The sequence below is a fragment of the Numenius arquata genome, chromosome 21 (assembly GCF_964106895.1).
Source record: "Numenius arquata chromosome 21, bNumArq3.hap1.1, whole genome shotgun sequence".
NCBI classification, from domain to species: Eukaryota; Metazoa; Chordata; class Aves; order Charadriiformes; family Scolopacidae; genus Numenius; species Numenius arquata.
Genome location: NC_133596.1, coordinates 4794322 through 4933157, shown reverse-complemented (window position 1 = coordinate 4933157; position 138836 = coordinate 4794322). Strand labels below are relative to the sequence as shown.

The window sequence follows — 138836 nt, the reverse complement described above, 5'->3', positions numbered from 1 at the left end:
GTTGAGACTGGATTGATCCCATCTACAGAATTCATGGATTTCAGCCTCGGTGCTCTTAATCTCAGTTTCAGCCGTGTTTCCGTACCGTATTTCGCTTTCAAATAAGTCTCGACCAGCCACGGTAAACACCCTACACTTTTTTTTTTTTTTTTTAATTATGAGTACGTTAATGAGGTACTAGGTCTTCAGAGCAAAGCCCACCAGCCACTACTGGAAGTTTTCTTCAAAACTTCCCAAAGCGTTATCGTGTCAATCTCGCGTCTGTCTCGGGAGTGTTTGAGGTGCATCTGGGCTCTGATTTGTGTTTTTGAAAGGAAATTTGTGGAATCCAGGAGACATTCCTGGAGCGTGTAATCTGGGGCTGCCATCATCTGAGCGCGAGCGCGTGCAGGAAAGTAAGAGACGCGCTCGGAGGAATCGCAAATCCAGCGATTAGACCCTTGGGGTGGGATTTCGTACTTGTACCACTAGATTATTTTACTGATTTGGGAGGTTTGCGATCAGTTTTGCAGTAAGATTCGCAGTCGCCTTGTTTGAGATCGGTCACAAATTTCCGTGAAGTGCAACAGGGTGGGGAGGAGAAGGGGGTGTAACACCCTCCTGATGTGAAGAACACGCTGAAAGGGAGGAATATTGAGCTGTGAGGATGGCGCTCCTCCCGTGTGACAAAGGTAACAGGGTATTTTGTATAATTATGATTTGATTCGAGAGCTGTTGTTAACTAGCTAATAACCTTGCTATTTTTTGCTAGATTTTTTTAAGACGGCTCATGTGACTGCCTGCTCTGGTGTAGAAGGTTCCTCCTGGATGTCCAGCAAGAAAGAGCTGGATTTTGGCTTGAGTGAAAGCTCTGGAGCCCACTCCGACCGGTTCCGCGTGGCTGCTGACTGCGAGCAACGGGAGGAATTAAAGAGCTTGAGGGGAGCTCGGGGAGGCCGAGTGTGACCGCTGCGTCCTCCCGGTTCTCAGGGACAGCTCGGATCCAAATAATTCTGAATTGGCTTGATTCCTGGTTTCACAGCTCTGGTTTACACCTCCAAAAATGCTGCCGTGTTCCCCAGGAAAACCACTCTGGGGATTTGTAATGAACTCCGGTGGTTTGGGCTCTGTGATAAGCAGGGATTGTGAAAGGAGCCGGGATCCCGTCACCCCGGCCGTAAGGACAGAGCAGCGCCGGCCGAGAGCTGCAGTGACTGCTGTAAAGTGTCACCCTTCTCCCGTGTCCCGTCCACCCCACCGATGTCAACGCGCTTTAACTAGACCCCGGTTAGATTTAATTGATTGTTTTCTCTCCGTTTGTACTCTTGCCCTATTGCCATCAGCCTAACGATGTCCTGGCAATTGCTGTCGGTCTCTGGTGCCAAACCAGGGGAGATCGCGTCGTTTTGAGCTCGGCTTCACCTTGAGATGTGTTTTTCATGGCACCGGCCTTGGAAGTATTGGCACCTTGTTTGGAAATACTGTTTTTAGATACTCATCGACTTATTTTGGGGATGTTTCACCAAGAAGTTCCTAGAAATAAACTTAGCATTTCGTTAGCCCTGTGTAAAAAATGGAACGCTGCTTTTGCGTGCATTTCGGAAGATGGATCTGATTTGTCTTGGTTCATTCCTTTAGCAATTAGCACGCTTCATTAGAGCTCCAGTTTCCTTACTCCAAAGAGGCTAAAACACGCTATTTGCCAAAAGCTTCAGTAATATTAATTGTGCTGTGGAAATTCCAGAAACAATTTTCTAATTACTTCCTCGACTCAGTTTTCCCGTAAACAGCAAAACACAGGAGCTAAAGGGCTGAGGAGACCCTGCAAGTGGCTCTCTCCGGTACTTGCTGGTGCAGGAATAAACCAATTTGTCAGAGGGTAGTGGAGATTTTTACGGAAGGGAAAAGAAAACCTGGACAGACCTTTGTATTCGGTGGGATGGAAGAGGAACTCATTTGACGTGGTTGCCTGAGGGCTTTTGGACACTGGTTACAAGGAAAGCTGAGGATGAGCCGAGTGTCTAAACATTTCTGCTGTCTCTGAAAGTCTCCGGGAGAAAGGGTGGATGTAATGAGTCATGAGTCAAGAATACGTTTAAGTGTAGTTCCCAAACTCCTCTCGGTGGCTCACGGGCTGGCCAGGAGGCCAAGGAGAGCCTTTGATGGGCTTAGATGAAGCAGGGGATGGTGTGAACAGGGGGTGAACGGTCCCCGAGGAGTTGACTGACCTTTTAATCACAAACTAAAAGGAGCCGCTGCTCCAGGGCTTTACTTTCTTCGCCGGATTCGTTCTGCAAAATCAAAGATTCACCTTGATCCGGTGAATTATTCCCGCCCGAATGCCGGGGTTTGCGGTGGTCTCCTGAGGTCAGCGGGGAAAGCGGTGAGACTTAAAGCGGTTTCACCTCCAGCGAAAGAAAGGCAGCAGCGCTGGCGATAACAAAGCGCCTCAGCCTGGGTTAGTGTTTTTCCAAGGCTGCCAAAAGCGTGGTGCCTCAGCAACGTGGGGCCGTGGTGGCAGCGTTCAAAAGCAACCAGAGATCGGGGGAGGTGAATTAGTCAAGCGTCGTGAGATAATTTCTGAAAAGCGTTAACTTCGGGCGATTTTAAAGAGCCTGGCTTCTAACTGGGTGTGAGAAATGAGAAGTCTGGAGGGAAGGAGCCCTTTCTCCCCGCTCCATCCTACTGCACTTGGTCTTGCTAAATTCCTGATGAGCCCTCAAAGCTGGTGCTGGATGGTTTCCAGAGCTGGAAAAAGAGAACCCATGATTCTTTGACTCAAGAGAAGAACTGCTGTGTTCTTACCACTGGACAGAGAGATGAAAACAGTTGCTAAACAAAGATCAAACATGTGAACTTTATAAATAAACAAACAAAATTGATGCTAAGGGACGTCTCAACTCCTCTGCCTACGGCAAAGGGCTTGGCAGGACCCAGGAGAATGACTTTGTCAGTTCGCACATGGAATTCTTATTTTAAAGAGTCTGATTAAAGTGATAGCGCTCCTCTTAATGAGTTTGAAGGTTCTGCTTCTTAAAATGGCCTTTGCTGTCCATGCGTTGGTTGGATGCAGGGTAGAGGAGAAGGCAGTTACGGTGCTGAGCTCTAGAGGCAGAACGCGGCGAAGTTTTAAATTATGTGCGATTTAAAAAGCTGGTTGTGAGAAGCTACTGTTAATAGTGAAACACTGAAAGGCAGCAGGGTTGGCAGTGTGCTGACCGGGAGAGGTGCCCGGGGGCAGAGCTGGGCACTGGAGGGGCTTCTCACGTCTGATGGGCGTTTCAAACCTCCAGCTCCAGGCCTTCCCGTGAGGAAATGGGACTGTGCGTCGCAGAAAAGGGTTTGCTCAGTACCTTGTGAGCTGATGATTGGAGTGGGAGCAGAACCCAGGAGCGGACAGCCATTATTTTAACCCTTTTTTCCTTCTCCTATAAAGTTTGAAGAGCGACGTGAACCGGGCACAGGATGCTCGTCGGTCAGACTCTTGCCTGGCACAGAGACCTGACAGTCTTGTCCCCCTTCCCATTCCCAGCATGAAGTATCTTCCATCCTTGACAGCTTCTGTTCCTGTTTCTCCTTTGGTTCAATACCTACCGCCTGCTGCAGCCTTTGCTGGTGATGCTTTCATCTGGGTGTGATCGTGCAGAGCAGCCCAGTGCCGGTAGCTACGAAGGAGCCTCGTCCCAGAGCACGCCATGCCATGTGTGCACAGCTTTCCATGGGGAGCTGGAACTCCTGGGTGCTCCTGCAGTCGTTGGGAGGTGCCAGGAGAAAGATGAAGACTCCGGTCGTCTTCCTGAACAATTTACTGCCTGAGGCTTGAGCCTCGTTAGAGACTTATTGTATTAAACCCAAAGCAGCAGAGCAGGACCCTGTGACCCAACAAGTGGAGCTATTCCTCTGTAGCTTTGTGACCTTGGGATGTTGCTTCTGGGGTGATGTTCTTGTTGGGAAGAGGCTTGGGAAGAAGGATGGTCTAGACAATAGTTCCCTGGACTTGACTCTAGGGGCTGTGAGCTCATTTCTTGTCTCTGTTGGGCAAGCTGTTTCCTTTTGTAGCCTCTCAGTTTTGCTTTCTTAACAGATCTTTGGACCTTGTTTCTGGGCTGACGTTCTTCTTGGGAAGAGTCTAACGAGGAAGAAAGATGGTCTAGACAGTAGTTCCCTGGACTTGACTGTGGGAGCCGTGAGCTCATTTCTTGTCTGTGTTTCCATTTGTAGTGTCCCAGTTTTGCTTTCCTAAAAGGGGAATAATTTCCTTTAAAATATTTTGGTAGTGTTTTCCATCTGTAGCTACCAAAGGGCAAACTTAAAGAAGAGAGTATGGACCATCGTCTCCGTTTGAGATCTAAATGCAGACCCTTTGGAGGGCAGGGCTCGGCACCCGCGTAGCTCCAGACGAGTCTCGGCGCCGTTGCTCCCTGCCTGGTGTCAGGAGGCTCCTGGGGTGAAGAGGGGAGCCGAGGTTGCTGCAGGAGAAGGGGTGCTTGAGGACAAGGGCATGTGCCCTAAGGAAATTGGCTTTTATTAGCTTTGCTGGTCCCGATGACTTCTCTTTATCTGCTTTGCCGGTGTGCTGGGAATGAAGTTACACGAGGGTAACAAAGCTGCGTTAGTGTTCGTACCCATCCTGTGGCTTGTAGCTGAATTTTTTCATTTGATCTGGAGGGGTTGGTCTGTATCCACGGGCTCCTGCTGGGGATACGTTTGAAACAGACCCCCAGTGATGAAGCTCGGGCTTTTCTTCTTGCCGTTCGGGGCAACTTAAACTGCTCTTTGTGTGCCGGGTGGCGTTGCCTGTGACAAACAGGCGTGTGAAGCCAGGATGCACCACGCAAGGACGTGGGGTAGGAAAACGCTGAGGGATTTTTACAGCTCCTGCTTGTGTATGTGGGTTTAGGGTGTAGGCAGGCATATGCTTCTTCAGCTACTTCTTCGTTTTAATTTCCTCAGGCAATATTTCTTATAGGGACTGGGAGTTCCTGTAGTTTGTGTTTCTTTTTTTTTTATTTTTATTTTTAATTTTTTTTTTTTTTTTTAAGGCAGCAGTTGGCTCCTTGTCTTGCTGCACCCACTCGCCTGAGAATCAGATATCCGACATCCCGTGGGCACTGGCGGCAGGCATCGTGCGAGGGGCTGGCGGATTTGAAGTGTTCGGTGTGAGGTTTTTTCCCGGGGGGTGTGTGTGTGTGTGTGTGTGTGTGTGTCTAACTCATTTCAGAGCCTTTTGTGGAGCGTGAGAGCCAGACTCAGCCCCGCAGAGAAACCTGCCATGGGAAGGAGCGCGAAATAACGCTGCTCTCGCCACTGGGTGAATTCTTCTCTGCTAGATTCCGTGAGGAGAGAAGTTTTGGACAACTCACAGGATGGAGACGGTCCCTGGGTGCCAGCTACCTGCCCTCCGGGCGTACGGAGTGTGACCGACCAGTTCAGTTGGTCTGAGATCCTTTTGTACCAGTGGGCAGCGGAGGATGCACATGAGCAAACTTTCTCACGGCGTGACTAACCCCCAGGGCAACGCCATCCATAGATCTTAGTGTGCAAAATCCCTTCTCAGGCTCGCTCGGTCCTTCCCCTCCAGCCGAGCCTTTCCTCACGGGTAGTCGCTCATTGCAGCAGAACCTGCCCAGCTTTCCCATCAAACCTCCTGCTGCAGACCGGGATTTGTAGCGGCTACTGCCTTGGTCTGAGCCAGCTGGAGTTCCGTGGCGTCTTTGGGAGTGAAGGGTTTGGGGAAGTCTGGGGTGAGGAGAAAGGTTCTGCCGTGTAATGTGCTGTAGGCGATGAGGAACTTGCTGGGAGCAACCAAAGGGTGGCTCCTCGGGGCAAAATCCTGCCCGTGAGCCTGGAGAACCGAGACGCAGGTGCTTGACTGTGGGTCCAAATGGTTAAGCCCGTGCTTAAGGAGGGAGAGGCTCCTGAAAGCGTTGGATGGTTGTTAAGAGAAGGATCCCGAGTATCATAACGCGACTCAATGTATTGGAAGTCTTTGAAGTCTTCTCCTGACATCCATCCCGTACCAGCATCTTTCATCCTTCGCCAGCGCTTCCCCAGCTGAAGCTATTAAAGGGAAACTACAGAAGCCATAAATCCTGGCTGTTAACATCTCCAGCGGTGAGATTTCACAATGAGCCCAAGTTGCTGCGAAAGATAAGAGGAGGCCTTGAAACCAAGGCAAGTTGTGACTGGTTCCCCAGAATAGCTGAGCTCCACAGCTTCGTTGGGGGTCCCTCCAGGTTACTCGCTTTTGGGCGCCGGAGCTGGCTCCGCTGCCGACTCTCGGGGTGCCCTCCTGTGAGTCACCCAGTGCCTGCCCGCACCGGGCAGCGTGGCCCCAAAGAGACACCCCCCCAAATTCTCCCTCTCTCCCCCTCCCCCCCCCCCCCCCCCAAGCTCTGACCTGACCCCAAGGGGTGAAGCTGCATCTGGGGTGTTGGATCTAGGGTAAGACAACCCACTGCAGCTCTGTCCTGCTGCGGTTACGCTGCTGCCAAGGATTGATCTTATCGCGTCCGCGGGGAGCTGAGTTTAGAAATGCACCCGTTTCAGTCGAGCGTGGGCACACGTTGGCTTCCCCCCCCCCCCCCCCCCCCCCAGCCTTTTTTGGTGTGTGTGCCTCTCCTGGAGTTTGCGGAAGGGCCAGGAAGGAATCTAGGAGTCCCGATTCCCCGGGATCCCTGCTTTGGCCACGCCGTCTGGTTGGAAGCGGCGATGAAAAGGCGAGGTCTCTTTGTACCTTCGGATGGAGGCAGTAGCCGGAAGGCTCCCGGCTTTATCAGGAGCGTTGGTTCAACAGAGGAGAGGAACGCAGCCTGAATTGCCAGACGGCAAACAGGGAGCGATTCCTGGGAATGTTTCCTTGAGTGAATGGGAACGTTGTTAGTGGGCAAACTGGAATCAATGTTACACTCATAATTTTATTTACACCCTCGCTGTGATCCTGATCTCTGCCCAGCCTGGAGTGCGTATCTGTACAGAGTTCACTTCAGTGTAAACACTTGGCTCTGCAGAGTGTGTCGGTACATCAAATTGTCTGCCAGGCGCCTTCCTGAATGATTCTTTTCATGGGAGACTTTTTTTCTCACGTCTTCTTCCCAGCACTAGTCTAGCAAGTCTCCTAGCAGCAGGCCGGGAAGAAGCGATGGGTCCGCAGGGCAAAAAAGTCCAGTTACCCACATGAGAGGGCCGGTGGCATCGCGGCGGAACGGTCAGAAGGTCTTTGCCCTCTGTTTTCCCATCGGTGTCGCTTGTTCCCACAGTTCCCACCAGGAGCGGGGAAGAGAAAACCTGCCCCGGGGTGTGCTGGAGGTTGTGCTGTGGACGCAGCTGCCCCTGACCCCTCCGAAGGAAGGGGGTTGCCATCTCGGCGAAACAACTTTGGGTGGTTGTGATGGAACCTCTCACGGTATCGGTGCTGGAAGACGGGGCTCAGCGAGACCCCAAGGGCTGGGCCAGGGCATGGGGTGGGCTCAGAGGGAAAGCAGTGGCGTGGGGTGGAGGGACACGGAGCAGCTCACGTCACATCTGGCCAATGTCCTCACATAAACGTCTCAGACCTATAGACCGCTCGGTCCTGCCCATTTCCTTGGCTTTGCCCTGCTCGCTCTCCTCCTCCAGGCATCAAAATGAGTCTCTGAGTCTCTCTCCTTTTGATTTTCCTGCTCTGAAGTCCTCCCCGGCGTCACCAACTTACAACTTGCCTTTCCGTGGGGGAAGCTGCCCACCGCTCCAGCCACGCACGGCTCCCGGGGGCCGCTTTTTTTCCCTTCCCGTCACACGCTGTGCCGTGGGGAAGCCGGTGGCAGCGGAGGACAAAGCAGATCCGCTCGGACGCCCGAGAGCTCTTGGATTTGGCGCTAACGCCCAGACAAACCCAAGGCTTTGAGGAGGCAAATGCTGCGTCGAGGAATTCAGATCAGCCGCCGTTAGCCAAAACCTCAGCAAGGCGAGAGGCTTGGGAGCTGCCGTTGCCCTCCAGGGATGACTTTGCTCTCTGTCAGGGCGTACGCGCTGCTTGCTCAGGCCGTCTTGGAAAAGGAAGCCTCAATATCGGCTACACCGATGAGATCTATGGGTTTTGTTTTTTTTTTTCTTTTTCTTTTTTTTTTAGCCGAAACCCAAATCCTCAGTGTTTGCTGCCCCACCGATTAACTGGAGACAGGATAAGCCCTTCTGGGCGCTGCCTCGGTGCAAAAGTGCAAACAGCACTTGTCTATCACTGCGTTTTCTGAATAGATGATGTGGATCTTGGGGAATCAGGACCCCTGGGTCTGCTCCTGGCCCTGAAGCTTTATCTTCTGGGTGCAAAAGGGATCCTCAGGGCCCTGGAAAAGACCCCGTTAGACCAACAGCTTAATGAATTGCTGTGAACCTTCCATTTCTGCTGCACCCGTGTCTCTTATAACCTCTTAATTTCTGGAGCAAGGGAAGACAGCCCTAGGGGAGATGCACAGGAAGAAGCCCTGGATGAATTGGGAAGACGGAGAGGAGAAACAAGACCAGGAGCTCCTGTGTCCAGAGCCGGCAGGTCCCCTCGGAGATGTCCTTGCTGGGACACGAGGCAGGTGGTCCCAGGTCCCAGAGATCCCCGCCGCTTTGGGTTGGTTTTGGTGGGGAAAGGGCCCTGTTTGCCCGGTTTGGAAGTATTTTCCTGGTACTCCTGTTCCCGAGGAGCAGCGCAGGGCTGTTATGATCCCGCTGGCCTGTGGAGGTCAGCCTCGGCTCAGGGAATCTCCCCGGGAACAGCGGGGGGGCCCTGCTCCTGCCCCTCAGTACCCTGCCCAAGTGGGGGCCATCAATGGGGCTGCATCTTCCACCCCCCCACTCCCCCCCCAGGGTTTGGTGGCTCTCACCACCTTCCTGTGACATCCCGCTGCTCCCGCTTCGTGGCCCAGAGGGGGAACAGAGAGGGGAATGTTTGACTTCTGGAGGGGTAGAGAACGAAGGAAATGAAACACCCAGAACATTCGGTTCTGACCCCATTTTAACAGTGCGGGTGCATTTGGGCTTGACTTAGAGGAACGTTTGTCCCCGTGGCCTCGGATCTGCGCCACGTCTCCGGTGTGCTGACCTGTGTCTCCCATTTCTGTGCATACAGGTCAGAGGCAACCACAGATGGACGTCAGGACTCTTCTTGGTGTTTTTATTTGCTTTTAGTATTTTTTGAGATCCCACCTTACCCAGCAAGCTGGAAATCGATGGGTATTTGTTTGCTGTTGTGGAAGTCCCCGTTCTCAGAATGCCACAAACCACTCAGACAGCTCTGCAGCTTGGACAAAGATGTAGGATGGGTTTTGAAGGACCCTGGGGAGCTGTGTGATACCTCTCTCCAAAGCCGACCATGGAGGCCAGTGGGACAATTGCCTCTTAGAACGGCATTTTAAGACCATCTCTTTCCCACAAGGCATTTCCTTGGCCCATCCCTAATGGATCCCCACTGAGGATCCCGAAGCATGGTTGGATACTTGGTGGTTCCTCTTGCTGTGTGCTGTCTGCACAGTGCCCAGTGCTAATTAGCCAAGCTAAGTTTAGGCTCCTGAAATGATCTTTGCTGCTGGGCTCCTGTCCTGCCCACGGGATGTGGATTTTATGCCACTTCAGTCACTAATGACAGTGATTGTGGTCATTATGGGAAGCCGGAGCTCTGAAGGAAAGAAGGTCCCCATTGCAGGTTGAGGCATCGGGGTCAATGGAGAACTGATGGAGAGGAAAAAGACCTCACTCCTTGATCTCTCCCATTTTAGGAAGAGTGTAACAGTGAGATCTGAAGGTTTCATGTTCCTGTTTTTGTGGCAATAGATGGGGCAGGAGTTGGTGCCTGGTGCTGCACCACAAGCCCTTGCTGCCTCCTCCACCTGACAAGGGCCGTGTGGGAGCCTCTTCCATGCAGAAGTACATTTTTAATGTGAATTAGCCCTGCCTATGGCAATACAGAATTATCTGACGTGGTGAGTTTGGAAAAAAGCAAGGACGAGGAGCCTGTTGGGCTTTTCTTAGAATCTGCAGAGCTGTTCAACGCTGGACATTGATGATGCCTCTGGTGCCATACCATGGGGGACGAGCTCAGTTTAGGGCAGTGTTGAAGGTCCTCTCCTTGCTGGCCCATGTGGCAGTGGTTGCTGCCAGTGCCCCGTGCTCCGGCCCCAGTGATGATTTGGGATACCAGGTTTTTCTCTGGGCTGTGTAGGAAATTCCCGTGGTGAAGGTCCAGGAGTTTCCCTGGAGCTGGGCACTTTGGGTGTTATCAGAGCAATAATTCTTCTCATTTCCCCCCCCAGTCGAGCGAGGGGAGCTTAAACGATGTGGATGCTGTTGGTAACCACAGGAGATGCTGGAAGCCTCGCTGCTGCTCCCCGGCTGGGTAACTGTCCTCGCTTTGTGCTCCCCGGGCTCCGTCACAGTCATGAATATGCAGAGGAGTTGGATTCACGTTTTAGACGAGCTCAGATCCTTTGCTACGAGCAGGTTTCTATAGATGCCACAGAAAGCATGTTATTAAGGCAGATGAAAGGCCAAGGAACGAGTTTGCTGTGCTTGTGCATGCCCATGGGGTAAACTTTCTGCCCCTCCCCAATTTTGTTTTTTATTATTTTTTATTTTTTATTGTATCCATCCTGCATCAAAGTGGCTTCAAGAAGCAAGCAAGCTCCCCAGAACGGCCCTGCCATGGTGGCGATGGAGCAAAACCACAGAGTGTTTCACTGCTTGTGAAGTACCAGACTGATGGCTGGGCTGAGCCAAGCCGACAGGTTGATCTTTTGCTTCCTGCAGCCTGTTCTTCTACCCAAAATAGAAAAAAAAAAAAAAACCAAAACCCATTCCCCACACCCCCCCCCCCCAACTCCCCTTCTCCTTCCCGGAGACTCCTCCACCTGCCCCGCTCGCTTGCTGACTTGTGCATTCCTCCTTCCACATGTTATAAAGATTAATCGCTCCGGTTGGAGCTCGGTGCGACCGGGCAAGGCGAGACATTCCTCGGTTGACGTTGCTGCTTTTGACTGAGGGAAGCCAGAGAGGTTCTGGGCTCGCCCCGGCCAGTCGATGTGCGGGCAAGCTCCTTGTGGAGTTTGGCCACCTCTTGTCTCGGGCACGAAGGAGAATGAGCGTGTCCCCCCCCAGCACACACGCAGTCCCTGGCAGGAGCGACTTCTCTTTGCAGGATGCGTGGCTGCCTCTTGCTGTTGTAGATCCCCTGGTTTTGTTCTGGAGACCAAAGGGAGACAAAGTCCTTTGGTGGCAGTGGCCTGGGCAGGTTTGGAGATCACAGAATCGTAGAATAGTTTGGGTCGGAAGGGACCTTTAAAGGTCACCTAGTGCAACCCTAGATAATCATGACTCTCTGCTGTGCCGTGGGGCAGGAGTGGCCGCGTTTGGGCAGTGGATAAAGCAACATCTCTGTGGGACAGCAGGGAGCCTCGGTGGAACCATGGTCAAGGGTCTCGGGTCTGCTGCTGCCGCGGTGGCCTGTCCCTGAGGCTGGTTTCTGCTGGCTTTGCAAGTGCTGGAGGCAGCTCTGCCTTTGTCCATGCTTAGCATGGACACGCTGCTGGAGCTCTCAAGCACCTTAGATCTTGGGGAGCTTTTGGCTGAATGCACATACCCTCTCTCCAGACCCAAATCAATCTCACAACCATACCAGATCCTCCTTCAGATCCATCCATAAAGATCTCCAGCCCTAAAGAGAGGAACGTGGCTCCTGCCTTGCCCAGCTCAAACCGAGCATGGGAAGAGAGAGGAGAGGCTGTGGCAGAGCTTTGGGAGAGAGGAGGCTTTCCTCAGGGTTTCCTCTGGGTGTTCCTCCACCACCTCGTGCTGTCCTCACCTGTGCACGTCTGCCCCGAGCTGGGAAGTTGGGGCTGGAGGCTGCAAGGTCAAACCTCAGAGGTAAGTGGCTATTTCTGGAATTTCACAGAAGAGAGGAGAGATGGGGAGCCTGGAGCAGGATGCAGGAGGAGAAAGGGTCTTGAGAAACAAGGACCAGGAAGGGGCACTGATCTCCCCGGGGAGGGGAACTGCTGTTGGGGGAGGGGGGAGGAAACAAAAGCCACGGATTCAGGTTAGATTTTGAGGAAAGCTCTCCCATCGTCTCGGGAGGCTGGGGAACCGCCACCACGGGGGGTGAAGGACGTGTTGGAGCGCTCCAGAGAGATGTTTGTCTGCCTAAACGCCCGCGTGCCCTGGGCGAGGGAACAGGTTCGGCGGCTCCAGTCCTGTTTCCCCGGGATCCGAATGCACGTTCTCGCCGGCGAGCGCCTGCGCTCACCTCAGCGCTTGTCCCACCGTAAACACCCGCTTTGGATCGGGAACAAAAGTTCAAATACATATTGCTTTTGTTGCATTTTGTCATCTATCTCTAGTCTCCTTGAGCGCCGCAAAACAGCTCCTGGGTATGAGAAGGATTGTACACATGAAGCTGTTGTGGGGCTGTAATTTCAGAGATTATTTTTTCTTACCATTAGATTTTTCTTTTCTTTCCTTTTTCCTTTACTAAAAAAAAACCCTCCTTTTGTGCACTTTGGACCAAGCTTGCCATATTTCTTAGAGTCTCCAGTGACTCCTTCATACTACAGACTTTCTGGAGTCCTCCTTGTTAGACCAAGAACTGCATGATTCATTGTGTGCTGGAGATTTAATACTGCACGTAAAACATTCCCGGTTCAAATTTGTTTTCTTTCTTTCCCCCCCTCCCCTCTTTTTTTTTTTTTTTTTTTTTCCTTTCTTGGCTTCTCACTTACATCCTGGAATTTTTTTCACGAGATATAAAATAAATACGTTCCCAAATATGTCCAGTAGGAAACGATCCACTTGGATTTTTCAGCTGCTGGTTTAAGACCCTAAAACAATTTGGTGCTGTTCGGCTTTCTCCAGGGACGGCTGCGCGTTGGGAAGACCATCTCCCACCTCTCGTGGGCCTCTGAAGATGCACGACACCTCGTGAACAGCCCAGCCTCTGCGTTCAGCCGGACGCCGGCGTTTGGAGGCGCATGTTTCTCACTGAAGACTCTCGGGGTTGCTTTTCCCATGGTGAGATGTAGATTTTTAGTGCCTAAATGGACTTTTTTCATTATCCAGCCTGGCTGAATCTCATTCTTCAGGGTCACCAGCCCTGTGGGAGCATGTCCCATCCTGGTGTTAATCAGCAGGTGGGTCACGTTCGATACCACCTGTGACTGAACAGCCGTTCCAAGACCAGTGGCCGGGGTCAGCTTCTTCTGAGGACAAAGTCCTCTGACAGGGAGTTAATGAAAGGATGAGGGGTAATGGTTCTAAACCGGAAGAGGGTGAATTTAGGTTAGATTTTAGGAAGAGATCCTTTGCTGTGAGGGTGGTGAGACCCTGGCCCAGGTTGCCCAGAGAAGCTGTGGCTGCCCCATCCCTGGAGGGGTTCAAGGCCAGGTTGGAGGGGGCTTGGAGCAACCTGGTCTGGTGGGAGGTGTCCCTGCCCAGGGCAGGGGGGTGATCTTTAAGGTCCCTTCCAACTCTAACCGTTCTATGATTCTAAGTGATGACCTGAACCTGGGAAGAATTAGTTGAACCCTTTAATTACAGGTTGCCTTATGCTTGCCTGTAGCGAGGTCTGTCTGTCCTGCCCAGGCTCCTCTTCATCTGCATTTTTTAAATATATGGTAATGAAATCAAGTCCCTCTTAGCCATGACCTGAGAATCAATTTTTCAGAGGAGCCCAAGGCTGGGTTTCCTGGGACTTGGTCCTGGCAATGGGTGCTGTGAGCTGCTCTTGGCCCTTCCCAAAGCACTTGAGGAGTTTGATTTCCAAAGGGACCTCAGCACCCCAGCAGTTTCCATCAGCCTTGCTGTCCAAGGAGCCCGTCCCCAGGGTGCAGGGTGCTTGAAGCAAGGTGGTCCTGCCCGAGGACGTGCTGCCTGAAGCAGCGCTCGCGGCAGCGATGGAGTCCTACCACCTACAGCTAAGGGTGGGTTAGCTTGGGTGTAGCAACACATGAGGACACCTTGACTTCTTGCAGGCCAGGAGCACCTCCTGGTTCTGCACTGTGCCCTGGGGATGCATTAGCCCGCTGGGTGCTAACGATCTTCTGCTGTTTTCCGGTAGGTTCTTGCCTCCATCCCGCTCGTTTCCTGATGGAGCACTAGTTTGCATCGTAGCTTGAGCTCAGGATGAAAATCCCATGACTCTTCTCATTAACGTGGCGATTTGGGCCCATGGTGGAGCTGTTATCTCTGTGCTCAAGTGACTCGAGCAGCTCCTCTGTGTGTGTGTGAACATATTTACACAGCCAGGCAGCGTTCCTGCTTCTGTGCCTTGTGTAAACACCTCGGGGGTCTAATGCAATTCCTGGCTGCCATCACTCCTCTGCTCCACTCGAGGAACTGCCTGGAAAGACAGCGATACTCGTACGGGTTTTGCTGGACTGATGTGTGCTGGGACAGGCTCAGCTTGGAAACGGGGACTGTCGGAGCCAGCCGGCAGCAGAGTCTCGGGAGATGTTGCTATCGGCCCTGGACCAGGCACTGTCCCAGGAGACTCCTCCAGCTGGAACCCAAAACCCCTCCACAGAGATGGATGTTATCTCTGGAGCTCTGCTTCTGGCTCTCCTTCTCCAAATGAGACCTTTGCAGCACCTCAGCCTTGGAGAAACAGGTATGCCATCCCCCTCTGAAGGACTTTCAGCCACCCTGTGTGACCCACTGGTACGGTGACCCAGTAGGGACGCTGGGAGGCCCCAGCTCCTGGTCCCACACAAGGGTACGGACACCCAGAGATGGGGGGTCCTGCCCCACAGCACCATCCAAAACCTCAAAAATCGGGGAAAGGAAGGGAAGATGGGAGTTGGGGTTGTGGTTGTACCAGCTCAGTGACGGACCAGAGGCTGTAGGTTCAGTCTCATGGCTTTTTCCTTTAGCTCTGTATAGGGCCTTGCCTTCTTGTTGGCCAAGGAAAAAGTGATCCCGGGGCTGTGACCACCCTTTGTACAGTCAAGAGGGCTTTTCCAGGAGAGGTTCTTCTGCAGGTGCATCGGCTGCATCCCCACCAGCCGCGCCGGCGGTACCCGGGGGCTGCAAACCCCGCCGGCCGCCGGTGCAATCAGCCAGCCATCGCGCCGTGGAGCCTGTGGGTCCCGCGGTTCCCGGGCTGGCTCGGCACAGGAACCCAGCGCCGCTTTCATTCGCCAGCCTGTAAACACCGGTGGTTCAGGCGTTGCTTCAAGTGTGGTTCAGCCATCGCCGCTGTGGGGGCTGCAGCTTCCCGGCCGGGGTGGGGCAGGCAGCTGGGGGCTGTAATTGCTTCAGCCACCCCACTTTAATCCACCTCTCTTCGTGAGTCAGTGCCCCGAGGGGCTTAAGTTAAGAGCTTGGGCTCACTATATATAGTCAGTGGGGCTGCGAGGAGGCAATTCAGGAACCTGCCCCTCCCCATTGGCTCCCCCGGGTACCAGAGTAGGGAGAAATACCCCGAGATGGGGAGTTAAGCAAACCTGTTTTACTTAACGCTGGGCCCAGACAAGGAGCCCATCTGTGGTCAGTTGTTGCAGTTTGTCCGTGGCTGAGGCAACTCCTCAAACCACTTGAATTTGCTCCTAAGACGGCGTCTGACGGCGCTGTCTCGTGGTGCAGAGCTGGCGGGCGCATCAGCCCTGGGAGCCAGGCTTTGTCCTCCCACCCCGGAGGTTCACGTTCTGCTTCTAATTTGGGGGGCTGCCCCATCTCCCCTGTGCCTGCAGCCACACGGGCTGTTCCCGTGTCCGTTTGGGGGACCAGGTGTCCCCGTCACCCCACAGCATCTCCCCCAGCATCGCAGCTGCTCTTCATCCACTTTTATTTCCACTTGCAGAGGGCAAATATTGAGCTCATCAGCAGCCATGTCTCCTGCAGAGCCCCCGCTGCAGCAGATGCAGCTGCCCCTTGGGGCTGGAGCTCCCGAGCACCAGCAGAGAGGACCCAAACCTCCACCAAGGTGATGGAGAAGGTGGCTTTGCATCGGGGCTTCCTTCGTGCCCAGCTTGGCTGCGTCGGCCAGCACGCTTGGCTGGGCGCAGTGGTGTAGCAACTCCCCAGCACACATGTTAGTGGTTTTGAGGGCTAAATTGGACCTTGAGAATTAGCAGCCTTGTAAGTCAATAACAACATGTCCTAATGAATGCAAGATGTCCCTAGGAAATGAAGGCTCCTTCCCTCGACTGGGATCCTGTGACTGGGAGAGGACCAGTAAACAAGAAGGAATGCTTCAACTGGAGATGAGCAGGAGATACAAAGTCGACATCTAGATATTTCAAACACACCCCAAATGTGGGTGGCGGCGAGGGGGGGAAGCGGGGGGGGGGGAACGCGAGCCATTTGCAGTTGTGAAACCCGGCGGCATCTGCCGCCTGCCCGTCCCCGGCATCTCCCTCGGGTTGGGGTGGGCTCCCAAACCCCACTCCTCGATGCTGGACCGTCTCTCCCGCCCCTCGCCATCACCGTGTGGGGTGGGACGATTCCCGCAGCCGCCCCCCCCCCTGAGCACCAGCAGCCCCCTGCAAGGGCTGGGTTTCCCTCTGGCCCCTCTCCGGAGCCTGCCTTCGGAACCACCCATGGGCTCCATACGCATCCTCCGTGCGTATCCATGGGCAGCCCTGGATGCATCCCACGGCCCAGCCCTACGGGAAGGCTGTGAGCAGCTGCAAAGGGGTTTGGGGACGGAGTGGCCGGGGTCTGGGGGTGGAAGGGGCTGGTTTGCAGGCGCTGCCATCACTGGCTGCCCCCATGGAGGAGGAAGGAGCTGTGGCTGAGCTCTGCCGGGGGGGACAGCCTGCAGGTAAGGTCTGGGGGCTGTTCCTGTGCCGTCTCCCCAGCTGCCAGGGGCCAGAGCGGGTGATCGAGGCAGAGCAGGAGAAAAAGCCGGTCTAGCTCAGCCCTCCTCTTGCTACAGCATTCCCCACCAGTGGGGACATGAAGCTGCCAGCCCCTGCCTGCAGCCTGGTCCCTGCCAGTGTCCCCAAGAGCTTGTCTGGCCACACTCTGAACTTTCCCACCCTCAGCCCTGGTGCTGGTTTCACCGTTTAACTGCCCCGTGTGGAAAAGCTCCCGTTCCATGGGTTTGCAGACTCGCTGCTGGAGCTTCTCAAGCGTTAGCGCTGCTCTGGATTGAGTTCCATCCTCCCGCCGCCTCGACATAAGGTTTGGTCATTCCCCTGATTGCACATGACGCGTACACGGGGCTCTGCTGTGTCAAGAAGCAGCAGGAATGTCTGTCCACGGCTCTGGGCCCCGGAATGTTCCTGCCTGCTGCTGACACCCCTGCCATAACATGTCCCAAATGTGTCCTGCACAAGGGCCAGCGTGCCACGATGTCCTCGTGGCCCAATGACTGCTCACAGGCACACCAGCTAGCTCGGATCAAAGCCCTGCTTGCAAGCACGGGTGATGCTCAGGGGTGACCTTGAAGGAACGGGAGGCTGCATCCCCGCAGGGCAGTGGGATTCTGGGGTGTGGGTGGCCCCGAGCGGCTCAGCATCGCTGGGAGTGCCGGGGTTCGTGCTCTGCATGTGCGGCTGGGGCGAGCAGGTTGCCATGTCCTGGGTCCATGCTGCCTCTCCACGCGTTCTCCCAGGTCAACCACACCATCCTGCCCATCCAGTCGGGGCTCCGCGGGTAAAATCACTCCAGGAGAAGATCTAGGAAAAGACCAGCTTGGTTTCACCACCACCTCCTCCTCCTCGCTCTGAAGTCACCGTAGTTTCAGGTAAGTTTACCAGATGATTTATATTCACCACCCATTAAGGGCAGTGCTCGCCGCGCTGTCCTGCAGGCTGGCTGTCTGGCCATGACAGCACACCGCAGGGAATTGCTCCTTGACCCCAACCTTTCCTCTGCCAAATTATCCCAGTAGCTCGCAGGCAGCCTCCGGAGCGGAGCACGGAGGGGCTGGTCTTCCTGCTGGGAGCAGGGTGGTGGGGTTGGGTCTGCTCCTGGCCAGCAGCAGCTCGTGGTAGCCCTGAAGCTGGTTGGGAATAAAAAAGCTCTGATCTCCTAAGGTCCCTCTAGCACTTGCCGTGGTGGGTGGCAAACACTGACTGGGTCGGGTGCTGACCCACAACGATCCCTGGTCTGGCTCCTGGAGCATCACCGGTGACACGTCCCCACACCAGCAGATGACTCTCCTATGGCCGTTGGCGCGAGCACCCTGTGGTATGTGTGCCAACCAACTGGCCAGAGGCTAGACCTCAGTGTCCCCTCCAGGAGATGGCACCTTTTCGGTCTTTTCCCTCAAACCAGCTGTGTTCCCCAAACCTGCAGGAGCCTGACACCTTCGAGACCTCACCCAGCTCCACAAACCTGGAAATGGGCTGAAATGGTCCCATCACTCTGTGTTTCCCACCCAGATGCCCTGAGATGGACGTGGGGATGAAACCTGGGAGACCCAAGGGCTGATGGCGGGTCGGGGTGCTGCCACCACGCAGCCCGAGAGCACGCGTGCCCGTGGCGGGAGCAGGGAAGGGAACACGGGAATGGTGGCATTGCCCAATCCACGCGCATGGAAATGAACTGCTTTGTGTGCAAAAAAAAAAAAAAAAAGAAAAGAAAAGAAAAAAAAAAAAAGTCATCGTTTTTGCAGAGGTGCTGGGTGTGTGCACGTGTGGGTGTTCAGACTCTGCAGAAGCAGCCTTGGATGCCTGGAAAAATCTTCTTTGTGCATTTAATTAGTGGTAAATCCGATTTACATGCGAGATGCCTCTTGGTCTGAATCTGCCGGTTGATTAGCAATTGCAGCCCATTTATATTGTGCACTTTGTTTGCCTTAGACCACAACAGCACTACCTGAACGTAACAGATCTTTCTGCCTTTGCATTTCAAAGCTGGGCTGGTACCGGGGTGTTATTGCACAACCCGCTCCCGCTGCCCCGGGACGGGGCATGTGCCGGGGGCGTTTGGCCCGTGCTCCCCCGCTGCCGGCCACGGCTCTCCCCTCCTGCTTTCCCTGCGAGTTGGGGACGGTGCAGCCGCTCGGTGACTCAGATCATCTCCCTGGTCCGATGGGTGGTGGGTCCGGCCAAGGAAAAATGGATTGTAGGGCTGAGCCGGGCTGTGTGGCCGAAGGCAGTGAGGGGGGGGACAATGGGGACCACGCTGCTCCCTGGCCACTGCCGGAGACAGACGCGATGCTGCACCACGGTGCCCAAACTGGGCTGGTTTTGCGGCTGAACAGCAGCGCTGGGAGTGGGAAGGGGCTTCTTTCTCCACGTCGAAAAAGACTCCCTGGATTTTGGTGCCTGCAGGGGGGACGCCAAAGCACCTTGGCAGCTCTGGCTATGGGTTTTTGGGGAGGGGAAAGGGGATGCTCCCACTGGGCACCGCCGAAGCGGTGGAGCTGGGCTTGGTGTGTCCCTCCTGCCTTCCCCCTGTGCCTTTCCTCGCCGGTGCCACCAGTGCCGTGTCCTTGGCCGTGGGCTGGGCTGTGACCCCGGCGGCTTCTGCCCGTCTCGCCCGCCCCAGCGCTGCTGCCCGCCGTAATGGCCCTGCAGAGGCTGGCAGGGGAGCGCTGCCCGGACGTGTGTGCTATTTCCTGTGGTCAGTGCAAACCATTCCCATAAACCAGCAGAGTGTGTGGGTTTGGTTCAAGTTCCTTTTTTCCTTCCTCCATTGCCTACGCTAATAAGCCGGGTCCCCTGCCCAGGCTGAGGGGGGGGCTCGGGGTGAGATGGGCAGCGCTTTCCTCCTGTCCTGCCAAAGCCCAGGGGGGTGTTGGGGAGAGTTGGGTCCAGCCTGGCCGCTCTCCACCTACCCCATCTACGTCTGGGTGGTGGGATGGGCCCCCGTGCTGGGAGATGGAGATGGGCAAAGCACAGCCGGTGCGGAGCGGGGAGCAAGAGTGACCTCCCCAGGTGCCACCTCCTGGGGTTTGGGGCCCAAAGGGAACCACTCCCGCCTGCAGCTCCTTGTCCTGCTCCCTGATGTGACCAGAGGGGCTCCACAACTGCTTCTGCATCCCCTGGAGACGGAGCGAGGAGGGGGCTGATGGTTAGCAAAGGAGACAAGGAGCTCCTCTTTGATGCCCCAATTTCCTCCCGCTGCTGAAAAGCCAGAGTGAAACCAATTCTGTGTTTCTACCCTCTTTTAGAGGAAACTGGGATTTTTTTGGGATGTTCCCATAGCTGCAGTGAGTGGATGTGGTGTGTTGGGATGCCTGAGCCTGGTGGCTATCGGGTCAAACGGGACCTGGAACTCCTCAGCCCTACGAGGACCTGGGTGACAGCCTGTGCCCCGGCCCACTTGCCATCTAAACAAACAAGAAGGAAAGAGGGGAGCGTTTAACCCAGTTTTGCAGAGACGGAGCGAGATGAAAGCAGTTGCCCGAGGTCGTTCCATAAATCTGGGACAGAGCTCGGATCCGAATGTACACCTTCCCCATCCTCATCCACAGCCGACCTGAGGCAGGTTTGTGTCTGCTCATCCTTTTCCTTTGTCTTCTCCGTCACTATGAAATGCTCTCGGGTGCTTTCATCTGCACCATGCCGGCTCTCGACGCTCGGGGCCAGCATCTCCTCCCCTCCCAGGAGCTGGGCCTGTGGGTACAAGCCCTGCCCATCCCGGTAAGATCCTACCGGGAAGGTCCCGGGAGCTTTTTCCAGCCACGAGAGCGGTCAGCCCTTGCCTGACCCGAATCCCGCGATGCTCTTTTGGTGTGGGTGGGAAAGCCACGTCCTTGTCACCTTAATTAAAGAGGTGCCCGAGGTGGGTGGGATGCAGCAGAGGTCATTTTGCCAAGCTGTGGAGCAACGGGGCTTTCTCTGGCCCCCGTGCCCAAGTGCTTTATGCTCCGATTGGGGAAAAAGGGGTGAGTCAGGTGCTTCGTTTGTCTCCTGTTAATTGGCCCTGCTAGGCTGGAGCGGGGCAAGATGTTCTCCCTCTCTGCCCCGTGTCCTTGCCCGTTGTGGGTAGGGGATGGGTGGGCACCAACGGGGAGATGTTGGGCTCCCTGTAGCACCCCGGCGGTGGTGATGCTCAGGGTGAGCTCTGTGTCCCCAACATCATTGCAGTGCCTGCAACTGAGCGGCTTGTCCAGCCTCCCATTGCCACCGTGATTCTCACTAGGTGTGGATATTCCCATCAGCCTGGAGCTGTCATCTGCTCAGTGAAGCTGGTGCTGCCTTGCTGGGAAAGACCCAGCGTGGGCTCGGGCATGTGGCAAACCCTTGCCCATCTCAGCAAAGCTCTGTTCGACGGCGATGCTCCACCTGCTCCCTCCGTGCCAAAGCCATGGGAAATGGCTGCATCCCCCCTGCCTGACTCAGCCAGGTCCCAGCTGGCCTCTGCGAGGCAAAAATCCGTCCCTGGTGGGATAGGAAGTTGGGGCAGGGGAGGGAAATGAGCCTTCCTCCCCCAGGAGCTGCAAACTCCATGGAGATGAGTAATCCCCTCCCTCGCCAGCTGTCCCGGGTCTCTGCACGCAGGGAAATGGCTTCTCCGTGAGGCTGGTGGCCCTGGAGTCAAGGGGACCAGCAAAGCCACCGAGGGCCAGAGAGGGTCCCTGCTCCCGACTCCGCATCCCTGCTGGCTTCACTCATGCTCCCATGGGAGGTTTGGATGCTCCTTCTCCTCCTGGAAGGTTGTTTGGACCTTCATGAGACACATCCATCCCTCAGCAACGTCCCAGCTGACAGATGCAGATGTCCAGGTCCCGTCAGTGTTTCCGTCCGTGTGTCTGGGCAGCCTTGGGGAAAAAAAAAAAGGACAAAAAGGTTGGAGCCAGCACTGCCATCCCGGTGTGGATGTGTCCCTCCTGGTCAGCCGAGCCTCGGCACAGCACATTTCTTACCAACATCTTTTGGGGCACCTTCAGCATCTCCCTGCAGTGGCAAACAGCACAGAGGAGCTGGAATTTCCTCCTCCTGCTTGGTCCAGACGCGAGGTCGGTTCCTGGTACAGGGATGACGCTGGCTCAGATTTGGCCCCCACCAAAGGAACAGCGCTGTGACCTCTTTTTTTTGTTTTTGTTTTTTTTTTTTTTTTTTTTTTCTGTTTTTGTTTGTTTCCCTGCCTCTTTCCTTTTTTAAACAGCTGTTTGTTTCCCTTGTGGTTTTGGCAACTCGAGCGTTATTGTACCGAGCTCACTGAAGCCCATCCGACCCGGGAGGGAGAGGCAGAGCCGAGCGAGCCGGTATCTCACGGGCATCAGATGGTGGTTTTTTGGGGCAGGGGCTGAGCTGGTGTCTTGGTCCGTGCCCCGATCACCGTGGATGTGTGGTCCCCGAGTATGGCTTGTAGCTGAGTATATCCCAAAGTGTAACATGGGAAGGAAACACGGCTCTCACGGAAAGACCTTGAACTGAGTGAAAAGACACTGATTTCAGGCTGACGGCAGAGGGGTGGGAACAGGAGCAAGTTTTGACTCTCGCAAAGCTCTTTGTGCTAATGTGAGGTTAAAAAGCGCCTTCCTTAGGTGTGCTGGAGCTGGGCTGTGGCACAGCAAAAAGCTCATCCTAAAAACCTGCAGCCTAAGCAGCTGGGAAGGCGAGGGCTGCGCTGCTGCCCTGGCCCAGCCGGGGAGGGAGGGATGAAGGGATGGAAAATGGATGGAGGGATGGATGGAGAACTGTGGCCAAGCCCTGCGGGGAGCTGGTGGCCCAGCCAGACCTGGCTGCTCCCTTTGCTGAGAAGCTGAGGAGTGTGTCCATCCCCTGCCTGCCCCTGTCCCTGCCCCTGCCTGTGCCAGGGGAACCGGGCAGCCACGTGCCTTAATCGCTAGGTTGTGGTGCAGAATTAAATAGAGACCCCTCATATTTGCAGCTCCTGGGGTCCCCTTTAAGTGAAAAGCTTGGCTGGAAATTGTAATTTTTTTTAAAAAAAATTATTATTATTTTATTTGTGTTTTTTTTAACTTTGCAAATAAGCTTTGCCCATCAGGGTTGCTGGTGTCTATAGGCTGCTCCGGTGGAAATTAAACTGGACTTCCAGTGCCTGGCTTTTCCTTGCCAAAGCGCCAGCTCCAGGCAGCAGCACGGATTCACCCCGACGCCTCACCTGGGGCTTTGGGCTGCGTTTCCTTCCAGCTGCTCATTTTTCATCTCCAGAGCTGAACCTCTTAGTACTTTTGTTGGCAAATGCAAAAAAAAAAAAAAAAAAAGAAAAAGAAAAAAAATTAATCCTCTCCTGTAAAAACAGCTGATTCAGATCCGTAGTATCTTGATGTGGCAGAAAGAAATTAGTGCTTGCATGTGGGCTGAGAAAGGCTGTTTGTCCAGGAGAACGGGGGCGGGGAACGGCTTCCTTGATTCCTTTCTTTTTTTAATTTAAATGATTGAAATCTCCCTGCTCGCTGTACGGGCAGGGGTTGTTTCCTTCAGCAGCGAGATGGTGCTAGGGAAACGTGCCGGGACAACCGTGCCGGCATTGCCTGCTTCCCTGAAGCATCGTCTGCCCTGACCCCCCAACTCCATCCCCAGGCACCCTTGGGTGGGCTGGGGACCCCCCATTCTCTTCCGTCTGAGAGCCGAGAGGAGCCAACACCAACACCAACCAAAACCCAGTGGTTTTGGAAGAGCCCCAGTGGTGTCCGAGCGGTGGATGGAGAGGAAATAAGTAGGAAAAATAGGATTATTTATAATAGAATATAATACAATATAATATGTCCAAGCCTCGTTCTCCCCCAAGGATGCTGATGGTGGCAGAAGGGGAGGAGGTTCCTGGCACCTCACTGGGCACAAGCCCACTGGGCCACTTGTCACAACCACGGCCAGGGAGGGGCAAGCACCTTGAACATGAGCATCCCACTGGGAGCGAAGCTCTGCCCCCCCAGGGAAAAGGGTCAGATGGTTCCAAGGGGAGTTAATCCTGGTCCAAAAGTTGGACCTGCTTTGGTGCAGCTCCGTGGGCAGGTTGCTCCTGTGGCGACTCCGTGCCATGGGGACGGGGCAGGGTGGCGCTCTGCCCACAGAGGACCGCCAGCACTGGTGGATGCCTCCCCATCCCTGGGCTTGGGAGAGATTGAAGCCCGGCACCCCATAAATTATTATTATTACCCTTTTTTTTTTTTTTTTTAAAAAAAGAATAAAAATTCCTTTGCAATTGTGAAGCGGGAGCCTCGCAGGGCATCTGCAAATGTGCTTTAAACTGACTCCGGCTGCCGGCAGCAGCGAGAGGCCGTTTCACGGACAGACAAACCGAGTCACCCGGCGAAGCAGGGAGTCTCCGTCCCCATCCCCTCCGTCCCGCTTGTCCTCAGGTTTCTGGCAGCAGGAAGCCGGGGTTGAGCCTGATTTCCAGCCATTTGTTTGACCCCGATTCCTATTTTTCTCTGAGCCCATCCTGAGCATCTCCCCGAGCTGCTGGAGCGGAGATTTGGTCCCCAGGCAGGAACGTCAGTCCCTCCCGGAGCAGCCCCGAGCTCTGCGTTAGACCGGCAGCTTTCCGACTCTGAGGGGGGGAGGTTGGGAAGCAAAGAGTTAAAATTTATTCCATCCACCTGTATATTTTCACAAGCCTTCAGATAGCAATCAAGAATGCAGGAAACGGTGTATTTAAGGGGTCTGAATTTGCCAAAACTGTGCCACAAGTCAAACTTTTAAAGCAAAGTTTATTTGTAAAGTTCCAGGAGGCCGATGTATCTCCTGTGAAGGGGTAAGTCTCTTTTAAAGCTCTCCTTTTTTTTTTTTTTGTTTTCCACCTCTGCCTTTTAAAACGATTGGGCTTGGGAAGAGGGAGAGGATTCATGAAGAGGGGCTTGGTTTTAATCTAATAAGTGGTTTGTTTTTTTTTTTTTTTCTTCCCCATAGGCAAGTGCTAGAGCTCATCAGGGCATGGATCAGCCCTGCGCTGGGTTATAGAGGGGCCTTTGACGTTTGCTTTGAATAATTTCAGCTTGTTCGGAGCCATGGGAGGGACCCGATGGGGCACGGCGATGCCCCAGCCGCGGCCCCCCAGCTCCCGGGGGGGGGGCTCCGGTGGGATGCTGCGATGGGGCACGGCCAGCAGACGTGAGAGATCGTTGGTGATTAACCCTGCCCACCCCTGTGTGCTAATTAACAGGGATCCTCGGATCCGTAAGGGCTCTGTGAGGGTGTTTTACGGCCTCTTTACACGCGCCGTTGAAGTGACAGCCGCGGAGGCGGTAACCGGTCCCCTAGCGCAAGGGTAACATATTAAAAGTTCATTATATATATATAAAAAAATTAATCATGTTTTTATTTCTTGTGGTAGGTAGGAGCTGGCTTTTAGTGGGCTGTTGCTGCTCGTGGGCCCTCGGGGGGCAGAAGGGGGGGGAGCTGTCGGCATTCACCGCTTACACCCAGGACCGGCCCCATCTCCTTGTGATGATGCCTTTGGCTCCCGGTGCCTGGGGAACGGGCTGGAGAGGAGGCAGCCGAGGTCGGCGGCACCTCCCGCCTACGTGAGCTATGGCAGGCAGGCACACCAGAACCCGGCTCCCCCCCACCTCCCGCAGCCCCCACACCCCGGGGCAGGGTGCTGGGGTGGCCACGGGCCACCAGCCCCCCCCAGCCAAGGGGCTGGGGGAGCCCGGGGACATCCTGAGGTGAAGCCTTCACTCCATGATGCTTCCCACCCCTGCGATACCCTGCAGCCCGGCAGCGGGCTCGTCCCCCCCTGCAGAAGAGCAGGCAGGCAAAGCCCCGTGGCCAGGAGTGGAGTCCACATCACCAGCCCCCCGGTGACACGGCACCGGACCCCGCCATCGTGTGGGGGACACCGACTCGGGGAGTGGCTACAAAACCATCCGGCGGTGGATTTTCCAAGGGCGTCGGGTCAGCGCGGCAGGGCTGGAGCGTCGGCATCCTCGGGGTTTGGCAGCCATCGCCACCGCGGCGGTGTGCACAGGGCTCCCGTGGGTTTATCCCAATCCCTCGGCTGCCTCTCATCCCTCGGGAAGGAATGGCTGATAAATACGGTCTGGGAGCGCTGGAGGTGATCCCTCGGCCGGGCACCGGCGGTGGCACCCTGCTACCGCAGACTGGGTGGCCCTTTCTTGGGTGGTGACTAATGACTCTTGTAATTGAGATGAGGCTTTAATATACACCAGCAGGTGAGCTGACACAAGGGAGGAGGGAAAGGGGGGGGAGGAAGAAAAGAAGCAGAGATAGGGGTGAACACGGCGTGTCTGGGTGAAACGGGCGCTGCTCAGCCAGCCTGACCGGTCCAGCCTGACCGGTCCAACCAGCCCGTGCCGGGGATGCTGCATTTCGGCACAAGCCACCCAGGGTTGGGCTCGCACCTCCTCCCCGCTGCCGCGTGCCCTAACGCGGCACCCAGATGCCAAGGTGCATGAAAGGGTTGGGGTTGGGTTGGGTTTTTTTTTGTTTTGGTTTGTTTTGTTTTGTTTGTTTCTTTGCAAGAGAAAGCATGAAATCACCCAAAACGCCACCTTGGCCGGGGTTTGCACGGGGAAGGCGAGCGCCGGCACCCGGTGAGGGCTGGAGGGCAACGTTGGGGTTGAGACATGGCCTGGCCACGGTAAAAAAAAAAGCTCTTTTCAGAGAAGAATGTGGGCGGCCGGGCCCGGGGGACGCCCGGCACAATGGGGTCGTGCTCGGCGGGGATGAGCCCTGGCTCCGGAGGGGACACGTGGCCGTCCCAGCCCAGCACCGGGGCAGCACCACGGGGCTCCTCGGGCATCGCTGGTGTCAGGCTGGAGCGGAGGTGGGTGCGATGGGAAGGAGCGTTTTCTCTCCGAGTCCAGCCCTTTAAACCTCACCTTCAAAAACGCAAAGGCCAGAAATCTACTTTACAGTCACTACAAAAAAAAAAAAAAGAAAATGAAAATAAAACGCTGATGCCATGTAAAGGGGCATGTAGAGAAGCCACCAGCTGGTGCGCCCAGCAGTGATGTAACACAGCAATAAATCTCTTTACACAAAGACAATGATCTCCGTGAAGCTGGCGATGACTTAGAGGGCTGGAAATGCCTCTCCGCTCCCCGACGACGGTTCTCGGGGAGGTAGGTGGGCGCTGCGAGCGCCGCGTGACCCTGCTTTCTCTCAATGAAAGAAAAAAAATGTAAAAAAAAAAAAGAATTAAAAAAAAAATAAATCTCCCCCTTAAGAAAATTCCTGCAGCGTTTTCCACACGTTTCTTTTCCCCCCACGTGGATTATCTCCTCTGGTTCCAAAGCCACAAGAAAATATCATCGTATTTTTAAAACGAAACCTCAAAGTAAATAAAGGCAAAGGTTTGCATCTGCATTCAGCGCTCACCACTTCTATCGCCCGGGCCGGGGGCAAGGGGGGGGGAAGAAACGCGGGTGCAGTTTTCTGCCGATATAAGATAGAAAGGTGGAGAACATTTTTTAAACGTTCTGAAAACATTCCATCATCTATAGGAATCAAAGCCCCATTGAAAGCTACAGAACCCCTCACATTCGAGGTTTTTAATGAAAACCAAATTTTTTTTCGTGCCCTGTGTTTTTCTTTGCGAGGATTTCCAGGGGAATACAACTGGAGCGGGGGGCGGACTTGGGGAACTTGGCTGGAGTTTCTCCTGGCCCAATAGGGCTTTCACTGTGGGTTTTTTTTCCTTTTAAATGGTTTAAAGATAATATGGCCCTCGTATTTTTGGACTTGTCAAAGTGCTCTCTCTTGCTCTGGATCAGTGTGGGGTTATTTTTCACTGGAAAATAAATGATGGAGCCGGGGAGGAGGAGTGATGGGGGTCTCGGCTGCTCGTGGGGAGAGGAGGGTTCCCGAGGTCGGGCTGCCAGGCTGCGGGCAGGAAAGCAGAGACCAAATTTTGGGCTTAATATTTAAGGGCGTCAAGCAGGGTGAATCCTGCTATGGCGAGAGGGGCTGGGTGCCTGGGGCTGGTCAGTGCCTGCCTTCCCCGCCTGGGAAAGTGTCCCACGTGCTGCAAACTGCCCGGGAGCGGAAAACTCTGCACACTCTACTAGGGAAGCAGCAGGATTTTACGTCCCCCAAAAATTTCTGGGTAGAAAACCAGTTGTTTTGGGTCAGCTGAAAGGCTGTTGTTAAGAACCATCTTCGTTTTGGTTTGGTTTTTTTATTTTTTTTTTTTCCATTTGCTTTTAGTCTGACTCCACGTGGAAGCCGCCCATCGTCGCGATGAGGATGCTGGTGGATGCTGGTGCAGGCGGGGGCATCCCAATGGCCCCATCCCGCAGTGAGTGCCTTCTCCTGGTTCTCTTGTGACCACCAGCATCCCGAAAACCCCGGCGGGGCGCGGGGAAGGCGAGTGGGTGATCACGGCCACCCACCCAGGCGGGGACGGTGGTGGCTTGGCTGGGGGCCGCGGGTGTTGGACCACACAGCTCCAAGGCGGCGGGAGGGAGGGGTACGGGGAGCCCTAAAAGCACCCGGCGGGCAGGCAGGGGCAGCCGGGGACCCCCAGCTTTCGCAGGGACATTTAATCCCCTCGTTAACGTCCCCCATTAGAACAATTCATTCTTTCACTCTGGCTTAAACACCCAACTTTACTTTACAGCTCATTTCATTTATGACTGAGAAATGAAATTACTGTATCGATTTCATGGCAGACAGCGAAAAAACCTGGGTGTTCCCGGCCATAATAAACCCGCCGGCTGCAAAGACAAACAGCAAAACCTGCCAAGGGGGGGGGACGGGGCTGCAGCCACCCCGGGGACAGCAGCGGGGACGGCACCTCCAGGTCCCCTCTCTGCAGCCAAACCCAGCTCTGCTATGGGCTTTTCTTTTTTTTCTCCTCCCCATCTTAAAAAATCAGCTGTATATATATGTTTGCAGGGACCCGGGGGGCTTTGCAAGTCGCTCGGTTGGAAAGGAAATACGCTGCCTGGTAGCACCGGTGTGAAATATCCCTCCTGGAGCTGAGCCAGAGCCCAGGCAGGGGCTGGAGAAGGGGTTCACCAGAGGGGGATCACCAGGGCTCGGCGGTGATGGAGAGCCCCACCACGTCCTTGGCCCCATCGGACAGAGCGAGCATCGCAGTGCGGGCAGAGCCAGGATTTGGGTAATTCAGCCCAAAAAGGTGGTTTCTTGTCATAGAATCATAGAATGGTTTGGGTTGGAAGGAAACATAAAGCCCATCCAGTGCCACCCCCTGCCCTGGGCAGGGACACCTCCCACCAGACCAGGTTGCTCCAAGCCCCCTCCAACCTGGCCTTGAACCCCTCCAGGGATGGGGCAGCCCCAGCTTCTCTGGGCAACCTGGGCCAGGCTCTCACCACCCTCACAGCAAACAATTTCTTCCTAATGTCTAGTCTAAATCTCCCCTCTTCCAGTTTAAAACCATTATCCCTCCTCCTATGGCTCCCCTCCCTGATCAAGAGTCCCTCCCCATCTCTCCTGGAGCCCCTTTAGGGACTGGAAGGGGCTCTAAGGTCTCCCCGGAGCCTTCTCTTCTCCAGGCTGAACTCCCCCAACTCTCTCAGCCTGTCCTCACAGCAGAGGGGCTCCAGCCCTCCCAGCATCTCCATGGCCCTCCTGCTTTGCTGCGTGGTGGGGCTGTGGGCACCCTGCTGCCCTCCCGGCATCAGTTTTGTTGCCCACCGGTGGGATTTCCAGCATCCCTGGGGCAGCATCCCATCCCAGCGGAGATGCGAGCAGGCGGGAGGTGGCAGGTCCCGTCCTCCCCCCTGCCACACGGACATGCCCCGTCACGCGTGTGCGCTCTGCCCACGCAGGCAGGTGCACGCCCCGGGGGTGCTCACCTGGGGGGTGCGCCAAAACGGCACCGCGCGCACACACACACACACACACACACACACGCCGGGATGCAGCCTCGTCTCCCCTGCCTGGCCTAATTAAAGCCCGCTATCACCCCATCTAACGCGATTCTGAGGTTAATGAGTCCTCGCTCTCCATCCTCCCCTGCCCCGGCTCTTTGAAGTCGAGCTGCTTTCCTTGCCCGGTGTCTGATGGCGGAGGGAGGTGCTCGGGGGGGGGGAGCGCGCTGGGATCCCAGAACCCTGTCGCTAACGCCATTTTTAGCCTCTGTGGGTTAAGCCAAGAATAAAGACTCACAGGGCATGAGCCTGTTTTAATTTAGACTCGTCTGATCTCCCGGCCCAGCCCAACCTCTGCGCAAGAAAACACCTTCCCCACATCTCAGCCTGTTGCTGGCGGGGAATTAACAGTTATCCAGGGGCTTGCACGGCTTAAATAAAAAATAATATATGTTATTAAATTACAGCCCTCGTGCAGAGTGGCACGTCAGGTGCTTCAGGGGGGATTTTGAGACGTGGCTACTGTTCTTGGCACAGTTGCCACCCCAGTGGTGCAGCCGGCACCGGTGTGCGGGTCCCGGTACCATCGGGATGCGCGTCCCCGTGACACGGCCCCGCTTGGTGACATCCCTGTGGGGCGGGCGGGATTCGAGGAGGCTGATGGGGGGATTAAACCCCAGGGAACTGGGTTTAATCTGGCACCGGGAAAAACTCCTGAGCTGTGCAAAAGTATTTAGGTGCCTAATTCCTACCATCTTTTTTCCCTGTTTAGCCCCAAGTGCAGCCTTGATCCCAAACTGGCTTTAGGGAGAGCTTTCCAAGGTGGGTACCTGGGATGGCACCACAGAAGCACCCCAGACCCACGAAAAATGAACCCAAACTGTTCCAACTGGACCTTTCCCTACCTGGGAGAGCTGCAGTGCACCCCGGGAGGGGGGGTGTTATTAGCCCTCAGAGCCCCAGCTCCCCTTGCAGCCCTGGCCTTGGCTGTCCCCTCCTCCCCTCCATCCAGTGTCCGAGATGCCATGGGGACAAACAGAGACACGGCTCAGCCACATTCCCAGCCGGGAGTGAGCAGGCGCCGGGGAAAACAGGCATGAGGCGAGCAGCGAGGATTTGTTATTGGAGCCCTATTTATGGGAAAACACAGCCTGACTTTTTTTTTTCTTTTTTTTTTTTTTCTGAATTGGAGAGTCTCCTCTGCAAGGCATGGAAAGATTTGGGGATGATTTTAGCTGTGGTTCAGAGCTGGATGCTGGCGTCGGGACTGGCTGAAGCTGGGGAGAAAGAGCTCAGCAGAGGAGCTACAGGGGACCTGAGAAATGAAACGTCCTGGCTGCGACTGAGCAAAACAGCTCTTGTGACCCCGGAACAATGTTTTTACTGGGTTGGTTTTGTATTCACCAAACTTGAGAAATTCTAAGGGATCGGGAATGGAGGATTGGGGGTTTTCTTCTGGGTTTTATAGTTTGGGCACTGAACCAGCCCTCCACCCCCCTGCTCTTCTCCCAGCTCCCATCATCGACAAGCCTCTCGCCAGCCAGCCCCGAAGAAACAGCCAGCCGGGGCTTGGGGCCAGCAGGTCCTGGCGTGGCTGCCTGTTTGTCCTTTACGGGCCCTGGTTTAACAGCTCCTGCCTTTTTCCAGCCGGTGGGAACGGCACCGGTCACCTCGCAGAGGTGCTGAGCATCGGGGCTGGCCCCAGTGGGGTGGGACAGGGACAGAGCCCAGCGAGGGGGGCAGCTCCGCTTTGGGGGGTGAGTTTTGTCCGTGAGAAGCAAAAAAGGTTTGCTTTTTTGTGCCTGTCTGGAATCGAGTGGAGAGAAAAAAACCCCACCAACTCATATATATAAAACATATATATATAAATGTATCTTTCGCCCAAGGCACGAGGTCCCGCTGAGTAAGTAGATGTGAATGACGCGTAACCTAACACTTTCCCAGACACCCTAATGAATTTTCCATGTTTTCCACCATTTAGCTTCTAAATAGGCAGTATTCAAAAAAAAAAAAAAAAAAAAATCCCACCACAACACACAACCCAACTGCAACAACCCCCCCCCCCCCAATCCTTTCCAGCGGAACAGTCCCTGCAGCGGGATTAACCCCCCATGGATGCTCATGGAGACGATGCCGAAGCGGGAGCCGGTGGCTGCGGTTCATGCTGGTCCGGGGGATGGGTGTCCATGGGGGGGTGATGTCTGTGGGTTCAGGGGGGTCCCCAGGGATGTGGGAAGGGTGCTGAGCACCTCACAGGGCCATTTGTCCCCACTGTTTCAGAGGAAAAAGATTGTGCCTTAATGATGCTGATTGCTCATTTGTGCGCGGTTCGTTAAGGGCCTGATGAGGGAAAGGGGGGGGGGGGTGGGCAAGGGGAGACCCCCACGCACAAGGCAGGCTCCTTCCCCTTGGTCCTGCAGAGCCTAGAAACTTTTAGCAAGTTTCTTAACTTTAGCAAGTTTAGCAAGATTATTTACTAAGACAGTTTGGAGACAACACGGTCATTAAAATTGAGGCTGGGGTTTAGAGTTTGGTCTGGAAAGAGAATATAATAAGATTTTTTTGCTGAGACTTTGTTAGCTTTGTCCTCAAAGGAAATATTCTTCATTTTTCCTAGGAGATTTTTCAGCCCAAACTCCAATCAATTTAATATCTGACTGTTCAAAAAAAGTCCTCCAAGCTCCAGTGATTTTCTTTTTTTCCTCTTTCAGTTTTCATTTGCAAAAGAAAACCCAAACATTCCTGCTCTGGCTGCCCCATACTATTGCTTTCTGCCCTGTTTTTCAGAGTCCCCTGGGACAGCGGGAGCCTGTGGGTGCCGGGCTCTGCCCTGGACCCAAATCTGCGGCCGCTCTTGGATCTCAGAGGGCCTTTGGGAGAGGGTGATGCACCCCACGTCCCGCCCTGCCACGCTGGGCTCCAGCTTTCCCATTTAAATCCCTTAAATTAGTGCAAAACCTGCCTAGAAGCAAGATGCAGCAGCCGCAGCACGCTGGGTCCTGTGCTCGGTAGGTGGCCTGCATAAAAATATTGCCCGTATAAAAATAAATAACGCCCATCATATAAAAATAACACCCATCTGGCCCTCAGGTGCTGGGTACGTTTCACACCATGGGGTCGCTGGGCTACCTGGCCCCCCCCGAGCTCTGCTTTAGCCGCTGCTGTGTCCTCCTGGCGCTGCCTCGGTCCAGCATCGCCTCCGACGGCAGCGCCTGATGCGGCCACAGCCTCATCCCCCCCACAGGGCATCACCCCCAGCACCAAAACCACCCCCACAGAGGGGCTGCACCCCTCGGAACCCCCTTTTCCACGAGTGGCCCAGTGCACGTCGGTACCACAAAGCCCTTTTTATTTGTCCTCTTCTTTCTTTTCCTCCTCTTCTCTCTTTCCACGGCAGCTTTAAACGAGGCTGGGAGTAAAGCGGGGATCAATTGGGAATGGAAAGTCCCTATAAATAAATATCAGCTCTACCTCGGGGTGTTTCTCTCCCAGTAGCTGTGAAGAAAAGGCGGGTACGTCCAGGGTTTGACTTGAAACATATTTCCGCCGGCCAGGGCTGCGGAGCCGGGTTCTCACCCATATTAGCGTTTACTGTGGTTTTGTTTGGGCTTTTCCTATTTTTTTTTTTTTTCTATTTCCCCCTCCCCCCCCATTCCTTTTTTTTTTTTTTTTTTTTTTTTTTTCTTCTCCTTCTGAGCAAATGCTGCCAAGGGCTAGGCTGGGGGAGCTGCTGCAGAGGAGGGGATGCAGAGCACGGACTCCCAGCCCTGCTCGACGGGCAAGGGGCTGGCATCGCCCCGGCTGATGAATAGCGCTGGCGTTGAGTGGCTCGGCTCCGCGGGAGCCGCCAGCCTCCGGCACGTTGGCACCAGACGCTATTGTAGGCCGGGAGAGGGTTTTAATTTTTTTTTTTTTTCAATTTTTTTTTTTTTTTTTTTGCTTTTCAGCTGTCATTTGGGTTCTGGAGGCGAGTGGTGAGTGCTAAGGGGTTTGGGCTTGGACCGCCTGGGAATGTGGGTCCTGGTTAGGATTTGTGCCGGAGCTTTTGTGTCTGGGGAAGCGGCACGGTGATGACAGGCAGCAGTGGGGATGCGGGATGCTTGGCCAGGGATGCAGGGATGCTTGGCCGGGGATGCAGGGATCACCTGCCAGGTCTGGCTTGGTGCAGCGTGAGTGGTCCAGCTCCACCTCGGAGAAGCCTAAAGGGGTTTGCTCAGAGCTCAGAGCCTGGGGTCCCTCCCTCTGCACCCCTGTGAAGGGACTTTACGAGGAAAGGCTGAGGGACTTGGGTCTTTTTAGTTTGGAGAAGAGAAGACTGAGGGGGGACCTCATCAACATCTATAAATACTTAAAGGGTGGGTGTCAAGAGGATGGGGCCAGTCTTTTTTCAGTGGTGCCCGGTGACAGGACAAGAGGGACCGGGCACAAACGTGAACATAAGAAGTTCCACCTAAACATGAGGAGGAACTTCTTCACTTTGAGGGTGGCAGAGCCCTGGAAGAGGCTGCCCAGAGAGGTGGTGGAGTCTCCTTCTCTGGAGACATTCAAAACCCACCTGGACACATTTCTGTGCGACCTGCTCTGGGTGGACCTGCTCTGGCAGGGGAGTAGATGATCTCCAGAGGTCCCTTCCAACCCAGTATCATTCTGTGATTCTGTGACCGGCCTGCCCTCCTCCCTGGACACCCCTGCGATGCCTGCTGGGGCCAAACTGCAGGTGAGAGCAGCCATGAGCACCCCTCCCAACACCGGATCCAGGCACCAGGATGCTCGGAGAGGTGCCAAAATTACACCCTGCATAATGAGCAGCGTGAGGAACCTTCCACTGCACCGGGGTACGGATTTGCTCCCCCCCCCCTTCCCCGCCCCCCCGCAAGAAGTGAGCAGGCGGAAGGCAGCGGGGAGACTCGTAACCGTACGTTTATTATTCCACATGGAAAGTCATTAAAATGATTACACGGAGGCCTGACGATATAATCACGTACATTGGATAAGAACATCGACACCGATAATAGAAAAGCAGAACTGACCACTTTGCTATGGCTTCGTACCGAGGCGATTTCCGCGGAGGAGCCCGGCTCTGTTCTCCTTGAAGCCAGCGCAGCAGAGACGTCTCCAGCGAGAGCTTCTTCCAATGACTTCAACAGGAGCAGACCCTCCTCTTCCTCTCCCTCCCTCCCCGCCTCCCCCCTCCCCAGTGACAAGTGCTACAGGTTAAAAAGATGGGCTACATATTAAATATAGGGCATTACCTTCAAGTAGGGCTGGTATTTTACACAAATAACCACATTATTTGGTATCACTAGCATTTTTTTTTTTAATGTCCATCATAAGACACCATTAAAAAAACCAACAACTTTAGCCTTCTATCTACACAGATCTTTGCTCTCATCTCCTTAGTCATCTGTTGTTATTTTACCCTGCACATACAAGTATTAGAAGCATTATTAAGAATCGGATCCTTCAACACATTTAAGAATTATATTATTATAACAAATAAGACCAAAAATTAGATTTTATAGTTAAATATTCTGTGAGCCAGACAAAGGGGTTTTACTGTACAAGCGATTGTGCATTTTTTTTTAAAAAAAGCAAATTATAGTGCAAAGCAAAAAACGTTGGCCTGTCTTGTGACCATTTGCATACAATAGAGGTGCCTATATTTACACCTTCACATGACAATATGTCATAAAAATAACATCGTTGCCATTCTTTTTATTCTTTTCTTTTTTTTTTTTTTCTGTCTTTCTTCTTTTCGTTCTGTTTAAAATTGACTACGAACAGTCTTAAATTAACCTAGTACTACGAATGCCTTGTTTTCTTTGTGCTTTCGATCAGTGGCGCGGTCGGATGATGAAGGTTAAATGCATCAAAACAATCAAAACACAGGCTGCCGTGGTCCAGTTTCTACGGCTGGCAAACACCGGAGAGGTGCTCGCTGGCGCTAAGGCAAGTGAAGGTTGCAGTTTTGCTGGGGTAAGGCTTTTTTTTTTTTTTTTTTCTTTCTTTTTTCATCATCATCATCATCATTATTATTATTTAAAAGAGTTGTTCTCCTTGTTGCTTATTTAACTCGTGAGTGGTCATCGCAGCTTTCCAAGGAAGCCAGGATGTCTTGCTCCAGTCTTGACGTGGTAGTGCAATTACAACGCTCTCTACCTCAAACCGAGGGCTGACGAGCTGCCGACTGAGATTCGGTGATTGCGCGGCTGCAACGGCGGAACTTGGGCAGAGGGGCTGGGAGAGCCAGGTGGGCTTTCGATTTTCAATTTTCCTATGCTCAGGCAAAAAAATAATAAAATAATCTTGGTTACTGGTGGCACTGGGACCTGGGACTGTCCCTGTCGCTTGGCTGCAGGGTGGGCTCCGAAGGGCAGCGGCCACCGCTCCCCGGGAACCTGCCCGCGCACCCTCAATGCTACTGGTGTGAGGAATCCTGAATCCAGCCTGAATTCCCACGCTGGCAGCAAGCACGGCCAGCTCATGGGAGGTGATATAACCTCCCACAGAGCCAGGCCACTAGCCTGGCCTTGGGGGAGCCCCTGCCACCCCTCCGGCTGCTTCCCGTCACGGTCCCCTTCGGGTTGCAACCTCTTTGGTATCAGCTACGAGGGTGTGTGGGTGCCCGGGAGCCCTGGTTCCTCTGAATGCCACATGAGGCCACCAGCTACCGATGGTACCTTCAGTGCCCCTTCCTCAGCTTATTCATCTACAGCGAGATGCCCCTGCGCTGGGTCACTCGGGGGAAAGGAAAGGAGGGTGAGGGGATGGAAAATGCAAGACAACGCCGCTTCACAATATTCCCACCACCAAGGGACCAAGCAGAACTTGCTCCTTTCTCCAAATCTCAGTTGAAGCTTTCAGTACGAACTAAGTTGTTTCTTAATTAAAAAAAAAACAAAACAAAAAAAACCCATCATGTGTCAATCCGCTCTGGGTGAAAACATGGGAAAGAATTGTAAGAGAAATATGGTGCTGCATGTGTCGCCACTCAGAGAGGATGAAAGGAAGACCCAGAGACCGATGGCGGGGTCACACCAAAGGCTCCCGAGTCCCTTCTGCAGCTAACACGCTCGGAAGTGCATCTCGTACAGCTGGGATTGTCCTGAACGCCGCCTTCGCTTCGGCCACCATCGCTGAGATTTGCTGAGAGGAGCAAAGGATTGAATGGTGAGGTCAGGACAAGGGAGCAAACAGAACAAAACAAAACACGTCTCGTTAAAAAGTACATCTCATATGTAAACATACAGGAAAGGGGGGTCTGTCAGGCACGGGATCAACCACGTTACTGTTTTAAAAACGACGACAATGACAAAAATGAACAATACAACCTCTGTCGTCAACAACAAATAATAATAATAATAATCACATCACAGCTCGTGTTCACGTGGCTGATGCCGGCCGGCCGAGGAGCGTGCCCGAGTCCCCGCCGTTGGGCTGTAAACCAGACTCTCAGGTGCCACGTGCGGCTCTGGCATCGTCCCGGAGTTCTTTGGTGGTCAGGGGCCCTACGCTGGTGGGGAAGGAAGGAGAGGAGACAATGGGGGTTTTTTTTCTTTTTTTTTTTCCTTTTTTTTTTTTCAGTTCAGTCTTCCTGCACTGGCAGAGAGATGGCTTGGATGACTCCCTGGTCTTTGCTCTTCTCTGAAATATTTTGCAGAAGAAGGGTGAGCTTTTCGTAACTTTTGAATGCTTTGTGAGGGGAAGAGGTGCGAGTGAGATGACTGAGAAGTGTTCTGCAAGAAACAAACATCTGATTCTGCATGTCCTTATTTTTTTTCCCCCTATGTACAATCCACATACTTAAAACATACAAAAGGAACCACATCAAGCGACAAATTCAAGCCTCGTGGACGTTCATCTTGAAATGTAACGTAGGTCTTGGTCTGTCTTCGCTTGATGTTTGCCCGTGTTTGCATGCAGAAGATCCTGGTTTGCTTTTGGTTTGAGAGACTTTGGTTTACCCTTTCCCGAGGCATCATTTTGCTCAATTCACTACCAAAAGGAGTATCGTGAAGGTGGCTGATTAAGTTAAAGCTATCGGTGCCCAGTTGAGTTCCTCCTAGTAGGGTCTCCAGACCGACTCATCCATCCTCCCAGTAGTCGTCATGGTTGTCGGTGAGTTACTGTGGCTCCCATCTGCATCCACCCCGTCGTTCTGATTACCCAGGTTGGGATTCATTAAGTTGTTCCCCGCTGAGGCACTTGTACAAGAAGAGAGCATCCGGGTGGGGGAGCGCTCGCCACCGGCCACCATGGAGAACTGGTAGGAGCCCGAAGACGTGCCATAGTACAAATGGTAGGGAGAAGGGTTGGCCTGGAAGGGTCCACTTTGGTTTTGCGTGGAGCCAGGGTAGGGGGGAGGCAGGTAAGTGTGGTGGAAACGCGTCGTGGTGGGCATGCTAGTCATGCTGATGCCCCCGATGCCGGTGGGGGAGGGTGTCGCGGTGTAAGGGAAGGCAGCAGACATGGCGCCGGGGTAATGCATCCGTGGGTCGGAGAACCTGGTCTCGGTGAGAGCTGGCAGCGTTGGGAAGGAGCGATCGAACTGCCGGGGGTCAGAGAAGGGGCTCAGATCTGAGGTGCCTGTTGGGGTGGAGAAAGAAAGCGGGTGGTTAGAGCCCTAAATTCGAGGCTTGTAGAGTTTGTCCTACAGCCTAGGCCATCCCCTGCCCAAGGAATTAAAGCCAGAGGGAAAAGCATCCCCTGGATCTGCCAGGGAAGAGAGCTGGGGAACTTAAATACAAAAATCCTAAACCCATTTGTTTAAGTTGTTCCCATTTCCTGTCCTAAAATTTGTTGTTTCCTATCCAAGAAGGGACACGACCAAGCTGACTTCTCTAGGGGTCTATTCATCTCTGGCGGATTAAAAAAAACACACCCCATAAACACAGAAAAAAAAATGTTTAGCCATTACATCAGCTGTGTAGTAAATAAATGGATGCAGGCCCCAGACGGCCGGTCCCTGAGATAGTCGGTGGTGTATACACACACACACGGAGACGGGGAGGAAAAGCTGGAGTCCAGACCAGCCTGCTAAGCCTTCTTGTGGGTGGCCTGTTCGTGCTGATACCATCAGGGGATGGAGCTGATAAACACACAGCTGAAAACTCCCAAGCTAGGAGCCACAGTATCCCTCTGCTTGATTTCTCTGTGTATTTTTCTCCTTCCAAGAGGATAAAGAGAGTGAGAAATTCAGGCTTTCTTCTGCTGGGGGGAAGGGAGACTTGGGTCAGCATGGCGGGGATGTTACCCAGCTCCCTTGGATGCTGGAGCCCCCCGTGGCTTTTCCTGGGGGGGTCTAAACCCAAAGGGGGCCGCAGCCAGCTTGTAACTGGAGAGGGACCTCTGGCTGGTGCTGTCAGGTCCCGTCCTCCTGCTGGAACCCAAGGTTAGAGGTGGGAATCCAGACCAGCAGATCCTTTGAGGACCTCGAGGCTTTGCTGTGGCACCCTCAGCCGTCCCAAGGTTGGTGCCATTTCCTTACATAGCCCAGCGCATCCGAGACAGAGGGAAATGAGTTCTGCTCTCCAAGGAGAGAGGGAAACCCCTGTCCTTGAGACCTCGGCGGCCCACGCCAAGCTCTGGCACTGGTTATACAGGAGGACGTGGCCAGAAATGCTGCGACCGGGCCTTTCTCAGCCTTTTAACACCCCTCACGAGATGATAATGTCTAGAAAGAGCAGTTCTACCCCAAAGCCTTGGCTGGGGCACCGAGCTCAAAGCCTTGGCCAGATGGAGGTGGCTTCTCACCCTTCCTGTTTGCACCCGAGACCCCTGTTTTCCCTTGTTAAAAGCAGGGGCATCGCACCTGTCTCCTGGCCTCGGTGACATTTTTTTTTTGTCACATTGGCTGGATTTTTAATCAACTCAAAGCAAGAAAAAGTGTGAGATGAGGAGGATAAACGTGCTTGTTGGTTTTAGATATGCATATGTATATAGACACACATTCATATCATTGTGTATTTGCTATGCATGCAGAGCCATGCATGTTTTATATACATTCATTATGATGAAGCGTTTTTTAACTTCCCAGGGCTGGTGTTCCAGGCCCTGCAGCATTCCCCCAGGAAAAAATACCCCAGTTAATCCCTTCCAGCTAACTAGTGGCAAGAGCATGCTCTTGGAGGGGCAGAAAGGGAGGGGGTTTGATCTGAGTGAACCCTCTTTCTCATCCCGGGTGAGTCCTTCAGCCATCGGCCGCGGGAAGGAGAAGGGGAGGGGAAGTTCCTCCCTCGCCTCCGGCCGTTTTGCGGGCGATCGGCAGCGCCTGCCTTCCCACGCAGGCTCCAGGGAGGAGAAAGGCGGGGGGGGAGCACCTGGTTTGTGAACGTGGCTGCGGCTTTGGGGCGAGATAAGAGAGGAGCAGCTCAAAGCCGTCACGAACCGCGCCGCTCTCGCACACACCCGGGGCTGGATGCAGCCGAGCCCAGCGTGGACGCGGCCGTCCCTCTTGCATGCCATGCGGAAAAGGGGAGCGTGCTCGGGCTGGCTGGAAAAGCACTACGCTGGGAAAAACTGCTCCCAACTGACCAAACCAACCTGATCCCACATCGCAGCCTACCAGCGGGACGCTCTGCCCCATCCCCAAGCCGTGCTGCTGCCAAAGCAGCACCAAAAACTGCTGTCAGGCGCGGTGAGGTGAAGTTTGGAGACCAGCTCTGCAAGAAGCAGCTTGACCAGTGGCTGTAGCTTTAGGAATCACAGGATAAGGGGGCAAAAATCTGGGCTCTGAACTTGGACTGGAGAGAAAAAGTGCTATTTTCTGAATCCTTCCTCCTAACACACACAGAGCTTGGCCACTGTGGTCCAAGTAGCTGGACCGTTTTGCCATACACTGAGAGAAAGCAGTCTCGAAATCCCCCCCAGACCCCCAGAAAACCCAGGCTGCTGCTCGCTGCCTTCCCGAGAGCAGATGACAATCTCCAGCTCCTTCGTTAGCTTTCACATGCCCATAAATAATATTCCATAAAATGCAAATCGAAATAAAACCTAAGTGCTCAGGGCACATTTCCCTTTTCCTCTATAATACACTCAAAGGGTGGTGGTTTTTTGTTTTTTTTTTTTTTTTTTTTATAAAGGCTGCATTTTATTGGCCTGAACTTGCAATGTTTGGCAATGGGTCCTTGCTACTAATTTAGACACAAGCGTGTCAGAGTGTTAATTGCAGGCGCTGTGTGTGACGAGCCAAGCACGGTGAGACCCTCGGCTCTAGGGACACCCTGGCCATTGCCTGCAGAACATGGGCGGCCATGGGAGAGCTCTGCAGGTCCTGGGCTCTGAACCCCCCGGTCTCTGACAGATGTGACTCAGTAAATCTGAGGGGATGTGGGGTGAATCCCTTGGAAATCAAATCCCTTGGAAAGCAAATCCCTCGTTTCTGCCTGCCTCAGCCAGGGAAATCCACGGCCCCACAGAGGGAGCGGGGCATCCAAGCGGCCATGCCCAACTCGCTTTCATCTTCATGGGCCTTGGGCTTCAAGTCCGGCCCAGAATAAAGCTCCAGCTTTCCCCAACCAATCTGAGGCTAAAAGAACGAAACCCAAATAACCCCCCAAAACAATAACCACTTGTGTATTTTGCCTCTGTGTTATCTGGTGCGGGGCAGTTCGGCCTTCTCAGGCTGTGGCAACCAGACACCAGCCGTATAATGTCGGTCTCTGTTTTCCCGTGGAGCCCCCGGGGAGGTGAAGCCCGTCCATCCCCGCTCCCCGCCGCGACGCCCAGGCAGGAGAGCCTCCCCGGCGGCTCGGAGCTGAGGAGGCCATCGCCGGGCCGAGGCACGGAGCTGCCCTGCGGAGAGCGGCCTCCCCGTTAACCACCCCCATGGCGTCCAGGGCCCGGCCCGCCGCGGGGCTCGGCGGTGACCCCGACTCCACGCAGGGCCCCCGGCGGGGAAAGGCGGCCTCCAGCTGAGGGGAAGCCCCGTCCCGGGGTCCGTCCCGCCGCCAGCAGGGGGCAACGGCCGCCGGGCCCGCGGCGGGAGGCGGCCGCTAGAGGGGGCCGCGGCCGCGCCGGCCTCGCAGCCGCCCGGGCTCGGCGGGGGGAGTCGCCAGGCGGGGACCGGCACCCGGCGGGGAGGGAGCGGGCCCGGGCCGCCAGCACGGCGGGGAGCCCTGCGCCCTCTCGGCGGGGTCCCTCCGGCACCTCAGCGCCATCGCCTCAGGGCTGCCCCTCCATCACAGTGTCCTCGCCTCAGGGCTGCCCCTCCATCCCGTCTCCTTCACCTCAGGGCAGCCCCTCCATCTCAGCACCCTTGCCCTAGGGCAGCCCCTGCATCTCAACTCCTCCACCTCAGGGCTGCCCCTCCATCCTGTCTCTACCTCAGGGCTGCCCCTCCATCCCATCTCCTTCACCTCACGGCTGCCCGCCATCTCAGTCCTCACCTCAGGGCTCCATCCCATCTCCTTCACCTCAGGGCTGCCCCTCCATCCTGTCTCTACCTCAGGGCTGCCCCTCCATCCCATCTCCTTCACCTCATAGCTGCCCGCCATCTCAGTCCTCACCTCAGGGCTCCATCCCATCTCCTTCACCTCAGGGCTGCCCCTCCATCCCTTCTTCACCCCACAGCTGCCCCTCCATCCTGTCTCCCTCGCCTCAGGGCTGGTCCTCCACCTCACCGACCTGCGTGGGTTAGAGCCACACAGCCCCATGCCCGCCATGCCAGCTGGGGGCATCGATGTCCCCCATGCCCTGCGTCCGAGGAAGATCCCTGCTGAAACAGCCCCAGCAAGGTCCAAATAAAACACTGCCATTAATACCCTTCATAACCACCTAACTCGGCAGCAAAGCTACCCTCCGTCATGCTCAGCTAGCCATCAAACGGCAACCCGGAGCGGGCAGCGTGCTAAGCAAACTCCAGGGAAATAGGAGGGGGCGAAGCTGTACCCTCTGGCCCCACGGTCCCTCAGAAATCGCAGCCCACAACGGGCTTTAAAAAAAAATAATAAAAATCACATCTCACTGTCCCCGTCAGAGCCCAGTGCATCTCACACACACGTCTGCCTGGAAGCCCTGCCTCGGAGGATTTACTACGGCTTGCCTCCCTCCCTCGCCGGCCAGCCCCCATTTGCTTTTTTGGACCCTGGCAATCTGAGCTTGAGTATTTCAGTTGTCCAGTTGCCAATCAAAATATTTGAAGGAAATGTTTATTTTCTTCTCGAAATCACACCAGCTGCTGCACTAACTGAATAAGCCCATTTAGCTGTAAGAATTTAACCATTGTAAGAGTGAATTGAGTCCCCCAACTACTCCAAAATCTGACCCAATCTATCAGCGGAAATGTCAATGTTTTGGATGGGAGTTTGGGGAAGTGTGGAATGTGTATTAAATAAAAGCCATGTAAAGGTCAAAGCCCTGATTAGTAATGCCACTGTCTCCTCGTTAGGGCCGTGCTGCCCAGGGGACCGCGGAGGCCAGGACACACCCCGTTATTTAATTGTGCAGCTGCAATTTTGCACCTTTTGAGGACCCCCGAGTCCCCCCCCCCAGCACGTGGAGCCAGATAGAAACAGGCTTTCAAAGCTGCTCAGCCCCTTTTCCAGATAAAACAACCGCGCTCAAGTGACACAGCAGCCTTCTTTTCGGCCTCGGAGACAATATGGGTCTTTTCTTGGGTGGATGGCAAGGAGATAACATGCAAAGAACTGCCTGTGATGGGGGCTGAGCCTCGGATGGTTGGCGGCGGAGCCGGGCAGGGCGGCCAGGGCTGGTGGGGAGGCTGGTCCGGGAGGCTGCCGACCACAGAGGTTTCTCTGGGTGTGTTCAGCCACCTCCTTTAAAGACCACGGCGGGTTTGGGAGCTGCCTTGGATGGACTGAAACTAGTCCCTGTGCCCGCGTTGGGTCAGAACCTGCTCAGAGGTCCCTGGAAACCTTCACAGAGCCAAGGCAATGGACCCTACAAGATGTTTTAGGGACCAACGGCACTGATGTGCATCCATCCCAGCAAAGTGCTGGGGGTTTCCCCTGCCTCCTAACCCAGGAAAATATCTGTTCTGCCTGGGGAGAGGAAAAAGCAGCAAAAGCAACACCAGGACCTCTCCAGTGCTGCAGGGCTCAATGTACAGCAGTAGGAGGAGATTATCTATCATCTGTGACGTCTGGAACCTGAGCAATTCCACAGCACCCAAGATATCACTTTCTGGTCCCCATTTTAGAGATGTGGGGAACATGCAGTGGCTCATTGAATAAAGTCGGCGATAAATTTAAGTGTGTGTGTACGTTACACAACACACACAGATACTCATAGTGTGTGGTACACAGAGAGAATAAAGGAAACTTGAAGGGAACTTGATAGTGTGGCACTCTCCAAGTGTATAGAATATATAAATACCTTCAGCCTGGCCATATATCACCGTTTTATTTATATGCATATATGTGCCTTGCAAAATTGTCATGAAAAATATAGCCCGGGGGAAAAAAAAAACCTCCTTTCCTGTCTTATGCCACGATGATTGACGACAATGTAAACACTAATGATACTTTATGCTTATGTATATAATATGCATGCATGTGTGAGATGGAGCGAGGACAGAAGTTCCCTCTCTGTATATACCTTTGCCTATTTTTTCTCCACTACTTTCTGTGATGCTTGGACCTCCATCTTGTCTTTCAGCATTTTTCTGACCTCTCTTCCTCTCTGCTTCCTTCCCCAGATCGTAACGGCTCCATCTGGGAGCACGGGGAGGCAGGTTGCCAAAGATGGAGAGAATCTGCTCTGTCCGGGAAGGTGCACGAGATGCATCTGATCTCTTGAAGACCCAGCTCATCTCTAGAGAAGGCGCTCTCCTCCCCACCCACGCACGCAGGCGCGCTCTCACGCCTCTGTCACATATGTGAACGAGTTCATCCGTTTCCAAGCCAGAGCCAGCTAAAAAAGAAAACGGCCCCTTCCTCCCACCCCACGAAAAATAGAGCAAAATTTATTTTGGGGGGAGGAGGGGAGGTGTTGAAAAAAAAATGAGGGTGTGAACAGCATCCGTTGTTACACACCCATGGAGCAATTGTTCTGTATCTGATATAACCAGCTCACAAACTGGGTGCAAGAACTTCCTCTGCAGAGTTTGAAAAGAAAAAAAAAAAAACAACAACCCAACACCCAACCAACCCCAAACCAAAACATAACAACACACATGTCGCTTATCACAGCATCGCCAGGCGCCACCTCAAGATTGCCGAGCACCTTGGCTGCTCAGTTTTCTAATTCTCTTCCCGTACCCCACGCTGCCGGGCAGACACACGCTCAGCCCCGGTGAGCATCGCAGACCTTAACGCCGCTCTCCTGGCTCCTCTCCCAGCACTTTCAATCAGACCCCAAATATGCTGGGCAACAGCCTCCCTGTCTATACAGGCTGGCAGAGCAGCGAGGCAGGGAAATTCCCAGGTATTCCCAGCTCAGTGAATCACTCACCGCATCTCAACCTCCTCTGGGTCCATTGGGATGCTCCCAGCCATTCATCAGATCCTTCTGGGAGGACCCTGCTTCTAACATCCAGTCTGGGCCAGTTCAGCCCCATCTCCTGTGCCAGCACTGTCCTTCATAGCTTACATTAGCTCCTCTCCCTCCCTGATGTTTACCCCCTGGATATATTTATACAGAGCAATCAGCTCTGCTCCCAGCCTGCCTTTTGCTAGACTAAACAAGCCAGGCTCTCCCAGCTTCCTCTCCCACCACAGCCTCTCTCTTCCCCTCGCCATCCCTCTGCCCGCATCCCCCTGCCTGGCACACACCGCATCGCATCGGGGCTCCATCCCCGCCACTCCATCCCGCAAAGCTAATGAATAAACTAACGGTGCTAATTGGAGCGGGTGGGTGGGCTGAACGGGAAGCGCTGCCTTGACTGCAGGCACTCCCTCTGGCCTGCCCGCGCTTTGCTCTTTACCTGTATTCAAAGGGTATTAAAAAAAAAAAAAAAAATTAACAAGCCCTGACTACATAAAAGGAAGTTGCTGGATTTACAACCCAGCCTGCAGCTAGACCACCTTGCCTGCCGAGCAGGTTTGGGCCAGGCCAGGTCTGCCATGGGAAACCCACTGCGGAGCGGCAGGCTGGCGGGGGGGGTGAGAGGAGATGGGGCTACAGCCCTGCTCCGCACCGTGGCCACGCAGCCGGGTGACGCAGGCAGTGCCCTCCCGTAGCTGGACCCCCGGCTGGAGCCTCCCCATCGGCAGTCTGAGTCCGGCCGGCAGTGCGGATCCCAGCACATTCAAGGATCCCAGCACATTCGAGGATCCCACCACATTCAAAAATCCCACCACATTCCAGAATCCCAAAGGCAGGATGGCAACCCTACAGCCTGAGGCAAATTCAGCCGGGCTCCTTGCAAGCTCCTCTGTTATTTCCCTCCTCTGCTATTTCGTAGGAACTGCAGCCCTTGGGCACCCCGAGCTGTGGCCGGGGGACGGAGGCGGCTGCACGTCGGTGGCAAAAGCAGCGGTGGCGGGTGCCCGGACTCTCTCTCGGGGCACGCTCCCGCCCAGCTCTGGCCTGTGGTTCATCTCTGAGCGTTACGTGCCAAATGCATTTAAGGGACGTCCACCGTGCAGCGGGCAGATGTAATTGAGAGGAGCAGAAAAGCAGTTTAAAGATAGGCACAGAAGCCTGCGGAGCCTGAAAGCAGGCAGGAAACCCATCTTAAGCGTGTTCCTTCCTTTGAGGCTGAAGCTGAATCCCACAATATGTTTTCTTCCCACTAATGCTTGCCTAGCTTCCTTTGGAAACAATTTAGCCGCTGCCCATGGTAGAATGTTTTTATCCATTAAGAAACGGATATTTTAAAGAAACCATAAGTCAATCTGGACAGGGATTAGGAAGCAGCAATTCAGTGTATTTTCTGGGCCCATAATTCAGGACTTAACCTCAGAGCAGCCACGTTGCATTTCGGAAACAATAGGGCACTCGCTGCTTATGCCAAGAAGCTTCTTAAAAGTAATGTAATACTTTAAAAATGTATATTTAAAAAGAAAAAGAGAGAGATTTTTTACTTTAAATGCATATGGTGAGGCATTCTGCTGATGACTGGCCTATGTTAAAAACCTCGCACTGGCTTTAAGTAATGGATTGGAAATCGAGCTCGTTAAAGCTGAGCAGTTTCCAGATCAGGAGATCTGAAAGCTCTTCGCCAGCAAAGCCAGTGTCTCCCAAACCCTTCAGCAGACACCGAGGCAGGGAGAGGCAGGACGGAGTTTGCAGGAGGATCCAGCGTTTGCTGCTCTCCCTGTGAAGTCAAGGGGATTTGGTGCAGGGGGATGTGAAGTGCATTAATCAAAACAGCTTGCTCTGTTACTGAGCAGATCAAATTTAAAATCACTTTGCAATTGTCCTCGTGTACGCAAGGCCCCTACATGTTGCCGGACAATGCACACAATTGCTTTTGAGTGGTTGAAGATGTTTCCACCACAAAGCTAGAACCCAGGAGCCGGCTGCGTGGGCGGTCCTCCTCTGTTGCAATGGGAATAAAACCGTTCAGCATGAGCTGAACACGGGCGAGGGAGAATTGGGGGCTGCTCGGACCATCCCGGTTCTCCTGGGGAGGACACGGGTCTGTCACCAACCCACTTCCCCAGAGCAAGGGGGCCCCCAGAAGTAGCCGAAGGCGGGCAGAAGCAAGTTCCCTTAACATCTTGCTTCACTTTTGAGAGCTACTTGATTTTTTTTATTTTTTTTTAAGAAGACAAAACTCGAAATGAAGCAAGCACGCAAGGCTCTGGCTTCGCGTGCCCCGTAATAAGGAACCATTTCGAGCCATCCTAATGACAGTTTGCTGTCTCGCTGCGGAGACGGGAGAGCCGGGATTTCAAAACCTCAGATTTTCCAGACCTCACTGGAGAAGTATCGGGCCAAATCCTCAACGGGGGCAAACGGCTCTGCTCTGCTGAAGCCAGGGAAGTGGCACCAGCTGATGAGGGTCTGCCTGTCCTACCTGCCTGGCTGCTGGGCCAGATTCTCATCGCAGAATCAACTCAGAATTACCCTATTTCCCCCCCCAAAGCAGTGGAAATGGGAACGAAATCTGGTCTGTGGAGGGATACAAATGTCTGTCCCGTTTGCAGACAGACATGGGAAGGGATCGATTCTCTGCCCATCTGCACGGGGTAAAGTAAGACTGAAGCCACTGAAATGCCCTGACGCTGGGCAGTGGGAAACCAGCGGGCGAGCAGGATCTGAGCCCTCGGCCGCGGTGCAGAGCACGCTTCTCCTCCCATGTTTCCTGGCATGCCCTTCAGAAACGATCGGTTTTCTCTTACCGGGAGGTTTTTGGTTTGAGACCATTTAACCTCAGGACGATCGTTTTACATGGGGGCTATTTATAACCTCCAGGGGCTGCTTTACTGAAAGTCTTCTGCAAATGGCCGAGGGCCAGATTCTTCTCCCATTTACACCAGCGTCCTTGCCGTGATCTCCACTGTGGCCACAGCCTTCGCTCCCAGGGAGGAAAGACTGGGATGAGCCAGAGCAAACACATCTCCAAAGGACCTCAGTTCCTCCCAAAGACCAACGCTGTCTCCTACGTGTCTGTCTGCTTCACAGCCCAAAGCCCATGTGCTGCGTTTGGGGATTGGAGGTGCCTGAATCTTCCCCCCCTCCCCATCCTCGGTGGCCGAGGCTGTTTCTGAGCATCTCACCTCCCCAGCCTAGTTTTGCCAGAAGTGGATTAGGAAGCGTTCGCTCAAACTGCTCGGTCAGCAGAAAACCGGGAGGCCAACCACCTCCGGCACACGAGCGGAGAGCTGCTGGGCGTAGGTGCTCACCGAGGGAAAACCTGCCCCTCCGCCCTCGCTGGCCCCCTTTTAATCCCTGTACCGGGATGCAAAGATGTTAGGAAAAGGTTGGGAAGCACCCAGGTAAAGGCAAGCGGGGGCCGGATAAACTCCAGCCTGCCCTTTTCGTCCCTCCTAACCGATATCTCGTTATGCCTTTTTGCTAATCGGCTTCTCGTGTGTGTTACCTGAGAACGTGCCAAGTCGTGAGAATTACAGGCCTGTTAACTCCCGTGTTATTCTTGGCACAGGCCAGGCTCCACTTGCTGGGGTAAAAATTATGATCTTTGTGAATAAGCTGTGTGTGTGAGAGAGAAAGAAGGGGTTTTTTTATTATTATTATTATGATGATTGGTTATAGCCAGTGCTGTGTCAAAAGGACAGGGCTGAGATTAAAATTACTGAGCCGATCCTGCTCCCAGTTACGCTGGTAAGAACCCGCAGTAATTTTCAGACAGTTCCTCCAACTTGGGAGCGAGGGAGCCAAAAGCAGAGCGTGCACGAACTGCCTTCTGCAGCATTCCTGGTACTCTGGATTCACTCCGCAGGAATGATTTTAGATGGCTAATTTTGTGTGTCTCCACTCCTGCTGTCACTTGACATTTGGGAATTTGGCAGGGACAGTAGCTTGTGGCCAGCCTCATTTTTTTTTCTTGTTGAATTTGTGTCATCACCTGATTCTTTCCTCCAAACGATGCTCTTTGGGTTTCTGGCACTACAGGGGACTGGGCTCATTTAAAATACGCATCTTTTTTTTTTTTCTTCCCCCAAGAATCTCTTTCTTTATTATGCAGCCAATGGGACGAGCCTATAAAATTCTTTCTCTCTCTCCCTCTTGCTTTTTTTAACAAAAAAATCAAATGATAATCCTACACAAAATGCCCGGCTTCTTCTCATAAACCATGCTAATATCAATGAAAATTCCAAGCATAAAGATTTGCATTTCAATGAGAAATAAATTAAATTTTCACTGTAATTTTGGGTTGGGAGGAGCGGGGCAGCTTTTACAGTTCAGGTAACGTTTTCAAACATGTTTTTGCACCTGAGACACCCTCTTTGCCAATGACACTGAGGTTTTTCAAACATCGGCGTCACTTCTGAAAATGCAGCGTAAAGGCTTTCGAAACTTTCAGTCTGAACCCTTCCAATCACCAAAGCTTGAAACGAAACCAGCTTAAATACTATCCCTTAAATCCCGTTAGTATTTCTGCCGATTTTCAAAGGAAAACAACTCCAAGATGGAAAATGCATGGAAAAGGAGCGCGTTTCACGTGCGGACAGGGAGAACGGTCTCTCTTTATGCATCGTGGTGGCATCTGGCTATGCTGGGAAGTGCGGGAGCGGGATAAATCCAGTGCAGGGCAGCTGGATAATTTCCAACGCAATGCTTAATTGGGAGGGCTGAAATTCAGATGCATGGGAATGAGCAGCCCGACCTCTCCCGGGTAGCTCTGGTGGCAATTCCTACCTCTCTCCTGGCAACGAGCTGCGATGCAGATTGGAGGGGGAGCGCCCCGGGGCTCGGCTGTGCCGATGGCAACTATGGGAAGAGCAAAGGCTCTGTGTGTGTGTGTGTGTGTGTGCGTGTGCGCGCGCGCACGCGTGCGGCCATGCAGGTGTGCATACGTGTGGGGAATTATGCTGGAGTCGGGTTGATGGATCACCAGACTTGGCATAAACACAATGCAACAAGATAAGAAGCCATTTGGATTAGCATGTAAAGTATAAAACACCCTTTCGAGTTGATGCTTAACCGTCCACGCCTTCGTGTCAAAGAAGCTGCTGGATTCAAAGTACGTTGCTCTGATCTCCCTCGCGTTCCTGCTGAAACCGCTCGTTTTTTCCTAGATCTAATGGTGCGCAGGGCGAAATTGCCTGGGTTTACGATTTACTTTGCTGATTTAATGGGTGCAAAAAGGCTTCCAGGGTCAAGAAACCCAACCAAACCCCTGGTCTATCCCTGAAGCAGGACTCCTTACCCAGGGGAGAGCTGGACTCCAGCCCTAAAACACCATCCGGAGAGAAGCTTGTTGGGCCGGGACGGCTCCGGTCCCTGCCCGGCCGTGTCGGGAGCAGGAAGGTTTGGGGTGCGACGCCAGGCTGAGGCACCCAGCCAGTTACCTTGTATTGGAGTTTGAGCCTGGGACCCAAAGTGGCTCGGGGTGCTGAGGGATCCGCGGGCGTTGGGTGTTGTTGGGGTGACTCTCATGGACTGGCGCAGCCGTTCCAGCTCCCCGTAGCGGTCGGTGAAGGGTTTGGCTTGGTCTTCTAGCTTTTGTCTGTGCCCTGGAACATGATAAGAGAGTCTGATATCTAATCAGTTACCCTTTGGCTAGAGCGCCCTGGTTAAACACAAAGTCAGCGCCGTCTCCGTCTTCATGGTTTGCTATTATTCTCATGGCAGTAACGCATGGCAGCCCCGGCAGAGATTGGCTCTCCAGGGGCTTTGCACGGCACACACATTGGGGAAGACCTCACGGGTCAGACAGACGAAGCCTGCTGAAGCAGAGACACCAACAGGAGCTCCCAGATCATCCAAAAAGTCAGCGTCAGATCAAGGAGCAGGACGCGGGCGCTGGGTCAGGGTGCCCTGTGCCGTGCCCAAGGGACCAGCCTACACCAGCCTCACTTGCTCCGAACAACGAGGGGAGATACACACAAGGCAGGAGGAACCCCGTCTCCTTCAGGGTGGTGATGGGGGAACCGTCAAACAAGATGTTGAATTTTACCTGTTTTCTACAGGATTTTCTCAGTGCGTAGAGAACAAACTCTCATCTCACTCCAGCCCCCTCCCCAGCTCTGCCCACCCACCGGGGCAGGGCTGGAGAAGGTGCAGGAGGAGGGATGGGAGAAGCCTGCCCCGGTACCACACCTTGGCCATCTCACTTCTCTGCTTTCTGTTCCTCTTTTCCTACCAGTAAAACGGGCAGACTATTCACCTACCTCCCCCAGGCAGGGCAGCAACTAATGAGCATTTGTAAAGCACTCCCAGCTCCTTAGGTAGCAGCTGCTGGAACAGGGCAATAATTATTAAATTTATGCTAATTGTCCTGAGGCAAGAGGCGCATGAAATACACTTGATACATAACTTTCGCATTTTACTATATTAATCATCGCTGAACGGCTTCACTCTCTCTGGGCCGGATTCCAGTCTCAGTTACACCCGCACAAAGCTGGAGGGACTCCAGAGAAGCCGGAGCTGCTTCAGTTTTGCATCAGTGCCGGGTTCAGACCTTGGATTCTCCTTGTTCGTTACCTGCCGCAGCCAAATGGCCCTGCAACACCCCCAGCTCATTGCACCTGCCGTGAAAGGACCTTCCCGAGGTGGCAAACGCCTTATCCCGGCGTAATGGGGAGCGGAGCTCGAGGGCACCGGAGGTGTGCAGACACGTCGGGGAGGCAGGAGAGGATCTGGGAAGAAACCCTTCTGCAGCTCTCCGGAGAGCTGAGCCTTATCAGATCCAGCCCTCCGGCCCAACATCCACCAAGTCAAGCTCAAGCTCTCGGTGGCTTTTAAGAAGAAAAGCGACGCTTTTGAAAGGCGCAAAACGCAGCCACCTCTTGTTCGCACCCTTCCTTCCCCCCCTCACATCTGTGTAGCATGAGCTCGGTGTCAATTTATAGTAAAGTCACAGAAAGTCCCCAGACTTCCCCCTCTTTAAATCTGATGTCTGATATCTTCTGACCTCGCGTTTGCTTGGCTCCTCGCGTTCCTCCTTGCCCGGCTGTCTGCGGAGACGCCGGACGGCTCGGATGGGAAGGGAGAGCATGGACTCCAGAGGGGATCTGGTGCTCCCAGCTCAGCTCCCTGCCCTGGCCTCACTCCACGGGTGTCCCAACAGCAAACCGCCCCCTGCCACAGTTTTTGAGGGGCTGTGACCCTCCCCTGGGAGCTCCACATCCAGGTGAGCCCCACCATCCCCCCCAAACTCTATAATCCCCAGGCTCCTGGGTGTGTAAAAGTCCAAACCGAACAAAAAGGTGCTGATGCCAAAGGGAAAAACTTGGTCAGGATGAACTCCCAGCAGAAAGCAAAACCCAGCGGAGTTCTGAAAATGGTGAAGTAAACCAAGGAAACCTCAAATCAACACCCTAATCTATCCCTCCCAATCTCTGCGTGCCCCTGGACCTTGGGAATCTCAGCGTTATCCGAGGGCCTTCGGAGATGTGCGCTTCATCTGTCACATGGTGTTTGTGCTTTCCCCAAGGGGGAACGCGTGTGCAGTGAGGTGTCTTGTTTTGGTCCACATTTTATTATTTCAGCATATGTTTGAGCACAAAAGAAGAAAAATAGGTTCGCGTTTTACCTTTAACCCGGTTTCTCAGACAGAGCTTAGTGGAGAAGCCAAAAGGACTTCAAAGACCAAGTTCCAGAGAAATTTAAGGGAAATTAAATTCTCTGCCTCTATCTCAGCTGAAACCCTATCCTGCGGTAGTATCTGGCATGTGACGGAGAAAATCCTGAAAAATAAATCAAGTGATCTCTGTGCTGATAATGTTTTTAAAGACTATTCAGCCGTACGACTTAACCCAGGGCTTCATGTGGCTGCATCATGCTGCAGTGTGGTTGCTCCGGTCCCCGTGCTGTCTGAACGCAAACGCAGCCCCGCGGGGGTTTTTGAGCCTCGAGCAAATAGCAGCGCTGTGCTTACAGCCTCCAAAAGGGGCTGGTTTGCGGGGAGAGCCAGCAATTACCAGCCAAAACCCCAAAACCCTGAAACTACCCTGATAAAAAGAAAGTAGGAAACTCGATGCAAATGTAAGTCAAGGCAAACACAGGGGCTCATTTAGGAGTGAAAACGGTGGGGTCAGGACCCTTCCTGGCTCTCCTAAACCCTCTCTGGTTTGTATCCCACCCCCATCTCCATGGGTGGGACCCGGCAGCGCTAAATCCTATGGAAGAAGGCAGCGAAGGAGTTAAAAACCACCAGCGTGGACTGCCAGCCCTCTTTGGTACAGGCTGTCTCCCCAGGACTTCCTGCCGCTTGTCACTTAGAGCTGGGGACGTCAGACTTTGTCACGCAAGAGAGAATCGCTATTAATGGGTTTCTTTCATCAGAACAACCTGAAGCTTTTTAATTTCTGCAGCGGTTGGCTTCATTAAAAGCCCTTCCCCATCTACCCACAGCTGTCACGGAGAGGAAACCATTGCCGTCAAGTGAACAATAGCTCATACCTTAGAGAAGAGGAAGGTGGTTTCTAAGCTCAACCCAAGGACTGACTCAAAGCCTCCCGAAGCCAGTGGGCGGATTTTTCAATCGACTTCAAACCGCTCCAGACCTCATCCCAAGCAATCTGTCGGAGAAGTCTTAATCACCCCGACCTGCGAATTTTTCGGGGCATGAAACCTGCTGTTGGGCTGGAGCTTTTTGGAGTGCGTGTCCAGCTTTGCCAGCACTGGCTTTGCGGGTCAATATTTACGGAAACAAGAGTCCTTAGCACTATTGAATGATGGCAGCTGCTGACCTTAGGGACTTCTTGTCAACAGCACAAGGGCTTTATCGCTGGATTGGGTTTCCGAATCAGTTAACTCCGATATTGAATATGACATGATGTAAACATTGACGGATCACCTGCGATCCTGATGTAATAACAAGATCCGTATCAGCATATCAAACAAACGATCCCATTGAACACTTCCCAGCTGGAAGAGCCCATGTGAATTTGACACTTTAGGCCAGTAATAAGAAGCATACTGGAAGTTTTGGGTGTTTCCTTGGAATGCAGACAGCCAAACAGTGTGCGCCGCACTGGAGCTCAGGCCCTCAAAGCCGTGATTTAAAGACATGCTTTCTGCATTAAAACATTTCAAAGACCAAACAGATCCTGCTCTTCCTTCTAAGAGTCTGCAACCTGACGTGGCTTCCGAAGCTGGGACCGGGATGGGGTTTCCAGGCAGTGGCGGGGGGGGGAAAGGGGGATGTCCCTGGTGTTCACCAAAAGCAGCTTATTTCTCCAGGCTACAGAGAATATAAAGTCGATCAAAGGTAGAAGGGGGCTGCAGGAACTTCATGGCCTGAGTGATACCAAAATCTTGGAACTGGCAGATTTGATTTAAAAAAACACCCTCTGGGGTGCCTGGGGTCCCCTGATTTATCTGTGTTTAGAGGTAGTCGGGGTTACAGTTGGGAGAGACAACGAACGCCGCCGCCTGCTCTCTGCGGGTTCGGATTAGGGAGTCACACTCGTCCCCGTCCCCCCCCCCCCCCCGTAGCTCTGTGCTACCACAGGACGGGAGAGCAGATGGTGGGAAGTGGCTTGGCCCTTCCCAGACGTCTCGCTGCGAAACGCTGGCGGCAAGCTGGAGCGAAGGAAACGCGGAGCGTTTCAGCTCGGGGAGGGGATGTTCATTAACACACACATTTGCAGATCATTTCCTCAGCTCTGCCGAGGATGAGACAAGAACCAGGAGACGGTAGCGTGGGCTGGGGCAGCAGCTCGAGCCGAGCCACCAGTGGCCACTCATCCACCTTCAAATCAAGGCTCCAAGCATCCCACTGGCAAGTGCTCACCATCCTCCACCCAAGGCTCTGCTCAAAAATGAACAGCCAAACCCCACGGTTTAGCTGAAAAGGAGCTCACCCCAGGAGCAGCCCGTGCAGAGATGCCGCACACAACCCAGTGGCTTAGTCTCTACACGTCCGTGAGAACGGACCACAAGAAAGCAATCAGCAGGGGATAAAACTCCGTCTCAATGTGCAAAACACCTTTCAAATCCCTCCGGTAGCCCTCAAAATAGGTACTTCAGAGAGACACGCCAATCCTCTACAGAGGGTTGAATTTTTTCCCAGTCTGAGTCTCGGCTAGACTATCAAGTCCCAGCATGTGCTCCAGAAAGAAGCCACATGTGAAACGCCTGTGTTATGGGAACAGCAGGCCTGTCCCTTACAGCAGATGTTGGGGTGGTTTCATCTTTGCACACCTATAACACAGGAGGTGAACATCCCTCAGGTTTTCCCTGGAAACCCACCTCCAACTCGAGACCAGCCATGGGAAATTCCCGGCCAAGAAGAATTTGGTGGAGGAGCCCTGCAGCCAGCGAACGAGGGAGGGGAGGACAACATGGAGGGGAGGACAATGCAGAGGTGGGAACTGGGCTGCTGGGCAGCTGGAAGGGACTCAAAGACGACATCTCCACGGAGGACGATGGAGATCTCCACCGAACTCCAGTGAGCGTCAGCAGCTGGCAAGTGCCAACGCTACCTCAAGCCCGCCTTCTAAAAGTTGAAGCCCAGAAGTTCACAGGAGGGAGCAGGAGGAAAATGTTAGAAGGAACCGTCTCTTCTGCTGCCGAACAAAGTCAAGCACAGATAACTCATTATTCACATGTTTGAAGTTGGCCTGCTTACGCCATTTGGAAAGAGAATCAGTCACGGCGAGGCTTTGCTTTGGTTTCCTCTGGCTTTCGTGAGACACTACCGCTACTGTCTTTCTCCAGCTTGGAGAGAAAGGGGAGTGTGTCGCAATGCGCCTCGGCTCGCATGTCCTGGCAGAGGATTTACACCGACTTGAACAACGAAAGGAAAATAATATTTAAGGGGGTGGGGGCGAGAGGATTATAAATAAAAAAAAAAATAAAAAAAATACAAAAAAAAAAAAAAAGGGCTGCTAATTTATAAAGCTTTTTTAGCTGGTGGTGGTCTGAGATGAATTGGCTGCCTCTAAAAGGATGAAAATAAATATCCCTCTTTTTGAAGGAAATAGGCTGGCTCCCGGCCAGCTGGCAGGAAGCAGAGAGATATGTTGCATTTACAGTAGGTTTTTTACTGTCTGAAGCTCCAGCAGCGGGAGAGATGTTCGTTCGAGGCGGCCTGGTATTGATTAGCTGGCTTTGCAAGCCCCTGAGCTCCTCTCACTTCTGGGTCGGTCCCTCGGCTTTGGCTCTGCCTCTCTCCCTGCCCACCCTGCCGCCACGGGAGGCCTTGCAAGCGGGGCAGCTCCTGATGATACATCCTAGGGTGCCCTCTCACTACACTGGGAGACCCCAAAACTACGTCCTCTGGAAGGAAAACAAAGCAGGGCGTTAATTCAGATATTTAAACAGAAATCCGGGGTAGCGTTTCCAGCACCTCCTGGGACGCGAGAGCCGTGGCCCATGTTCAAATGAAAGGAACATCACACCCAAATTTCCAGGCAACTTCACCGCAAATCCCTGAAGGACCTGGGCTCCCCATTCCCAGGGTTTCAGCGGGGAAACTGAGTCTTTCTGGATTTGCAAAAGTATTTAAAGCACTTTACAGCACAGGTAAAGCTGGGGGCATTCTCAGCAGGAGACTGGGTAAATCGATGAAGTTTTTAGCATTTAGCCCTCTCGTGTCTTGCTGAAAATCCCCGCAAGTGTTGTCCCGCATCTTTCCATCCGTAAAGAGCTCTGAAAACCTGACTCAGAGGTTGCAGAGTGAATTAGGCGGGTTTTAAAAGGTTTTGATTTGCAGATCTGAAAATTTCACTCGGTGTGTCACAAACCAGCAGATGGGTGCACGTTTGCGGGAAATACAGCAGCTCTTCATAACCGGGTGCAAAAACCACCGGCCTTGCCGACCGCTCTGCAGTTGCTCCCCTTTTCCAGGAAGGTCAAATTCATTTATGGGCTGTGATCCAATTCTCACGGAACCGGGCAAAACCCCGGATTCGAAGGTTTCGAAGCCGGGTGCTCGGGAGGGAGCAGACAGATCTCGAGTACCTCCAGCTGGTATTGCCTCAGCCACGTCTGAGATCACATTTTCAGCTGTCGCTGCGCAGATCAGTGGAGTGATGCCAACTTGCAGTGAGTTAATGCCTGCTATCTAACAACTTGAAATGGGACCTGCTGTTTGTACCAGTAGAGCTGGTTTTTCCCAGCTAATAACCTGTTCCATTAGGGCAAGCGCATCAAATTCCTTTGGGTGACACTGGTTAAGGATACTCTGCCCAGGATGGGGAAGGACCAGCTGCTGGGTTCAGACCTGTGCAAGGAATGTGCCGTGGTTCAGCTAATGGATACGAGACGTATCTGGCGCCGCGGGGCCACGGAGCAGTCCCGCAGCAGCATTTCACTCTCGGTAACACGGCGTGACCCGGATCAGACCCAAACTTTCCCAAGGTTTGAGGATGCTGAGCGCTGGGTTTCCCCTTTGCCCCAGGACAGAGCTGGAGCCGAGCCCTGGCATTTGAATGTTAATATCCCCCGATCCCAGGACTGAGCTCCAAGCTCCATCTCCAGAGACTGGCTGGTATGTCGGGTAATTACAGCTCCTGACGAGCTTTGCCAGCGCACACAACGCAACGCTACGAGCAAGAGCCCCAAAGCAACGCTACCTGCATGGCAGCCTTCATCCTCTCTGCAACGCTGCTCCTCCAAAGCCAAAAAAGCAGAGCTGTGCATGGGGTAACCGCAGGCAGGGGGGCTGTGCCCAGCTCCGTGGCTGCGGGAAGCACCAGGATGGGATGTGATCCACCGGGAAGCTCCTTATGGGGAAGCACAGTGGCAAAGGGCTCGGCTACTCAGCACTTTCCTGCTGCCCTCATCCTCGGTGCGGGGGCTTGGAGGCTGGGATGGGCACCGGGGATGCTCTCTGCTTTCTGGGTCCCTCCCCTCTCCCCCCCTCTCCCACCACAGTGTGTAGATTCACTGGAAAGAGCAAGATAAAATAATGCCAAATCATGTCTAAGCACCTTCCGCTGCAGGATATGATTTATCTCTGGCTGATTGCAGAACAGGTGACTGGTCTCCGGCAGCGGAAGAGAAGGGTCTTAGGAACTAAATTTCATCTCACTCTGAGTCAAATCCTCTTCCTCCCTCCACCACATCATTAAAGTGATTGGTTGCGCTGATAAGCCCTTTCGAGAGGGAGAAACGAGATGTGTCCTGCCCTGACATCTGATGTGATCTTGTGGTTTTGTTTGATAGTTCTGGTCCTTCAGCTGTTGTCTTCCCTGAAATGAAACTTGCCTTTTAGCGTTGACTTTTTTCTTTTTTTTTTTCTTTTTTCCAATCCATGACCCTTCGCACTGTCCTCCTGAGCCTGCAAATCCTCCCTGAGGGAAGCGGGGCCGCCTTGCATTAATAACCCTGCAACACGCCGTCCCAGCTACAGCGTGGTACCCCCTCACCGACGGCAGCCTCCCCACACGTGCGACGCTCCCACATCACCCGCTGCCCAGCAGGTTCTTAGAAACTCTTTAAAAATGGGTAAACTGAGGCAGGGGGCAAAACATGCCCCTTTGCGATGCTCACCAACATCCTTCCCGCAACGCTCCCAAATTCTCCTTTTTAGTGCCGGCATCACCCGTCACCTGCATCCTAGCCCAGGACCTGAATTCCCGGGCCCTACAGGAATTTCTTTCGCTATTTATTTGTACAGCACCTGGCACAACTCGCCCCCGCGCCCGGCATCGAAACACCGCTGACATCCTTCTGGAAGAAGCCTTCAACAAAACTTAATTCTCCAAACATCCCCCATCCACCAGAGGACCCTTTTGCTCCAGTTTTATCTCTTCCAGAGACACTATCAATGCCTGGTTCTCCCATTCGGATTTCTTTTAAAGCAGGAATGCCTCGTCCACCCCAGCTGAGAATCATGCCCTGGGGTTTTCCCAAAGCTTTCAAAAGCCGGAGGTGTTGCAACCAATTTCAACAAAGATTTCTTTGTACAATGTGAGTAAAAATAATTTCCCCATTCTGACTCCCAACACTGCTTGGCTTAGAAAATATTGGTCAGTTTAAAGTGAAATGATTTTGAAGTTATTATGCGCCAGGTGATTATAAAAGGAGAATTGGAATTTACTATATGTGGCGAATAAAACAATTAGAGGAGTGAGTTTACCGGAGCCCATATAATTTCAGTCGCTCTATTAATATTTCTTTGGAGGCCGGGATTACAGCCCAGGCCGTGCAAACCCATCGCTTTGAGCATGGTCAGGCAACCTTTTGCCCCACTCTTCTCTCCCTGGGGAATGCCCTGCAAAACCCCAGCACTGGATGTCCCCCAGGGTGTCCCCATGGAGGGGCAAGCGGGTCCCGCATGGGGCTGGGGGGTCTCACCCAGCCTGACCCATAAAAAATCCCCAGTGCCCGGCTGGTTTCCTCCCTGAGGGATTTTTATCCACACACCCCAGAGCTGAGCCCTGACTCCCTCTCCGCCTCGTCTTTGCAGGATTGGACCCCGAAGGGGTTAACTGGATAGAGGTGCCTATAAGAAATTAGAGGAGGAGGTAGTTTAACATAATTGCTTGCGATGCATGTATCAACAACGGTCCCGAACTGCCTCTGCAAGAAAACAATGCCCTGGACGGTCTCGGCAGATACCAAAGGGTGCAAATTTCCCCGCTGGGATCAAAACACATTAACGATGGGAATACAAACAGAGAAACCCTCCTGCGCAGCAAGTACCGATTTGCAAGGGCTCCTGCGTGAACTCGGGAGCCCCGAGCATCGCGCCGGCGTCTCCTCGTCCCTCCCCACCCCGGGGCCGGCGGCCGCCCCACCGCCCGCGGGCCTCCTCCACGCTCCCAGAGATGTGGCTTCAGCCTCCCCCTTCGCCTCCCGCCCGGCCGCTCGCTGCAAAGGCCCCGTTAACGGGGCATCCAGGAGGTTTTTGAGGGATCTGGTGGATGGAGGGTGAGAGCGGGTGGCGCGTTGTGCCCCCCTGGAGCTGCCTGGTGGGGCGAGCAGCGATGGCAGCGATGCCATGCCATCCTTCCAGCCCCTCGTCCCGGCCGGCGTTTGCTTCATTTGTCTCTATCCAAAGAGCAACGGGACAGGGAAGGGTGGGATGGAGCTGGATGGTTGGGGTGGCTGGGGCTCTCGGGCACTGTCCATGCAAATGCCCCATCCCAGGCATCAACCACCCCAACGGCAGCTGGAGAGGGCAGAGACAACACCAATAAAACTAAAATATTAAAATACCTTGCATTCCCACTGAGGATTTCCCATGCCTGCCTTGTTTCAGGACACTCCAAAAAGCCTACACCCCATCCCAAGCCCTTTCCCCCCTCCAAGTAGAACCTTCTGTGTGGGTGGATCAACATGGGGAGAAACGGAGACCGACAAGCTCTGCACAGACTCCATTTTGCAAAAACAGAGGCCAGGATTAGCTTGATGTCCCCAGGCCACATCATCCCCCTGTCCCCAAGGGCCACCGTGAGGAAGCACCATGGCAGGTCCCCACCAGCGAGAGTGATGCCGAAGCTCCAGGGTGGTTCCACGGAGCCCGTGGGGTTTCTCTAAACATCCATCTCAAGCGGCTGCAGCGCCTCCAGAGCAGAGAGTTAACGGGGAAGTGAGAAAGTGTCACTCAGGATTTCCTCCTCTTCCTCCCCGGGGAAGGGGACAGGTCTCAAGAAATGGGAAATCAGCGTATTTGAGGCACCGCATTTTAAATTAGAACAAATTATAGCAATTTGACATTGACAAATGACTGTCCAGGAAGTGGTGAGGTCATTTATTTATTTAAATGATCTTGTTGGTTTGATTGATTTAGTTGTCCTTTTTTTTTTTTCCCCTTCTTTTTTCCCCTCTCTTTTTTTTTTTTTTTTTTTCCTTAATTCCCGGACAAACTGGGAAACGTCTGTGTATTTATATCTAGCTAAGGACAAGCAGGGGAATAAAACAAAAGGCCCTAATAATACCCAAAACTATCACCCCACGGGAGCACTTCAGCACTGAGCCTGCTTTTAATTACGGAAACATCTTCAGTTCAAGTTTTACGCATCCCCACGAGGAAGCCTTTTTGCCAAGATAAAGATCTGAAACCGTACAATACTGGCACGACGCAGCCCCCGTCCTGGGTCTCCCTTCGAGCTTCTGAGAAGCGCAAGACCCTCGAATAACGTATTATCTCTTTGCCAAGCGCTTGCCAAAGCCCTATCGGCTCTCCCAGGGTAAAAGGCGCAGCAAACCCGGGGTGGCACTGCCCGGGACACGCTGCAGACCGCGGGGTCCCAAAATTACCCGTAGGCATATGGCAATAGGGAATTGTTTTGTTCTTGTTCCTCTTCGGCTCCCATCTCATCCTATGCCCCTCTTCCTCATCCTCACCTATTTTAGGCTGTCCCTTGCTGATCTGCCCCCCTGTCTGCCACTCGGTAGATCCCGATTTCCTCACATGCCGGGAATGGGAGAGCTACAGATTTTATTTCCCCATCCATATTTGTCCCTGCCCATGGCAGGGGGGTTGGAACTCGATGATCTTTAAGGTCCCTTCCAACCCAAACCATTCTATGATTCTATGATCCAGCTTCATGGAGCTGGCATCCTGGAGGGCAAGGACGCATCGCCCCGAGCCTCCCCGCAGCACACCCGAGCCCCGCAGAGCTCCTCCCGGTCCCCGTCTCCTCTCAAAATTGCTTCAAATCCTAACAAAACCCTGAGAAAACCTTTTTTTTCCCCCACGTGTGGATTCACACAAATCCCCCCGCAGCACCGCGTCATGCGACAAAGCACCCCGAGACCGACCGGCCAAACTCCCTGCCGGGCTGGGGGGCAAGTGGGGTTCCCGGGATAACCCCCGCTCCCCAGGAGCAGCTCTGCCTCTCCCAAAGGTGCCGGCAATTCCCCTTCCATGAAGCACAGTGTCCGGCGGGGCCAGGACGCGATGGGTGAATTCATGGATCAGCTACTTTTCTCAAAGGTAATGGGAACTTTTCCACTTTGTCTTTCTCTCTTTTTTCCCCCCAAACCAGTGCAAACGAGGGAAGCCCTAAAAAGATGCTCTTTGGTACCAGTAATTACCAATAAGTCAGAAATCTCGCCAGAAACCATCAGTGCTTTTAAAGACATTACAGCCCAAAAGTTAGCAAGGAAATCACCAACTCTGCAATATATTAAACACATAATTTTGTGCTTTTGATGGCATTTAAGCCATTAAGGCGTGAAAATATGACACTGCACAGCCTCAGCTGTGGGGAAGCTGCCTTTGCCCTCAAAGAAATGCTTGGGGGCACAGAAATGGTCGGGGGGGTCCGGTCCGGTGCTGAGCCGAGAGGGTGGTGGGGAGGGACATCGCTGTCAGGACACGCACAGACCGACTCCACGCGTGTCACCGTCCCAATTAAAGCACTGCCGCTTTCCCAACGCAGCCCATGGGAAATAGAATCCCAGGTGCTCACCCTCCCACCCCCCTGCCCAAAATCTGCGGGTCAAATTGGGTGGGACGGGAGGCTCAAATTGGGGCAGCACCAGTTTATAGGGGGTGCCTGGCGATTTCTAGTTGTTAGCATCAAACTGGGGTCTCTAGAGAGCTTATTCTGATTAACGGGGTGGGATATTGCACCTCTTTTCTCTTCCCTGAATTAAATGGGGTTTACGTTTTGCTATTTCTGGTAGTAAATCTCAGGCTCATCTGCAGCCACAAGGGATGGGGAAAGTACCCGGGGGGGTGGCTTCCCACAGTCCTGTGCATCCTTTTCCTCTCTCTATCCTCAAACTGGAGGAATAAAAGGGAAAAAAAACCCTAGGAATAAAAGGAAAAAAAAAACAACAACCCACAGCACAGACTCCTCTGAACTCAAGAAAAATGGATTTAGATGCACTCTAAATGAATTTAAAAAAAAAAAAAAAAAAAAAGTGAGAAAGGCTTTTTCTGGGTGGTTTGTGGACGTGCTGGGATTTGGGGAGCCGGGGCGGCGCTGGGCGTGGGGTGAGAGCTGAGATGGGGGTGAGATAGGGGGGTGTGGGCAGCGGGGCCGAGGTGTGCCCGGGCTGGCGGGGCCGAGGCAGGACCGGGTGGTTTCAGGGCGCTGCTCCCATCAGCAGGGCTTCGAGGTGGCTGGAGAAGCCACAGCCAGGTGTGTGTCACCCCCGGTACGTGCTGATACAACCCTTTCTCCGCCCCGGCTGCCACATGGGCAGCACAAGCGCTGCTGGAAAAAATGTCCCTACAGCAGAGCCGGGGGCACCCAGGGACACGAGGACCCCCCTCCCGCAGCCACCCCAGCACCCCAACGTTAACAGCAGCAAAGCCCCCTTTTCAGGCTGAATTTACAGACTGGATTTTCCCCTTTACAGTCAATCTTTCTCCCAGTTTTTTTGGCTTTTTTTACCCCGCACTTGAAGCCAAGAGCCCCCAGGTCACGGGGTGCTCAAGGGCAGCCAGCACCCAAGCCAGACACCCTTGCGCTCACCGCCTGCCAGCACCCCAGTGACACAGATGCCACTAACCCCTCGCAAAGGCACAAACAAGGGGGTTTCCACCCTCCACAGATCCTAAACCCTTCATTTCACAGCCAAAAGCCAGGGGCCGGGCTGCGGCTCGGGCTGACGTCGGGGCCGGGGGGGGGCAGGTGGGGAGGGAAACCCTCACTCAGCTGAGGCTCTCGAAAATACGAAAGCAAAAAGCGGCAGTTCTTGGAAACGACTCAGAGCCGTGGGAGGTGAGAAGCCTTTCCACCCGCCGGCTACGTGCGTCGGGAGCCGGAGCGGAGGACACCCAGCTGTCCCCTCCACGGTGGCACCACTCCCGGCACGGCCCCATCGCTCCCTCCCCAGGAGCATAGCGAGAAGGAGCCTTTTGGGGAGGAAAAGTGGGCACGGAGGGGATTTGTGCCTCTGCAGGATGGGGCCCTGCCAGAAAAACCCTGCAGGGACAGGATGGAGAGGGGATATGGAATGCTCTTGCCTGGCTGGGGGGAGCCCAGCCGCAAGCCCCCTCTTCCTCCTGGCCCAAACCCAGAAGACGCTGCAGCGTGGGGACACGCTCCTGGCACTTACTGTGGTCACACCAAGCGAGGACACGACCGAAAGCACCGAATCTGGCACACACACCCAAAACGAGCAAGGCGGGAGTCACCAACAGCCATCACTGACACCCCTGTGAGCACTTCCACCTCCCCAGCGCCGGCACACGGGGCTCTGTGCACGCTCACGGCACAGAGGGATGGTTTTTACCCCGGGAGAGCAGGGCTGGCTATAGACGTGCTTCCCCACAAGGGTTACGGGGGGTGATCAAGTCCTCTTGGTCTCCCTTTCCTCCTCGACACGGTGGCCAGAAAAGCAGGGATGGGGTGAAAATCAGAAACAAGGGGTTAAGGGCAAAGGGGATTTACAAATATTAAGGAAGACTGAATGGCAGCAAGAAAAAAAAAGTCAAAGAGGAGGAAAAAAGGCATTTAAAGGAAAAAAAAAAAGAAAAAAAAGACTTTACACAAGAGTTCCCAGGAGATAGGCAAGAAGGGGCTGGTGCTGCCAAGGGGAGCTGGGAGGAGGAGAGCAGAAGTGAGAGCGGAGAGGAGGTGAGAGCGATGGGAAGGGAAGGGGAAAGGGAAGGCAGCCAGCAGGTGGGTGTGATGGGGGAGGCCCTGGAGATGCTCCCATTTACATCCCTGCGTAGCTTCCAGCTATTCATTTTTTTTTTTCCACGTTCTGCCTCCCGTGGATTATTTTGCAAGCAGCCGGGGATACGAGAGGGCTTTGCACCAGGGCTGCAGCTCGGCCGAGTCTGGCTCTGGCTAAATAAAGAGTTGCAGAGAAAAAGGGAGGGGGGGGGGGGGGGGGGGGGGGAAGAGAGGGGAGAAGGAAATTCCACAGGAAGTTCAAATATTTTATTACTTCCTGTTTGTACAAAGTATGTCAACACTTGGCACCCGCTGCGCCATTTGTTTAGAGCTAAGGTGTCAACTTGAAAAAATGTCCTTTTTCTCTCCAGATCTGACCCAGAAAGAGCCTGAGCATAAGAAAAAAAAATAAAAATATATCTCGGAGTGAACAGGGCACGCGGAAGGGAGCCCTGCAGGGGATTCTCAGGGACCATGGTGGAACAGCTGAGACAGTGGCTCAGCCAAAGCCATCAGCCCCTGGTCCTCGCTTGTCTGTGGGTCATTCAAATGAGGGCTCTTGGGGGTCTTCAACCCCATGGTCCAGCTCTCCTGGCCCATCCAGGCTTCATCCCCCAGGCCCACGGGGGGTTCTGGCTGTCACCCCCCCTTCCCTGCGATTTCTCACCCAATTTAACTCGATTTCAAACTCCTCAGAAGTTTTTCTGGGCGCAGCTTTAGTTAAAAGACTTGCTCAAGGGCTGAGATGAAGCGATGGGACAGGGGTGGAAAATTAATGGGATGCTCAGAGGTGGGGCACGGAGCCCAGCCGTGTTTCTGCCCCGAAAACCCCACGAGAACGTTGGCTGGAGGAATTTCGCCGCATCTGAGAAGACGATGCCCAGGGCTTTCCCAGGATACCAAGACAAATGGCCGATTCTTTCCACATTTAAGGGTGCTTCCCTGCCCGCTCGCACCAGCCCCACATCCAGCCTCCAGCTCCGGTCGGCGCTGATCCTGCACAACAGCAGCCAACACGCACCGTGTCCCTCTCATTTGCAACGTTATGGCCGAGAAGGGGAAAAAAACCCCATATATTTTTATGCACACAAACGTATATGCATTTACATATATATATATATGTTAAAAAGGATATATAATATATACACACACATAAAAATTGCAATTCCTGCTGGCAGCTCTCACCGACCAAAGCCAAGCAGGGGAGGGCAGGGCGAGCCATCACGTTTGGCCAAAGGTAGTGACTACCAGGGCTTTACCGGCTCCGGTTGCCGGCCGGTGAGCCCGTGGGTGCCGGCGCACCGAGGGGTGCTATGCCGGAGAGCCACCCAGTGGCAGGTTAACCGGGAAAAACCACGCTGGGTTTCCACGAGTGAGCCGGGATCGTTTTGCAGCCGGTATTTCCACACCAAGAGTTTCTGCAGAAGAGTGCAGGGGAGGGAAGGGCAAAGGGCACGATTTAATTTTATTTATTTATTTATTTTTAAATTTCAGGTTCATTAGAAAATGCAAACCTACACAGGGTGGCAAAGACGGGTTTGTCATTTTTTTTCTTTTTTTCCTTCCAATTCAAGACGCTGGGTTTTCACCAAACATGAATTTAAGCCCCAGGGTCAAACCGGGCATCGAAATATGACCTTTACTGCCAACAAATCTATGATCATCTGAAAAAAAAAAAACCCTCCCAAACCCACAACTTGGGTTTTAAACTCCTTCAATCAGCAATTTATGGGCTGCGGGGATGGGGGAGAGATGGACCTCTGGGGCCCACACAAGGCAGGGGCATAAGCAGTGAAGAAACACCACACAGACCTCCTGAAGGAGCCTACAGCTCCGGCACAAACATCTTGAGGTCCACAAATCAGGAGAAAAAAAAATTAAAAAATTTCAAAAAGGGAGAAAACTGCTGACCTTGCAGCCCTGGACGGCGTCCCAGGGAGGGTATCCCTCGGGCACACCAAGCCAGAGCCAGAATGAGCCGCTCCATCCTCCGGTTTTGCCTAATTACACCAAACGAAGGCACGGCCCCAACCCAAACAGCGCAGTGCCCACGGCTCAGCCCCCTTTCCCCCAGCTCCCCGCCTGGCTACAAAGCCTTCGCCTCCGTATCAGAAAATTTAAATTAAAGATGGGGAGCGATGGGCCGAGGTGTTGAAATTCAGGAGGAGCGGGTATGATTCAGATTTGGCGAGGGCTGGCGATCGCTGAAGTCAGAGCAAACCAAACGCTAAGAGTAGTAACTATCTCGCCTTGTATTATTATTTATGTATTCCTGATTATTATTATTATTAGAAAGGTGATCTGATGCGGCAGATAAGGGGCTGAGCCAGGAGTCAGGAGACCTGGTTTCTATTCCTGACCTGGAAAAGTTGTGAAATTCCCTGCCCAAACCCTGCCTGCTTTCCCCTCCCAGCCCCGGCTGAGCCCGTTCCCACCGCGACCCACGGCTGCTCGCCGCAGCCCCACAACAGGGACCTGCCTTGTGTTTCTGGCTTAAAAGGAAAAAAAAAAATATTAAAAAATAATAATAATAAAAAAAAAAAACACACCAAAAAAAAACCAACAGCATTGTATCGCCTGGATGCCGGCTTTGCAAATCCAGCCCGGCAGCTCCGCAGGCTCCTGTAAAGCCTCTCCTGCTCCAAAATAAAAATCAAGGGGGAAGAAAATCCAACAAGCCCCAAAGCAAACCAAACCCCCTCGCCGAGGTAACAGCCTCCACCTGGCCCGACATCAAGGGGCGCCGATGGCCCAACGACAGCATCAACAGAAAATATTTTCTGAAGCATATTTAGAAGGATCAAACCGTTTCCCTTCAATTTGGGCACTGACAGCTTTACACGCAAAGGGAACAAACTCCGCTTTATAGTCCCCGGGGTGGCGCTGAGCGAGCAGGAAGGTGAAACCGGAGCAAAAAAAACCCGGAGATGGAGGCCCTGGGGATGAGGTCCCATGGCACAGAGGGTCCCGCAGAGCAAATAACACCGACGGGAAGAGGAAACTCCTCCAGCCGAGAGCACCGGAGCGTTTCCCCACGCTCCTCGGATGGCGGGAGGTGCCAAGGTGAGCTCAAACCAGCCCCGCGCTGAGAACCAACCCAGCGAGGGCCGTTCGCAGCCGCCTTGGCAAAGAACCTCAAGCAAGAGGCACCGTCCTGCAGCCAGCAGAGCCGACTCGATCAAAACAAAATGACTTTTCTTGCGGTTGAATCGTCTCTTTGGTTTTTCTCTCAAAGCAACGCAGCCCCCGGCCGTGGGCGCTGCCAGCCGGAGCCTTTGACAACCCAAAAGCGAAACCTCTGCTAACCAAAAGGGGAAGGTGCTCTCCGAACCCTCCTGGGCCCGTGCCCACAGACAGGCAAATAAAAGCACAGTACGGAGGAAACCTGCAAACTTTTTTAGTTTAATAATCGGTAAGTCAGCCTCCGAAGCCCGGCACGGCACCTCTGGATTTGTAACCCTCCTAAAAATGCCCTGAGCACCACCGGATTTGAATCCTCTGTATTTTTGCTGCCGAAGGTAAAAGCATTTTCCCTACATCCCAACCACTGCGCCAACCAGAGCTATAAAACCATCCCTCCGCGATGGGATACGGAGCGCGGCGAGAGCAGGGACACACGCCGTGCTCCGCTGTGCGGAGGAAATAAAAGCAGCCGAGCGGTGCCCACCTCAGGGCTCGTTCGGCCGTGCCAACGCCAGCTCGTTAGCCCTGCGCCCTGCAAACGATGCCGGCCCCGGCTGGCTTTGCCCGGCCGCGGGGGCATCCTGCATCCTTCAGCCACAGAGAGCTCGGCCCCCTGCACCCCCCCCCCCACTCCCCGTGCTTCTCAGTGCCGGCCAAATAAAATACATCACTTACTTCGTGGCTCCCGGGGTCCGTCCACAGTCACTTTAATGGCTCGGTGATAGGTGGCGACTTGGGTGGGGTTGGTGAACACGGTGATCGTCAGGGTGAAGCTTTTTCCTAAGGAGGGTGAGGAGGGAGAAAGAGAAATGAGGATATTCGGTTATTCACGTGGGCTCAGCTCTTGTGGGAGCGAAAGGCTCCTGCTGGAGCGAGCTCAAACACAAATATCCACATCCACCGAACTCCAACACACACATCATTTAATTTTATGAGACATTATTGCCGAGACACAAAGCTCGGCCGGCTCCCGCTGGGGTTCAGCTGGCTGCAGCAGAGAGAGGCTTGGACCCGGTTCAGGGCAGGAACCAGGACCTTCTTGGATGTAAAAGTCACTTGTCCCTCCCTCCCCTGCCCTGTCCCCATATCGACCCCTCCACCCACAGCAGCTTCCTGGTGCTTTCCCGCTCGGATGCTTCCCCTTTTCCCATGGGAATCCAGCCCTGAAATGCAGTGCTGGAGGCAGGACCCCCTCTGCAAGGGATGGATTTAGGTCCTGGCACCCATGGGATGCTCCTGCAGGAGCAAGCTGGTGAGATGGCATCAGCCTGCAGGCGATGGGTGCTATCATTTGCTGGGGAAACCTGGTGGCTTTGGCCCCACAGATGCACCCACACGGGGACATTTAGAGGGGAGCTGTGCCGGGCTCTCGGCCATACGGATACCCACAGCCCACGTACAGGGGTCAGGGACAGAAATTGGAAATTGCAAAATGGGAACTGAATCCAGCCAGCATCGGCCACCAGAAGTGGCCACCAGACAGGTGGCCCCACCGGCTGCAGGGACTGTCCCTCTCTCCCAGCCCTGACCACACAGCAGGACCCTGCTGCTGGGGACGGGTTTGGATACTGTCACGAGGGCTTTCACGGATGCTTTCCAAGGACCAAGCTTGTCCTCCTTTATTTTTTTTTAAATAATAATTAAAAAAAAGAAAAAAAAGGTGGGGGGTAAAGCAGTAAAAAGCTCTTGGGAGCCCAGTTTGGCAAGAACACAACAGTGACCCCTTGCTCCTCCAGCAAAACTGCGTTCCATCCACAGCCCAAAAACGCTTTCGGCATCACGCGGGGTGTTACCACCCCTGCACCCATGTCCCACCCTGCTCTCTTCCCCCAGCGCCCACCCCAGCCCCAACCCTGTTCCCCTCCCGCAGCCTCGGCATCCTCATCCCGGACTCGCTGCCCTCTCCTTGCCCGATCTTGGCTGCCGTCAGCCGCTCCACGGCCAGACGATGGGGAGGCTGCGGGAGAGCAAGGGAGAAAACCACTCTAACCAACCCCCCAAGAGCAACCACTGTGGGATTTTCAAAGGTATCGAGTATTTCCGAGGTACAAACCCCAGCAGGAATCAGGCTGGAAATGCCCGTGCGATAGCCCTTCGCTCCCCCAGCCTTTATTTCACAAATAAACGCAGTCAGAAACCACCTCCTTTCCCTTTTCCCCCCTAAAGGAATTAAGGGTTTTCAGATCCCAACCATCATCTGTCTACAGGGTGGACTGGAGAACACCCGTAGCAAAACAAAACAGCATTTATACAGCTAGAAGAAAAAAAAAAAAAAAAAAAAAAAGAAAAAGAATAAACGGAAAAAATTAAATTATCTCCTCCGGAGAACATCCTGCAATTATCCCAGGTGGGCGAGTTTCTCTACGGGAGCGGGGGGGGTGTGTGTGTGTGGAAATGCCAGCAGACAGCAAAGCATCAATCCCTGCCCTCCCTCAGCTTTCCAAACACCGCACAAACCTTCAGCTGGTTTTTCTGCACAAAAAGGAATATTTTCTAATTTTTTGTTACCCAGAGAGAATTTTAACCCCGGGGGGGGGGAAGCGGTGGCCGCTGACAAAGGCGCAGGAGGGGGGAGCGGTGCCACCGCAGCCTGCGGAGCACCCGGGCTGCCACCCGGCCACCTCCAAACCATCCGACACCGGGGATTTGTTTGGAAAAACAAAAAAAACCAACAACAACAACAACAACAACAAAAGTTTGCAGAACCAGAGTGCGGGGATGAGGATTATGAGGAGCAATTATTTAGGAAATTCCACGGAGGAGGGAATTCCTTTCGGCTTGGGAGACACACAGCCCTCCTCCACGTCGGAGGAGCCGAGCCCAGCTCCGTCCCCGTCTCCTCTTCTTACTACTACATCTAATTTTTAATTTTTTTATTTTTTTTTTCAATTTTTTATTCTCCACGTGAAATAATTTCCCTGCCTTTCACTCTCCCCTCCCCGAGATACACCAGTATCTCCCAGCGGCATCTCCAGGGGGCACGGGCCGTTTTTGCGCCCCCGAGCAGCTCTCAAAAAAATCCTCCCATGAATCGAAAACGACAATTATTACTCAGCATCATTTTTACTCATTTCCCGCCTTCTCAGGAAGCCGGGGCCGAGGTTATTCATTCCCACCCTGCCCCGGCCCCCAGCCGCCTGCGTGGGGCAGGATCCCAGCTCCTGGGTGGGTTTGGGAGCCACCCAGGGCTCCCTGAGATGCTCCCGGGGGGGGGAATATTCCAGCCGGGAGAGCAGGCGGTGGGATGCAGCGGGCATCGCTTTCAATTTATCCAGTGTAATCTGATTAGAAAAGGTGGGGGGTTTTGTTGGGTTTTATTTTTTGTTTTGGGGGGGGAGGGGGGTGTCTTTTGGGGGGTTGTGTTTTATTTTATTTTATTTTTAGAGCAACCAGGGGTCCTTCTCCCCTCCCTTTGTCCTGCGCATGAAAATGGTAATTTTGGAGAGGGAGGGTAAGGACCTGCGCTTCCCACCTCACGGCGGGGAACGATCCCAGACGCGTTAATAGTAAAAAAAAAAAAAAATAATAAAAAAATAAAAAAAAAATAAAAAAAGCCCAATTCTGAACCATTTCAGCTCATGGTTTGGTTTTTTTTTTCCCCAACACGAGGTGCGTGTTTACTTACAGATCCACGCGTCCACACCCGGGATTTACACAAACATTTCTCACACACACACACACACACACACCGTCTTGCGACGCATCCAAATTGCTGCCAGAATAAACGAAACCAGCACCGGGCTTTGAGAGATTAAACCAAACGGGGGGGGGTTGGGGGGGGAAGCAAGCGTGACACCCAGAATAAAAATTCAATAGAAACGACTTTTTTTTTTGGTTGGGTTTTTTTTTCCCCACGCTAATCTAGGTGTGAAAGAGCCCCTCGCCGGGAAAGCGCGGCCGGACGCGGGGAACTAAGCACACGCTTCACGCTGCGAGAAAAAAAAAAAAATCCAGCGAGCCGCCTTCTCTGTAAATATTACAAAGCCTCGTCCCACAATAATATATTTTAAAAAAGAAAATAAATTAACTCCTCGCTCCGAAGCCCGTTAGAGGCAGCGGAGGTGTTTCCACTGCTGTAATGAGCGTTTGCCAGGGCTCTGCCGGAGGAAGGTGACTATTCACCCAAGTGCTTCCTGAGACTGTAAACTACTGTTAATTCAGAGCTCGGGACTGCAGAGGAGGAAAGTTAATAATGAATTCAAGAGTCAAGCTGAGATTGGGTTGCATTCAGTTTGGAAATTTGTGTAAGGAGCATAAAAAAAAAAAAAAAAAAAAAAAAAAAAGAAAGAAAACCAGAAAGAAAAGAGCCTAAGAGAATAATTGATTACAGAAATGAAAGCTTAATTCATAAAAGAAAAACATTTTCCATCCATCAACCTGCAACCAGTTAAGTGGAGAGTTTTAAAGAAACTGCAACATGGAGAAGGAGCCAACAGGAAAAAGGAAATGTATGAAAGAATGTAAACTATTCAAGTTTCATAAAGAGGAACAAGTAAACAGTTATTACATGCAAATAATTCCTAACATCACTGCTTTTAATTAATGCAGAGAAGTCAAAATATATTTGACATTGTGTGTATACATTCGAAGCCTTTGAGAATACGCTGCCATATGGCCATTAAAATATAGTATTCTTATTTTTGTTTAGATGAACAATTAAGTGCTTCGATCTGCAGCGTTTGTTGGTGATGAAATGCTGAAATTCTATTTATACTCTATGAAATTCAGGTACGGTGGGGCTGGGAGGCGGGAGGGAAGGGCGGGCAGGGCTCTGCCCCGACACCCGCTGGCGTTCGGGATTTCCAGGGGATTTATTTCCCTCTCCTGGGATGGCACAGCCCCATTTCCCTGACGGTTTGTTTTGAAAAAAGCCAGCAGCGTAATCCCTTTAAGGCTAAACGATAGCGCCAGCCTTTACGACCAGAAAGTCAAATTGCTCTCCCGCTTTTCCGCGCAACAAGCGCGGGGGAAAACGAGTGATTCTTCCCCAAAAAGCACCCGCAGCTCTGCCCTGCGCCCGCCCCTCCCCATCGAAACGAGCCCTTTCTGCACACCCCCCCCCCCGCCGAGCACTGGGCGGTTATTCTCATTTAAACACTTGATTCTCAGCATTTAAAAAAAAAAAATAAACGAGCTGCCGGGTGGGTTTATTGCCCCTGAGCACGTTCACCTGCGGAGGGGATGCACCGAGCCGGGGAGAGAAATTCGGGAAGATTGGTGCTCAGGCACCCGCACCTGAGACGGTTTCACCGCCGCAGAGATTTTACAACGAGGTTTGGGGTTCGGTTGGTTCTTTTTCTTTTTCCCCTTCCCCTTCAGCATCCTTTTCCGATACCTTGGCAGAGGAAAAACCCCGGGAGGAGCGGGGCAGAGCGGAACCGGCGGGGCTGCTCCCGCATCTCGGCTCCCGCATCCTTGCCATCGCCCGCTCCGCAACCGCTTCGGGGCTGGGGGGGCTCCCCCCTGCGTGAACAAGCCCAGCCCGCAGCAAGGAAACCACCGGCCCCACGAGAAATACTCCGTTAAAATAAAATAAAATAGAAATAATAATAAAATAATAGAAATAATCTTTTTTTTTTTTTTTTTTTTTTTTACTTTTTTTCTTTTTTTTTCCCCTTTCTAAAAAGCCAAATAAGAAGGCCAACCATTTCCTGGCCGGTACCTACCCCTGCCGCTTCTCCCAACAAATCTGAGGTCGTTAAATCTCGCTACTTGGTTTTTCATCACGGCGGAGGCGTTGCGGAGCTCTGCCGAGTAGTTTTCGTCGTTCCCTGCCATCACCGTGACCACCGTCCCATCGGGGACGTCGCCGAGGGCTACCACCTGGGGCAGGGACGAGAGGATTTTAGGCTAAAATTAACCGCTGACGGACCTAACCTGCTTAACGGTTTCCCCCCTACAAAACCAAAGCAAAACTAAAAGCAACCCGAGCTCCCGGGGAAGGCTGGAAACTCGGAGGGGGAAGGGGAAAATAAGCTTTAAAAAATAAAAAAAAAAGGGGGGTTAAAAGGAGCGAGGGGCTTCCACGGGGAGGGGAGATGGGGGTCAGCCCGCCCTCAGCCCCGCCGGCCTGCAATTGTGCTGTTATTTTGTTTGATTCGGGGAAAAATAATAATAATAAAAAAAGGAGTGCCGAGCGCGGGGGCCCCGGAGCTCCGCGCCCGCCCCGGGGAGTGAAGCCGCGGAGGGGAGCGGAGAAGGGTCCCCCCTGCCCGGGGAGCAGCGCCCCGAGCTCCGGGGGAACCCTGTTCGCAAACCCACCCCCAACCCCCCCATCTCACACCCCCGCCGGGCTCCCCGGGACTCCGCTGCCGTCCTACCCGGCTCCCCCCGCTGATTTTTGGCTTTCCTGGCCTCGGCCCCGTTCCCCTAAGCCCCAGCCCCCGGGGCCACAGCGGGGATGCCTGGCCCGGGGGTGCCCCGTCGGGTAACCCCGTCCCGCGGGGAGCCCGGGCAGCGCAGCCCGGTGCCGCCGCTTCAGCTCTTCGCTTTCTATTTTGCAGATTAGATCTCCCTTCCCTGCTTCTCTCTCCCTCTCCCAGGAAGGTAATTAACCTCCACTCTCATTAAAACTTCAAAGTCGCCTGAGAGCTCCTAACTGTACGGAATATCTAAGATGCTGTGACCGCGGGGCAATGCGGAGACTTGATTAAAAATAATAAACCGGGCTCCCTTGAAGGTGATGTCAAGAGCGAGTTAAAGTGAAAGGGGCGGAGGGAAAGAGGCGAGTGGGTCGGGGCGGAGGGCAAGCCCGGAGCCGAGCCGGTCCCTCCGAGCCGCCGGGGCTACCTGCCCGGTCGCAACCCTCCCCGGAGCTCGGGACTTACCTTGAAGGCGACGGGCAGCGTCTTGTTGCACCTCCAGTGGGACGGCAACACCGAGCACAAGAAGTTGGGGCTGTCGGTGCGGACCAGTTCGCCGGCGTGGTCGGCCAGTACATCCACGACGGAGCGGACCTCGGGGCGAGCCCGGGCGCCCGGGGCGGGGGCCCCCAGCGCCCCGCTGTTCTCGCCCATCTTACCGCAGGGGAAGGCCGTGGAGGGGGGTGTGAAGCGCCTGCTGGTGCTCGGGTCTACGGGAATACGCATCACAACGGCGGGCGTCAGGGAGCCGCCGCGGCCGGGGGGTACCAGGAGGGGCCCGGCGGGGCCCGGCGCCCACCGCTCGGCTGCGGCGGGGCTCGGCGGTGGGGCTCGGCGGGGGCAGCGGCGGCCGGGCCCCGCGCTGCCTAGCTCCGTCCCGACAGATCGCCGTCCTCGGCGGGGAAAGCGGGATGCGGGGCGTCCGCTGCCGCCGGGCTCCGGGGCTCTTCGTCCCCGCCGGTTTGACTGCGGTTCCCTCCAGCCCCGCCCGGGGAAAGGCGGCGCGGAGCCCCAGCAGAGCCACGTCGCGGCCGGGCGCCCTCGGTTGCAGGCGGGTCCCCTCCGCCGGGCGGCCCCGAAACCGGCTCCCAAGTGTCAACCGCGCCGCCCGGTACCGTATTTACTGCCGGCCCCGGGGGGGGCGGGCCGCGCCCTGACGGACGGGGCGTCGCGCCAATGGGGCGGCCGCGGGGGGTCCTTCGCCCCGCCCACCACCCGGCCCCCGCGGGGCGAGGGGGCGTGGCCTCGGCCGCGAAGGGGCGTGGGCGAGGCTCAAAGAGGCGTGGTCTCTCCCGAAGTGGGCGTGGTTTCTCCGCCGAGCCACGCCTCCCGGCGGGGCGGGCGCACGTCGGGGCCGCGGTGGCTTCTCGCCGCCGCCGCCGCCGCCGGAGGGTTTTGGGGCGCGATGGGGCCGGTTTGGGGCCGGAGCCGCCGCCGCGCGGAGCGGCTGGGAACACGGCACGGCCCCCCACGCCGCGCAGCGCTCCCGCCGCCGTCCCCCGCGGTGGCTCGGCCGTGGCGGGACGGAGGGGGGAGTGGCGGCCGCGGGGCCGCCGCTGGGGACAGCCGACACACGCGTCCCCGACGGGGGAGGCTCGCCCCGCGGCCTCCGCTGGAAACCGCTGCTCCTTAACCTCCCCATTCAGCCCTCAGCCCCCCCAAAAAAATGAAAACCGCCTCCATCTCCGGCGGTCCCGGGGCGCCCGCAGCGCTCGGCGCCCCCGGCGGCTCCCCCGGGGCTGCGGCTGCGGGCAGGGCCGGCGGCTCCGGCCGGAATCGTTGGCGAGAAAATTCGTGGCGAAGCCACCGGTTCTGCGGGAACACCGCGAAGGCGGCGGTTCGCTCCGCTCCGCGGTTGCCCGCGGGAAGGCTGAACCGCGGGGCGGGCGGGGGGCAGAACCGGGGGTGTGGGGGAGGTTTCTGTGCCCGCGCCGCCCGGTTGAGCTCCGCCGATGGGGCTGAAGGGACCAGGACGGCCGGTGGGAGCGGAGCCGGCCGGGCCTCAGCGTTCCCGGCTCCGCGCTGCGCGGTGTGAAACGCAATTTTCCTTAAAACAACAACAACAAAAAACCTAAAGCCGAACACCCCCAAAATTTTCTCCTTTTCCAGACTCCCCTCCGCAAAGTAACGAAACGTTTTCCTCCGCGAGCCCCGGGCCGGGCCGGGCTCCGCATCCCGCTGCTCGCAAGACCCAGAAAACCCCCGTGTTTGCCCGAAGAAAAACCAAAAATAGATTATTTTTTAAAAAATTCAACTCGGAGGAGCGGAGGTTCCCTCGCTGCAGCGCCCCGGTAACAGCGCGGGTGGCTGCGCCTGTCCCCCGGGGAGTCGCGCCGGGCCAGCCGGGTCCGTCGAGCCGGTGCCGGGGGCAGCTCGGAGCCCAACCGGCCCCGGGGGGCGGTGGGGCCCGGGGGGGCGGCCGCCAGCCCCGCGTGTCGGGCCGTCTCCCGCAGTTACCGGCGCTGAAATCCTGCCCTTTTTAGGTGAAAGCGGCCGCGGGGTTTAGTTCTGTTTTTCACTCCCCCCTTCAGCAGCGGGGGGGACCCAGAAAAAAACCGGGGGCAGAGCTGCGGACGGGGAGGGGGGGACGCTGCCGTGCCGGGCTGCCGTGACCCCACGCCGGGGTTTGCCAGGGGATGGGGGGCTCCTGGTACCCCCCTTCCCTCCCCGGTAGCTCCCGGGGGGGGGGGGGGGGCACGGAGGGGGATGCGGGGGGGCACACCGCGCATGCGCTGCAGTGCGGTGCCGCCGCCGGTAGTTGGCGCCGAGGCTCCGCCGTGGCGGCTCCGCGACGGGGCGGGCGCGACGGGGCGGCCCGAACCGCTGATCCCCGCCAGCCCCGGCCCCGGCCCGCTGCAAGGCAGTGCCGCTCCTGCATCTTCCCTCTGCCCCCCCCCCCCCCCCCCCCGGGACACCCCGTCTTTGCCCCAGCCGCCTCCCTGCGCAGCCCCGGGGGTGTCACCCGGTCACCCCCAAACCCTGGGAGCTGCACCCTGAGAGCTGTGACCCCCGTCGTGGCTGCCCACTCCGACCTGCAACCCACTCATCGGGCGATTTTGGGCTCGGTCTCACCGGGTCCAAGTTGCCTCCCTGCAGCACGATCCTTGTTTCCAGCTTTATATTCCCTGCCGTTCCCGGTCTGGTTGCTGTGTCCCTTCAGTGTCCGCTCACAGCCCTGCCATCCACAAATTTCTCTAATCCCTTTTAATACTGCTGGAAAGAGCACCTAATTACCTCACCTCGGTGTCCTCAGAGCCCCCCCCAAAGTGCCCCGAGTCAGTCACCGATGTATTCCCAGGTGCGCAGGGTCCTGCTCCCTCCCCAAAAGCCCCTCTCTCCGGCACCCTCTGCACCCTGGCTTGTTCTTGTCTTCAGGGTGACGGGGTGCAGACTCACCCCCATAACCCGTCGCGTGGCTCTGCACTTCGCTGCGCAGGTGCGAAGCCAGTCGCCGACTGGCAGCGATATAAAACAAGACCCAAAACACAGGGCAGTGACAAGCCAGGCTCCCCCCAGCCCCAAACTGGCTGGTGACCCCTGGAAGAGCAGAGCCCAGCAAAGCAACCCAGCGGCTGTCCCTCCAAAGGGGTGTTCAAGCGAGCAAAGCCATCCCGGAGCTACGGGGACCGTGCCCTCGCGGGAATTCTCTCTCGTTTAAATCATTCCTCTCCAGCACAGCAGGATTCAGCGTCTCAAACAGGGGACAAACCTCCCACTGCTCTCGTCCTCCCCAACCCAGGAGACATCGACACGTGGGGATTGTTCCTCCGTCACCCTCCCTGCACCCCAGGGGAGGTTAATAGAGTCTAAGACCCAGGATTTGCACGGGCCTCTTTTCAAATACTTAAAAGCTACCGTTCACATCGCAGGGAGGTCAGCGGCTCCTTAAATCATTACTCGCTGGGATTACTTCCCTTGCAGCCCCCTCTGTAGTTTGTAATTCACTTGAGCTGCTATTTAGCAGCAGAGCCGCTCGTTTCGACGGCAAGGAAGCGAGCGCAGAGGCTTATAGGAAGCTTTCTATTAAAAATTCATCGCAAGCCCTGCCTCAGACCTCTCAGGAGCACGGCGCTCAGTAGGGCCATGCGGGTGTCTGGATCTGTTTTGTAGCTCAGGGAAGGGGATCTGAGAGCAGCACGCAGGGAGGGAGCGTGCTATTCATTCATAAATCAAACAACAGATGCTGGGTCCAATGGGGTGCACCACGGTGACAATTTTTAACCCCTGAGTGTCACCGCTAAAACGGGCTCCCCCCTGAGCAATTACGGGCGCTGCAGGCAGAGGTTCCTGCGGGAGGAAGCCGCGGGGCTCAGGGGAAGAAATAAGGGGAAACTGGGAGCGGGGGGTGGGAGAAAAGGCAGCGGCTGCCCCAGCCATAAATCAGGGGGAAGGCTGCGCTCGGGCGAGGGACCAGCTGCGAACCGGCCTGTTGACGACTCCAGCAGCGCTGCACCGGGCTCTGCGCGGCCCCGGGGCTGGGCGATACCCAAAGAGGGGGAAACCCTGCTCAGCACCCGCTGCCAGGGCCAGGGCTGCAGCTTGACATCAAATCCCGAGCCCAGACATCCATTAACCCCATGGGAGCCACGGCTGCCCAAATCCACCTTGCTGTCTGCGTACGCAGCCCCGGCGCTTGGTGTCCGGCATCTTTGCTTGGGGCAGCAAGAGGAGGAGGAGGAGGAAGACTTCAGCAAGAGTTTCAGATCCTGGCATGAAATGTTGTCACGAGGGAAAATCACTACGAGATTCCCACCTGGTTACCTGGGGCCAGGTTTCGTTCATCATCATTTGAATGACTAGAAAAGGTGACAGCTGGAGAAACGGTCATTGACCCTCCTTACAGCTTTGGGGCTTGCCTGTCCTCCCAGTTCTCCCCATTTTACACTGGTGCACTTTATTACCAATCCTCCTTTCAATCAGCATCTCCAGGGAGATGCTCCACATGCGTGTCCACTCACACATGCATCCTCTGCCACTCGGGGACCAGAGCGGTGACCCTCGAGCATACACACGGGGTGGATCGGGAGGGATGCTGCTGCTGTCGGGGGATTTCTCATCTCTAAAAAGCGTACGGGGGATTTCTCATCTCTAAAAAGCGTACGAGGGGAGCCAGGACCCACCGCTCCCCCGGCACCAGCCCTTGGCAGCACCCTCTGCTCCGGGCGTAGCGCAAATACTCGAGCGTGTGCAGCGCTGACGGGATGAGACGGGGTTTTGAAAAGCTGCGAAGTGACTTAGGAGCACGAGTGCGATTGACGTGAATCCTGCGGTTCTGAAGTCACGAAAGTGCCATTCTTCATTGTTCGGGACCGCGATTCTCCTCTCCCCACAACAGCCCGACAATGAGGAGCATGTTCAGGGCTCACATCCTCTGTGCTATTGATAGCACCGCCGAGCTTTTTTGGAGCGTGGGTCCCATCTGCCACTTCCACTCCTTTTTAAAAGATCCTAATGACTGTCAGATCCTTTTAGTTCTTAATTAATTTCAGAGTTCAACTGCAAATAGGAAACAAGGCAGCTTTTGCCCTTACGCATATGAATATTACTGTTCCATTTAATGTGGTTACTGGTGGAATGCTGTTATTCATTCCTGCCTGCAATAAAAGCCACATGTTTTTAAAACTTTGCACTTGAAAAAACTTTTAGGAAAGAAATCAAGTATGTTTTGTATGCATGGCATGAGATAAAAACTAGTCATAAATATTCAAAGAACAGTTAGAGCTTTATGCTTGATTTAAACAAGTGAACAGAGGAGTGCGACGGTTGAAGTGAGTGGAGAATGAAAGCCCAACGCTCCTTTAAGAATGTGCTTATGCAGAGAAAAAGAACTATTCATGCAAAGGTTACGGAGCACCTAAGGACATCCCATCTCCTCCAAAAATGCCCAAAGGTGGATAGCACAACTGGAAACATTGGGCTTTGTTCAGAGCTATTCGAGTTCATGGGAGTTTCTCTCTCTTTGGGGGTTTCGGAGGGGTTTTAGAGGGGTGCGATGCCTCGTGCCAGACCCTCTGGGGAGCGAGGACTCTTCTCGCATGGAGACATCTCCAACGTGTCCTTTCCCCACGCTGGAAGGCAGATGGTTGAAGTTGCGGTGAGCGTTTCATGGGGCACCTGGGACCCCTGGACAGACCTTCCCTGGAGCCCCTGGAGCTCCTGGAGCCCGGCGCAGCCAAAATTCCAAGGGAAGGGACTGAGCATGGGAGCCTCAGCCAGTGCCCGTCCCGTGGCCGTGCCGCCGGAGCCTGGGGCGGTGCTGAGCCCTTCAAAACCCAAAACCCGACAGGGGGAGAAATAAAAAAAAAATTCCAAAGGAAAGAAAAAGGGGAAACGTCTGGATGATGAAAAGAGGAACCGAAAGGCACATGATGACGAGAAAAGTACATGGGGTGGGGGCAGAAAAACACGATATGATTTCTAATGTATGTCGAGGAGAGGCGCTCGGAGGAGCTGCTCTCACGGAAGGGCTCCCAGGCAGAGCTCCGGGGTGCAGGGAAATCCTCCTGCACGTGCCGAGTAAAGCGCTCTTGCAACACCAAAAGGCTGCAGAAAGCAGTTTCTTGCCTCGGAAAATAGCCCTGCATTGACAAAACTGCCCTGTTGCTCGTCCCCATCCCTGGTGGGGTGGGAAAATCCCACATTCACCTCCTACAGCAGGTGCATGTGTTTCCTAAAGAGCATTTTTCACTGCTGTTCCCTACAGCCTGGCCCAAAATGCTGGGGTGATGCTGGGTATCAAAGGGGTGCTCAGCATTCCCGTGCTGTGCCGAGGTTTGCCGGGCAGCAGGGAGCCCGAGGGGACTCCTGGGGAAGGGTCTCGCGTCCACACACCCCAACAGCAGCTGGGGTTCGTGCTCGGTCGAGCCCTGGCAGGGTGAAATGGGGCTGCACCGGGCTCCGGCCACTGAGAGATCCCTTTTGGGGAAGTCAAACGCGAAGAGAGAGGGAAAGCGAACCCTGGGAACGGCTCCTGTTCCTGCACCCTCACCTGCCGCCCTGCGAAGGGCACCCGGCTGTCAGCAAACCGTGGCCAAAGCTTTAGCTGCTTCAGGGCTGCGATGTCTGCAAATACCCCTCAGACATGGGGGTAGAAAAGGGTGTTCCCCCCACACACACACACACAGGAGGGGGCTGGCAGCCGCCTGCGACAGGCGCTGGCGTCAGACAGGGAACTCCAATTTCCCTTTTGGTTCAGGTCCGATAGAGCATCTCAGGGTCACGTCTCAGCAAGAGCAGCTTTACAGGCAAGTGCAAACACACCGTGTCTGTTTGACTTCCCTGTGGGAAATCAGCATCGTAAAGGGAACCCAGCCCCATCGCCCCAAGGGCACCCTGCTGATTGGAGAGCCCGGGGCACCCCTTGAACCAGGCAGATGTGATTTCCACCATGGCCTCGTGCATCGTTTGCGTCTTGCTCCGAAGAAGATGATGGGGTGGTGCCACCTCTCGCTGGCTGACCACAGGGCAGCAGAGATGCCTCACGGCAGCTTTGCTAAGTTTCCAGTGCCCTTCCTGGAACATCCTTGTGCTAAAGGTGGAGAGTTTCCTCCCAAAACCTCAGCCTGCGATGCCTCACTAGTGTCACAATGGCCGGCGGTGACACTATCACAGGCGTCTCCTCCCTTCCTGCTTCAGCCCCAAAGCTTTCCCCATCTCCCACCCCCTCGAGGTGTTACCCTGTTTCTCTTGCCCGGGCTGAGCCCTGGCAGAGGCAGAGCCGGTGGGTTGGGAGGGAGGCAGATCACAGGAGGTGCTCTATAAATGCGTGGTTTCTAACTGTGCCTAATCCAGCACCTTTCATCCACTCGAGGGTTTTCCCCACCTGTCTGCAGGCAGATGAGCTTTGCAGAGCAGTGCCAGCGCAGGGAGCCTGGTGGTGGGTCTCCAGCAAGAGACTGGAGTTTGGAAAAACGGTTTGGAAAAGCCCCCAGAAGTGATTTTTAAAGGGAGAGGTCAGGGATGGGAAGAATGGGACCGGCTGGAGCAATGGACCCCAGCGAAGCTGCGAAGTTTGTACCAAGCAGCATCGTGTACAGCTGGAGAAATGCGAACAGGAGGCCGGTAGAGCGTTTCTCCAGCCCGTTGAGATGCGCCTCGACCTGGAGCGGGAGCAAAGGGCCGGCAGCGCCCAGTTTGCCCTCAGGCGGGTGCCTGCTCGGCCCCGCGGGCACATCCTGCATCTCCGCGGGCGGTCATCACCCCAGGTCCACGACACTCGGGCTGCTCCTCAAAGCAGCCGGACCACGAAGTCACCAGCACACACAGCTCTAACTCTGCCTTAGAGCTCGAGGCAGAAGACACAGATGAGGTTCGGGCGGGCTGGCAGCCCTTTTGCAATGCCAGTGCCAGGATCTCCCCCTAAACACTTCTGTCCATGTAACACCTTGGCCCTTTTCCACAAAAAAAAAAAAGAGGTCCTGGGCAAGGACCAGCTCTTCCCGTGCGAGGTGTTTCTCATCCCCATGCGATCTATCCCCGGTTTCTGCCACCTCCGCCAGACTTTGTGGCAATCCGCGGGAGAAACGGTGAAGATCCTCCAGCAACGACACGGAGCAACCTCAAACTCTGCCATCAACGACTCGCCTACAGCAACAACGTAATTCTGAGAAAACTGGCCTCCGGTTCCCATTGCAAATTCTCCCGCAGGCCCGCACCATTTTTTCCAGGTTTGTTTGCCTTTTGCAATTATTCACTACTTTCACTTCTATGAATACCTCCGGGGGATGCTGTTTTGCGGCAGGGCTGCGGTTGGGCCGCTTTGAGTAGATGGGCTCGGGGTCGCGTTGCTTCTGCTCCTTCCTCGGGTTATTTTTTCTGGTGCAAACGTTTGCTTTCATATTTGCCCTTCCGCAAAGATTCTCATCGATGTGAGTTTGCCCGACATCCCCGACCGATAAGTCTGGTGGTTGGAGAGTAGCTCCAGAAAACAAGCCCCCGAGGGGGTTCAGCCTGCGAATTCACCCAACATTTACGCATCCCTTCAGGCACAGAACAAACCCCCGACTTGGAGGAATTAGTCACAGGCTAAAAACGACGCAGAAGGTACTTTTCTGGTTTCTGGCTAGGAACTCAGACAAATCAAACGCGATGGTATTTAGGAACTGCTGGTAAGGCACTGTTTGCTCCTCATCCATCTCCAGCAGCTTGGAAAGGGAACCGTGCCTGCTCGCCTCCATCAACCACCCCCCCCCCCCCGCCCCAGCCCTACGCTCATCAGCATGAGCTCATTTTATATTTTTGCAGAAGTTTCTCCTAAAAGTTCGTACGCAAGCAGGGGGTGCCTGTCTGCCCGGGTCAGCTGGCTGACACCACGAGCAGGCTCCTCGCCCCAGCCCAGACGGTGGCCCGGGAAGTTGGAGCGGTTCAGCAGCAGGTTGGGGCTGGAGAGGAGAGAAATGGAGAACTTGCCCAGACAAAACGGTAGCGGCTTCGGGTCTCGCACGAGCAGCCGGCTCTGCGGGGAGAGAGGGGATCTTATCTGCGAGACGCAACCTCAGCCCTGTCCTGGGGTCTGAGCCGCTCCGCACCTCCCTGACCCTGCAAAACTGGTGGCTTTGGAGAACGTTTGGATGTTTTCTCCTCCAACTGAGCAGCGGGTTCTCGCTGGCAGAAAGCATGGGCTCCAGGGGAAGGCATTGGTGAGGGAAGCAAGGTGTCCGGGTTCAGTCCTCAGCTCTGTCGCCGCCTTCCCCAAGGACCCCAAGCACATGTGGGGGCTCCCCGTGAAGGTTCCCCCATCTCCCACCCCTCAACCATGGCAAACCCCCCCCGCACCAGACCTTGCCACGCAACACGGTCCCAGCCCCACAGGCGCATCCCAACTCCGGCACTGAGGTCGGGTGCCAAGCTTGGGGGGAAAGCAGAGCTAACAGAGAGAAGAAATATGATATTTTGGGGAAAAAACAAGTGGAGTGAAACTCTGCGTTCAGCTCGAGGTGCAAAAGCGAATGCGTGGCACTAAAATTCAGGAGTAAATTCGGGTCCAAAAGGCTTTGCTGCTTAGAGGTGCCAATTACCGACAGCGGCAGGGAAGGTTTAAAGCACGTACATGGGATCCAACCCCCAAGGGGACAGGGATGGGACACCGGTGGGTGTCCCACCACCCCGCTCAGGAACAAGGAGTTGGGGCTGGGGCTGCTCCTCCCAGCCTGGCAGTTTTGCTGAGTTTTATGGAAAAAAAAAAAGAAAAAAACCAGTGGGCTCACCCATTTGGCGAGATTTTCCAAACCGACCCAGAGCTAATAAAAAAAGGTGTTTAATTACAGGGTTCAAGGTAATTGGGCACAAAAGTGGCCAGTAAAAATGCAGCGTGGTGCAAAGGAGCTGCAGAACAAGGGCTTAATTTTGGAACAGCACATCTGATTTATTCTTTACGTTCTCTGGCCGGCACTTTCTCTCTCTTAATGAGGGAAAATGGCACAGCCTTTCACAAATCCCCGCTAAGTAGTTTATTCCTGACTTCAAGTCACTGGAATCACAGCACTGTGCTCTGTCCTTAAATTATCTCCATGCATATGCTTCCAGTTTAAAGGGAAACGGCGCAGCCCCTGTCTGGCATTTAATGTCTGCCAGGCTGTGAAGAAACAGCCTCCCCGACTTTTCCGTGCACCCCATGGATGCGCGGCCCCGCTCCCGGCTCCAGCATCTTCTTGCCACTCGCTTGCCCCCACCATCGCCGAGCGCGGGATGCAGGGAGCAATATTCCTTTAAATATTTTGTCAGCAATTTGAACGGGAATGGAAGCAGGCATTTTTAGCAGCAGTTTTTAGTATTTGTAATTGAGTGTAGCTTCCTCCTCGGTGTTTCGGCTTCTCATTGGGAGAGAAATCGAGCTACAGCTGGGGATATTCCTATAACAGCCCCGCCAGCGGCCGGTCGGGAGGCGTGCGGGGGCTGCGCTGCGGGTTAGGGAACGTGCCGCTCCTGGGAATAACCCACGTGCTCGCCCCAGAGATCAGAAAGCAACTGCTCCAGTCGCTTGCTGAGGTTTTCCTCCAAAAAAACCCCTCCCCTTCGTTGCAAAGTCAATAATGCATGAACCTCCAGCTGCAAGAGATAACTGGCACCCACCTAATGGGCGCACGGAGCTCGTGCGGTCGGCTCCATCCTGGGATGCTGGTGCCGCATCCAGAGCAAGGCAGAAAACCTCTAGCAAAGCCCCAACAGAGGTTCATTAACATAATGAGCATCTTTTAATGACCAGCTCACCTGGACCCGCAATCAGGGGCACTGGCGTGCTCTCCATCGGCACGCAGAGAGTTTGCGACACCCTTTGTCTGTCCGTCTGTCCCCGTGCCAGGCTGAGCCCTGGCCGGGTCCCAGGAGGCGCAGAGGGTGCGAGAAGCCAGGGCAGACTTTGGTCCAGGGTTGTGCCGCTAACATCATTCCTACCATTTTGTTTTGATTTTTTTTTAGAAGCTATTTTAACAAAAACCATGCTGCCTTGTGAAATCACATCCCAATATAGCTGCCATAAACACACACTCACACACACACAGAGCGACTGAAAAGAAACCCAAAGCAGCCCCGGAGCCCTAAATCCCATCATTAACAGGAGAAAAGAGCCTTGGAAGGTGCCTTCTCCCAGCTGGGCTCCCCGTGGCTTCCCTCTGCCCACAGGTTACGAGGTCAAACCCCACCACGATGCCAAAAGCACTGGTGAAACCTCAGCGAGGGCAGTGGGTGCCCCAGACCCTGGCAGGGTGGGCTTGGGGGGGATGCGTAGCCAGTGCTGGTGGTGATTTGGGGCATATCCCTCGCCAACCGCTGCCCCGAATCACGGTCACAAAGCTGGTGGCACCTCAAGGACACAAATCCCTGGTGGGACGCTCCTCGCCAGGGTGATGGGACCATCCAGGGCGGTGGGAGGTCCCTTCCCAGCGGTCACAGGGAGGGCTGCATCTCCCCAGGGGGAAATTCAAACCCAGGAGCCTCTCACCCCTCCATCCAGGATCCAACCATCCCAGAGGCAAAGGTCAAGTCTCTACAGGACCCTCCTACACAGCAGAGATTGTTGAAAAAAAGCCCATTTTTCTGTGTCTCCCTTCCTAACTGAGGCCTTTTTTTTTTTTTTTTTTTTTTAAATCTCTCCCTTCTCCTCCTATTTTGGTTGTTTTTATATTTTATTTTACAATAGCTTGAGTAATATGTTCCTCATGTTCCAAATGCACTCGCTGCTTCCAGTGGGAATGGAAAATCATTGTTTCTTTTTATTTTCCCTTTTCTTTTTCTTTTTTAATATGTTTATGTTATGGAAAATACCCCCAGATTGCAGACGCATCGGCTGTCCCACTTTCTTAAGAAAAAAAAAATTTAAAAAAATTGAAAAAAAATAAAATTAAAACATTTTTAGAAAGGCAAGAGCCGAGGAGAAGGGGGGGGCTAAAGCTGTGGTTGCAGGCTGTGCCTGGCACCCCGCAGACCGCTGTCGTGGCCAGCTTGGGTGTTGCCTTGGGCTGTCAGTGCATCGTGGCGTCACGATGGTCCATGTACAGCGCCCGGCGTGCTGGGGCCGCATCCTGCCCTCTCGGAGCGGCCACAGTGGGATGCTGGTGCCCTGACTGGGAGGTGGGTGCTCGCTCTCCCCCTTTCCCACGCACCCTTCTCTGATGAAGGGTGCTCGGGAGGGAGCTGCTCCCCCGGGGATGCTCCTGTGAAGGGCTTTGCTGTCCCCACCAACTGGGAAACCACATCCACCACTGGCATGGCAGTTGTCCCAGTGAGGCCAGGGCGGGAAAGGGAAGAGGCAGGAATGGGTGGAAATGGAAAGAAATATTTCCAGACAAAGCAGGGAGCAGCAGCAGGTCTGGAGGGTGGAGGAGGGTTTGTCTTTGCAACCGAAAAGGGTGAAGCATCCACGGTTTTAGTTGGAGCTGATGGCAGGGATGCTCCCCATGCTCCAGCAAATGTTGATAGCCGCTAAATAACTGGGGGGGGGACCGAAGCTGGTGCACCCCAGCACCCCTAAAAACACAGGACTCATCTCCACTCTGGAAGCAAGATGCCTTCCTGCTCCCTCCACATGGTGCATGGCAACTCCCCAGCCACCAAGAGGTTCAGCCGCGGTTACGGAGCGGTGTCGGCAGGAGCCGGCCAGCGGTGTGGGGTCTCACCTTGCCCACGCTCGCCACAGGCTTCACAGAGAGCCCACAGCCCCTCACTTTGGTTATACCGGTGACAGAGCAAGGCTAAAGTTTCTCCGACAAGAATTGATGTTAAAGGCTGTTGGGATCTCTGGGATGCAAGGGTTGGGAGTGTGGATTCAGCTCCAGCCTTTGCACCGGCTCCATCCCCGACATGTCAGGGGTGAAGGACCGGAGCCAAGGAAAACAAACGCAAGATGGGAAGCCCTGGGATCCACACCTAACAGAAATCACCCCCGCAGTGACATTTTCTTCCCACCCTGGACATACCCAGGAGAAAACCGGGGTGCAAAGGAGCCCTGCAACAGGAGGGAGAGGGGACGTGCATCCTCTGGGCTGGTCCCCGAGCTCCCATTGCCACTGGAGACCTCCTGGCAGGTTTTGCCATGTTCTCTTCTCCGTTGCTCAGCCTCATTCGGGGAGTATTTACGGTGTGGCCCGTGGCTTGGGCTCGTCGCTTCGGATGGGAAGTCGCATTCTTGCTCCTAATGCCGACCATGTGTGGATCCGAGCCGGCAAACATACGGCTCATTCTTTGTTTCCCAAACCGTACGCGGCCAAAACAGTGGACCGCAAACACTGACGACATATCGGAGGAGATCAAGTCGAAGAAATCATCATGAATTAAAGTGCTCAGCAAAGGGGAATGCCACTGTCTCTCTACTCCTATTCGATCATAACAAGGTGATGAGAGACAATGGATTTATACTCCTTCCCACACACACACAAATATATTAAAAAAAAAAAAAAAAAGAAAAAGGAAAAAAAAAAAGACATGCCACCAGTCAGCAGGGTGCCCTTGGAAAAGGCAAAGCCACTGACAGTCAATCAGGAGCTGGGAAGCTCCGGGCGCATGAGCCTTCCCCGGGAGGGGAGGATGAATGGAGGCAAAACAGATTTTGTGGCCACATGGTGCTGGGCATTGGGGCCCCAGCATGAGGGCTGGGGTGGCACTGGGGGTCCCCATACCTCCAGAGAGCTGGGGGGGGGCAGAAAGAGAGTTTGCAGAGGTGTAGGGGGGTGCAGGGGCTCAGGCTGAGCCGTGACTGTAGGAGAGCTCTTGGGTGTGCAATGCTCACGGGCGTGCAACCATCCGTGGGTATTGCAATGCCCGTGGATGTACAAATGTTCATGGAGATTGCAATACTCATGGGAATACTTCCTGGGGGTGTCCCTCCCTCCTCTCCCCACTCCCTCCTCTGCCTTGCTTCTCCCCCTCTGCAGGCACAGATAACCCAGCTGCGTGCAGGGATGCTCCTTGTGCTCTTGCCTCCCATCCCGGTGCCCGAGCACCGCAGATCCCAGTGCGATGCACTGTTGTCATGCCGGAGGTTGCCCATATGTAAAAAAAAAAAAAAAAAAAATTAAAAAATCCCCTTGGGTGCTATAGGATGTGACAAAACTCCTGCCTTTAGGGAAACACGACGGCAAAGCTCGGTGACCCCATTACACATGCGCGGTAGGACCCGGTGCCCGCTCACCCAGCCTCCGCCGGAGGCATTGCCCAGAGCACAGCGTGGCAGGAGGAGGAGAAGAAAACGACTCGAAATCCTGTCAGGGTTACAGTTTTCTGTGGTTAGGAAGAAACACAGAAATCCATTAAAAGGAAGTTTGCCGAGCGGGAATCCTGCAGTGGCCAGTTACGGGAAGGGTGGAAAAAGAAACCTCTGCTTGGGGCGAGCTGGGGCCACCACCTCCACCCTGGCAGGCAAGGAAAGCCGCTGGTGACATGGAGGTGCAGCAGGAAAAGGCACCGTGCTGGGGCATGGCTGGAGCACCAGCGTATGGCTGGAGCATCAGGGCAGCTTCTCCATACCCCAGGATACACCAGTCCCAGCAGGAGCCCAAGCCCCCAGTGCTTGTGAAATTGTGAAACTCTGACTAATCCACACTGGTGGCGAACTGGGGAAAAGCACTGACTCAATGACCTTCCAGAGAAAAAATAACATCTACCCACTGCACCAGGCAGTTGGCATCACCTACTTTCAGAAGCCAAAGGTGACCAGCACTGGCTCCACCACCACAGGGTTTCCTCTTGCTCCTCCTCCAGCATCTACTGGGGCAGGTCTGGGACCAGGACAAGCCAGTTTGTCCATCTGAGCATGGTGTTCTGGGGAAGGGGTGGGTTCCCCATGGGATCATGGCTCATTTCTTCCCCTATGGGGCAGATGATGTCCTTGGGGGTCATTTCAGACCCCCCTGACAAGGCTGCCCTGCACAGAACCACAACCCCTCTGCCTTCCCTGGGGGCAGAGCAGCTCCATGTGGACCCTCCAAACCCCCATGTTCCCTGATTTAGGCAGAACCCCGCCTGTTCATTAGGCTAACGAGGCTGTGAAGGGCCAACAGGGACCCTCAGGGACTTGTGCCCGCACAGACATCCTGCTCCCTTAAGCAAAGCAGAGAAGAAGGTGCAGAGACAGGAGGAAATTTGCTACAATCAACCAAAGGCGAGGACCTGGAGACCCCAGGAGAAGGAGCAAAGCAGGGACTAAACCCCAGGATCAGTCCCAGCTCCTTTGGAGCAGCAACGAGCACTGCATCGTGGCCCAACAGGGCTGAGAGCGCATCTACAGGCGTGCATTTGCAAAATAAATAGTAAAATTCCCTCTCTGGATGCCAGGACCGAGGTTCGATGCCCCTTTGCCTCCCATTCAAGGGCATGAAGCCACCCGGGGAAGGCAGTGGGGTGAGGGCAGCTGCCCACAAGAATACCAACATGATGGAGAAAGAGGCAAAAAAGAAGTTTTCACTGGAGAGCATGGATGGACGGTGACGGTTTATGAGCAGTTCCTGTACGCTTTTAGAGTCACAAAAACCAAGGGAAAAATGTCAAACATCAGCAACCTGAGCTTGGGAGAGGTGAAGAAACCTGGTATGGACACCCCGAGAAGAGGAGCCAGCCTGTGGCCTTTGTAGTGCTCATCCTGGGGCAAAACAACTCCCAACCCTCAGCTGAAAGGTCTGCCAGCCTCTGAGCCACCATCACCTCGCTCCTCCTTCGGTGGCATCTCACCCCGTGGCTCTTCCTTCAGGTTTCCACTGAAGACGCAGTGGTGGCTGCTGAGAAACCAGCCCCTGTGGCTGAGGCCTCCCCGTCCCGATAGCCATCGGTAGCGAAGAACTGACTCACGGATGTGACATTTGTGGTTTGATGACTTAGAGGCAACCAGTTGCCATCGGGACGGCGGCTCTGGAGGTGCCAGGGGGGCACAGCCAGACCCAGGAGCTGAGCCGTTGGTTGCTTAAATGGATCAGAAAAAGATGAAGTTTTTTTTTCCTTGCAAAAAAAGAGTAGAAAAGGATAAAAAAGTGTTTGTTAGCCCTGTGGAAGAGGATGGCTGTGGCTTGGTCAGGTCCCACGTGCTGCACCAGGAGCCCAGACCAGCACCCACCGCCAGGCTGGGCTGTTGGGACCAGTAGGGAAGAGTCCCCCCAGTTCTGCCCAGTTTATCTTGCACCTTCTGGCTGGTCTCCAAGAGAAGCGAGGAGACGCAAAGGCAGACCCCAGGTCAAGCTGGCGCTGGCCACCAAAAATGGGTTTACATCCCCAAAACCATTGACTGGAGGCAAATTGATTTCAGTCCCCACCAGATATTTCACTCGGTTGTGAATGCAGGGTGTGTGAGCGGGGATTGGTGCCGCTCTCCCACGTGGGGCTCCTTCGCCCACCCCATTGGAAAGCCGAAAAATCCCTTTTCTATTTAAAAAAAAAAAAAAAAAAAAAAAAAAAGCATTTCCAGACTAACTAGTGAATACCTTCGGGATTTTTCGTTTCATTCCTTAAATATTTGTGCAAACAAACACCCATTTTCATGGATGTGCCCAGAAAAGCAAACAAAAACTATGAATGTGGTCGAATCCCCCAAAGCCATGAGGAATTTAAATGAACGTTCATGAATGTTTTGCAGTACTCGCCCAAATCTAGCCAGGCAGGAGAAGACACAGTGAGCTCCTTAAAGAAAACAAGGATTTCTTGTCCTAATACTAACCAAATGTTTCACCATTTGGCCATATTCCATCCTTGGTGCAATCATTTAATTCTCCCCCATTTAATAAAAAATTATGTCTGAAACAAAGATGTTTATTGCTTTTATGAGTTCCTATTTGTATGGAAATTGCATACAAGACGTGATATTTCTGTTTCTCGCTCTCTTTTTATTTTTAAATGAGCAAGCCCAGTTAAACCCCGGCATTTCTTCATCTGGCTTGCGGAGGGAGAAGTATAGATTAAAAAGAACCATGCAAATGTTTTTTATAAACTTCTCTTATTTCCTTGCCATGGGACTGCCTTTAATTAGCTGCACGGAGTACAAAGAACACATTTATAATGCCACCATCTCCGAGCGGAGGGCATTGAGATGAACGTGGCCATTTTGCCTATTTGCCCTGTTTTCCAGCATGGTGTATCCATGATGGGGCTGGAGGAGCTGGTCCGGATTTACCCCCCGCCCCTCAATCCCTATCCGCATCCCCATCCCCAGCTCTTTCTGCTGCCTCTCCAACACCCTCTGCTCAGAAGACGACTCAAAGCCAAGGAGATGTGGTGACGCAGGTTGACACCACCGATCCGCCTCAAGAGCACACGTAACATTTTGTGTTCTCAAAAATAGGCCAAAATCTGGTCTGCAGCGACGCGTTTCTAGATGACCCGCTGCATTTTGCTCTCTGGGTAGGGATTTACAGTCACCCTCCCCTGATCTGCTGGGGTTCAGTGCGACGTGCCGAGCCACCACTCAGGACCTGGGTCCTTACAGCCATGACCAGCTCAAGCTTTTGCTCCTGACCAGCGGTGACAAAGTAGGGAAGGGAAGGGAAGGGAAAAGGCAAGGGTGTGCCAAGCTCTGCCTGATGTGTTAACAAGGCCTCAGTTCCTCCCAAAAAAGATCTCTGAAGACGCCGGGGAGCCAAAGTCCCAGAAGCTCCAGCCCGGTTCACCCTGAGCTCCCACAGTGAGACGGCAGTTGTGAGATGAAGGAGGGTTCAATTTTGGGGATGTGAGATGCTGCTGGGAGCTGGGATGGAGAGGAGGAGAAATCTGGGGAGGAGCCACCTCCTCTCATGGGCAGTTCACCCATCTCAAGGTGACCAGGAGGGACGAGATTGTTGTGTCCCAGGGTGCGCAGAGAGGCCAAGAAGAGCAGGGTGAACAAATTAATCACCCAATGGAGTTATATATTTAGCAAAACACTATTTATAAAGTTGCCGTGTGTTTTCACATTTAGAGTATTATATATAAGTAAACATAAAATTGTAAGCTTGAGCGCAGCCCTTATCTCCCCCAGCTCTTCTCCCCTCGCAAACTGGTTTTGCTTTAGAAGCAATTTCCATTTCTGCAGATTTTTTGCTGCCCCCCGCGCCACACCTCGGGCTGCACCCAGCTAACGACTCCGACCAACGCATCAAATCAATCCCAGCACCGCTCGGCCCTTCCCAGCGCTGAAACCCAAAATACACGGCCGAAATAAATGGCAGCAAACCACCCACCGAACCCAAACCCGGAGCATCGCAGCGCCGGCAGAAAACCCCGGCGAGCAGCCGCGTGGAGCGAGGTGCCAGCAAAGCCGCATCAGAACCCACTGCCGGTTTGCTTCCTTGCGAGAAGAAAAAAAAAAAAAAAAAATTTAAATAAAATAAATACAAAACCCGACGACGTTTCCTGCCGCCCCAGGAACGAAAGAACCGGGTCTGTACTCACCGCGCAGGAAAGCGGAGGAGTAGGTGGCGAAGGAGTCGAAGATGCTGTTGGAAGCCATCCCTCTCGTCCCGTATCCCGGCTCTCCCAGAGGAGGAAGAGGAGGGATGGGAGAGGTGGCAGCGAGGGGGAGGAAGAGGAAAGCCCCGCCGGCAGCGCAGGTAGCCCCGGCTGGCTGGTGGTTCTGTGGTCGGCACGGCAGAGCCGCCGGCTCGGCATCCGCTGGGTGGGAGAGCGGCGTCACCTGATCCGTGGCGTCAACGGGCCGGCGATATCGCTGCGGCGTCGGGGTGCTGGGGTTGGGGTGGTTTGGTATTTTTCCTCCCCCCCTTCTGTATTTTTTTTTACTAATAGTTCTATGGTTTGTAGTTGGTGGTTCATGGGAGGCTCGCTCGGACTCGCGGCTGAGTGACAGACGGGAGCGGAGGAGACATTTCTCTTTAATTAATTATATTGTTGCCTTAGAAGAAACGAAGAAGAGAGCCCGTAGATTCCTAATTGGGTGATTGAAGTAATAACCCATTTACATGCCGTGGTTTTCTCCTTTTAACTGCCTTTTCTCCCACATTCACCACTTGTCTGTATCCTAATTTCGAGCTGTACACGGCTTTCCGACTCCCAGCTGGGTATGGGGACTGCGTGCCGAGACTGCTTCCATATGTGTAGATGGGTGGTTCTTCTTCACAGGGATTTTATGTGAATTAGTATTAAGCAAAAATATGAAGCACATGCGGCAGAATAAACAGCGCTGGCTGCAGAGGAGAAACCAGGGAAGGTGGAGAGGAGGAGGATGAAGAGGAGGAAGGCAGTGGGGATGGCCGACCTCCTGCTTTGCCCAAGTAACAGCAAATAATTTTTGTAGATTTTTTTAAAATAATAAAGCAAATACAGGCACAGCAAGTTTCCAGGAGTATCTGAAGATGCCCTTTCAGCTGGACCACAGAAACACCAGCACCAAACGAGCTCTCATGTCTGGAACAAGAGCCACCATCAGGCACCGCCTCGCCTGGGGCTGGTGGGTTTTCACATAGAAAATTGCCATTATCACACTCGGAGATGAATTTTCCCTAAATGGGAAGAAATGTTGAATTGAAACATGAGATGATATTTGTCCTTTTCTTTTTTTCTCCTCGCAAGAAAAAGCAAAGGGAGCTCTCTGATGGAGTAAACCAAGTGCAAACTGAGCCTGAGTGACCCAAACCTGCAGGCAAAAAGGACCCAAGGCAGAAGACATTGGCCATCAGGGCACACGAGTATGGTTTCAAGGTATTTGGAGAGTTTGGTGTTCATCGCACCCTGCTGCTCACCGCTGTCTTTCTCCCTCGAGTTTTTCCATCCGATGGATGTTGGCGGTCGGATGTATCGAGATGTTATCAGCCGAGACGCTACAGATTCCTGCAGCATCGTTAGAGGCTGGGGAGAAAATAGAGCTGCTCGTATTTACTGCAGCTGAAAACTGCTTGGTTGCTGCTTATAAGCAAAATGGGGGGGGGAAAGTGGTTTCAGAGCGGTGAAAAGGGGCAGAGGTTGTGAAAACGCTGGCACAAAAGGAAAGGGAAAAGCAGCCCAGCCTGGAAAACACCCGCCGCTGCACAGAGCGGGGTCTGTGGCACCGAACAGCATCCCCTTGTCTCGCCTGCCAGACACCCACTGCGACCACAGCTCCAGCCCCGGGATGTGAGGCTACGGGCAGCAAAACCATTTCTAGCAGAGCGGTGGCATCGCTCCCCTCCAGCTCCCCAACAGCAGGGGGACACGGTCCCCTGGCCCCCACCGTGGTCCCACAGGGAACAGGGTGGCTCAGCCCAGCAGCATCCCACTTGCCACCCCTGCCTGCTTCAGCCTTACAAGCCTCTCGGTTCGCACCATTCACTTGGACAATATTCAGATTTTTTGGGGCTATTTTTGGATTTTGCTGCCCCTTCCCTGCAGAAGGGCAGTGGGAGTCTCAACCCTCACCTGGTTTGGGTTCCACTAGGGTCAATGCAGAGAAAAATCAGGAGGAAGAGGAGGGGAAGGTGCTTTTAAGGTAACTTCCCACTCCCCACATCATTAGGTGCTAGATGGGAGCTCTGATTCAGCTGTGCTGATTTACACACTGACCAAACACCCTTCAGCAGCACTAATTGGGGAAGGTCGGGATAGAGCTTTTCTTCTCCATCACCTTCCCACCACCCTCTTTTTCCTAAATCAAGGCTGTACCCTCCCAGGGACATGGTCCTGAGCCCCTTCGGAACAGCCAGGGCTTCTGGTCCTGGTGACCATCCTCACGTCATCCACAGAATCAACCTGTATCAAAAAATTTATCCTCCTGCCCCTTCAAATCTTTTTTTTTTTTTTCCTCATTTAAATCAAAATGCTCCCAATTGCTCCTGCAGTCAGGTGTGAGGGGCGTTACGGGGCCACAACCTGCTGGGTATTCCATACCTTACCCCTGGGGGACTGGCAGCACGTCAGGGAGATTAACGACCCACCCAGGCAACACACTTAATTATACACATTTATTGGCATCTAGGTGAGAGTCACGGACATCCCCAATGATTTAGTGTTCACCGGTACTTGTGGAGATCCAAAATTCCTCTCCAAAGCCCCACGAAGCTCCAGAGTGATTTAAGGACCAAACCCACGTTAAATTCTTGCCCTTTTACACCCGTTTACAAAAATGGATCCTTTTTCATTAGCAGTATTACCGCGGGAGCTGGGAAATGGAGCCGGGATGAGGTGAAACACCTACCCCACAGAAAGGACAATATGAACCGATCGAGGGAGCTTCTGGGAGTAAAGACACGGTTCTATTTGAACTTGCAGAACGCGGTTCGGGAATGGGCATGTTTTAAAAATAACCGATTAAGAGCTCTCATGCAATTGATCCACCTCTGGGATGGTCCCCCCCCCTTTTCAGAGCACGGCTCTTCCCTGCAGCCGCGGTGTGGGGTCGGCTTTTGGGTGGGTTTGCTCCCTGCCTGTCCAGGGAGAGCTCCGAGATGGATAGAGGCAAGGGGGCACGTTGCAGAGGATGAATATTCCCTGCTAATGATAATATTGATAGGAAAAAAAATATCAGCGACCCCAGCCCCAACCCTTCCCCGCTTGCTCTCACCACCCTGAACCTCTGGATTCACTTTGTGGCCGTTGCTGCGAGTGAAGGGCAAACCCAAAAAGCCACTGAGGTTTAATGCCCCCCCCCCCCCCGAATACCGCCCCCCCCCAGCCTCAAGCCAGCCCGGCTGCAGCTGCGTGCTCCCAGCCAAGGTGCAGGTACAGCATCCAGCACCTGCACCCTCGCTGCAGCCACCCAGGCATTTCTGGTTTAGCAAACCCATCGCTTTTAACACCCACCCCCACACACACCCCCCCCAGCTTCTAAGAAAGCCGTGACGGTCCCCGCGGTGAGCGGGTGTCTGTACATGCAGCCGTGGGCTGGGGTGGCAGAGGGGGCTTCGCAGCTCAACCCCTTTCTCTGGCCAAAACCACGGCTGGACGCAGCCTCACGCCTTGCCCCGTGCCACCGTCGCTCACCTCCAGGTGGCCAAAATCAGCTCTCAAAGGTGCAGGTGGTAGGTCTGGCACTGCCATATGCAGAGACACACACACACACCCCCCCCGCTATGCAGTGCAAGCACCGGCACCCTGACACCAGGGAAATGCAAGAATTAAGGGCTTTAAGCACCCACGGGGCTGCTCCGTGCTCGGTGGTTCAGCGTCACCATGTTCAGCGTCACAGCGTCACCATGTGCAAGGTGGGACAAGGATTTCACTTTATAGATGGAAAACTGAGGCACGGGGTGATGGGGACTGAAATATAGAATCATAGAATGGTGTGGGTTGGAAGGGACCTTAAAGATCATCCAGTTCCAACCCCCCTGCTCTGGGCAGGGACACCTCCCACCAGACCAGGTTGCTCAAAGCCCATCATTTTGGGGAGATGATCGAAAGCAGGTAAGTCCTGCCCTTAGCGCACAGCCCGGTGTGTCTTCCATGCACTGTATCATTTCAGAACGCAGCCTTTCAGCCAACCCAACCACCAGCTTCTCACCCAGCCATCCCAAAACCTCCCGTGACCCTTTCCCACACCCCAGGCTGACGGCGGTGCCCGGCTGAGCCCGGCCGGGACAGGACACGCTTGCCTGAGCCGTGAGGCCACAACGGCACATCCCTGCTTCACCACCAATGCCAGCACCCAGCCCCGGCTCTGCCCAAAGTCATGGGAAAGGAGGCATGTGATGGGCTCCATAAAAAATGTCACAACCCAGGAACAACTCCCGGTTGTGTCTGAGCTTCACCCCAGCCCTTCCTCACCGGCGCCAGGCCGCTCTGGGAATGCCCATGGCTGGTGGTCACTGCCCGGCCACCCGTAGCCGCGGGCACGTGTGTGCGGCGAGTGGCACAACGCCGGCGTTGTCACCCTGCCGCCAGCGGAGAGATGCTTCCTGACCCCGGAGCAGGGACCGGCCACGGGATGTCTCCCATCACAGCTGCCTTGTTTTCCCTGATAATGATCCTGGGGGGTGCAAGGGAAGGCACCCGAGCCTGGGAGCCGTGGGAGCCGCTGCGGTGGTCCAGGATGCCAGAACCAAGGAGTGGTCAAAGCTGGTGTGATGGAGCCCACGGTCCGGTGGAGCTGCCATCTGGTGCTTGCAGGAGCACCTGAGGAGGGACAATCAGAGGGATGCTGCAGGGGGTTGTCCACGGAGGTGACCACAACCCTGGGGTGAGGGAGGAAAAAAAAAAAAGAAAAATGAATAAAGCGAATTTAGGAGGAGACCAAGCATCTGAGGCAACTCGGTGGTGCCTTTGGGGACAGACCTGGTGCCTGTTGGGACATCTCCAGAGCCTGGGAGGGGCTTTGGGGACAGAGGTGTCGGCAGGGTGGGAGGGACGGGAAGGGCTGGCCGTGCTCCTTCCCACCCCTGCGGGACCCTGAGACTGCCGGGGAGGGGGTGCAATGCCAGCAGAGCCACGGGATGATGTGCAGCTCCTCGGAGCGGTTTGTACCACCCTGCACCCACTGAGCTGTTGGCAACCCTCTGCCACCCCACCGTGGGCACCCCAGAGGGTCCTGGGGTGTTTGCTGGGCTGAGGAACGTGCAGCCCCCCCCCCCCGAGATAACAGCCGAGCAGAGACATCGCAGGGGCAGACGCGAAGGGAGAACCCCACACGGGCCGGGGTTGCGCCATCGCCGGGTCACGCCGCAGTCACACGCCGGCAGAGCGCGGTCACACCAGAGCCCTTCACCCTGTGCCGGGGGGTCACAGACAGGCACCGGGGGGGGGTGAGGGGGGAAACTGGTGACATCCTGGGGGGGGGTGACAGCCCTGTCCCGCCATACACACCTTCCCGGTGAACGCCGGTCCGTGTCCACCACCAACGCCAAGGGATTTGTGGTATTTCCAAGTGGGATGAGTGAAAAAGCGTGGCCGAAGCCACTTTTTAGCCAGCCCCACAGGGAGAAAGCCTAAAAATCCCCCAAACCTCAATTCATCCACGGAGCACGAGGAAATTGTCTTTCCTTTTTGGGTTTAAATCCATCTGCCCGTTCTGAAATACCCAGGGGATCATGCAGCGATTGCCACCCCCCCCACCCCACCCCCGCCACCCCCAATTTTAACAGTCGCTCTCGCAAACAGCGACGCAAAAACAAACAACAATTTATGGCAAAGAACGTGAATTTTTGTGTCTGGTCTGTGGTCTCGGAGCGTGCGTTCTCCAAGAAGAGCTTCCTGCGGAATCCAAGGAAGCCGAGGCGGTCGCTGGTGGGTTCTCACTTGACGTGTCTCCCACCAGGGATGACCACACCAGAAGTCAACCCGAGTTTATCAGCACGGAGGAGATGGGGAGCAGCCTGAGGTCCATTCCCCAACACGCTCGGTGCTTCGGTCCCACCACGACTTGCACCAAGAGCGGGGGGGGGGGTCCTGCAGCAGAGGCCGTGGAGGGGGGCTCCGGGCATTTCTTTTTAAGAGTTTATTTTGCAAGATTGGGTGTTAATAAGGAAAAAACCATTATCTGGAGAGCTTGGAGAAAACTGCCGTCACCCTCCAGCTCTCTTGATTCCCTCCCCAGGAGACAGGCTTGGATTTACTTTATTAAACAGGAGCAATAATTCACATTTTGAGGGGCACCTGGGAAGCGCATTTCAAGGGAGGCTGGGCACGTTGTGGGGCAGCGATGAAGAGGAGGGCTCCCAGGAGGGTCAGGAACCTGGTTTTGCCCCCCATGAAGGACCCGCCGCCCTCGTTAGGACGCGTCGGGTTTGTGCTTGGCGGCCGATCGCTGCTTCTCTCTGCGAGCGCACGCGTGGGCTGCAGCTCGTTATCAGGGAGCTTTTGAAGTGGTTAGAAAAATGAGTATTATCCCCGCAGCCTGTGGGCAGAGGTGGATTCGGAGACGTTTTCCACCTTGAAGAAACAAAAAAAAAGGAAAGAAAAAGCAAACCAAGAAGCGGAGACGTCGCCATCCACGGAGGAGCTCAGCAGAGCTGGGTACCGAGCATCCATCCACGGGCGATAGAAACCCTCCCGTACGCCCCGTGCTGCTCAGAGAGATGAGGATTCCTGTAAAATACCAAAATAATTCGTGGACTTCAGAGGAAAGGTGGAAATTGCAACCCCTGAACACTTGTTAAATCAAGAAGACGGTGGAGGGGGGACCCCTAAACATACACACACACATATATATATATATTCATCTCAATGCCCCCCATGCTCCTGCTTTAAGGATCTGATCTATCAGGGCTCGTCATTCTTTCTGATTTTAAAATCCACAATCAAATCAAAAGGCAAAGATGTGCTGGAAATTTTTTGATGTATGGTCATAAAACAGTAGAAAATATTGGTATATGAATACAGCCATAGAATTGTGGAAAAGAGACCTTGAGGTGGCCCCCAGCCCCTTCTTATGGTATATATACACACACATATATATATAATTTCCTCTGAATATCTAAGTGATCCAATTGACATTATTACCTCACATTTACAGGGTGTTTCACAACGAAGGTGTCTCCATAAATAAGATTCACATCTTTTTTCATTGCAAACTTTTAGCTGAAAACGGCTTATTTAAAAAAAAAAAAAAAAAAAAAAAAAAAGCACAGATTGTAGTTTGGCTGAGATTTGGGTTTTTTCCACAAAAACCTCATTTTTTCCCCCCATTTCTTTCGCTTTTAAGCAGAAAGTTTCACCTTTGTTTTTAAACTGAAAACCGAAGTTATTTTTGTTGGTCAAATAGCTATCGCTCAAGCCATTAAAAATGAAGTCTGGGAGCAGAAACATCCGAGTGCAGGGAAGAGGCACGGCCAGGAGAAGGTGTTGTCCATTGGAAGATGGGTGGGAAGGAGCAGAAGGGCATAGGAAAAGCCGGATTCCTCCTCCTCACCTCAACCACCACCATCTTCAGGCTGGTTTTCCACCCCAAATCCAGGCACGCCACAAGTACCGGTACAACACCGCAGGGAGAATACCCACCTGAAAAGGGGCTTGTAGCCCCCTGAGATACCCACCACGATGGATTTGTCATCACCTTTGTTTAGCTTCTCTTCTAAGGCCAGTAAAACCAGTACAGGACACAGATGAGCTGGGAGAGCTGCCTGGGCTAAGCCACCGGGATTGTTTTGGCACTTGTTTGCACGCCACGGCCACCAAAGGTGCCGTTAGCCAGATATTGCCGTGATTTTGCCTTCCAAAATAACTCAACCCAGTGATGCCAAGGGAGAAAGGCTCAGCCATGGCTGCTGCCAAGAGTCGCGAGCAAGGAAATTCCTTGCAGCTGCCCTGCCCCAGTGGAGTGAGGTGTCTCTGATTTAAGGTTAAACCTGGGTGTTTTGGAGGTTTTCCCCTGTCTGGCTTCAAAGGTACCGGTGGTGCAGCAAACCGGGGTGAGTTTTTATTGGGGCGGTGGGTTGGGATTCAAAAAACTGGGGTCTGCCACCCAGCCCAGCCGTGACCTCCAGCAGCTGCTCTCAGAAACAGGATCCTCTTCAAACCCACCCTGTGGAAATCAGCCCTGAGAGCGACGTTGGATGGGGACAGGGACGGGGTCAAAGCCCTGAGTCCCAGGAGGGTTCGACCATGACCGGCTCCGAGATCCCAACACGAGTCTCCAACAGCAACTGGCTCTGTTTGGTGTAGGAAAGGACCCCGATCCCTCCTGGGTTGGGGGTAGAAGCCTCCTGTAATGCCAGTAATACACAGAATTTATTACCAGCTGGTCACCGATTCTCTCCCGCCATCCATACTGCAAGTACTGAGTTTTATTTCAGAGACAAAAATCTTTATTAGGGTTACTACCGAGTTACTTGCTTTCCTCCAGAGAGAAGAGATTCAAACCAGAAGAGCTAATGGCTTAAAGACCAGGGATGAATTTAAAAGGATTCATCCCGTGGTGTTCTGTTCCCATTCATGCAACACCCCTTTTGCTAAACAAAATAACATTGCCTCTGTTTTACTTTTTTTTCCTTTTCTTGTCCTTTTTTTTCCCCCTCGTAGGCAGCTGTTTCTCTTGATCACATCTGTAGCAAATCTGCACTTAATCCCCCACTGACAGCGCAGAAGAGGGTGGAAAAATGGAAGGGCTGATCCCAGCGCCCGGGATGTGGCAGGAAGGGAGGGAAGGGCTGTAACGGGAGCCGGAGGGAATGGCTGGGGTGAGGTCCTGGGAGCGATCCCTGCTCCAGACCCCATCCCCACCACCCCATCCCACCACGATTCCGAATCTGCAGAGCCGCAGGATCCAGCTCCACCTGCCTCGGGGAGCCCTGGGGCCATGGCTGCCAGCACAGAGACATGCAGCTTGAGGTTCTGACTCCTTGTTTTCCTTTTATTTTCCTTTATCCCACCTTTGGTGGCCTGAGCCCTTTGCTGGGCTGTGCCTGAGGCAGGATGTTCCTCTGCCACAGTTTAGCAGTAACTTGGCAGTTACTTAAGGGTTGGACTTGATGATCTTTAAGGTGTCTTCCAACCAAAATGATTCTATGATTCTATGCGAGGTGGGAGCTGATGTTCTGAAGAGGGTGGAGAACCACCACTGCCTGGGAAAAGCATCCCCAGGGTGACCCACGCTGCACCCCAGCCCACAGCTTTCCTGGCCAGGGAAGCAGGGGGTGGCCCCACATCCCACCACTTCCAGGTTATCTCCATGTCACCTTGGGCAGGTTTCGGTCTGAATGTGGCGCTTCAGGCTGGTGACCTGGGGGATTCCTGGGTGCTGTTTGATGGGTGGCTTCTGCAGACCCTCCTTCACTTGGCACCGGGAAACAACGGTCAAACCTGCCTTTCCCTCACCCTAATCCTGCTGAGTCCCACCAACACGGGCAAGACGAGGCTCAAATCCAAGGAGCATCATTCAGCTGCAGAAAAAATAATTGAGGACCAAGCCTGGCTGCTCGAGGGATGCCAAAGCCGTGCCTGGCAGGGTGAGAAGCTGCAGTGGGTGCAGCACCTCGTGGGTGCCTGGATGGTGGGTTTTCAGCCGGCTCCTGACAGCACCCAGGGATGTGCCCGGAGTGAGGAGCATCCCGGCCAGGGAGCAGCGATGCTGGGAGCAGGGACCTGTCTGGAGCAGGATGGGCGCACTTTGCCACTGTCTGCCAAATTCTGCAAAATTTCATCCTCTGTAAATACAAATAGAGTAATTTTTGGCCTTAATTGTCATTATTATTGTTATTACTGTTGGCGTCTCACCGTATCCAGTGCAGGGAAGGTTGAGCACTTAAGCTGCAGCATCCCAAAATGTGACACGTGGGGTTTTGCATCCGCTCCACGGTGCGCTGGGCAAAGGGCCCTGGGAGGGGCTGGGGTACCCAGGAAGGGCTGAGGGGTCCCTACAATGGGCTGGGCGTCCTCACGAATGTCTGGGGGTCCCCAGCACCCACTGGGGGATGGCGCTGGGGGCACGTCCAAATTTTACCTTTCGTGCCCAAAGTGCTTCGCAAGAAGAAACAGCGACGGGGGGAGGCTTGCGTGCAGGAGGGGGGCACAGCCCCCCCCAACCTCCTGTCACTCGATTTCCCCGCCACCGCCTGCTTTCACAGAAACCCTCCAGCCCCCGGGTGCCCCCTCCGCCTCCCCCACCACCCCGGGCTTCTCAGAAGGGCCCGTCGCCCCCCCTCCGCCCCACGCTCGCCACTCTCGCTTACTGGAAAGAGGTGGGGAGAGGGCCCCTGGCACGCTCTTTCCTTTCTCACCGCTATTTGTTCTTGCTTTCTTTTCTTTTTTTTTTTTTTTTTTTTTAAAAAAACTTTTTTTCAAGCAAGAGCTCGGCGGCGTCATGAGAGTGAGCCCCGGGCGGAAGCGGCAACGCGGGACGCTTGTCACGAAGGCGGTGGCAGGTGATGGGGACGGAGGCAGCGCTGCAGGCAGGATTTGGCAGGGGATGGTTACCAAGCCCCGGGGCTCGGCTGCCAGCCTGGGCAGGAAACCTCTGGGCAGCACCGCTTGGTCCCCAAGGCGGGTTCGGGACACCCGTGAGGGTTTTGAGGATGAAGCGGTGGTGGGTTCACGCTGGGAAAAATTCCCCCCCTCCCGTGGGGTGCTTTGGGGGCTATGGGGGGGAAAGGGGAAGGCGTGCGGGAGAGGAAGAGGATGGGGGAAGCGATGCTCGAGCACCGGCGGGGTCCAGGCACGGCTCTCGCGGCAGCTATTTAAAGAGCAGACCGTGGGAAACTTCTTCAGACGTGTGGTTTCTCTAAACGGAGGGACTTGTGTCTTCGCTGCCGCCGGGTGAGTCACAGTCAGAGCAAGAGAGAAGGCGGGGGGGGGGGGGGGGGGGAAGAAACCAAAAAAAGAAAAAAAAGAAAAAAAAAAAAAGACCAATCCAGCCCCCAGCAGCGGCAATTAGTGGCGCTGCCTCCGAGGACCCACAGCACTATTATCTCCCGCGCAGGAGATCAAGGTCAGATCTCTTAAGAGGAGGAAGCTCCAAAGAGGGGCTTTTTTTCCCTCTTCAAACAGGAAAACTGTCCCCTGCCTCAAAAAAAAAAACGAAGAAAGAAACCCCAAACCTCTTATCTGAAATTGTATCGCCCAGGGCAGGCAGGAGAGATGCTAAAGGCTCCTCTGACCTGGAGGGGACCCTTGAGGGGACCCTGGGTGGCTCTGGGACCTCAGGCGGCTGCAGAGGTTGAGCATCCCCAGTCCCATCCCCAGGGAGGGATCCTGAAGGTCCGGGCCACCGGCATGAGGCTGGGTCACCTCCCTGAGCCAGGGGGGCCCCAGGTGTCCTCGGAGGAGCCCAGCTCTGCCCCTGACCCCAGGGGGGGACAGGGACACACACATTCAGGATTTTTAAAGGCCTTTTTCTGTTGCCTTCAGAAATCATGCACTTCCCACAGAGGGTTTCGGCCGCTGCCTTAGCAATAAGGGAAACTGAGGCACAACCCAACGTGCATTCCCAGTTCATCGTGGGTTAGCAGCACCTTGATAAACCAGGGGTGGCCCTAGGTTGGAGAGGCTCAAGCTGTCGAAGTGGCATTTTTCTGGGTGGAAAATACACATTTCTGGGTCTCTCAAGACCATCCTGTGTGCCATGTGAGATCCTTCAAGCTCCAGAGCCCAGGAATAGGATCAAGCAGGTGGCTCCAACCAGCGAGGAGCCGCAGCGGGAGCTGGGAGGCAGCTTTGCCTGGGGACAACGTCAATGCAGAGACACCCATGGGGTGACGGGGGCTTCAACGGATGCTGCTGACGCAGACGGGGGGGGTGCAGGCAGCACCAGGGGTCACACCTCTCTGCAGGCATCGCCAGGTCTCCTCCTGAAACGAAACCGCTCTGAGATTGAAGCCTTGAATTCTTGTAATTTGCTCTGAATCATTTTGGAACGGCCCTCTGCAGGTGACTCAGCCTGGGGAAAAAAAATGAAAAATAAATGGCAAAGCCACGTTTCACTGATGTTCGGGAGATACCAGGGGTTGTGCTGCCAACAGCGGCGATGGGTGACAGGTGACGGGTGACTCCGGCACCAGACCTGGGCAGCAAACAGACACTGGCTTTTCCCCAGCTGCTCTGGGTGCAAGAATCCACCCAAAATACAGTTTTTCCCAGTTCCTGAGCAATTTTGAGAACCACAGGAGAAAATATCAAGGGTCCAAAGCCAGCAAAGCATATAAGAAATGGGGAAAAAATTACAGCAGGGTTTGCATTGGGCTCGGGAAGGAAATGCTTCACGTCAGGCAACGAGTTTTCTAAGGTTTTAATTTAGAAAGTAACCACTTTTAGTGCGGCAGCTACTTCCCCCAGGCTGTCCTGCCAGGCTAAAGGGAAATCCAAACCCTTTGCTGCAAACCCTCGGGGCTCGACCGGCATGTCCCCCTTTGGCATGGGCAGCCGAGCCACCCCGGGGTGCCATGGGGTGACATTGGGGTGACGCTGGGGACAGTAGCAGAGCGAGGTGCAAGGGGCAGGTGCCACACGGGGCTGGGGACAGCGGGTCCGGCTCCGCGCCGCTCGGAAGGATTCAAAACCCGGCGGCCGCAGACGCTGCTGAACTTCGCAGGAACCCTGCGGTGACACAGAGACAGGGGCCAAGAGTCACCTTATCTGCGACCCAGATAACTGATGTGAAACCAGCCCGGCGCAGGGGCTGGCTGGGACCCAGGTCACCCCCAGAGGCGATCCAGCCACCCCCCACCCCCACCCCACTCCGGCTGCACCCATGGTCCCTGCAATAGGAAAGGGCTGCGGGAAGCCCCAGCCCTCGCTCGGGGTGTCCCACTGGGGGTGACACGGGTGCTGGAGAACCAGAGCAGTGTGGATATGGCTTTCGCACCATTTCTGCCCCAAAACCGCTGGGGGTTTTGCTCTGGGGATGACGGAGAAGGGGTGAAGGGGATGGGGGAGTACCCCCAGAACGGGGCCAGGCTGCAGGCAGGACCCCAGGGCTGAGCATCCCCCCGCCCCGAGTGCCCCCCACTCTGTCACCCGCTGTCCCCACGGCCGGGAGGAAGCGGGGGAGGGCGTTTTTCCACCCACCCCCCCCCCCGCCTCCAACAGACAGAGCCCGCTGCGTGAAATCGTGAAATCGCCTTTTTTTCTTTTTTTTTTTTAATTTTCTCAGCGATGCAGCAGACACAACACGCAGCAGCTTCCGGCGCCGGGGGGGGGCTGCGATGCAGCGGCTCACGCACCCCCGGCCTCCCGCCCCGCTCCCCAAGCAGAAGTCTGCATCGCGCTGGGGAAGTCGCCGGTGGCCAGTGGCCACCCGGGGTGGTTTGCAGCCCCCAAGGCGCCCGGGCGGCCGCGTGGGAGAGGATGCTGCTTAGTGGGGGGGGGGGGGGGGGGCAGCGGCAGGGAAGGAGATGTGGCTTCCAGTGACACCCCTGCCCCCCCCCCCCACCTGCAGATCTCTGGGGCTTGAAGAAAAAGCCAGTGTTGCAAACCCCACTGGGGATTTTTCTTTCTAGCAAGGATTTGTGCTGAATTACCGTCTTTTAGCACTTTGCTTCTCTCTTCCCCAGCGCGTGGTGGGGGCTAGTGGTGGCGGGGAGGGGGATGCCAGCCCACTTTGCCAGCCGGGTGGATGCGGTGCTGGCCCTCCATGGCACTTGGGGTGGTCCTTGCTGACCATCACAGAGCTCCAAGACCAGAGGTCCAGGGTGTTGAGCTGGCCTAGGTGCAGAGAGGGAGGAATAAGCCCCAAATCAGCCCTGGCTTTGCAGGAAAATGGCAAAAGGAAAAAAACATCACAAAATTTAAAAAAACAACCTAAACCAACAACCAGCCCACCAAAACCCAAAGCAAATAACAGTTTTTGATGGTTTCCAAAGCTGAGAGGCACCGCAAGCCTGGGCTCTCCACAAGCATCCCAGCTCCACAAGCTGCATTCCCATCCCCGCATCCCTGGAGCTCATGAGGGACAGGGACGGGATGCTTGGGGTGGGTGCTGGGGCTGCCGTGCCGTGACAGCGAGAACAAAGTAACAGCTCTCTTAGCCCAAAGCATGGCAGATCCCTGGCCCGAAGTGCCAGGCCACCTCCCCAGCCGTCCCCAGTTCCCGTCTCCTCTCTCGGGATGGATCCCGGTCAGGAGATGCGGATCGTGGGGCACAAGGTGCCAGCTCAACCCGACCCCGAGCGACGGCTGCAGCCGCAGCAGCGCACAAACACCATAGGAATAACTCACCCAGAATCTCATAAACACTTGCAACCACGGCCAGTGCATTTCCTTGATTACCAGCCCGAAACTTTTCATTAGAAATTACTTATTAAACAGGGATCTAACCTTTCTCCCTGCTGGCAGTGGGTAATGAGTGTTTTATTAAGTCGTCAGGAGCGAGCGGCCGCTAATGCAAGCTGCATCCGCTGCATCCGCAGGGCTCCGTACTTCATTAGCCATGGATTATTATGCCATTTATAATTAACGTTCAATGCTTTAAAATACAGCGTGGCAAACCGTGGCGGCCGTCACCGATCAGGCGGAAGGGATCGGGGCAGGCTCCTGTGAACGGTGCGTGCTGTGCTGCCGAAAACACCTTCCCATGGGTTTGGCTACTGGATTTGACCAATTCTCCACTTTTTCCAGCTCTTCCTCACCAGCCAGGGGGTCCCCGGGCAGGGAAGATGCAATGTCCATGGGCTTCTCCAAAGACCACGGCATGAATTCGGCAGCAACATCCCTGCCGGGTGCTGCGGGAGCGAGCGGGGAGATGACACAGAGCAAAGCCCCAGCCTTCCTCCCCGCCGTGCCCGAGGTCTTCACGGATGAACCCCATGGAGCAGCCACTCTCCGGCAGCACCCATCTTGGTAACGCGGCCGTTTCACAGCAGCAGCACGGTCCAGAGCAGCCTGATGCTTTCACAGCCTGATGCACGGTCCAGAGCAGCCTGATGGTTTTGCTTGATTCTATCTCAAAAGAAATGTCTCATTTCTGATTGAATTGGAAACATTTTTTTTCCAGGGGAAAACCAACCTTCTCTGCCCCATCACAAAAAGACAAACTTTACGGATGAACTTTATGGTTTGTCCTCTCCACTCCAGATTTTGCCAAGCTCCTACAGTTATTTTGACCTACAAGTAACTCAGTGCTTGTGCCCGGCCCAGGGATGCTGCCGAGGGTGAAGACAGCCCTACTCAAAACACAACATTTCCCTTGTCGTGGGTCCGTGGTCTCCTGGAAAGGACCCAGCCAGGCTCAGGTTTTGGGCTGAAAGTTGCATCTGGACCAGCCTTTGCAAACCCAAAACCCTTCCCGAGCAGCAGGAGAGCAGCAACAGACAGTCCCAGCGCGTTCGAGAGCGGCAGCGGCTGAAGGGGAAATAATTAGGAAAGGGAATTTGGACGGGCAACAGGCTGAGCTTTTCTCTTGCCTGGGAATAATCCCATAAATTTCAGCGGAGTGAATTAAGTGCAAACTGACGCTCAATTTGTTACGCAGCTTCGATATTTCAGTCTTGTCAAGAAAGAAGATATAGGAGAACAGAGGAGTTTTCGTGACGTGTCCTAGGGCAGGGAAGGGAACGAACGCTTCCCTGATGGAAACCAAGGCACAGCTCGTGAGCGCTCACCCACGGCGTGGAAACAAACCCAGACCAACCCCAAACTTGTCCCAGTGCATCCCAGACTGGGGCAAAACCTCCCCAAGCAGCCGCTCACCCCGAAGGAAGAAACCTCTACCGAAAAAACTAATTAACAGAAGACTTTATCCCTACATCCAACGCCAGTAATTTAAACCTGAGGAGCGAGGAAAGAAGAAACCACACTCCCATTATTTCAGCCTGGCTAAGTTTGGTCAGTTGGGTTGTGCTTTCTCATTAGGCGCTCTCTTGCAATAAGTAATTTTCCTTAATGCCTCGAATCACTCTTGATACCACTGTGGTGCGCCTGTGGCCAACGTGAAGTATGAGGAGGTCACAGCTGATGTGTCTTCGTTGGGATGGGGTTTCATTAAATGTGAGTGACCACAGAATTTAACGGTGGAGCCCAGCAACACTGCCCACTAATTGCTTTAGTGTGCTTCTGGTACCACCACAATTTCCCCTCCTCGGTATTGGGATTTGTCGACTTAATCCGATGCCCTTCGTCAGGATTGTAGGGAGATGCGGCCTCGTTATTTAAATACGGCTTTTCCTGAGTCTTCAGTATTTCTACAGCTTTGAGAAGAGGGAGACAGCCCTGTGCGGGAAACCTCTCAGTGTCAGGGAGCATCCATGCCTGGAGGACCTCCAGCTCCGTCCCCCAGTGCTGGGAAGTGACCTACTGGTGACACCGCCCAATAGCGTAACCCATCACAAAGCGTCGCTGAGCCCATTTCACAGATGGGGAAACTGAGGCGCTGGCAGGGAATTGCCCAAGGACATCCCACAGCCTGACATGCATCCGGGAAAAGGCAAAACTCGTGAAAGCGCACCAAAAATTGGGGCATCTCCTGGGTGACCCCAGCACTTGCAAGAAAGCAAATGCCTTTAAGGCGAGTGGAGCTGAATGCCCCACGACGTCCCTCCGAAGCAGCAGGTGAACCAAGCAAAACCCCATCGCAGCCAGGAAAGGGGTGACCAAACCAGGGACTGAACCCAAACCCCGTCCCCGTGTCCCCAGTGGCTCCAGCCCCACTGGAGGCCGCGTGGAGTCGTCTCTATTGAGCGGCGCTACGGCTTGTTTTGCTTCAACTAAGTAAAATCCATCTGCTCTATTGTGCTATTTCCATTCCTAAATCTTGCATTACATCGAAAGTCTTTTAAATCGTCTGCACAAGAGGACTCTGTGCGGTTTCTAGGGCATTTTCTGTTTAACTTGCATTAAAGGGTACCAAAGAGTTACAAGTGCATTAGCGGTCCTGCTCCCAAATTGCTGTTATAACCTTTGCCCCCAGCCAATCAATCTTGCTGACACCCATTAAAATGAGCTCATGGTGCCGTTTTTATGGCCGGATTAAGTGGTATATCTGTAGCTCAGGCGGTTCGGTAAGGGCGTCACACTGCTAATGATTTCTTTATTGATCTTTAATGATTTCCTACATTAGTACAAGCAACATTAGCCTCAACAACATGCTCCGGGACAGATTGACTAAATAATTCACTGCAGCAAACTGTGATCACATAACTGCACATTCCTCCTTTGTGTTAAGAAACAGGGGTGGAAAATGCATAATTATATTCTCTGATATAAGAGCAAAAGCCGTTGCCACCCCCCAGGTTTCTCCCGGCCCACCCCCCCAGCACCCACCCACCGTGAGAAGAAACTTTCCCATCAGGGGCCGGTGATCTGCCCCAAATTACTCACCGGGAGAAGAAATGCATCAGCGCGGTTGAGGCTTTGCTCCGCTTCTGCCCGAGGAAATGCAGTGCTTGGGGGGTCCAGGGTGTCAGGAGGAGCCGGGCTCTGGTGGGTCTCAGCATCTGTAGGCTCAGAGGGGACATCACTCATGTAAGGAGCTGCCACTTCCCCGGCCGTCCCCCTCTCCACGCACGTCCCTGCAGGACACCCCACGGCTGGTGGCTAATAGGCAACCGGTGTTTAACATTAAGTCTTAAGACCCCAAAGCCCAGGGCTTGGTTTGCAGCCTGTGGGGGTACCCGGAGGTTTGGGGAAATGTCACACCACAGCTGCCTGCGAGGGGGCTGAAGGCTGACGGACCCCATGAAGACAGACTTGTCCCATCTTGCTCCACTTTACCTCCAAGCACGCCTGGAGCAGCAAAGGAGAAATGGGAGGTGCTGAGGTCCTCAGGGGACTGAAATGAAGTTTTAAAATCGCTGGGACCAGTCTGACTTCCATTGCTACCTGGAAGATGGATGGATGGATGGTTCCCTGTGCCACCAGCACGCACAGCGTGGATGGGATCGTTTAAAGGAAACCTCTCACTGAGCCCAGCTGTAGAGGAACACCCAGGGCCATGGCCAGCATGGGAGTCCCTGCAGGCAGAGCAGGGCCATGGCAGATCCCTGGCACTGGGAGATGAGTGGAGCTGCTGCAGGGCCAGGAGCTCCACAGCACCAGCCACGCTTCTCTCCATCCACCTCCCAGCCACCAAACCCCGGGGAAGCCCTTCAAAAGCTGATTTTGCAGCATCATTTCACTATTTCCTTGGTTCAGCCTACCCGGGAGCTCCTTCCGTCGACAACACGCCAAGGACCGAGACCAGGATGGGGACGGCTGCTCCCTGCCAGCCACCGGCCACGAAACCATCCCACCCGGCCACGTGGTTTGGGATGCATCGAGGGTCCCGGGCGCCGTGAGAAACCAGGCTGCGACCTACAGCCTTCCTGCCGGGAGGTAACGGGGAAACGCCGGTCCCGCCACCGCGCCGTTTAATTGGGGAAAGCACTCAGTGGCGTGGGTCAAATTCTCCACGGGCGCTGGCGCGGAGCCAGACGAGGCTGGGCATGCCACAGTCTTCATTAGCGTAACTGGTTGCAAACCACAGCTCTTGACCTGCAACTAGAAATGATTTCTTCATTAATGGAGATGTCAACAGCGGGGAACCTGTGGTTTCTAATGACACAGCCATTTTCATCAAATGTACAAACAAACTATTAAGAAAACAGAAAACCAGAGCCTTCTCCCCTCTCCCCCAACCCAACGTGGGGAGTTTTTCCTTGAAATGCAAGGTGATGCTTCCGAGGCCCCGCAGCGAAGGAGCTCTCTCCTGCGGAGAGGCTGAGTTGAGCACCACCATGACTAACTCGTGTTGGCTAGAAAACCCCTCCCTGATGTTACCACCGTCACATCAGCGATGGGAAAGGCTTCGGGATGGCACCTGTGGATGTCACGGCTTGGTGGTCCCACAGGACAAGGCTAGAGGGGCACAAGGACACGGGGTGGTCAATCGGGGCTGCTTTGGGGACCTTGGCTGTGACCAATGACGTGTCTTAATGATGCTCCTGTCCCAGATAGGTGCTGGGGGGAACTGCCAGTGTGCCACAACCTGTGGCCTCCTGGCCAGCACTCTCCTGGGACCGAGCCTGCAGGAGCTGACAGCTTCACTGAGTGGTCTCAGTGCCTTGGAAAAATGTCCCAGAAAGAGACTTTTTTTTCAAGCCCTGGTACAGATGGGCCACCTAAACAAATGAGGCTGCTCGGAGGAGTCCAAATTAGAAGCCAGGAAAAGACAGACCATGGCTCTAAACAAATAAACAAACTAAAGCAAGAGCTCGTTTGCATCCCTCAGCCCTCAAACGAACCGCAGAGGATATTCTCGGCTGAAACGCCGCGACAGCGTCTAACACCTGGACCGAGCCCTGCTGTCAGCCGCCGCTTCGTCAAAACCCTCCCCAGAAAACTTGCCGAGGGCCATTTCCACCTCTCCCGCCTGGATGCCGCAGCACGGAGGACGCGCTCGTTGCTCTAATTATTATTTGCAGGAGCGAAGCGCTGCCGGCAGCGCTGGGTTTGCATCGTGCCGAGCACCGACGCTGCAACCCGGCACGGGGGGGGATTTCGCCGTGGCCCCGCAGCAGAGCATCACCTGAGCATCGTAAGAGCGGTTCAGAAATGAGAGCCAGTTTCTGGCCTTGTGGTTGTGGGCAAAGAGTGGAAAAAGGAAGGGAAAAGCCTCAGCCGTGCGAAGCAGAACAGCCTCTGCTTATTTTGCTTATTTTTCTGGGTGTTTTATTTTTTTTTTTTGCCTTTAAGGCCACCCTGGGCAGCTGAGCGTGCAGGGTGGCAGCGCTGCGGCCTCAGGAAGAGAAAGTGGCTTTTCTACAGAGGAGAAATAGAGCAAAAAAAGCAAGAAAACAAACAAACAAACCAACCAACCCCACTGCAACCCAGGGCTTGGGATGGGACAAGGTCAGGCTGAATCCGGCACCGCCAGCGGAAAAAACAGCTCTCCACCCCGAAGAGACTCACATGGAGAGCTTGGAGCAGAGATGTGGGGTGAAGGGGTGGGGTGCAGCTCCAGCCCTCCCTGTGCAGATGTCCCTTGTCCCTCCAGGAGCCTTTTCCCAATGGCAAAAACTCCCACGGATCAGAGAAAGCAGTTCCTCGGAGCTGGCTCTGCTGCTTCCCAGCCCAAAACACCTGCACAGTCCAGTTCCTGTCCATGACTCCTTGCAGTAAACGTCCCCAAAGACACAATTCACGCCTCGGAGATGCCATAAAACACCCTCCCCGTGAACTCGTCAGCGGAAAGATGTAAAGGATCTCGTTAAAGGATCCAGCCACCAGCCAAGGCCTCCTCTGGGAGGAATCATCACCCCCCCATTGAAGTCAAAGCAACTGATACCCGCTGTTACTTACTGAAGCTCTGAATTTACACTCGTGTTTGCAGGGCGGGGGGGGCGTCGCAGAAGTGCTGAGGTTGGAAATGTACCTCCCTGAGTAACTTCTAGTTTAGGGTTTGTTTTTGTGTTTTGTGATTTTCTGTTTCTTTTTGGTATTTGGGTTTTTTTGGTTTGGGTTTTTTTTTTGGGGGGGGGGGGGGGGGGGGGGGAGAGGGGAAGGTGTGCATAAAGAATAAATAAATTTGCATTTAATCACACGATCTACACACAAGCAAACCAAGAGCCTCGCTGCGCCGGGGGAGGTGAGGGGTGGAGATGGATTACAGCAAAAAAATGAAATATTTTTGTTCTCACCCGTACCCATTACATTTTTTTGGAATAAAACACACTCCAGAAAAAGAGCATCCCCTTGGCAGAGGAGTAATAAACCATCACTTGGGGACAACCTCCTGCCAAGGGACTGCCTCTCTCGTGGGCTGAGCAGAAACCCAATCCCGCGGGTTTTCAGCCCGTTAGACCCCAGAAAAACCTCACTGGTGTGCGGGCAGGACAGGCAGGGATCCATGCCCTGGGGGAGAGAGGACGGTGCCGGTGGCTGCAGGAGCCCCGACCACGCTTCCCATGTGGCTTCAGAGCCTCGAGCCGCTGCCAGCCATGGCCAGTGGCTCCGACAGAGAAGCCACAAACGGTCCCATCTCCCGGCCCCTAATGCCTATCGACCGGGGACCCCACGGGGTGCTGCCGCGGTTGGGGACATCGATCGCTGTCGCAGAGGAGCAGCAGCCAAGGCCACACAGGGCGGCACGGGGAGCGCAGCCCGGGCACCAGCACCATGCGGGAAAGCCACGTGCCACCGCGTGTCCTGCCAAGGGACGGCGGTGGCCAGTGCCACCCTGTCCACCGTCACCAAGGGTGTGAGCGGGCCGGGCTCAGCTCACCCGCAAATCCAGAGCTGATCCCTCAAGGAGCTCCCGGCCCCACGCGGGAGCATTCTGGGCGCATCCAGCTGGACCCTGGGCTGGGAAAAGCCCCAGCAGCGCTCGCCACGTGTCCCCGGTGGCAGGACTTGTGTCCCCATCCCATGGGACACCCAGTCCCACTGCACACCCTGCACCCACCCGCCGAGCGTGGGGCTTTGTCTCCCTCTAGTGCACATGGCTCTGGAGCAGCTCGGTGATGGGACACACCGGCCGGGGCACCCCTGGACGCGGCCGGAGCCCCAAGGCCAGGGACTGGCACACTGAATGGCCACTCCAACCCACGCTGGCTGTGCCCCATGGCACCAGCAGCAGTGGGTTCCCCAGAGCAAAGCTCTCAGCAGCACTCACGGCGTGTCCAGCTGCTCCTGACACATGGGAACGGGTCCGAGCGGAGGCTGCCGTCCTCTTAGAGCACAGTCGGGACACAGGACCCAAGAAACAACCCTCCTGAGGTGACACCTGGAATTTCTCTCCTATGGTGACGCGACCGGGAGAGGTTTATCATGTCCCCATGCACCTTCTGTATTGACTTTCTCAGTTTGTCCTGTTAAACAAATATTCTGGCAGGGGTACAGGGTGACTTATTATCCTTGCATTGCAATATCTAATCCGCCGATATATCTATTATTCATTTATTTTTCTATTATTCATTTATTCACTGGGAATTTAGAGGCAATCAAAAAGGCACTCTTGGTCATTTTGCTATAAAAGCATTTTTGATCCTCCTCTCTGCCAACGCGAACTTGTCTCTCTCGCTTAAAATACATTAATGACCCATTACAGGGATGGGATCTGATGCCCTGCTTATATATAGGAGCGTCTTTGGAGATTTTGAAATTGATATAAATAAACAGGGGGCTTGTTGTTAATGCGCTCATTAAGCAAGGGGTGGGCTGGGATGAGGAACACAATATTTTCCACTCCGAGTTCCCCGAGGGCTCTGCGATCGTAGATGTTAATGCCTAAAAACAAGCGACAAGCCGGGCTCTGCTGCCCTGCTCCAGCGGCCAGGAGAACCCAAACAGTGCTGGGGAACACAGCGATCCCTTCACCCACCCCAAATCACCAGGAATCGCTCACCAGGTGGTGGGGGTCACATCCAGCACATTCGGAGGATGAGGTGATCACCCAAGGGAGCGGGAAGGTCCAATCCTGCCACTGTCCCATCCATCCAAGACCAGCAGGCTGTCATGGTGCTTGCAACTCAACTTTCAGGTGGATAACTGCAATTTTAATACAGGCATACAGATAACCTTGCAAGAGACCCTGGCCAGGGAGGCAAAGCTTTACTTACCAGAAAAAAAGTGCCAAAATTCACAAGGTAAAAAATTAACAGCCACTGCGCTGAGCACTGCACCATGCTGGAACCCTCCTCGATTTCACTGGGACCAGCACCTTACGCCATGATGTCTTATGGAGGAGATGCCGTGGCTTCGTGGGGTGGCACTGGCACCTCTGTCCCACAGCCTCGACGCTGTTAGCGAGCGGGATGGAAATCACACTCACGACGAGGGAACCTGTCCTTCGGCACGCAGGGCAGCAGACCACGGCCATGTGGAGAGGTGGAGGAGCACCCAATGAAGAACCATCTGCATTATCATTCCAAGAACAGGGTAATATTGAATGACACATGATAGGGTACCTACACAGCCTGTTTGCACTGGCTGAGGATTACCTTTATTCACAACAGTGGGTTGAACCCATCCTGTCCTGCAAGATGTGCTCAGCCTGGGCCACCGCATTCTGCCTCACCTTCAAGGATCACACATCCCTCCAGGGTCCACATCGTACCCTTTTCCCAGGAGCTAAAGACCTTTTCTGTTAATTAGGGGTTGGATATGAAATGGCATCACCAGCCACCGTGCCAATGCCCATCTGTGGAGGGCAGGGCTGGATGCACATCGTCACCTCTGCTTGGCACCATGTTTGGAGTCACAAGGGCTTGCAGGGGAAACACCAGCCAAGAAAAGCCAGCAGCAACGGTAGAGCGAAGAGGAAGAAGAGAATTAGACAAGGGCTGTCTCTGCCTCTGTGCCACCACTACCATTGCCTGTCCTCAACAGCATGGGGACAGGAAGGTCCCTTCCCCAGGGCCAGGAGAAGTCACCAGGATGGGCTGAGCCAGGCAGATGTTGCCCTCGGTCCCTGGAAACCCCGGGCAAGTGAGTCAGTGCCTGTCCAGGACCAACCCTGCCCTCGCCACTGTGCCATTCCCAGCTGCAGCCATGGCCACCAGTCTGTCCCAAACCCTGTGCTCCGTTTGATGGAGAGGGGAAAGCACCAGCGCAGGAACCAGGTCCCGGCAGCCCTCACAGCTGCACAACAGCCCCTCGCTTCTGTTTTCCTGTTCCCAACAGCGGTCACCCCATGGAGTGGCCTTTCCTCACTTCTCCCTTCGCTCCTGGCCCAAGATGACACCAGTCCCCAGCTCTGCAGGTACCACGACCCAAGGGCTTCACTCCCAGCAGCTCTTTTTGCATGGGCCAAGGGCCAGCACAGTTGGCTGGGCACCCTCTGCAAAGGTCTCACCTTCTCCCTTGCCCAGGGCAACCAGCCCAGACCATCACCCAAGGCTGCTCAGCAGGGCAAGGGCAAAACGGGGCCACTGTGAACCCAAAACCCATCCTCGACCACCAACGTGACTTCCCTCGGCTCCACTGGCTGAGCACAGAGTACAGGGACACCGTCACCCACCACACAGCCGCCTCTCAGGGTTGCACTTTGAGACGAAGCCAGACTAGGTGGTTTGCCAACATCCTACTTCTTCTTTAGTGTCTCAGCTCTTCTCCCACTTCCATAAGCAGCATCCTCTCTGCTTGCGGGGGGGGGGGAACAGGCTCGGCAAGTGCCTCAACCCACCGTCTGGTCCGTCTTCCAGGAGAGCAGGTCATCTCTGAGCATCTCACCCAGGAGGAAAAATGAAAGTAGGGAACAGGCTGGAAATGAGGGCTTCACCCAAGCCTTGACATCAGCCGGAGATTTTCTATCTCTTCCAAGGGGCGCTGGATCAGGTGTCCCCAAGCGATTGCCATCACCTGGTCACAAGCTCCAGCAGAACTGTGCCTGTGGTAGCGCCATGCCAGCGGACAGCCCAGGTTGCCATGCCCTCCTCCAGGCCCGTGGGTTTTTGAGATGAAAAGAAGCAATAAAATCCCAACAAGAGAAGAATCAGCCGGGTGGGAGCTGGGACGTGAGCGACTCCCTCCCATCCCGGCTGTTAAACGGTTGTGGAGCCCCACAAAGGGCAAATCCGTTGCAGCACAAAGGGCCCAGTATGGATCAGGGATGGGTCCCAGGGCAGATGCTGGACCCTAAAGGGCCACTGATCTCTCCCCAGGTGCCACACACCAACCCCAGCCCAGTCCTGCTCTGCCCCGGCTGCCTGTGGAGCATCCCCACAGGCTACCCACGGCACAAAACCCCTCAATAGCAGCTCCAAACCCCAAAACGTCAGTCTTTTCATTACTCTGTCCTCCAAACACCCATTCATCATCCTCCTCCAAGGCCGCTGCAGGGCAGAAAGGCTGCCTTAGCAAACCCCCACGGCGGGCACGAAAAGCCTCTGGGCCACAGTCAGAGCCAGGCAGAAGATGTTAAGTATTACATTAGTGAAACACATTTAAAACAAAACCAACAACAACAACAAAAAAAACCCCACCCAACAAAAAACCAAAGAAACCCCCACCAAAAATGAAAACAACCCTAAACCCCCAACCAAACAAATGGCACCAGCATTATGGAAAAAATAAAGTTATTACTGGCTGCAAACGTTCAGGCTCCTGAGCAGGGTCTTTCATAGGTAATTTCTGTTATAATTAACATCTCTGGGGTTAATGGATCCGAGTTTCAGGGGATAAAGAGCCGCATTGTTAACAGCCCGCGCTCCTGGCTGCGTCCGTCCAGGCTGGGGCTGGACCGACCGGGAAATCTCCACTTTCATCTGCCATTAGCGTCAACCCAGCTGTTATACCCAGGAAATTAAAACTATTCACTGCAGTAAAGTTTTAACGTCCGCGGTTTTATTTGATGTCCTGTGACTTATGGGCTGGACTGGATCCCCCTGCTCTGATCTCTTGGATTTATGAGTTTGAGAAAGGCACCGAGCGACGGTCCCCGGCACCCGGCCACTGGGCAGGGAGGGACATACGGCCCCGAGGTGCCCGTGTCCCTGCGACGGTTCCCAGCACGGCAAACACGTGGCAAAGCTCGGTTTGCAGCTCAGCATCTCCGTGCTTCCTCTGTCCTCAGGAAACCGCTTCCGGCTGCGAGCTGGCCGGAGGGATGCTCGTGTTTTACATCCATCAGTGTTTCTCTGCAGGGCCGCCGGTGTGGAGCAGAGCATCACGGGGACACCCAGGAGAAGGGATGGGGATGCCCGGGGAGAAGGGATGTGTCCTCAAGCACCAGCCAGCACCAGAGGTGGGGACAGCCTGCTACGGGAGAGAGGAATCCCCATTGTGTAGCTCATCCCGGTCTCAAACGGTCCCATGTGTTTTATAGCCTCCCTGAAAATTTCCATGCTGGTCCATCCATCAGCACTTTGCACACGTGGGAATAGAGGGAGGCGGCAAGACTCTGCACCAGCCTCCACCGATGAGTTTTCACTGTGGGCAAAGCCAGCAAATCAATGCTGTATCCAAAACCTTAGGGAGAATTACACTTGGTGCCCCATTTCCCCCCCGCCCAGGGACAAGGAGCTTCGAGAGGTGGGAGGGGAACACAGAGTTGGGGAGAGCCGACGCGGCTGCTCGGCGTCCCCAGCCATACCCAGAGCCTGGAGCTACTGCAGCAGCATCCTGGATTTCAGCAGGCAAAGAAATGCTTAACGGATGGATTTTGCATCCATCCTTGTGGCTCCTAGAATATCTTCATAAGCCACAATGTGCCCTTAATCCCACAACAAAATCAAGTCAAAGAGCAATTAATATTCTGATACCTGTGGCTAGCTGAAGTGATATAGAGCTGAAGATTTCTTTTTCCATTTCACTCCAACTGTGGTTTTGTTTTTTTCCAGCCATTCTCTGGTCAGTGGTTTTAGGGGCACCAAGGTTCACTTTTGTGGGTAACCTCCACTGTTAGCTGTTGATTTAATTAACTCGGGCTCCTCTGCCTTCTTGACCATACCAACCCCAGCAGGGCTGGATTTCAAACACAAACCATGAGTATTTCTCGGGGCTTAAAAAAAAACAAAACCAAAAAGCCCTGAGAAATTAAAAAAGACGACTCCGAACGACTGGGCTCTGCAGTTCCAGGGTAGCGATACTGGTTGCTTAGTCTTAAACCCAATTAACAACAAGCATTTGTGACTTGTTTAGCCTGAACTTGAACCAAGTGTTAATGAACGTGTTCAACAGCTAAAAGTCAAGGCGTGACCACGGGGATGCTCAAAGCATCTCCTGGAGGTGACACCGAATGAAGTTCGTAGAAAACTCTGACTGCACCCCAAAAAAAAGGGAAGATAAGAGTTTCTGGGCAGGTCAGGAAGAGAGACAACCCCAGAGCCCGGGGAAGGGCCCCGTGTCACCCCAGAACAGCCCCACAACCTCTCCCCCCATGGGCAGCACCTGCAGATCCAAGTCCAGGTGGGGTTTGGAGGAGGAGGAGAAGGCTCCAAGTCCTCTGGGTTGGGAGTGACAGGAAAACGACTGTTACCTACAACATCAACAAAGGCACCAATCTGGACCCCAGCAAGAAACACGGTCTCCGGGGAGGAGTCAGCACCAAGAAACCCCCAGCAAGACCCAGGGACGTCCTCCATCCCCTGCTGAACCTCCCTGACCTTCGCCAGCAGCCGAGACCCCAGCTGAGCGATTGGCCCAGGCAGGTGCTGCCTTGTTTTTAGCAACCTCGTTGAAATTTAAATTGATTTGTTATTTATCCAACTGACAACAAAGAGAGAAAAAAAAAGTCCTAACTCTGTGCGCTGGGGAGATTGGATTCCTGTATCACTGTCAGCTGCATTAACTTACTTCCTGGACCTAAATTCAATTAGGGCAGCATTCCCTAGCATTAATAAATCAATACCAATGCCATTTTGATATATTTTGAATGTCTTTCATTATATATTTCAGGGCAGGGATTAGTGCCGAATTCAAAGTTAATGGGACGTGACAAGGCAAATCAAGTTGGGGAGGCAGAGCCTTCGAGCCGTCAGCTGTAATTGCTTTCTGTTGCAAAAGATTGCAGTGGCAAAACAAAGAGCTGCTGAACTTTCCTTGCCGGGGAGTAATCCCAGCCAGGGACTGTCTCTCTTTACAAGAGGAGTTAAACACCAGCAGAAAGTCCCCACCAGGGTTTGTGCCCAAATTTCCCTCTATTTGCCCCTATTTCAATAGGGGTATGGCATCGAGTCCCTGCCAAGCAGCTTTTGGGATGGATTTTTACATTAAAGGCTTGTAGGCAAACTGAACTGGCTTTGAGGCTCAGTTAAAAAGGGTGAGACAACGCTGCTGCAGTAAAAAATTTGTCCCCCAGCCCCTCTGAAGTGATCTTTTGAAAATCAATGTGAAAATCCAGCAGCCTAGGCATGAGCCATTGGGTCTGTACGTGCACCCCAGCCTGCTCAGCTCAGCTCAGGTGTTTTTCACAGCAACAAGGCAGTCAAAATGCAAATAATTTCTATTGCAAAGGTGATGGAAAAGCCTTTACCTGGGGGCAAGGAGAGTTTATGGGCATCAGGAAAAGCACGAGCAATAGGTAAGCAGAGTGGTGCCACCGGCGCAGCCAAAGACATAGTAGAGCATCCTTGATATTGGCATCCCTAAGCCTGGATATAAAAGGTAAAAATCCAGATCCTCAGCTGGGATTAACCTCACCGGCTCCCTCAGACAACCCAGCCCTGGTTTTGGCTGCTCTGAGCAAGAATCCCTCGAGAGCGGCCGCAGCAAAGGTAAATCTCCCCGTCTCCTCCTCGCTGCCTCTCAAATTGATCAGGACAGTCCTGATTGCAGATTAAGCGACCGGCTATCAGCGACTTGAATCCTGTCCATCAATCACTCAGTTTGGTCCCTTGCAAAACATTAGTGAAGTAATTTCTCAGAGCGACTCTTCCAGACAATAAACCAGGCACCTTGCAAAATGGAGCGTGCGACTGTTAAAGGTCTTAAAAGCCTTTGCCAATTATGAATGGCCTGAAGGGAGCCATTCTTGCTGCATCTGGGGATGAATAAAGATGGAAAATAATAGTATATCAATGGTATTGCAACTTTGCTGTATTAATCTTTTAAGAATTTAAGTTGCTTGGCCTTTAAAAACAGGAATGGCATGAGATACCTCTGGATTTTGGCGCTTTAGAAGTGGGAAAATGTGTGGTCTGAGATGATTTCTGACCCATCCCCACTGAGCTTGTTGTGGTTGTGTCCCTGAAAAGCTGTTGTAGCCTGCACAGGGGACAGACACACGCAGGGAAGGGCCCTGTCCCCTCCACCAAAAACCTTCCTGAACTCAAACTTCAAAGCACCAGAAAAGCCCAGGGTTCCCTTTGCCAAGCAAGCCAGCCCCCAAGTCGCATTATCCTGTCCATAAAATCAAAATATGCTATTAAGAGCAATTAAGAGTCGGGATTGCCCTTTGAAACCAGGTGTTTTCACTTTCAGGGGCACCATAAGCTGCAAGAATAGGGGATTTATATAGATTTTCCATAGTTGACTTGGGAAAAAAAAAAAAATAAATGGAAGAAGCCCACTAAAGCGTAGCCCCGAGAAGGCAGGTACAGTCGCATCCTTTTGCAATTCATTAGATCCTTCCTCCTCCGGAGGCAGGTACTGATCTCACCCCCGGGTCGGGCAAGGGAAGGAGGTATAAAAAAATGCTGCATCGTTGATTAAAACCATTTAGCCCTGACAAAAAAAACAAGTAGCTCTTTTTCCAAGTGGGCTCCAAAGCCTCATAAAAAGACACCAAAGCGGAGTGACCTTATAAACCTCAGCCCCGAGTGCCTTTGGGGGCAGTTCAGCTTGCACCACGCCATCCAAAGAAGTACCCAAAAAGGCTTTGCCCCTAAAAGTCAGCGATTGTCGCCCTCCAGATGATGCAAAAAGCCAAATCAGGCTCAACCCCTGCAGGGGACCCGGGTCTGGATGCAGGATCTGACCCCCCCTCAGCCAGCACGGTTTCCCAAACGCCTCCGTCGGGGCTGGGCTCCCCTGAGGTCCTTTCGGCCGGTGGGGGTCTGGCGCGGTAAAAAGCCAAGCAGAGACGTTTTGGCCACATCTGCGGCTTGCCAAATTAAACAGGGCATTTTCTGCCCACTTCTGAGCGACTATAACATAGGTTTATAACTCCTGGAGGGTGTGGAAAGTCGGCTATCGCAGGCTTTTATTTAACTTGGCTGTGAAGACTATAAAAAAAACCAAAAACAAAATAGATGTTCAATTAACACAAGCATCAGTGAGGATTTTTCCGCCTCGGTCACACCCCCCTGGACGGGTTCCACTTATCAATTCAACGGTAGTAACTAAATCTGGACAAAACAGACCCAAAATAAGATCCAGGTGTTTCTAGCCTCGCATCCCAGGCTCCCCAATGAGGAGAGCAGAGCGGGTGGTGGGTGACGTGCCACCCTCGCCCGTGTCCTGCGAGGGCCACCCCATGGTGCCTGTGTATCGATGGGTTTTCCTCGCCTGTCCGTGATCTCCCTAAAGCTTCCCTCGAAGCCGCTTTTGGCCGTGCCCTACTTTTAACAGGCGGCTGAACTCCATCCCGCACAAGGCGACGGCCAAATCCCAGCCACCAGCTCTGGGAAGCCACCCCCCCAGTGCACAAAAGGGATTTATTTCCCTCCTCTTCCCAGCCTTCAGCTTTAATTTTTCAGGCTCAAAACCTTTCCCGTCCACATGACAAGCAGCTCCCGTCACTGGCGCAGCCCCGTCCCGACGCTACCTGCCTCCCCCGTGTTCGTGCCAGGTGAGACCCCAAAAGCAACCACCATCTGGGCTGGTTTCCCCCGACTTCCTCGTCTCGCCCGCTCCGGGGAGAAGGAGAAGAAGAATCAAGAATGGCTTTGCCCAGATGCATTGCACAACCTTTAAAAAAGCAGAAGCCTCACTTGCAAAGAAACCTGCCTCGGGCAGCCCAGACGAGCCCCAAACCTCTCTGCCCACAATCTTGAGCAATAATTTATCGCAGCCACGACGGGGATCTTCTCTCCCCACGCTGCAGCATCCCGAGCACAGCCTGGCCCCTGGGAAGGCTCAAGATTTGCTCCTGCATCCAGCTGCAGGAGCTTACGATGGTCTTACCCAGGTTTTATTAAGGGAGGGTCTTCATCCTGCAAACAGGGCACGGTGCTGCCGGCTGGCTCCTAACCCAGGGGAGCGAAGGAGGAGACGCAGAACGGGGGTTGGAAAGCTGGAAGACCCCACATCTGCCTAAGGGATGTTTGATTTTTCCTATTTTTAATTAATTACAGACGTAAAGCAAACGGCAAAGAGAACGGGGGCTGCCGAGACTCAGAGCTGGTACAAAATCCCGTGTACAAATGTGAGAATTAGACAAGGTGTTCGATGACCCGAGGGGGGGGGATAATTAAAAAAAAAAAAAAAAAGAAAAGAAAATATTTCAAACATTCCAGAAATAACACAGGCAGTTCCTGAATTACCACCGCGTTAATGGAGACTGCTCCGCTGGCAAGCCACCGAAATCTGCCGTAATCCCACAAAAATCAATGCAGCAATAGCGCTGCCAGAGCCTCGGCATCTTCCCCGACTCCCGAGCGGCGTTCCTTCGAGGATGCTCAGATGCAGCGGCGACGGGGCCGCGCTGCGAGCACTCCCTCACCTCGCCGCCGACAGACAGGCTAAAAATCAAGATGCGAGATCACCGCATCCAACCCAGCAGATCCAGGGACCGAATACAGCAAGAAAAAAAAAATAATAATAATAAAAAAAAAAAAATCCTGCAACCTGCAATCCCACCACTAACTCTCCTTTTCTGCCCCAAACAAAGCTCCGATTTCCCTCCCTGGAGAAGTTTTTGAGCCTCCCTTTCAGCGGGGTTAGAGCCCGTCAGAGCGACGGCAGGACTCATTTCACGGAGGAGCCCATCTCCCCCTACTTCTTGCCTTTACTTCAGACGTGACCTTTTGATTTCTCGGGTAGAGTGTAAATTACATGTCGCCAGCATAAAATATTAAATCCAATTTATATTTAATTATTGATGTTATTATGTATTCCATAGTAATGGCAGCAGGAAAAAAAATACAAATCCACCCCACCATTAAATCGCTCGGTTGCATTAGCAGCTTCTTGAGGTTAGATATCTTCCTCCGTTCCTTCTTAACGGTAAGATTGATGGGTATGGGGAAGTTTGTAAATAGTCTTCCAGAAATATTTTATCTGATTATTGTACCTATAAAAGGGAGCAGGGAGGGGGAGAAAGAGCCTTTTTAAACCGCTACTAATTATTTGCTCAGCTAAAGGGCAAACAGCTCGGTGAGCTGCGTGCGTTTAATGCTCTCCAGCAACCCCACTCGGAGGTCGGCAGCTCCAATAGCCCCCGTAGGCAGGGACGGGGCCATGGAAACCAGCCTGGGTTTAAGAAAAAAAAAAAAAAAAAAAAAAAAAAAAGATGGTGGAGAACCACAGTGGTTTTTTTCCAGCTGAGATTTAACCAGTCTGTTAAACTTGAGTTTGACGTTTTTACTAAAATATTAATCAATTCTGTTTCGACTTGATTAAGCTGATTTTCTCCCCATATATATTTAATGCCAAAGCCACCCAAGGTGCGCAGGGCTTCGTGGCGTTGGTTTGGCTCCTGGGGTCTTCACATGGGATGAAAGGGATTTATGGACATCCAGCACGGCAGGGAAAAGCTCATCCCACCACCCCAAAGCGCTTCAAGGCTGAAGCGCCCAACTCACCTTCAGCCCCTGCCATGGCAGCTTCACGTTCACCAAAACACAACCATTAATTCCATTTATTTCTGCAGCACCCGCGGCCCCCGCCAGCGTCCTCGGCTCCCCCGCTCAGCACAATAAAAACAGCATTATCCCCCTCACTTAAAATTCAAATCAATAGACCAAATGGCGAGAATCCGACTCAAGAAAAGTAAAGAGAAATAATTCAGCTGGGGACTGACAGCAGGCCACTAAGTGCTCGAGTGTCACCGCGCTGGGTGACAACCTTTGGGACCGGCCAAGCTTCAGAGGCCAGGGGGAAAGTTTCTCCAGCCCAGCTACGTCATGGAGCTGCTCGGCTTAAAGAGCCTTGTTCAAATAAAGAAGGGAGTTCCTCGATATTCCCCTCTTCTCCTTCGGAGGTTTGGCAGAGCCGGGGAGCAGCTCGGTGCATCCCTCCCCGCCAGGTGCAGATGATGCTCCAGCAGGAGCTGCTGGGCTGAACCTGCACATTTAGTGACATCCAAATACTCTGCAAGCTTCTCTCCCTTTCCTCCCTTAAAAGTCAAAACCATCAAGCACTTTATGTCAGTGTTTCAAAATAAAGCGCTCCCACTTTTTGATGGGAAAGGTGGTGTGCTTTTTTGCATAGAAACGCTTCCTTAGCAGCCTCGTAAAGCACCCAGAAGCCTTCTCCAGCCAGCTCAAAAGATAACACTTTGAACTTTTTTTCTTTCAGTCAGCTGAAAAGCTTTGCAGGGATTTCAAGGGAGCCAAATAGCGGCCGAGCTGCTGACCACCCCATCCTCACACTGTGCGGAGACCCCCAAATCTGCTGGGCCAGAGCCCACAGGGGACAACCCGATTCCTTCTCCGCTCCCCAGCGCCAGCCCCAGGCCAGGGCAGCCCACATTTTACCGTTTTGCTGTCTGCCAGCCCTGGCTTTTCCCAGGGCTCCGAGATAACGCAGCATCACGACGGTTCCGAGGAGCAGCAACTGCTTTTCAAGACTCATGTTTGCCAAAGCAGCCCTCACGGTTTGCAGCACAGGAGCAGCCAAAAGCCAGAGGGATGCTGGCATGGAGCACAGCCACCATCCCCAGCAGCCATCCCATCCCCTCCCCTCCCTCCCACCCATTGCAGCTGATTAATCCCTAATTGCCTCCATCCCGTCCCGCTAGAGCGGAGCAGCTCAGGTGCCAACGTTTGAGCCTGTCCCTTGTCACCCCCCAAGCTCAAACCCACGGGTCTGGGCTTCATTTCTGAATCCACAGGACCCCAAAGGGGTTTAACACGGGGCCAGGCTGCAGCACACACTGACTTTACATCCTTCCCACCCTGCCATGATGCGCGAGAAGGAAAATTTACCCCAAAGGGAACAAATGGCTGGAGCTGCATCGTGCAAACCCAGGGGATGTGCTGGCTCCCGGAGCACAGGAGCATCCCTCAACACCGGGCAGCTCCGCAAGGGCTGCAGGGTCCCAGTGCCATGGTGGGGCTGGAACCAAGGGAGAAAACAAGAATATTGGGTCTTTACATTTATTTAAATGCTCGTGTCTGGGCTTTTCCCAGGTTTTAGGCAGGATGGAGCAGCTGGGAATTTTCATGCCGTGTGTCCCTGCTCCCCGATGCTCCCGGTGACGCCCCCTTCCCTTCCAGCAGCTCCTTGTTTCTAATATAAATGATCCCCTTCTCCCGGGGAGCAGCTCCCCGTGCCGGGCTGTGAGCACCGGCCATCGATGGATAGTCGCATCCAGCCGCGGGAAGCTGAATGATTGAGCATCTTCCTCCCACCCCGTCGGCAGGGTCTGCCCCTCTCCTCGCACGGCGCAGCCTGGATCCAACCCCTTCACGCTTCTCATCACAACTGTCCACTTGTTGCTCTTTTATTTTTTTTCCCTTTTTTTTTTTTTTTTTTCAGCTTCAGCTATTTTCCCTGCCTCAGGGCCCAGCAGCAGGGCTGGAGAACCCTCCCCTACCCCATCACCCAGCTTTGGTACCTCCAGCGCCAAAACCCTCCCATCCCGCTCAGCCAAGCGGTTGGTTATGTTATTAATTAAAGCAAGCTGTCATGCCCGGGAGATTTATTTTCTTTGCCATATCTTTAGCAGTAAACGCCACTCGGAAAGCTCAGAAGACCGTGTCAGATCCAATCAGCTTCTGAACAGGCTTGTTTTGTTCCTTGTCCCCCTTCATTTTGACCGATCCCTCTTTCCCATTCCCGGGAAGGCAGCAAGTGCTGTGCTACACCCGCGCCGCTCCCACCGCCACCCCTGCACCCTCAGCACCGCGGTGCCACCCCCGTGCCAGCCCAGGCACCCATCTGTCTTAATTACCACCCCCTTGCTAACGAGCATGGGCTCTTTATCCTATTTGATTACCCCCCGTGATGCCTAAACCAGTGCCGGTTGAGTCCTCTGCCCGGACCTCCGATCTGGCAGCATCGATTCCCTAATCGTGTTTTCCACATCCCAATCTCTACATTTACATTAACGGACATTTCTATACATGAATTATAGCCCAGCCCATGATGTTTCTCAGAAATACAGAGAGATTCCCGCCAGCACAGGGGTATCAGGGGCCAGCACAGCCCCGCGTTGGGGACCCAGAGGGATTTCTACACCTAAAAATATGCAGCCTGGATTATTTTTTTATTATTTTTTTTTCCCCCCGAAGACCCAAATCCAAGCATGTTTTACGGGCACACGCAGACAAACCCCTGCTCGCTGGTTGCCCGAGGACACCGGGCCACCTGCGGGGACGCAGAGGGACGGCCGCCGCCGCCGGCACCGCCGAGCAGCGGGTGCGAGCGCGGTGACAAACGCTGGCAGAGCCACCGCGCCGAGCTGACGCCTCCTGCCAAGACGCTGCTTGTAAACAACAAGTGAAATAACTGCCCCGGGCAGCCGGGGGATGTCTTGGCATCCCTGCTCCCCAAAACAGACTCCTCTTGTCCCCGGGGCAGACGGGGCTCCGGGAGAGGTGGCCGCGGGTGCACGGCTCCTTCCAGGAGCTCGGCTTTGGGAAACCCAGCAAGGATGGGAAGGAGATGCCCAGTTTGGGGGAGAAGGAGGGAAAACGCTGCAGTTTGGAGGGAAGCAAAAGACAACGGGCCCCGGCTTGGGTTTGGAAGGGAGGAGAGCTGGCGGCCGTGAGGAGCAGAGCTAAACGCTCCGAGGGGACTCGTAGACCACGCCGGGGCTCGGTTCAGCTCGGCCCCGCTGTCGGCATCCCGTTCCCTCCGTACAAACCCATCTGGGCTCCGGAGGCTTCCCGGGATGAAGACGTTTTCTTCCCCCCCCCCCCCCCCTTTTCTCCCGCCTCCTCGGCTAATTTTACTCCGTCTGGCCGGAGCTCGCAGCCCCTGGTTCTCGTTACACCCCCCGCCGCGCACCAGCGCAGGCACGCAGCATTTTTGCAAAGTTACAGGGTAGCAGAAATATCCTTGTTTTGTTTTTCCTTTGGCCACTCTGTCGCGCTTCCAAAGTTGGGAAAAAATTACGAAGTAGCAAGAGGGAGGGGGGGGAAAAAACCAAAAAAACAAAAAAAAAAACCCAACCAACCAACAACAACCAACCAACACGGATTAGACAAACACATAAATAACCGCCGGTCTTTGGGGGTTGATCGTGCTCCAGAGCGGAAGAAAGGGGGAGGACAAGGAGGAGGGAAGAAATTCAAAATCTAAAAAATTGGAGTTTGTTTATTAAAAAAAAACAACAAAAAAACCCCACAACTCCAGAATCCACACCCGCGGTGACGCCAGCCCCAGCCAGCCCCTCGTGCTCCATCCCTGCGGAGGCGACCCATCGGCTGCGGTTCCTCATCACCAGCCCCGACCGGGGGTCCCTGCCCCACGATAGGGGCCTGCTTGAGGGGAAAAAAAATCCACCTTTCCTTCTCCTCGCCGCTCCTGGCAGATCCACCCTGGCACCTGCTCGTACGGGGCACGAGAGCCTGTCCCCACCTCGTGCCACCCAGCATAAGGGAGGGAGATGAGGATGAGGTGAAGGTGGTTCATGGCATTTGGGAGAGATGTAAAACATCAGCAAGAGGGAGCACAGCGATGTCAAAGAAAAGGGACGGCGCTGGCATGGGAAGGAGGGGGTCTGGCCCCAAAAGGAGGGGAAATAGCGCTGGTCAGAATGGTTAAATAGGTGCTTGGAGCTGTACAGGGGGTGAGCTGGAGGCAGAGTGAGCAGGACCAGGAGCCGTTACCGGCCCCCACTAAGAGGGTGGGCTCCGAGGAGCCGCTGGGGCCACGGCTGCCCAAATTTCTCCCTGTCGCACATCCAAAAATCCACGTCCCCAAGGGCTGAGAGGGAACCCGAAACTGAACTGCAGCGGAGGGAACCAGGCACAATGCTCGAACCCTCGAGGTTTTCATCCCGGCCCTTCCCGGACGGGAAAAAACACGTGGAACGGAGGGTATAAAGCACGAAACACCATGTTTTCCCCCAAAGCGTAAGAGTTGAAGCCATCACACCCCTGGCAGCCGGGTGGAGGGGTGCAAGGTGGGTGCCGGGAGGAAATCATCCCAGCGGCGGGTGAGGAAGCTGCGGGGCCGGGTCTGGATCCGGCACACAGTCCTGGTTAACACATGTCGCAAAACTGAAAGCCAAATGGAGAAGGAAACAGAAGGTGACAGCGAAGATACCGTGACTAACGGGATCTTCCAGGGCCGGTTAGAGGAACTGGCTTTGCCTTGAGGTGGTCGGGGATGTGCTCGAGAGCTCTGCGTGGCCCCGCAGATACCATCGAAATGCCACCCAGGTGGTTACGAGAATGACAGATAAAGGCGGCCGAGCAGGAACAGATTTGCAGAAGTGACACCCTCCGGCGCTCAGCACCAGTTTTGGGCTGGGCCCGGTGGTTTCTCTGTTTATTCTCCCAGCAAACAGCTACACCCCGGCTCCCGCGCAGCCGGAGAACCCTTCCCAAATCCAGCCCTGGACGAGCACCCTCTGAGGGTTTCCTAACCCCGACCGAGGTTTCGAGGCAGGCAGAGTGTTGGTGCACGGCATCACCATGATGAGGTTTTCCCACCTTTTGGTCCTGCAGTTAACCGCCCTTCTGTCACGCTTGAACACCCAAACGCTTCTGCATTGGTGCATTTTTTGCTTTGCTGCATTTATCCCCTCGCACAAAGGAGGAGGTGACGGCTCAAGGTGCCTCCTGAAACACGGGGAAGGCGTTTGCACCCCCCAGAAAAGACCAGCATCACAGAGTCCTCCCAGCTCCCCAGTGTCCCTGGGGAAAGGATGCTCTGGGCAGCTCCCCTGGGAGCATCTCCCATGGGGTGACAACAAAGGACTGAGACGGGACACAGCTCAGGGGGACTTACAGCACCCGAGGGTAAGGGACTCGAGCTTCCATTTCCCCACGGGACCAAACGTCCCCATCACGAGCATCAGCTCCTGGGTTTGATCCTCCACAAGAGCTGAGCAAACCCAGCTTGCTCGCAGCCCCTCTCTGCTCCTTTCACCAAAGTTTCACCATATTAAGCAGCTGAACTGCATCATCCAAGGAGTGTCAAATTGGTTTTAAATGGTTCTAATTATAACCAGGAAGTTTTAAAGTGTGTGGGTGGAAAGGAATGCAGCAGATTAATTTAATAGCAGTTACCACGGCACAATAGTCCTTCAATTAAGAGTTCTTTCTGGCTGGCTTTTTTTTTTTTTTTCTTTTCCCTGTTAATAATAAATGTCACAAATGAGAATAGACATATTACTTCATCAGATGCTTTGGCATATCTTGTCGCCGAAAGCCTTTTGTGCAGAAATAGTAGCTGAAAGGGTAATTTTATAGGGCTTAGCACTCACTTAACACTTTAGGGGCCAAAATCAGGCCTCAGAAGAAACCCAATAAGCTGCACCTGTTTACATCCCAGCAGAATCCCACTCCACAACCACAAAAAAACCCTTCGTGTAGTAGCAGGGCTCTGGTATGGTGCGTCAGACACGAGCCCGGCTGGGGAGCATCCTGCTGCCAGCGGCTGGAGAGAGCATGGGGCTGGGGAGCGGGGGGAGCTCAGATTTGCACCCCCAGAACTAACTCTCCCACTCAGCTCCTTTTGGTTTCCCAGCCCTGTCAACCCGAGTCCTGCACCGTCCATGGGGCGGTTTTCAGGGCACGGAGGGAGCGGGACCCTGCTCCGGCTCCCCACGGTCAGGGAAGGGGCCGGCTTCCTCCTCTCTCCGGCTTTGAACAGCGTGGGGGTTCCCGAAATCCAGGTGTCCAGATGGGAAACGACACGTTTCCCAGCACGTTTCTCCTCTGCAAAGAGAGAGGCTGGGGGTGTGTGTGTGTGAGAGGGGGCTTGGGGTGTCCCACAGGGAGTACCCTGCACTCCAGCTCCTTCCCGGTGCTCGGTAGCAGACACGAGGTGCAGCGATGCCCGTGCGGCCCCGTGCCCCGACGCACCCCCTCACCGACTGCGAGCAGCAACGAGCATCTCCCACCTCCCCGGAACAGAGACAGCGCGGCCCCGTCTCTCTTCTTTGAACTCCCCTCATTAAAGCCATCGAGCCCCAACTCTAATTGCTTCACACCTGAAACACAGGCATCCCTCGGGGTGAACTCCTGCACCCCCAGCCACCCTCCCCTGCCTGTGCAATCCGATTTTTCCTCCCAGCTCCCGGCTGTGACCAGGCTCAAGGTTTCCTTTGCAGCTGGAAGTTTTCCCCAGATCCGGCTCCCAGCACCGTGGAGGGGAACCTGCCAGGCCCCGGCCCTGCCTGAAATAGCCTTTACCGTTCTTTTTTTTTTTTTCTTCTTCTTTGAAAGGTTTATTCTGATGGGTAACGATGGGGGAAGACCGCTGGGATAGGGGAAAACCACGGAGCAACCCAACGCAGGCAGTTAATGATGAGGGAGGATGCAGCGGCCGCGGCCAGGAGACAAAAATACTGGGAAGAGCGACCAGAAGCATCTTTAAAAAGAAAAGCTGTGGCTGGTGGGAGGGGAAAGGAGGCTCCCGGGGGTGGGAGACACCCCAACACCACCCTGGGGCACTGGGCAGAGGATGGGGGTCAGGGGGACCAGCCCACCGCTGGCATGAGTGCCCCATGGACCCCAAGCACCTCTGGGTTTGCACTTGGGGTGGCGTACTGGGAACACTGGGAGGACTGTGGGGAGCTGGTCCCTGTTCCCCTAGCATTGCTGATAAACCACAGTTTGGGGGTGAGGGGTCTGCTGCTTACCAGCACCGGCTGCCCTTTCATATTTAATGATGGGTAAAGCGTGCTTCCCACGCAGCGGGGCTCGACGCGGGGTCACAAGAAAGCGATGATGAGACTGGGAGAGCTCCATCTCTGCAGCAGCAAAAATACACAGGCAGGGGGATGGCACCACAGGGGTGAGAGGTGTCCAAAAATATTCGATGGGACCCTCATGGGACAGGGATGTCCCCGGGAGCCGCAGCGGCATCGCCCCCACCCAGCATTTCCCTGTCCTCCCTTAGTCCTGAGCCTCCCGTGCTCGCCACGAGGTCGGCACTTGCTCGTGGTGCCCGGCGAGGCCACGGGAGCTTCCCTGCACACACCACCAAGTGCTGGAAAACAGCAAAGACTGACTAATATTCCCCAAAATCCGGCTTAGTCTTTGTGATTTGTGTTCGCCTTTGGCCGACGCGATATTGAACAGATGCCTGGAGGGACTTTGCTACTTAAAAACAGCGCACAGGAGGTAAACAGGGAGATTTATTATTTTACTTTTGTGGTTTTGAGATAGTTTATGACACCGGGCTAATAACTCACAAACCAAAATCTTCATTGATCGGGGAAAACGTTACGTTATCCTCCCTCCGTGCCCAGGAAGGCTGCTCCCCCCCAGCCACCCCCTGCCCTGCTGCCCGCCGGGGACAAGTCCATCCTGGCACATGATCCCAGCAGGATGGCCATGTCCCAAGCCCTGTGTTCCACAGCAGGGAGGGAAGCAAATCCCCAGTATCCAGGGCAGCCTCTTGGGAACCCCGTGGTGCTGTGGACCCAATATTTCACATGCCCAACAGCAGCAGCGTCTCCCCGAGCTGCCCAGCTCGCAGCATCCCTCCCTCCGGCCTCCTTCTCCCTCCTAATTGCAACAGTGGGACCACAGGTCCCGTCTTTCCCCATTATTGATGGCTAATTAATTGCCACTTGTCACATTCTCCCGGGGAAATGTCCGCCCCCAGCGACTGATCCCTGCTGCTGCTGGGTTTTGGGAGCCTCAAAGGCATCCCCATCCTGTCGGGGCCGGGACCCTCCCAGGAGCGCAGCCCCACGGCGTGATGCTGGGGAGGGTTGTCGGGGTGGCCGTGGCGGTGGGCGATGCTCGAGGGGACACTCACCAGACCCCAGCGAGGGGAGAAACGCAGAGACGAGCACCCCGGGCCACTCTCCCGCTGTCTCACACCGGCACATTTCTGTGATATATACTGTAAATCTGCTTCATTTGAAATTCACGGTTAATGACTGAGGTGCTCTCATCCAGGAAACTCCGCGAGGTTCCGGCTTTTAAGGGAAAAGATGCAACCGGGCGGGAGTTGACAAGCGCTGCGGAGAGCTGCCCCGCTCTCCAGGCACTTAAGATAGTCTCCAAAAGAAACAACAACCTCCCCGGGAAGGCTGCGATTTATCGGCCCTTAGGGCTGCGAATCCCAAACCATCCCACCCATCGTCCCAGTCTGAGCTACGATCCCGATGGGACGTAAAACGGTCAGGGAAGGCTCGGGCAAAGCGTGCCCACAGCCCCGTGTTTGGCCGGCACCGGGGACACCCAGTGGGACCCTCCATGTGATCCCGGGGAGGGGGGAAACGGGGTGGATTTTCTATTTTGCCCACCCGCTCGCCTCTAGCATTAAAGGCGAACCCTTGCCATCATTTGAACTATATGATCAGGAGCCTAATTCAATCCAATCAGGCTCACGGTTCGAGGGCTGAGCATTTAGCTGAAACCCTAAGCCAGCCCTGCAGTCATTTGGCTGGGGAGGAATTGATTTTGACCATCAGCACTTTCTCATTTTCAATAGAGTACGAACGTAACCAGGTTAATTTCTGTTAAGCACATTACCCAGGTACTTTTTGCTCTCCAGCCCAATGATTATGTGTCGGATCTGAAAGATTATAATTGCAACCCAACAGGACACAAACGGTAGCCTGTGATCGAAAGGAACCGGCCTGGAAGAAAACCAGCTTCTCCTCTACCTAAAAACCAAACAATCTTCACGTTTCCCCTTCTTCATGGTCAATGACTACACGCAATAAAGCAATATATTAGATCTGTTCCAATAAGTAAATATGCTCTAATTAATCTTAACCTCCAGTAGACTAGTGTATCGCCCGTCTCGCTGGATCAATGCAGTTATTGCAAGTTTGAGTTGGTCTTACGCAAGTTTTAGGTCTGGTTTTCCTCTTCGTCACCCAAACCAGCTCTTCTGCTTGCAAAGGGCGTCCCAGCACGGTCGCTCCCAGCACCCTGGGGCTCCCGGCCACGTGGGCATCCCGGACGCTGCCTCTTATCCTGTCCCCACTTGTCATCCCGGTGACAAAGGAGATTTGGCCACGGGTCTGAGATTCCCAGATGTCGGCACGTCACCGGGGTGGCACTGCAGCAAGCCGGCCCAGCGGGAGCATGGCGAACCAATCCCATATGTGCCACCCACGCTCAACCCTGCGGTTCCCCCCAAAATCAGAGGTGGGGACGGGTCCCCACGCCCCTGCCCGGCTGAGGATGTCCATCCCCCCGCCGCCACCACCCATCCCAAAGGCTGGGACCGGGATGAGCGCCGGCTTGCCTTGTCTCCAGCCCTGCCTGTACATTATTTCTCCTGATCATCATAACTTTCTTCCGCTTCTAAAGCACCTTTCATCACGAAACAGGATGGAGCGCGGCAGCTGTTGAACAGCATGGAGCTGCGCTGCACAGGCAGGGACGGGCAGGAAGTGGAAGCGGCTCCCGCAGCTGCTGGGACCGCGCAGGAGAGCTGTACTCACGCCACCGCATGCCGGGGCCTTATCGCATCCCCCGGCACGCTCACGGCTCCCTCCTGACACGCAAGAAGCCCATGTGGCAGGTTGCACGTGACGGCACCGATGTGACACGCGGCGGGCTGGGGAGGGGCGAGAGGAGAAGAGAGGTCCTCGGTCCTTCCTGTCCTCTCCAACAGCACCCAGAGCGAGGACCCGCCGGGCTGAAGGTCTGACCCGCGGCAGTGCAGGTCCACGCTGTGGCATTGCAGGGCTGGATTGTGGCATTGCACACCCAAGCCATGGCATTGCACACCCAAACCATGGCATTGCACACCCAAACCATGGCACTGCACGGCCAAACCACAGCACTGCACGGCCAAACCATGGCATTGCACACACAAACCCAAGCCATGGTGTTGCACACCCAGACTATGGCATTGCACAACCAAACCATGGCACTGCACAGCCAAACCATGGCATTGCACACCTAAGCCACGGCATTCCACGCCCAAAACATGACATTGTGGACTCAAATTGTGGCGTTGCACACCCAAACCATGGCATTGCACACCCAAACCATGGCATTGCACACCCAAACCATGGCACTGCACGGCCAAACCATGGCATTGCGCACCCAAACCATGGCATTGCGCACCCAAACCAAGGCACTGCACGGCCAAACCCAAGACATGGCGTTGCACGCCCAAAACATGGCATTGTAGACTCAAATGACCTCGGTACCGGGAAAGATCATGGAGAGGATCATCCTGAGTGAGCTCTCAAGGCATGTGCAGGGCAGCCAAGGGATCAGGGCCAGCCAGCATGGGTTTATGAGAGGGAGGTCCTGCCTGACCAACTTGATCTCTTTCTATGACCATGTGACCCGCTTTCTCGATGAGGGGAAGGCTGTGGACGTTGTCTACCTGGACTTTGGTAAGGCCTTTGACACCGTCCCTCACGGCATTCTCCTGGAGAAACTGGAGAATCATGGCATAGACAAGTGTACCCTCCGCTGGATAAAAAACTGGCTGGATGGCCGTGCTCAGCGAGTTGTGATTAATGGAGCAAAATCTGGTTGGCGGCCGGTCACCAGTGGTGTCCCTCAGGGCTCAGTTTTGGGGCCAGTCTTGTTCAATATCTTCATTGATGATCTAGATAAGGGGATTGAGTGCACCCTCAGTAAGTTTGCGGATGACACCAAACTAGGTGGGAGTGTTGATCTGCTTGAGGGTCGGCAGGCTCTACAGAGGGACCTGGACAGGTTGGACCAATGGGCCAAGGCCAATGGGATGAGGTTTAATAAGGCCAAGTGCCGGGTTCTGCATTTCGGCCACAACAACCCCAGGCAATGCTACAGGCTTGGGGAAGAGTGGCTGGAAAGCTGCCTGGCAGAAAAGGACCTGGGAGTGTTAGTGGACAGCCGGCTTAACATGAGCCAGCAGTGTGCCCAGGCAGCCAAGAAGGCCAACGGCATCCTGGCCTGTATCAGGAATAGCGTGGCCAGCAGGAGCAGGGAAGTCATCGTGCCTCTGTACTCGGCACTGGTGAGGCCTCACCTCGAGTACTGTGTTCAGTTTTGGGCCCCTCACTACAGGAAAGACATTGAAGTGCTGGAGCGTGTCCAGAGGAGAGCCACCAAGCTGGTGAGGGGTCTGGAGAACAAGTCCTATGAGGAGAGGCTGAAGGAACTGGGCATGTTTAGCTTGGAGAAGAGGAGGCTGAGGGGAGACCTCATTGCCCTCTACAACTACCTGAAAGGAAACTGTAGAGAGGCGGGGGTTGGCCTCTTCTCCCAAGGGAATAACGACAGGACCAGAGGAAATGGTCTGAAGTTGCGGCAGGGGAGGTTTAGATTAGATATTAGGAAGAATTACTTTACTGAGAGAGTGGTCAAGCACTGGAACAGCCTGCCCAGGGAGGTGGTGGAGTCACCATCCCTGGAGGTATTTAAGAAACGTGTAGACGTGGCTCTTCAGGGCATGCTCTAGTGCCCGGGATTGTTGGTTTGTGGTGGGGTGTTGTGTGTGGGGTTTAGTTGATGGATGCTGCTTGCTTTTTTTTTTTTTTTTTTTTTTTTTTTTTTTTTGGGGGGTGTTGTTGTTTGTTGGTTTTGTGTTGTGTTTTTTTGTTTGTTTGTGTGTTTTTGTGTTTTGTTTTTTTTTTTTGTTTTTTTGTTTTTTTTTTTTTTAATGTGGTTGGACTCGATGATCTCAAAGGTCCCTTCCAACCACTAAGATTCTGTGATTCTGTGATTCTGTGAAATTGTGGCGTTGCACACCCAAACCATGGCATTGCACACCCAAACCAAGGCACTGCACGGCCAAACCATGGCATTGCACACCTAAGCCATGGCATTGCACACCCAAACCATGGCACTGCACACCCAAACCATGGCACTGCACGGCCAAACCATGGCATTGCACACCTAAGCCATGGCATTGCACACCCAAACCATGGCACTGCACGACCAAACCATGGCATTGCACACACTAACCCAAGCCATGGCGTTGCACGCCCAGACTATGGCATTGCACAACCAAACCATGGCACTGCATACCCAAACCACAGCACTGCATGGCCAAACCATGGCATTGCACGCCTAAGCCACGGCATTCCACGCCCAAAACATGGCATTGTGGACTCAAATTGTGGTGTTGCACACACAAATCATGGCATTGCGCACCCAAACCATGGCACTGCACACCCAAACCATGGCACTGCACAGCCAAACCATGGCATTGCACACACAAACCCAAGACATGACGTTGCACGCCCAAAACATGGCATTGTGGACTCAAATTGTGGCGTTGCACACCCAAACCATGGCACTGCACGGCCAGACCATGGCACTGCATGGCCAAGCCATGGCATTGCACACCCAAAACATGGCATTGTAGACTCAAATTGTGGCATTGCACACCCAAACCATGGCATTGCACACCTAAGCCATGGCACTGCATATCCAAACCATGACAATGCACACAAAAACCCAAGCCACGGCGTTGCACACCCAAAACATGGTATTGTGGACTCAAATTGTGGCATTGCACACCCAAACCATGGCATTGCACACACAAACCCAAGCCATGGCATTGCACGCCCAAAACAGGGCATTGTGGACTCAAATTGTGGCGTTGCACACCCAAACCATGGCATTGCACTTGAAACCACAGCACTGCACATCCAAACTGCGGCATTGCACACCAACCCATGGCATTGCACACCCAAACCGTAGCGTTACACACCCAAACCGCAGCATTGCAGTACCCAAGCCGTGGCACCGCGTGTCCAAGCCATGGCACTGCACGTCCACGCTTTGGCGTTGCGCGGGGGCCTGGCTCACCTCCTGGGGAGTGCACTGTGGCCTCTGTCACGCTGGAGCCACAATGATTTTTCTGAAAAATGGCACAAATCCCTCCCTTGCCCGCTGCCCCGGCTGTCTGAGCCCCCCGAGGAGCATCACACTGCGAGGACGCCTGGGTCCCTTCAGGGGGACACTCGGCCGAGCGCCCGGCGGACCCCTGATAAAAGCGTCACGTTTGCTGCGGTGGATGGGAGATAACCCATGCTGCTCCCCCACCACCCCTCGACCAGGATCTTCCCCTTTGAAAAGGACAAATATAACCGAGATGAGTCAGTTCCTCCGAGCTCCCATCCCCTGTACAATATGTAACTGGAATTTTTCATTTCGGCACTGCAGGGGAGGCATAACTGGAGAAGACAATGGAGTCAGCTACGACCCAAAAAAGCAGTGCCAATTCTGTGTGCATGAGAAATGAAAACATTTTTTAATCTAAAAATAAATTAACTGTAAGTGACAGCAAGAGCAGATCTGCATGTACTCACTGTCAGCCCGCGCAGGACCAGTCCCTGCTCCTTGGCACAAGGCGGGTTTGGGTGAATTCCCTGCTTTTTCAGGCCAGGTT

At 54.3% G+C, this 138836-nt stretch overlaps 1 protein-coding gene across 1 annotated transcript; it reads right to left on the bottom strand.

Annotated features, from left to right (window-relative positions):
• Positions 1-37180: 37180 nt before the first annotated feature.
• RUNX3 (RUNX family transcription factor 3) lies at positions 37181-93054 on the bottom strand. The gene is made up of 6 exons (XM_074161996.1): positions 92997-93054; positions 74622-74866; positions 73461-73617; positions 68470-68574; positions 50482-50646; positions 37181-38185 (listed from the first exon to the last, which is right to left on the bottom strand). The coding sequence occupies exons 1-6, from the start codon at positions 93052-93054 to the stop codon at positions 37662-37664; spliced, it is 1254 nt and encodes a 417-aa protein (XP_074018097.1). The 3' UTR covers positions 37181-37661.
• Between the last annotated feature and the right edge of the window lie 45782 nt (positions 93055-138836).

Bases quoted from the DNA above. Each gene is read 5' to 3' on its own strand.
- RUNX3 (XM_074161996.1), bottom strand. From the start codon at position 93,054: ATGGCTTCCAACAGCATCTTCGACTCCTTCGCCACCTACTCCTCCGCT. The intron at 73,618-74,621 runs GTAAGTCCCGAG...TCCCTGCCCCAG, and splicing joins CGCTGCCCGTCGCCTTCAAG to GTGGTAGCCCTCGGCGACGT. The intron at 68,575-73,460 runs GTAGGTACCGGC...CACCCTCCTTAG, and splicing joins TGTTGGGAGAAGCGGCAGGG to GAAAAAGCTTCACCCTGACG.